Below are 144,179 nucleotides of genomic sequence, written 5' to 3'. Positions count from 1 at the left end.
CTACACTAATGGTGATTTATAAAGTAGGGAAGTAACTTTACTTTATAAAATTTATAAAGCAGAGTTACAGCAAGTTAAAGCATATAATAATAATTATTTTCCAAGTACTTTATGTCATATTTTTGCTAAGTTTGGCAGAATAAATCTTTTTTTTTTAATATTAATATTTTTTTATTAAATTTAATGCAGTGACATTGATAAATCAGGGTACATATGTTGAGAGAAAATATCTCTAGATTATTTTGACATTTGATTGTGCTGTATACCCCTCCAGCAAAGTTAAATTGTCTTCTGTCACCTTCTATCTGGTTTTCTTTGTGCCCCTCCCCTCCCCTAACCCCTCTCTCCTTCTTCACCCCCTCCCCCCTCCCCCAACCCCCCCGCCCCTGTTGCCATCACATTCTTGTTCATGTCTCTGAGTCTCATTTTTATGTCCCTTCTATGTATGGATTCATCTCAGTTTTTTTTCTGATTTACTTATTTCACTCCGTATAATGTTGTCAAGGTCCATCCATGTTATTGTAAATGATCCGATGTCATCATTTCTTATGGCTGAGTAGTATTCCATAGTATATATGTACCAAAGTTTTTTAATCCACTCGTCCTCTGACGGACACTTGGGCTGTTTCCAGATCTTCGCTATTGTGAACAATGCTGCCACAAACATGCGGGTGCATTTCTCCTTTTCGAGCCGTTCTATGGTGTCCTTGGGGTATATTCCTAAAAGTGGGAGAGCTGGGTCAAAAGGCGGTTCGATTTTCAGTTTTTTGAGGAATCTCCATACTGTTTTCCACAGTGGCTGCACCAGTCTGCATTCCCACCAGCAGTGCAGGAGGGTCCCCTTTTCTCCACATCCTCGCCAGCACTTATTCTGTGTTGTTTTGTTGATAAGCGCCATTCTGACTGGTGTAAGGTGATATCTCATTGTGGTTTTAATTTGCATTTCTCTAATGATTAGTGATGTTGAGCATTTTTTCATATGCCTATTGGCCATCTGTATGTCCTCTTTGGAGAAGTGTCTATTCATCTCTTTTGCCCATTTTTGGATTGGGTTGTTTGTCTTCCTGGTGTTGAGTTTTACAAGTTCTTTATAAATTTTGGTTATTAACCCCTTATCAGACGTATTGTCAAATATGTTCTCCCATTGTGTAGTTTGTCTTTTTATTCTGTTCTTGTTGTCTTTAGCTGTGCAAAAGCATTTTAGTTTAATATAGTTCCATTTGTTTATCCTGTCTTTTATTTCACTTCCCCGTGGAGATAAATCAGCAAATATATTGCTCCGAGAGATGTCGGAGAGCTTACTGCCTATGTTTTCTTCTAAGATGCTTATGGTTTCACGGCCTACATTCAAGTCTTTTATCCATTTTGAGTTTATTTTTGTGAGTGGTGTAAGCTGGTGATCTAGTTTCATTTTTTTGCAGGTAGCTGTCCAATTTTCCCAACACCATTTGTTAAAGAGGCTGTCTTTACTCCATTGTATTTCCTTACCTCCTTTGTCAAATATCAGTTGTCCATAGAACTGTGGGTTTATTTCTGGGTTCTCTGTTCTATTCCATTGATCTATATGCCTGTTCTTATGCCAGTACCAGGCTGTTTTGAGTACAATGGCCTTGTAGTATAACTTGATATCAGGAAGTGTGATACCTCCCACTTTATTCTTCTTTTTTAAGATTGCTGAGGCTATTCGTGTCCTTTTTTGGTTCCATATAAATTTTTGGAATATGTGTTCTATATCTTTGAAGTATGTCATTGGTATTTTAATTGGTATTGCATTGAATTTATAAATTGCTTTGGGTAATATAGACATTTTAATGATGTTTATTCTTCCTAACCATGAGCACGGTATATGCTTCCACTTGTTAGTATCTTCCTTGATTTCTTTTATCAATGTTTTGTAATTTTCCGAGTACAAGTCTTTAGTCTCCTTGGTTAAGTTTACTCCTAGGTACTTTATTTTTTTGGTTGTAATTGTGAAGGGGATTGTTTCCTTAATTTCTCTTTCTGACTGTTCATTGTTGGTGTATAAAAATGCTTCTGATTTCTGAGTATTGATTTTATATCCTGCCACTTTGCTGAATTTATTTATCAGGTCCAGTAGTTTTTTGACGGAGACTTTAGGGTTTTCTATATACAATATCATATCATCTGCAAATAATGATAGTTTTACTTCTTCTTTTCCAACTTGAATGCCTTTTATTTCTTCTTCTTGTCTGAATGCTGTGGCTAGGACTTCCAGGACTATGTTAAATAAGAGTGGTGAAAGGGGGCACCCCTGCCTTGTTCCTGATCTTAAGGGTATTGCTTTTAATTTTTGCCCATTGAGTATGATGTTGGCTGTGGGTTTCTCATAGATGGCTTTTATCATGTTGAGGTATGTTCCCTGTATTCCCACTTTGCTGAGAGTTTTGATCATGAATGGGTGCTGGATTTTATCAAATGCTTATTCTACATCTATTGAAATTATCATATGTTTTTTCTCCTTCTTTTTGTTTATGTGATGAATCACATTGATTGATTTACGAATATTGTACCAGCCTTGCCTCCCCAGAATAAATCCCACTTGATCATGGTGTATGATTTTTTCCATATATTGTTGGATCCGGTTTGCTAATATTTTGTTGAGGATTTTAGCATCTATATTCATCAGAGATATTGGCCTATAATTTTCTTTCTTTGTGTGGTCTTTGCCTGGTTTTGGAATCAGAATTATGCTCGCCTCATAAAAGGAGTTTGGAAGTCTTCCTTCCTCTTGAATTTTTTGAAATAGTTTGAGAAGGATAGGAGTTAGTTCTTCTTTGAATATTTGGTAGAATTCCGTTGTGAAGCCATCGGGCCCCGGACTTTTCTTTGTTGGGAGTTTTTTGATAACTGTTTCGATCTCCTTTGGTGTAATTGGTCTGTTTAAGTTTTCTGATTCTTCCAGATTCATTTTTGGAAGATTGTATGTTTCAAGGAATTTGTCCATTTCATCTAGGTTGTCTAGTTTTTTGGCATACAGTTCTTCATAGTATTTTCTTACAATATTTTGTATTTCTGTTGTGTCAGTTGTTATTTCTCCTCTCTCATTTCTAATTTTATTTATTTGAGTCCTCTCTCTCTTTTTCTTGGTGAGTCTACTTAAAGGTGCATCAATCTTGTTTACCTTTTCAAAGAACCAGCTCCTAGTTTCATTGATCCTCTGTATTGTTTCTTTAGCCTCTATGTCATTTATTTCTGCTCTGATCTTTATTATTTCCTTCCTTCTACTACATTTGGGCTTTACTTGCTGTTCTTTTTCTAATTCTTTTAGATGCAGGGTTAAGTTGTTTATTTGAGCTTTTTCTAGCTTCTGAAAGTGTGCCTGTAGTGCTATGAACTTCCCTCTCAGCACTGCTTTCGCTGTGTCCCATAAATTTTGAGTTGTTGTATGCTCATTGTCATTCGTTTCTAGGAATTTCTTTATTTCTTCTTTGATCTCATTCTTAATCCATTCATTATTTAACACCCTGCTATTTAGTTTCCATGTGTTTGAGAATTTTTGAGCTTTTCTGCTGTGATTCATTTCTAGTTTCATGCCGTTGTGATCGGAGAAAGTGCTTGATATGATTTCAGTCTTCTTAAATTTGTTGAGAGCACTTTTGTGCCCTAACATGTGGTCTATCCTAGAGAATGTACCATGAGCACTTGAAAAGAATGTATATTCTGCTGCTTTAGGGTGAATGGTTCTGAAGATATCTATTAAATCGAGTTGATCTAGTGTTTCCAATAAGTCTGCTGTTTCTTTGTTAATTTTCTTTCTTGAGGATCTATCTAGTGATGTTAGTGGGGTATTGAAATCCCCTACTATTATAGTATTACTGTTGATCTCGCCCTTTAAATCCATCAAAGTCTGTTTTATATATTTGGGTGCTCCTATATTAGGTGCATAGATATTTATAATAGTTATATCTTCCTGTTGGATTACTCCCTTTATCATTATGTAGTGGCCTTCTTTATCTCTTACTATATCCTTTGTTTTAAAGTCCAATTTGTCTGATATAACTATTGCTACCCCAGCTTTTTTTTCATTTCCATTTGCATGAAACATTTTTTTCCATCCTTTTACCTTCAATCTGTGTGTGTCTTTTGTTCTAAGGTGTGTCTCTTGTAGACAACATATGTATGGGTCCTGTTTTCTTATTCACGCAGCTACCCTATGTCTTTTGATTGGATCATTTAATCCATTTACATTTAAGGTTATTATTGATATGTAGTTGTTTATTGCCATTTTCTTCTTTAAAGGTGTATTCCTTTTTCTTTTTTTTTTCTGTATTCTTTTCCCACTTTATCTGTTTACACCAGGCCCCTTAATATTTCCTGCAGCATTGGTTTGGTTGTAATGAATTCCTTGAGTTGTTCTTTGTCTGGGAAGCTTTTTATTTCTCCTTCAATTTTAAATGATAGCCTTGCTGGATAAAGTAGTCTTGGTTGTAGGTTCTTGTTCTGCATTACTTTGAATATTTCTTGCCATTCCCTTCTGGCCTCAAGTGTTTCTGTTGAGAAGTCAGATGTCATCCTTATGGGGGCTCCTTTGTAGGTGATATTTTTTTTTTCTCTTGCAGCTTTTAATATTTTCTCTTTATCGCTTAGCTTTGGTATTTTAATTATGATGTGTCTTGGTGTAGGTTTCTTTGGGTTTCTCTTTAATGGAGTCCTCTGTGCTTCTTGGATTTGTGAGAGTTTCTCTTGCATTAATTTAGGGAAATTTTCAGCTATGATATGTTTGAACAAAGTCTCTATCCCTTGTTCTTTTTCTTCTTCTTCAGGAACCCCTATGATGCGGATGTTATTTCTCTTCATGTTGTCACAGAGCTCTCTAAGAGTTTCCTCTGACTTTTTGAGTCTTTTTTCTCTTTTCTTCTCTGCTTTCATGCCTTCATTCCAGTTGTCTTCTAACTCGCTGATTCGATCCTCTGCTCTATCTATCCTGTTTTTAATTCCTTCCATTATGGTCTTTATTTCTGATATTGTATTTGTCGTCTCCAACTGATTCTTTTTTATACTTGCTATTTCTTTATTTAGGTTTTCAAACTCCCCCTCCATTGTTGTTCTAAGATTCCTAAGCATCCTTACAATCATTATTTTGAACTCCGCATCTGGAAGTTTGATTATTTCCATATCACTCAGTTCATCTCTCGAAAGTGTCTCTTGTGGTTTCATTTGGATTGCACTCCTTTGTTTTCTCATCTTCTTCTTTTTTTTTTTATTTGTAGAGTTGATTGAGTCTAGGCTTGGTGTTGTCTGCCTCCAGTTTTCAGTTGTGTTATTTTTAGGTCTTCGTGGGTTGGTATCAGCTATTATTTGTAATCCACTTTCGGATTTGGGCAGCTTTGAAGTCTTGATTTGTTTGTTTTCTTAACAGGTGATAGTCTTGTTAACTGATCTCAGCAGGGGGCTTCCTTGAAACTGTATCCAGGAATGCTGTGGGTGTAACCTGAGATGCTGAAGGTCTCTTCCTCCAACTAATCTCACTGGGGGCAGGGTTTTTTCTCTCAGCTTCAGTAGGGGGAGGTGTATCTCAGATCTCCATGAAGACCTGAGTTACTGCCCCTCCTCCCCACTTCTTGTTTTCAGCTGTGTCTTGTTGTGCTGATTGGAGCTGGATAGATGTCCGGAGATCTCTGATCCGGAAGCACTTCAGCTCTGTTTTGTGAAAGGTTCAGTCCTTCCCCCAGCTATGGCCGCCTCCAGCACGAATGAGTCAGCTTTTTTATTTTGTTTCTTGCATACCTTAGCCCCTCACAGTCTGTCCCTCTCCCTGTCTTTTCCACTTGGGAGATAAGCTGGTCTTTTCAACCCACCTTGCTCCCTGGTCACCAGGTAAGTGGCTGTGGGCAGTAGTTTCTGCTCTTTTTCCTCTGTGAAATCCTCTCTGGGCTCTCAGCCTCACCCCCCTCCTTCCCTTCCTGTAAGCAGAGGAGATTCAGGCACTCCTTACCAGGATTATTGTGGCTTCCTCTTTGCTCCTTGGTTTTTGAGAGCTGTTCTTGCAGTTCAGTGTTGGTTTTTCATGCTGATTTTTTCTAAATTGATTTGTATTCCAGTTTGGTGTTGAGAGCTGGGTGTCTGTGCATCCGCCTACTCCGCTGCCATCTTCTCTCTCCCCAGAATAAATCTTTATAAAACAACTTACTATAGTTAAATCTATCTTTTTATTAATACTTTGATTTCTCTACTACTACCCACCATGAAAGCTGGAACATCCACTAGTGGGCAGGAGGGACCAGGTTGACCAGCACTGCAAAAGTGGGTGGTTTTTATAAAAAGGTTCACCATCACAGATCTATGAGAAACTGTTTTTCAATTGTCTTGTGGATCCTTTAAAAAAAAAGAATTGGTTGTTAATAAACCTAAAATTTGCCATTCGAATGTCACGATTTTCAGGGCTTCTCAGGAGTAGATGAATAAACTAGACTTTGGTGACCTCTGCTGTCTATTTTAAAAAGCATTGCTCATTTTTCTTGCCGCAGAGTTGTTTCCAGCCAATATTGAGTGTCTCATTCTACTGAAAAGCTAATCAAAATTTTTAGTAATGAAAATCAAAGTGCTGATGGAATAACAATACACATACATAGTACCTGAAGTACACGATCTGTGTGCTTGTCTCATCCAAGAGCCAAGTCTGTGCACCTTACACAATTATCATTCAAAATTTGGGGCCAGAAATTCTCACACATGCAATGTCACCTTTTTGTTACAAATTTTTCAAAATGTTTGTCATACAATTTTTCAAATATATCATTGGTTCAGAATAATATCTGTGCTGGGATGGTATTATGATGAGAGAGTTCTCCAAGTAAAAGTAAGCCTCAGAAAGAAGTGGTCGAAATTAAATTATAAATTATAGAAATAATTTGTGGCACAGAGGTGCAGAGTGGCTGGGTGTGTAAAAGACTTCTCATTTCTGTTAAAATAAATGAAAAGTGAATTTCCTTTTGCTTATGATCTCAGGGAATTACATCCTCCATTCTCTCTAAAATTCCCCAAGTAAAGTGGTTTTTGTTGTGTTATTTTGGTTTTTTTCTGGCTTTATTCAACCTGTTTGTGAACCTAAAGTAATCATAAATTAGGGTGATGGAAGGCCAGGATCTGATGTTGGACAAATTCTCTGTAGCACTCATCATGTTATTATCCCCGCATATCTACATGCCACAAAGTAGGGCCAAAAAGCTTTTTATTTTTCATGTCTGCTTAAGTATAATCTGATGGTAGGATGAAAATAGGTGGGGCTTTATTTCCTGTCTCTACATAACCCAGGCAGGGAAGATGCCTTAAGTAACAATACTTTTCTCTATTTGTGTAATTTTCCCTCTGAGATCTACTGAGATCTCCCAAATAGCCCGTGAAGTGGTGGCAGCAATTATTTGCCTATTTTACAGATGAGCAAACAGGTACAGAAATTAAGTGACATGAATAAGAGTCACTGGATTGAAACATGGTAAATATAGAATCAAACAGAATTCAGCAGATTCAAAAAGTTATTTAGCTCTAGGAAGACCATGACATCAGTAATCCTGGTAAAATGCACATCACAAACTAGCCCCATCTCTTTCCCTGGAACTCTCATCCTCTCCTAACTTTCTTTCCTTAGCACCTTTCTACTTTGTCCTCAAATTACTAGCCAGTGCCTTTCACCCTTTTCCCAGCCTACATTATGGCAGCCATTATGAACTCTTCTCCTGACTCAAATCCCAAGGTACCACCAAATGTTCCTACTAGGTTTGGATGTATACTTTTTTTCTTCTGAAATTAAATTAAAAGACTTACTTATGTATGAGAAATAAATCTTTTGATCATTGCAGTAAAATGACATGCTAATGCCATAAGTGAAACTACTTTTGCCTGTAAGATTTAACCCCTTTTACAAAATGGCTATCAACTATTTCTCTACCCATAGAATTAAGGTTATTACTGACAGGTGGCATAAGATTGTAGACTCTTAGGTTGTTCTTTGAGAGTTCCAATCAGTCTCTTGATTGTTATGATTGAGTGCTATTTCTGTAGGAATAAACAAGTGAGTTTTACATAGTTCAGTGATTCCTATCCTTGGGGCTACACTAGGCATTTACTATGGACTGAATAAAAACTATCTCAGAATATAAACATACCATAGCTTTAAAAATGTATATAAATACTGTTATATATATAAATACAGTCTATAATACTGTTATGCTTAGTCAAATACATATTGATTTAAAAATATTATTTACTTTATAATAGTTTAGCATTTATATAGTTTCTAAATGAACAGATATTGCAATCATATGGAAAGTCAATGAAACAGTTCAGAATTAAAATAATTTCCTAATTTTTTTTTAAAAAAAGAGAATCTATAGACAAAATTACTGAGCTGTAACTTAGAACACCTGGGTTCTAATAGTGTCTCAGTTTTAAACTCTGGATCCATTTTATACTGAGTGATTTGGAGAAAGTGAGTTGTTCTCTAGTCTTGTAATTTTTAAGTCTAATAAAAAATTATTTATTACTATATATTTATTGTCATTCTATTATACCACTAAGATATATTCAGTACAGATCAACATGTCACTCACCAGCTTTTTTAACATTTATATAAGTTCTGTGAAGTGGATATTATTATCTCTTTTTCAGAAAAGAAAAATGAAAGCCATAGAAGGAAAGTATTTGTCTTTCTTATTATTGTATTATATTTAAATCTCTCTCTCTCTTTCTCTCTCTCTCAGAGTTTCACTTAGAATTCACTATAGCAAGCAGTTAGCAATTAGTTAATTTTATTTTTCCATATAAAGTTGATTCTGCAATTAATATTTCCTGGACCATTTTCTCACTTATTTTAAATTCAACTTTTATCATATACTGAATTCCTATATATACAGGATCTGCTTCTAGGTCTTAATCTGGTCCATTGTTCTGTATCCCTAGTCTTTTGTTGTTTCACTATTACAATGACAAGTCTAAATGTTTTTATATTTTGTGAGGCATGTGTAACTCTTTATCTTTTCTCAATAGTTTCTAGAGGTTAAAAAAATTGGATCTTTTTTGCCCATTTTATCTTCTAGATGAAGAATTAGGCTGCGATTTTCAGATTTAATGGGGAAAATGTAGAGGATTAAAATTAATTTTGACCAAACAATTACTTTTCCAGCCTATAGTAGGTGTTTTCAATTATCTTCATCATTTTTTATACCCTTCAGTAATTATAGTTGCATTAATGTGGGTCTCATGTATTTTGTGTTAGTTTTATTTGTATAGATTATCATTATTGCTATTGTGAATAAGTAGAGCTAGTTTGAATGATAAGTAAAACTTAGATTTGAGGATCAAAAATAGTACAGTTGAGTACAAAAATTAATTCAAAATGGATCAAATATCTAAACATAAGACCTGAAACAATTAAGTACATAGAAGAAGACATAGGTACTCAACTCATGGACCTGGGTTTTAAAGAGCATTTTATGAATTTGACTCCACAGGCAAGAGAAGTGAAGGCAAAAATTAATGAATGTGACTACATCAGACTAAGAAGTTTTTGCTCAGCAAGAGAAACTGATAACAAAATAAACAGAAAGCCAACTAAATGGGAAATGATATTTTCAAACAACAGCTCAGATAAGGGCCTAATATCCAAAATATACAAAGAACTCATAAAACTCAACAACAAACAAACAAACAATCCAATAAAAAAATGAGAAGAGGATATGAACAGACACTTCTCCCAGGAAGAAGTACAAATGACCAACAGATATATGAAAAGATGCTCATCTTCTTTAGCTTTTAGAGAAATGCAAATCAAAACTGCAATGAGATACCACCTCACACCTGTTCAATTAGCTATTATTAGCAAGACAGGTAATAGCAAATGTTGAAGAGGCTGTGGAGAAAAAGGAAGCCTCATATACTGTTGGTGGGAATGTAAAGTAGTACAACCATTATGGAAGAAAGTATGGTGGTTCCTCAAAAAACTGAAAATAGAACTACCTTATGACCCAGCAATCCCTCTACTGGGTATATACCCCAAAAACTCAGAAACATTGATACGTAAAGACACATGCAGCCCCATGTTTATTGCAGCATTGTTCACAGTGGCCAGGACATGGAAACAACCAAAAAGCCCGTCAATAGATGACTGGATAAAGAAGATGTGGCACATATACACTATGGAATACTACTCAGCCAAAAGAAATGATGACATCGGAACATTTACAGCAAAATGGTGGGATCTTGATAACATGATACGAAGCGAAATAAGTAAATCAGAAAAATCCAGGAACTGTATTATTCCATACGTAGGTGGGACATAAAAGTGAAACTAAGAGACATTGATAAGAGTGTGGTGGTTACAGGGTGGAGTGGGGAATGGGAGAGGAAAAGGGGGAGGGGGAGGGGCACAAAGAAAATAAGATAGAAGGTGACAGAGGACAATCTGACTTTGGGTGATGGGTATGCAACATAATTGAACGACAAGATAACCTGGACTTGTTATCTTTGAATATATGTATCCTGATTTATTGATGTCATCCCATTAAAAAAATAAAATTATTAAAAAAAATAGTACAGTTGAAGGGTTAGTGGAGAAAATAAGCATGTGGTAGTATTTGGGAGAAGGTAAAGGTGGTAGAAGCTATTGCTCCCTATTATCTAGGTTAAATTTTACTGAAAATGCTTTTCTAATCTCTTTGATTGGGTTATTATAAAAGTTTTTCAAATGTGTGAGATATATGAAAGTGAGTATTCTAATTCAGTGCAGAAGTAAAACTGTTGAAACTGTCAGATGAGCATATCCTGACACCTTGTGGTCATTTAAGGCTATGTGTGATGTAATTAATTGGTTGAACTGAATGGATATGTATTGTCCACAGAATCATATTTAGAATTTAAGGGGGTTTTAGAGACAATCAAATTCAACATTTTTGTTTTATATATGAAGAAATTGAAGCTCAGAGAGTAAATATGCCTTTTCAAAGCTCACACAATTTCTTACTAACTGAGCTGGGATCATTTTGTCTGGTGTCTTACATACTGTTCTTTTTACTATATCATATCCATTTGCTAATGTCATACAATTATAGAAAAAAACTGAAGTAAAATATATTTTTAAATTCAAAACAACATATCTACATAATTTTGATGTCATCTCTGAGAAAAATTTAAGTTGCTTACTAGTGTATGTGTTGGGGTAGTGGTAGTTGTGGTGATGATGATGGTGATAATGCTTCCTAATTGTAAAAGTGAAATTCTGAGCTAGGTTCTTGGTGTACTTAAAGCTGATCAAATTTTAAGCCTTAAATGATTCAGTCAATTCAACTTAGTGTACTGGAGCTACACAATGCTTTGAGCATTAGGGACCTAGAATATTTTCCAAGCCATTTACAGGGTTTTCTTAATAGTCCAAGAGGGCCTGCATCATCTAAGAATGGGTCTGCCTTAGTATGCCTGTTGTTGTCAGTCTTTGGAAGTGTAGTAGTTTTAGCCTGAATGTAGAATGAATGAATTCAGGGCACAGTAGCTAGGGCCATTAGGGATTTTTAACTATCTGGACATGGGGGTATGAATGGTGCCTTTTTATGACCACTAAAGTCCTTCCCTTGCTTTGCAAAGATCCACTTTTCCACACAGGCTTTGTTTTGTTTTTTTGTGACAGAGACAGAGAGATAGACAGAGAGATGGACAGCTAGGAACAGACAGGAAGGGAGAGAGATGAAAAGCATCAATTCTTCATTGTGGCACCTTAGATGTTCACTGATTGCTTTCTCATATGTGCCTTGACCGTGGGGCTACAGCAGACCAAGTAACCCCTTGTTCAAGCCAGCAACCTTGGGTTCAAGCTGGTGAGCTTTGCTCAAACCAGATGAGACCGTGCTTAAGCTGGCGACCTCGGGGTCTCGAACCTGGGTCCTCTGCATCCCATTCGATGCTCTATCCATTGTGCCACTACCTGATCAGGCTAATATTTTTTTCTTTATTTCACTTGTTTGAGGATATATATTGGCAAAAATATTGCTTAAAGAGATATATGAGAGTGGATTGCTTATGTTTACTTCTAGGATTTTTATGGTTTTGTGACTTATATTTAAGTCTTTTATCCATTTTCAGTTTATTTTTTGAATGGTGTAAATTGGGAGTCTGGTTTTATTTTTTGGAAAGTACCTGTCCAATGTTCCCAACAACATTTATTAAAGAGATAGTTTTTACTCCATTGTATACCCCTAATCCAGCGGTTCTCAACCTGTGGGTCACAACCCAAGCAGGGTCGAACAACCAAAACACAGTGGTCGCCTAAAGCCATCAGAAAATACATATTTATTATACAAGTTTATTCCTGGATTCTCAGTTCTGTTTCTTTGATCTGTATGCCTAATGTTATGTCAGTGCCAGGCTGTTTTTATTACAATGACCTTGTAGTATGTATAATTTGATATCAGGAAGTTTGATACCACCTGCTTTGTTATTCATTTTCAAGATTACTGAAGCTATTAGGGTTCATTTTTTTTCACATAAATTTTTGAAATATTTGTTTTAAATCTGTGAGGTATACCATTGGATTTTTATAGGAGTTGCACTGAATTTATATATAATTTTAGGTAGTATGATATTTTAATGATGTTAATTCTTTCTATCCATGAACATGGTATATGCTTCCACTTGTTTGTTTCTTCCTCAATTTTTTGCAATGTCTTATAATTTTCTGAATACATGCCTTTTACATCCTCAGTTAAATTTATTCTTAGGTACTTTATTTTTTGTTATTGTTGCCTTAGTAAATGAGATTGTTTCTTTAATTTTTTTTCCTTACAGTTAATTTTTGTTTTATAAAAATTCCACTGATTTTTGAATGTTAATTTTATATTCTGTCACTCTACCTAATTCATTTATCATGTTTAGTAGCTTTTTGGCTAAGATTTAATAGTTTTTCAATGTACAATATAATGTCATCAGCAAATAATTACAGTTTTACTTCTTTTTTCCAATTTGGAAGAGTTTTATTTTCCTTCTTGTCTAAGCACTGTGAATAGAACTTCCAGCACTATGTTGAATAAGAGTACTGATCCCCTGGCTGGACAGCTCAGTTGGTATAGAGGGTCATCCTGAAGTACAGAGGTTGCTGGTTTGATCCTCAGTCAAGACACATACAGGAACAGATTGATGTTTCTGTCTCTCTCTCTCTCTCCTTCTCTCCCTGCCTCTCTCACTAAAATTAATTTTTAAAAAAGAGAGATGAAAGGGGACATTCCTTTCTTGTTCCTAATATTAAGGCTATTGTTTTTAATTTTTTTCCATTGAGAGTGATGTTGGCTGTTAGTTTGTCATATATGGCCTTTGTTATGTTAAGGTATGTATGTTCCTTGTATTCCTTTATAGATGAGAATTTTTACCATAAATGCTTTCTGGATTTTATCAAGTGGTTTCTTTGCATCTATTGATATGATTATGTGATTTAGTATTTATTTATTTTTTACAGAGACAGAGTGAGAGTCAGAGAGAGGGATAGATAGGGATAGACAGACAGGAATGCAGAGAGATGAGAAACATCAATCATCAGTTTTTTGTTGTGGCACTTTAATTGTTCATTGATTGCTTTCTCATATGTGCCTTGACTGTGGGTTTACAGCAGACCAAGGAACCCTTTGCTCAAGCCAGCAACCTTGGGTCCAAGCTGATGAGCTTTGTTCAAACAAGATGAGCCCGTGCTCAAGCTGGCGACCTCGGGGTCTCAAATCTGGCTTCTCTGCATCCCAGTCTGACATTCTATCCACTGCACCACCATCCGATCAGGCTAGTTATGTGATTTTTATCCTTCATTTTGTTTATGTGATGAATCACATTTATAGATTTATAAATATTGTACCAACCTTGCTTCCTCGAAATAAGTATCAATTGATGTAAAATCTTTTTAATGTATTGCTGGATCTAATACTTTGTTATTTTTTCAGATTGCATAAATCTTTCACCTTTATAATGTATTGCTGGATCTGCTTTACTCATATTAACTAAGCTGAGAAATTTAGCATCTAAATTCATCAGGGATATTGACATATCACTTTCTTTCTTTGTAGTGTCTTTACCTGGTTTTGGAATTAAGATAACACATTCTCATAAAATGAGCTTGGAAGTATTTTCTTGTCTTGAATCTTTTGAAATAGCTTGAGAAAGGTAAGTGTTAGTTCTTCTTTGAATATTTGGTAATATTCACCTGTGAAACCATCTGGCAACAGGACTTTTGTTTCCTGAAAGTTTTTTGATAACACTTTTTATTTCATTTGTTGTAATCTGTCTGCTCAATATTTCTGATTCTTCCAGAGTCAATTTTCGCAAATAGTATCTTTCTAGGAATTTATACATTTCACCCAGTTTGCCCAAATTTTGTCATAGATTTTCATAGTATTTCTTTTTACAATCTTATGTATTTCTGTGATGTCAGATGTTACTTCTCCTCTTTCATTTCTAATTTTATTTATTTGATCATCTTTCATTTTTTTGATAAATCTTATAAAAGGTTGATCAATCTTGTTTACCTTTCAAATGAATCAGGTCTTGGTTTGATTGAACACCTTTATTGTTTTTTTTAGCCTCTATGTAATTTATTTTAATTCTGATCTTTATTTCTGTCTTTCCTCTGGGATTCATGTGTTTCTTTTTTATTTTCTAGTTCTTTAATTGCAGGGTTGAATTGTTTATTTGAGATTTTTTTGCTTCTTGTGGTATGCTATATGAACTTTTCTCTCAGGACTGCTTTCATTGTGTCCCATAGATTTGGGTGGTTGAATTTCCATTTTCATTTATTTCAAGTAAAATATTTTTGTGTGTGACAGAGACAGAGGAGACAGAGAGGGACAGACAGGGACAGACAGAGAGTTAGGGAGAGAGAGGAGAAGCATCAATTCTTTGTTGTGAAATGTTAGTTGTACATTGATTGCTTCCTCATATGTGCCTTGACTGGGGGGCTACAGCAGACCGAGTGACCCCTGACTGAAGCCAGCGACCTTAGGCTCAACCTGGTGAGCCTTGCTCAAACCAGATGAGCCCATACTCAAGCCAGTGACTTCAAGGTTTCAAACCTGGGTCCTCCACATCCCAGTCTGATGCTCTATCCACTGCACCATCACCTAGTCAAGCTCAAAAACATTTTTGATTTCTTCCTTGTTCTCATTGTTAACTTGACCTGTTTGTTATTTAATAACATGCTATTTAGCCTCCAATTTTTTGAATATTTTTCAGTTTTTTATTGTAGTTGATTTATAGTTTCATGCCATTGTGGCTAGAGATTTTAATCTTATATTTATTGAGACTTGTTTTGTGTTCTAACATGTGGTTTATTTTAAAAACTGTACCATGAGTACTTGAAATGGTTGTATATTCTACTGTTTTGAGGTAAAATGATCTGAAGATACCAATTAAATCCAGTTGATCTAGGATGTCATTTAAAGCTCCTGGTGTTTTTTTTTTATTGTTGTTGTTAACTTTCAGTCTAGAAGATCTATCGGTTCAGGTTAATGAAGTGTTTAAATGTATTACTCTTACTGTATTGCTATTTATCTCTTCCTTTATGTTCATTAACATCTGCTCTATTTAGTTGGATGCCCCTATATTGTATGTATAAATATTTACAATGGTTATAACATTTTGTTGGATTTTTCCTTTTATTATTATGCAGTAGCCTCCTTTATCTCTTATAATAGCCTTTGTTTTAAAAGCTGTTTTGTCAGATATAAGTATTGCCATCATAGCTTTTTAAATTTCTGTTTGCATGAAATATTTTTGTATCCCTTCATTTACAGTCTATGTGTAATTTATTTTCTGAGGTGGGTCTCTTGCACATAGCATATATATAGGTCTTCTTTTTTATCCATGTAACTACACTATGTTTGTTGATTGGAGCATTTGATTCATTTACATTTAAGGTTATTCTTGATATGCACTTATTTATTGCCATTTTTGTTTCTTAAGCTTATAATTCTATTTCTCTCAATTACTTTTTTCCTTTCTTATTTTTTTAATGGGTGGTTTAACATTTTTTGCAGTACTGGTTTGGTGGTAATAAACTCCTTGAGACTTTTTCTGTCTGGGGAGCTCTTTATTTTCCTTCATTTTAAATGACAACTTTGCTGGTTAGAGTAGTCTTGGTTGTAGGTACTTGTTTTGAATTATTTTAAATGTTGTTTACCCAAACAAACAATCCAATAAAAAAATGAGAGAGGACATGAACAAACACTTCTCCCAGGAAGAAATACAAATGGCCAACAGATATATGAAAAGATGCCCATCTTCTTTAGCTATTAGAGAAATGCAAATCAAAACTGCAATGAGATACCACCTCACACCTGTTAGATTAGCTATTATTAACAAGACAGGTAATAGCAAATGTTGGAGAGGCTGTGGAGAAAAAGGAACCCTCATACACTGTTGGTGGGAACGTAAAGTAGTACAAACATTATGGAAGAAAGTATGGTAGTTCCTCATAAAACTGAAAATAGAACTACCTTATGACCCAGCAATCCCTCTACTGGGTATATACCCCAAAACCTCAGAAACATTGATATGTAAAGACACATGCAGCCCCATGTTCACTGCAGCATTTTTCACAGTGGCCAGGACATGGAAACAACCAAGAAGCCCGTCAATAAATGACTGGATAAAGAAGATGTGGCACATATACACTATGGAATACTACTCAGCCATAAGAAATAATGACATCGGATCATTTACAGCAAAATGGTGGGATCTTGATAGCATGATACAAAGTGAAATAAGTAAATCAGAAATAAAACAGGAACTGCATTATTCCATACATAGGTGGAACATAAAAGTGAGACCAAGAGACATTGATAAGAATGTGCTGGTTATGGGAAGAGGGGGGAGAGGGAGAGGGAAGGGGGAGGAAGAGGGGTACAAAGAGAACTAGATAGAAGGTGACAGAAGACAATCAGACTTTGGGTGATGGGTATGCAACATAATTGAACGACAAGATAACCTGGACTTGTTATCTTTGAATATATGTATCCTGATTTATTGATGTCGTCCCATTAAAGAAATAAAATTATTAAAAAAAGAGATGGTATTTGGGGAAACTCTGCCTTTTGTCAACCTTCCCCCAGATCCAGGGTGGGTAAAAGCCAGCCTAGGTGTACAGCTTGGTATTTCCATGTGCACCTAGGCCCATAAGAAGCAGCCACAAACTTTAGATTGCTTGTAGATCCAAGAAGGATATTGAAGGCCAGTCACAAGCAGTGTCCACGATGGCATAAGCCAAGTTTCCTACAGGCAGGCCCTGGGCCAGCACATCCAGTGGCCAGCTGTGAAGAGCATCAGTACAGGACCTATAAACCCTTGTATTGGTGTGTTCTAAGTAAGGGTTTCTCATACCTGGCTCAACTGAGGTGATCTCCATTTTCTCCAATCAGCACTGGCACAGCAACTCATATGCATTGGATAGGTGGAACTTCACAATCAGCCATTGGGTTCTATATATCCTGCCCCACTTGGCTAAGATCCATAGGGTGAAAGAAGAGAGAGGCTTGGAGCAAGAACACTTAAAGTGTGGTCCCCACAAGCTTATTGTTTCTTCTGGTCAAGGGGTTTAGCCACTTTCTGGGGGGACTAGTAAGCCTCTGACAAAGATTTTATCAGTCTTTCTACCTGAGAGCAGGGTTTCACCAGCTGGAAAAACCTATACAGAGGGGACTGTTGGCTGCACTTGATCTGAACCTGATGCTCACCTTGCTGAGAAATAAAATTTGAGTATCCAGCAAGGGCTGATGGACTAGACTGTAGAGTAGAGGCCATTTTTGCCATACTGCATTCCTGACCAATAGACACATGAAGTGGGGGATCCTACTAACATTATATTACCAACCTCAGCTGCCATAACCACTAAGCTAGCAACCTTTAGATGGCTTGTTTGTGTGATGCCAGTCGGAGCCCACACTACAGTCTTTCTACAGAATACTTAATGAGAAGACCAGGAAGCTGCAAGAGGAGATAAAAGAGCATAAAAGTGGAGGCAAATCTTAAAGAACTTGATGTTTCATGGAGCTGCTCACATTTATAAGCAGAATGAAGCTGATCCTTATACACAGGTTGGCCCATCCCACACTATCCAGGCAATAGAAATGCAGACACAACAGTGAACAGAACAGTAGCTCCTAGCAGGTAGACCACAACAGTTTAAAAACAATATCTGACACTACCAAAGAAGACCTAGAACCAATACAACAAGTAAAGGGTGGTAGAAAGCACCAAACCTAGACTCAGCTAACAGCACAAGCAGAATGTCCAAAGGAGGAGTCCAGCAAATACAAGACACTGTGGAGTAAAAATATGCTCAACAGGACAGATACTGCACAGTGGCTAATAACATGATCAAGGTTGAGAGTTAGAGCCTGCCAGCCTGAAGGGATAACCACACACATTAAAAGACTAACTGCATTTAATACTCACATACAACAAGAGGGAAAATATTACCCTCAAAAAGCATTTCTTCAGCAAGGAAATCAGGTGGCCTGGAGGAGAGTACCACCAAGCACATCTCTATATGAGGATGCCATTACAAATTCCAAAGTCAAACAGTACTACCTAATACACAGATAAAATGGGCAGAAAAACAACATCACTAATCACTAGAGAAATGCAAATTAAAACCACAATGAGATATCACCTCACACCAAACAGAATGGCGTTCATCAACAAAACAACATAGAATAAGTGCTGGCGAGGATGTGGAGAAAAGGGAACCCTTCATGCACTGCTGTTGGGAATGCAGACTGGTGCAGCCTCTGTGTAAAACAGTATGGAGATTTCTCAAATGTTGAAAATCGAACTGCTTTTTGACCCAGCTATCCCACTTTTAGGAATAAACACCAAGAACACAATAGCACTGCTCCAAAAAAAGAAATGCAACCCCATGTTTGTGGCAGCATTGTTCACAATAGTGAAGATCTGGAAACAGCCCAAGTGTCCATCAGAGGATGAATGAATTAAAGAGCTTTGGTACATATATACTATGGAATACTACTCAGCCATAAGAAATGATGACATCGAATCATTTACAATAACATGGATGGACCTTGATAACATTATATGGAGTGAAATAAGTAAATCAGAAAAAACTAAGAACAATATGAACCCATAAATAGATGGGACATAAAAAATGAGACTCAGAGACATGAACAAGAATATGATGGTAATGGGGGTAGAGGGTGGGTGGAGGGGGGATGGTGCGAGGAAGGAGAGAATGGGTGAGGGAGAGGAGGGGCACAAAGAGAACCAGATAGAAGGTGATGGAAGACAATTTGACTTTGGGTGAGGGGTATACAGCATAATTAAATGTCAAAATAATCTGGAGATGTTTTCTCAGAACATATGTACCCTAATTCATCAATGCCACTGCATTAAATTTAATTTAAAAATAATAAAAAATAAAAAAATAAAATGGGCAGAAAAAAACCAAATGAACAAACAAGAGATATAATCAGAAAAAAATTAAATGGAAATAGAAGTAGCCAAACTACCAGATGCAGAATTTAAAATAATAATTTTTAGGATGCTTAAGGATCTTAGAGCAACAGTGGATGGTCATAATGAGAACTTAAAGAAATAACAAACATTAAAAAGGACATTGAAATCAGAAAAAAAGAACCAGTTAGAAATAACAGAAACAATATAAGAGATGACTACACTAGAGAGAATCAACAGCAGGCTAGATAAAGCAGAGAACTAAATCAGTGATTTAGAGAACAATATAAACAAAAGCACAGAAGCAAAGTAGCACAAAGAAAAGAGGCTCTTATAGACCTCTGTAGAAATTTGAAAAGAAACAACATCCACATCATAGGGGTTCCTGAAGGAGAAGAGAACAAACAAGGGAGGGAGAATCTGTTTGAAGAAATCATAGCTGAAAATTTCCCAAAATTTATGAAGGAAAAAGCCACACAAATTGAAGAAACACAGAGAGTTCCATTAGTGCTGAAACCAAAGAGGCCACACCAAGACACACCATAATTAAAATGCCAAGATAAAAAGACAAAGACAGTTAAAAGCTGCAAGAGAAAAGCAGTTAATTACCTACAGAGAAGCCCCCACAAAAATGACACCTGACTTCTCAACAAAAACACTTGAGACCAGAAGAGATTATCAAGGGGGAAAAAAGATGGCAGCAGAGTCGGTGGATGCACAGACGCCCAGCTCTCACCACCAAACTGGAATACAAATCAATTTAGGAAAAATCAGCATGAAAAACCAACTCTGAACTACAAGAACAGCTCTCAAAAACCAAGGAGCAAAAAAGAAGCTACAACAAACCTGGTAGGGAGCGCCTGAATCTCCCCTGCTTACAGAACGGGGGAGGGGTGAGGCTGAGAGCCCAGAGGGAATCTCACCCAAGGTAAAAGAGCAGAAACTACTGCTCACAGCCACTTGCCTGGCAACCAGAGAGCAAGGTGAGTTGAAAAGACCAGCTTATCTCCCAAGTGGAAAGGAAAGAGAGAGGGACAGACTGTGAGGGGTTAAGGAATGAAGGAGACGACCTAAAAAAGCTGACTCATCCATGCTGGAGGCGGCCATAGCTGAAGGAGGGACTGAACCTTTCACAAAACAGAGAAGAATTGCTTTCAGATCAGATATCTTTGGACATCTATCCAGCTCCAATCAGCGCAACAAGACACAGCTGAAAACAAGAAGTGGGGAGGAGGGGCAGTAACTCAGGTCTCCATGGAGATCTGAGACACACCTCTCCCTACTGAAGCTGAGAAAACACCATGCCCCCAGAGAGATTAATAGGTTAAAGAGACCTTCAGACTCTCAGGTTACACCCATCACGTTCCTGGATACAGTTTCAAGGAAGCCCCATGCTGAGATCAGTAAACAAGACTATCACCTGTTAAGAAAACAAACAAATCAAGATTTCAAAGCTGCCCAAATCCGAAAGTGAATTGCAGATAACAGCTGATACCAACCCAAGCAGACCTAGAAAAAACAAAACTGAAAACTGCAGGCAGACAACACCAACCTAGACTCAACCAACTCTACAAATAAAACACCCAAAAAGAGACAATGAGAAGACAAAGTGCAGTCCAAATGAAACCACAAGAGACACCTTTAGGAGAGGAACTGAGTGATATGGAAATAATCAAACCTCCAGATGCGGATTTCAAAATAATGATTGAAAGGATGCTTAGGGATCTTAGAACAACAATGGATGGTCATTATGAACACCTAAATAAAGAAATAGCAAGTATAAAAGAGAATCAGTCGGAGATGACAAATACAATATCAGAAATAAACATGACAATGGAAGGAATATAAAATAGGATAAAGTTGAGGATCAAATCAGTGAGTTGGAGGACAACTGGAATGAAGGCATGAAAGAAGAGAAGAAAAGAGAAAAGAGACTCAAACAGTCAGAGGAAACCCTTAGAGATCTCTGTGACAACATGAAGAGAAATAACATCCACATCATAGGGGTTCCTGAAGAAGAAGAAAAAAAACAAGGGATAGAGACTTTATTCAATCATATCATAGCTGAAAACTTCCCTAAATTAATGCAAGAGAAACTCTCACAAGTCCAAGAAACACACAGGACTCCATTAAAGAGAAATCCAAAGAAACCTACACCAAGACACATCATAATTAAATACAAAAGCTAAGTGAAAAAGAGAAAATATTAAAAGCTGCAAGAGAAAAAAAAGTTTTCACCTACAAAGGAGCCCCCATAAGGATGACATACGACTTCTCAACAGAAACACTTGAGGCCAGAAGGAAATGGCAAGAACTATTCAAAATAATGCAAAACAAGAACCTACAACCATGACTTCTTTATCCAGCAAAAATATCATTTAAAACTGAAGGAGAAATAGAAAGCTTCCCAGACAAAAAACAACTCAAGGAATTCATTACAACCAAACCAATGAGGCAGGAAATGTTAATGTGACAACATGATTTAAATCGATCAACTCGATTTAATAAATATCTTCAGAATCTTTCACCATAAAGCAGCAGAATATACATTCCTTTCCTGTTGTAAACAGATCAAAGTGGGAAAAGAACATAGCAAAAAAGGAATACACCTTTAAAGAAGAAAATGGCAATAAACAACTACATATCAATAATAAACTTAAATTTAAAAGGATTAAATGATCCAATCAAAAGACATAGGGTAGCTGCATGGATAAAAAAACAGGGCCCATGGAGAGGTTGTGGAGAAAAAGGAACCCTCATACACTGATGGTGCGAATGTAAAGTAGTACAAATATTATGGAAGAAAGTATTGTGGTTCCTCAAAAAACGAAAAATAGAACTACCTTATGACGAGCAATCCCTCTACTGGGTATATACCCCAACAACTCAGAAACATTGATACGTAAAGACAAATGCAGCCCCAGGTTCATTGCAGCAATGTTCACCGTGGCCAGAACATGGAAAAAACCAAAAAGCCCATCAATAGATGACTGGATAAAGAAGATGTGGCACATATACACTATGGAATACTACTCAGCCATAAGAAATGATGACATCAGATCATTTACAGCAAAATGGTGGGATCTTGATAACATTATACGAAGTGAAATAAGTAAATCAGAAAAAACCTGGAACTGCATTATTCCATACGTAGGTGGGACATAAAAGTGAGACCAAGAGACATTGATAAGAATGTGGTGGTTACGAGAAGAGGGGGAGAGGGAGAGGGAAGGGGGAGGAAGAGGGGTAAAAAGAGAACTAGATAAAAGGTGACAGAGGACAATCTGACTTTGAGTGATGGGTATGCAACATAATTGAACAACAAGATAACCTCGACATGTTATCTTTGAATATATGTACCCTGATTTACTGATGTCACCCCATTACAAAATAAATAAATAAATAAAGATAAAAAAATAAAACAGGACCCATACATATGCTGTCTTCAAGAGACACACCTTAGAACAAAAGATACACATAGATTGAAGGTAATAGGATGGAAAAAAACATTTCATGCAAATGGATATAAAAAAAAAGCTGAGGTAGCAATACTTATATCAGACAAGTTGGACTTTACAACAAAGGATATAGTAATAGATAAAGAACGCAACTACATAATGATAAAGGGAGTAATCCACAGGAAGATATAACTATTAAAAATATCTATGCACCTCATATAGGAGGACCAAAATATATAAAGCAGACTTTGATGGATTTAAAGGGCAAGATCAACAGCAATACTATAATAGTAGGGGATTTCAATACCCCACTAACATCACTACATAGATCCTCAAGAAAGAAAATTAACAAAGAAACAGCAGACTTATTGGAAACACTAGATCAACTCGATTTAATAAATATCTTCAGAATCTTTCACCATAAAGCAGCAGAATATACATTCCTTTCAAGTGCTCATGGTACATTCCCTAGGATAGACCACATGTTAGGACACAAAAGTGGTCTCAACAAATTTAAGAAGACTGAAATTATATCAAGCACTTTCTCCAATCACAATGGCATGAAACAAGAAATGAACCACAACAGAAAAGCTAAAAAATTCGCAAACACATGGAAACTAAATAGCAGGTTGTTAAATAATGAATGGATTAAGAATGAGATCAAAGAAGAAATAAAAAAAATTCCTAGAAACGAATGACAATGAGCATACAACAACTCAAAATTTATGTGACACAGCAAAAGCAGTACTGAGAGGGAAGTTCATAGCACTACAGGCATACCTTCAGAAGCTAGAAAAAGCTCAAATAAACAACTTAACCCTGCATCTAAAAGAATTAGAAAAAGAACACCAAGTAAAGCTAAAATGTGGTAGAAGGAAGGAAAGAATAAAGGTTAGAGCAGAAATAAATGACATAGAGGCTAAAGAACAATACAGAGAATCAATGAAACTAGGAGCTGGTTCCTTGAAAAGGTAAACAAGATTGATGAACCTTTAACTAGACTCACCAAGAAAAAGAGAGAGAGGACTCAAATAAATAAATTAGAAATGAGAGAGGAGAAATAACAACTGACACAACAGAAATACAAAATATTGTAAGAAAATACTATGAAGAACTGTATGCCAAAAAACTAGACAACCTACATGAAATGGACAAATTCCTTGAAGCATACTGTCTTCCAAAAATCAATCTGGAAGAATCAGAAAACCTAAACAGACCAATTACAACAAATTAAATTGAAACAGTTATCAAAAAAGTCCCAACAAAGAAAAGTCCGGGTCCCGATGGCTTCACAACAGAATTCTACCAAATATTCAAAGAAGAACTAACTCCTATCCTTCTCAAACTATTTCAAGAAATTCAAGAGGAAGGAAGACTTCCAAGCTCCTTTTATGAGGCGACCATAATTCTAATTCCAAAACCAGGCAAAGACAACACAAAGAAAGAAAATTTTAGGCCAATATCTCTGATGAATATAGATGCTAAAATCCTCAACAAAATATTAGCAAACTGGATCCAACAATATATGGAAATTATCATACACCATGATCAAGTGGGATTTATTCTGGGGAGGCAAGGCTGGTACAATATTCATAAATCAATCAATGTGATTCATCACATAAACAAAAAGAAGGAGAAAAACCATATGATAATTTCAATACATGCAGAAAAAGCATTTGATAAAATCCAGGAACCATTCATGATCAAAACTCTCAGCAAAGTGGGCATACAGGGAACATACCTCAACACGATAAAAGCCATCTATGAGAAACCCACAGCCAACATCATACTCAATGGGAAAAAATGAAAAGCAATCCCCTTAAGACCAGGAACAAGGCAGGGGTGCCCCCTTTCACCATTCTTATTTAACATAGTCCTGGAAGTCCTAGCCACAGCAATCAGAAAAGAAGAAGAAATAAAAGGCATCCAAATTGGAAAAAAAGAAATAAAACTATCATTATTTGCAGATGATATAATATTGTATATAGAAAACCCTAAAGTCTCAGTCAAAAAGCTAGTGGACCTGATAAATGAATTCAGCAAAATGGCAGGATAAAAAATCAATACTCAGAAATCAGAGGCATTTTTATACAACAACAATGAACAGTCAGAAAGAGAAATTAAGGAAACAATCCCCTTCACAATTAGGTTAGGAAGAATAAACATCATTAAAATGTCTATATTACCCAAAGCAATCTATAAATTCAATGCAATACCAATTAAAATACCAATGACATACTTCAAAGATATAGACCACCTATTCCAAAAATTTATATGGAACCAAAAGAACACGAATAGCCTCAGCAATCTTAAAAAAAAAAAAAAGAATAAAGTGGAAAGTATCACACTTCCTGACATCAAGTTATACTAAAAGGCCAGTGTACTCAAAACAGCCTGGTACTGGCATAAGAACAGGCATATAGATCAATGAAAGAGAACAGAGAACCCAGAAATAAACCCACAATTCTATGGACAACAGATATTTGACAAAGGAGGTAAGAGCAAACAATGGAGTAAAGACAGCCTCTTTAACAAATGGTGTTGGGAAAATTAGACAGCTACCTGCAAAAAAATGAAACTAGATCACCAGCTTACACCACTCACAAAAATAAACTCAAAATGGATAAAAGACTTAAATGTAGGCCGTGAAACCATAAGCATTTTAGAAGAAAACATAGGCAGTAAGCTCTCCGACATCTCTTGGAGCAATATATTTGCTAATTTATCTCCACAGGGAAGTGAAATTAAAGACAGGATAAACAAATGGGACTATATCAAACTAAAAAGCTTTTGCACATCTAAAGACAACAAGAACAGAATAAAAAGACAAACTACACAATGGGAGAACATGTTTGACATTATGTCTGATAAGGGGTTAATAACCACAATTTATAAGGAACTTGTAAATCTCAACACCAGGAAGAGTAACAATCCAATCCAAAAATGTGCAAAAGAGATGAATAGACACTTCTCCAAAGAGGACATACAGATGGTCAATAGGCATATGAAAAAATGCTCAACATCACTAATCATTAGAGAAATGCAAATTAAAACCACAATGAGATATCACCTCACACCAGCCAGAATGGCGCTCATCAACAAAACAACATAGAATAAGTGCTGGCGAGGATGTGAAGAAAGGGAACGCTCTTGCACTGCTGGTGGGAATGCAGACTGATGCAGCCACTGTGGAAAACAGTATGGAGATTTCTCAAAAAACTGAAAATCGAACTGCCTTTTGACCCAGCTATCCCACTTTTAGGAATATACCCCAAGGACTCCATAGAACGGCTCCAAAGGGAGAAATGCACCCCCATGTTTGTGGCAGCATTGTTCACAATAGCGAAGATCTGGAAACAGCCCAAGTGTTCGTCAGAGGACGAGTGGATTAAAAAGCTTTGGTACATATATACTATGGAGTACTACTCAGCCATAAGAAATGATGACATCGGATCATTTACAATAACATGGATGGACCTTGATAACATTATACGGAGTGAAATAAGTAAATCAGAAAAAAATTAAGAACTATATGAATCCATACATAGAAGGGACATAAAAATGAGACTCAGAGACGTGAACAAGGTTGTGATGGCAACAGGGGTGGGGAGGGGGGAGGGGGGATGCGCAAATAAGGAGAGAGGGGTTGAGAGAGGGGAGGGGCACAAGAAAACCAGATAGAAGGTGACAGAAGACAATTTAACTTTGGGGAGCTGTACACAGCACAATCAAATGTCGAAATAATCTAGAGATGTTTTCTTTCAACATATGTACCCTGATTTATCAATGTCACTGCATTAAATTTAATAAATAAATTTAAAAAAAAGAAATATTCAAATAATGCAGAACCAGAACATACAACCAAGACTACATATCCAGTAGGGCTATCATTTAAAATTGAGGGAGAAACCTTCCCAGATAAAAAAAAAAAAACTCAAGAAATTCATTAAAATGAAACTAATACAGCAAAAAAATGTTAAGGGGCCTTATATAAAAAGACCAAAAGAAAAACAAAATCAAGAAAAGAGGATTGTAGTTTTAACCCTTTGAGTAGTATGAATGTCCATGTACACTAGCATGCCTCCTGACCATCCAGAGTATAATCATATATGTATGTCTTTATTTACAGATGGGAGGTATGCAAGAATTGCATGAGATAACAAAAAATTTTATTTTAAAAATGTGTAAGCAACATTAAAAAAAGGCAAATGTATGTTCTTCTTGTTTCCATAAATTAGTTATCCAACAAATATGATTTTAAGTTACCAAAACTCTAACTGAAACTAATTTTATTTTTTGAAAAATACTCACGCCCTGGGATCAGTGAGCATGAAAAAAAAACCTCACTACTCAAAAGGTTTTAAAAATAAAATGGCAATAAATAAGTACATATAAAGAATAACCCTAAATGTAAAAGGATTAAATTCTTCATCAAAATAAATAGAGCACCTGCATGGATAATAAAACAGGACCAATACCTGTGCTGTATATAAGAAACCCACTTCAGAACAAAAGGTGCACATATACTGAAAGTGCAATTACAGAAATAAGTATTTTACACAGGTGGAAAGGAGAAAAAAGCCAAGGTATCAAAACTTATATCTGACAAAATAACCTTTAAAACAAAAGCTATAGTAAGAGATAAAGAAGGTCACTACATAATGATAAAGGGAATAATCCAAAGAAGGATATAACTATTATCTATATTTATGCACCTAATATAGAAGCACTTAAATATATAAAACAGATTTTGATGGACATGAAGTGTGAGGTCAACAGCAATACTATAATAGTAGGAGATTTTAATACCCAACTAACATCAATAGATTAGATTCTCCAGACAGAAAATTAACAAGAAAACAGTAGCTTAAAATGACACACTAGATCAACTGGATTTAACTGATATCTTCAGAAGCTTTCACCCCAAAGCAGAAGTATATACATTCTTTTCAAGTGCTTATGGTACATTTCCTAGGATAGATTACATGTTAGGACACAAAGCAAATCTCAATAATTTTAAGAAAACTGAAATCATATCAAGCATTTTCTCCAATCACAATGGCATGAAACTAGAAATAAATCACAATAAAAAAACTGAAAAGCATTCAAACAATTGGAGGCTAAATAGCATGTTATTAAATAATGAATGGGTTAACAACCAGATCAAAGAAGAAATAAAAAAAATTTCCTAGAAACAAGTGAAAATAAACATACAACAACTCAAAATCAGTGAGACACAGAAAAAGTAGTCCTGAGAGGGAAGTTCACAGCATTACAGGCATACCTTAAGGAACAAAATAGGAGTGACGTCATGGAAATGGCGCCGTGAGCAGCGCGTCCGACAGATCTCCCCTAAATCACAACAAATTTATCAACTAGAAACAGAAAAATTTATCCTCGGAGCATTCCGGAGTTCCACACAAACTGAAAGCGAAAGGACTGTTATCACTTGAATCTGAGAGACGAGGGTGTGGAGGAAGCTACCGCAGCGACGTTCATTCAAGCCACGAGGGAGTGCGCCTGTGGTGAGTCAGCCCACACTCGGGAGCCGCGAGCAGCCGCGGGTGCACGCCCAGTACGGTTGCAGAGCGAGCACCGCCCACACTCCAGAGCGCGAGCAGCCACCAGCGTGCCCGGTCCGGTTGCAGAGCGAGCACTGCCCACACTCCGGAGCAGCGAGCAGCCGCTGGCGAGCACCTGGTACAGTTGCAGAGCGAGCACCACCCACACTCGGAAGCAGCGAGCAGCCACCGGCGCGCGCCCGGTCTGGATGCAGAGCGAGCACCACTAACGTTCCCAGCGGCCCGCGCACTGCGAGTGAGAGTCGCCAGCCACCGGTGCCCGGAGCACCCCATTCGCGTGCGTGCCCTGGGCATTCCACGTGCCCAGAGTGCGTTACTGGCCTGCACACCCAGGGTGCCCCATTATCCTGCGCCTGGTGCGATTCAGCCACCAGCGGCAGGGCGAGCGGGAGAGGCACCAGGGTGGTCTTCTACTTGGGAGATTCTCTTCGTGGGCAGGTCACCTCACCCAGCCATTCAAGCTAACAATCAAGCGTTGGGGGAGGGGCGTGCACAGGAAGCCTAAAATACCTTCAGGAGCACAGCTGCGACCCAATCAATGAAATTAGCTTAACCCATGAAATCTGTGCACCCTCGGTTCTAATTGATAAGATCTCTCTCAGTTCAGCGACCCAAGACTAGAGGCGTGATATTTTTTAATGCCTCTCGCTAAAGGGGCGGGGGCAACTTCTGATTGATAGAGCCTCCATATTCAGGGATAAACGCTAACAAGAGGGACTTGGCAGATAATAAGATCTAGACTAGTCGCAAGCAGAGACTAGTGCCTCTTCTTCCCTGCAAAAACAGGCTACAAACTGTGGAAGCCTGGGTTGAGAGGTCCTACTGAATGCTAGGTGCTGAACAGTCACCTTGACAACAATTGACTCCCTCCCCCGCCTGATTACACTGCAGGCCCTGACTGCCAGAGCCTTTCCCAAAGCCTTGCACTGAGTGGGGATAGAGTGGGGATTTCCCAGCTCTTTGAGCCTCTTACTCCCAAGGCAGAAGCACTTGCAGCCTTATAGCTGGATCACCAGCCTGCTAATTCAGGAAGGGGGGACTAGGAGAGAGAATCCAGGAAAGCAAACTCTCTCATCGTTGGACCCTGCAAACGCCAACAAGCCTTGACTACCAGCAAGACTAAAGCCAATTATATGGCATTGCCATAGAATCCCATCAACTGCAAATCCCTACCTAAGTGTGACACAGGGGCAGAGCCTGGGGTACAGAGTCACCGACCAGGAAGAGGGAGAGAAAAGAAAAAGGAAGAAGTTAACCTCTCAAAATCAAGAAAAATCCACAGACTTTACAACTTGTTCCACTAATTTTTTTGTTGTTGTTGTTTGTTTCTTCTATCTTATAGCCTTTATTTCCTCCACCTCGGTCCTTCTATTCTCTGCCCATCTTATGCTTCCCTTTTCTTGAACTACACAACCCATAACTGTTACATTTTATTTCTCTTCTTCATCCTCACCCTCCTTAACTTTCACTCTCTCCTCTTTTGTTTTTTTTTTTTTGATTTGCTTTATTTTGTTATTTTCTCTTCCTTTTTTATTTCTTCCTTCGTTTTTCTCTTTTTCTTATTTTTTCCTTTCTATTCGTTTTTTTCTTTTCTCATTTTACTTTCTTCCCATTTAATCCTCAATCACGAACAAATTAGTTAATTTGGGACTCAAGGCTTTTTTTGGCTTTATTTTTCTTTTTTGCTTTTGTTTTTGTTTTTTTCTTGTTTGTTTATTTTTGTGACATTTTGGGTCCTCCCAACCCAAGGTCTCCATTGTATTTAGTCTTCGCTCCACTTAATACAACAGATTTTTACTTATTATTTTTATTTTTTTCTTCTTTATTATTCTTTTTTTGGTCCTTTTTTCTGGTTCCCTCTTATCCCTCTCATTATATCTCTTAGTTGACCATCACTTACAAGCAAATCATCTTATGCTTGTCTAAAATTTTCTTCCTTTTTTTTTTTTTGCATTTAGTAGATCCCTACTCCCTTTTTTTGCCCCTTGAACTCTTCACCCAAATCAGGCCCTCCATTATAGGCACGATATTTCCCTGAGGAGGAGAGAGGAGGGAAAGAGAAGAAAGAAAAAAAGGAGGAAATAATAAATTATTACTGGTTTTTTTTGTGTGAGGTGTTTTACCTTTTTTTTTTTTACTTTTTACTCTTTATTAATTCTAATTAGTGCTATCAACAAGACCACCGTCAGATGCCAATAAGAAAGAGGAAATCGAATATTATGGATACAAAAGACAGAGAGGTAACACAAATAGATGTGGAAAAATCTATGGAGAAAAGACTTAACATATTGGAAGCCTTGGAGCTAAATGACAGAGAATTTAAAATAGAAATCTTAAAAATACTCAGAGATATACAAGAAAACACAGAAAGGCAATATAGGGAGATCAGAAAACAACTCAATGAACACAAAGAATATATTATCAAGGAAATTGAAACTATTAAAACAAATCAAACAGAAATGAAAAACTCAATTCACGAGCTGAAAAACAAGGTAACAAGCTTAGCTAACAGAACAGCCCAGATTGAAGATAGGATTAGTGAAATAGAAGACAAACAACTTGAGGCACAACAGAGAGAAGAAGAAAGAGACTCAAAAATAATAAAAAACGAGAAAGCCCTACAAGAATTGTCTGACTCCATCAGAAAGAATAACATAAGAATAATAGGTATATCAGAGGGAGAAGAGAAAGAAAATGGAATGGAGAATATACTCAAACAAATAATAGACGAGAACTTCCCAAGCCTGTGGAAGGAACTAAAGCCTCAAATTCAAGAAACAAACAGAACACCGAGTTTTCTTAACCCCAACAAACCACTCCAAGGCACATCATAATAAAGATGACACAAACCAATGACAAAGAAAAAATTCTCAAGGCAGCCAGGGAAAAGAAGAGTACAACATATAAAGGAAGGCCCATTAGATTATCATCAGACTTCTCAGCAGAAACTCTACAAGCTAGAAGAGAGTGGACCCCAATATTTAAAGCCCTGAAAGAGAGGAACTTTCAGCCAAGAATACTATACCCATCAAAGCTATCCTTCAAGTATGAAGGAGATATAAAAACATTCACAAATACAGAAAAGATGAGAGAATTTATCAACAGAAAGCCCCCACTCCAGGAAATACTAAAGGGGGTTTTCCAACTAGATTCAAAGAACAAAAGAAAACAACACCACAAGTAACAGCTCCACCAAGAACACAATAAAACCAAACTTAAACTGTGACAACAAAGGAAAAAAAGGGGCGAGAGGATGGAGATTAACAGTAGCAAAGGATGATGAAGTGCAGAAATACTTATAAGATAGGGTACTACAATGAATATGGTAGGTACCCTTTTCATTACTTAATGGTAACCACCCTTGAAAAAACCACCACAAAAACACTTGACTTAAAAAAGGTAGCAACAGAGGAAAGAAGTATGGAACACAAACAAAAAAAAACAAATGACAGAAAAAAAAAAAAGAGAAGAATCAAACTAGATACAAAACTAACAGAAAGCAATTTATAAAATGGCAGTAGGGAAGCTACAAGTGTCAATAATTACACTAAATGTAAATGGATTAAACTCACCAATAAAAAGACACAGAGTAGCAGAATGGATTAAAAAAGAAAATCCAACTATATGCTGCCTACAAGAAACACATCTAAGCAACAAAGATAAAAACAAATTCAAAGTGAAAGGCTGGAAAACAATACTCCAAGCAAACAACACCCAAAAAAAAACAGGCATAGCAATACTCATATCTAATAATGCTGACTACAAGACAGAAAAAGTACTCAGAGACAAAAATGGTCATTTCATAATGATTAAGGGGAAGTTGAATCAAGAAGACATAACAATCCTTAATATATATGCACCAAACCAAGGAGCACCAAAATATATAAGACAGCTACTTATTGACCTTAAAACAAAAACTGACAAAAATACAATCATACTTGGAGACCTCAATACACCGCTGACGGCTCTAGATCGGTCATCCAAACAGAGAATCAATAAAGGTATAGTGGCCTTAAATGAAATACTACAACACCTGGATATGATAGACATCTACAGGACACTTCATCCCAAAGCGACAGAGTATACATTTTTCTCTAGTGTACATGTAACATTCTCAAGAATTGACCATATATTGGGCCTCAAAGACAATATCAGCAAATTTAGAAAAATTGAAATTGTACCAAGCATATTTTCTGATCATAAAGCCTTGAAACTAGAATTCAACTGAAAAAAAGAGGGGGGAAAACCCACAAAAGTGTGGAAACTAAACAACATACTTCTAAAAAATGAATGGGTCAAAGAAGAAATAAGCGCAGAGATCAAAAGATATATACAGACAAATGAAAATGAAAATACGACATATCAGAATCTCTGGGATGCAGCAAAAGCAGTAATAAGAGGAAAGTTCATATCACTTCAGGCATATATGAACAAACAAGAGAGAGCCAAAGTAAACCACTTAACTTCACACCTTAAGGAACTAGAAAAAGAAGAACAAAGACAACCCAAAACCAGCGGAAGAAAGGAGATAATAAAAATCAGAGCAGAAATAAATGAAATAGAGAACAGAAAAACTATAGAAAAAATCAATAAAACAAGGAGCTGGTTCTTTGAAAAGATCAACAAAATTGACAAACCCTTGGCAAGACTTACCAAGAAAAAAAGGCACAGGCCTCAAGTAAATAAAATCCAAAATGAAAGAGGATAGATCACCACAGACATCATAGATATACAAAGAATTATTGTAGAATACTATGAAAAATTATATGCCACCAAATACAACAATCTAGAAGAAATGGATGAACTCCTAGAACAATACAACCTTCCTAGACTGAGTCATGAAGAAGCAGAAAGCCTAAACAGACCAATCAGCAGGGAGGAAATAGAAAAAACTATTAAAAACCTCCCCAAAAATAAAAGTCCAGGCCCAGACGGTTATACTAGTGAATTCTATCAAACATTCAAAGAAGACGTGGTTCCTATTCTACTCAAAGTCTTCCAAAAAATTGAAGAAGAAGCAATACTTCCAAACACATTTTATGAGGCCAACATAACCCTCATACCAAAACCTGGCAAGGATGGCACAAAGAAAGAAAACTACAGACCAATATCTCTAATGAATACAGATGCTAAAATACTAAACAAAATACTGGCAAACCGAATACAACAACATATTAAAAAAATAATACATCCTGATCAAGTGGGATTCATCCCAGAATCTCAAGGATGGTTCAACATACACAAAAGGGTTAACGTAATACACCATATCAACAAAACAAAGGACAAAAACCACATGATCTTATCAATAGACGCAGAAAAGGCTTTCAATAAAATACAACACAATTTTATGTTTAAGACTCTCAACAAAATGGGTATAGAAGGAAAATATTTCAACATGATAAAGGCCATATATGATAAACCATCAGCCAACATCATATTAAACGGCATAAAACTGAGGACTTTCTACCTTAAATCAGGAACAAGACAGGGTTGTCCACTCTCTCCACTCTTATTTAACGTGGTGCTAGAAGTTCTGGCCAGAGCAATCAGACAAGACAAAGAAATAAAAGACATCCATATTGGAAAAGAAGAAGTAAAGGTATCACTTTTTGCTGATGATATGATCCTATACATCGAAAACCCGAAGGACTGCACAAAAAGATTATTAGAAACAATAAACCAATACAGTAAGGTCGCAGGATACAAAATTAACATACAAAAGTCCATAGCCTTTCTATATGCCAACAATGAAATATTAGAAAACGAACTAAAGAAAATAATCCCCTTCACGATTGCAACAAAAAAAATAAAATAGCTAGGAATAAACATAACAAAGAATGTAAAGGACCTATATAATGAAAATTACAAAGCATTGTTAAGGGAAATCGAAAAAGATACAATGAGATGGAAAAATATTCCTTGTTCTTGGATAGGAAGAATAAATATAATCAAAATGGCCATATTACCCAAAGCAATATACAAATTTAATGCTATTCCCATCAAAATCCCTATGAGATTTTTTAAAGAAATGGAACAAAAACTCATCAGATTTATATGGAACTATAAAAAACCCCGAATAGCCAAAACAATCCTAAGGAAAAAGAATGAAGCTGGGGGCATTAAAATACCTGACTTTAAACTATATTATAGGGCCACGATAATCAAAACAGCCTGGTATTGGCAGAAAAATAGACACTCAGACCAATGGAACAGAATAGAAAGCCCAGAAATAAAACCACATATATATGGTCAAATAATCTTTGATAAAGGGGCCAACAACATACAATGGAAAAAAGAAAGCCTCTTCAACAAATGGTGTTGGGAAAACTGGAAAACCACATGCAAAAGAATGAAACTCGACTATAGCCTGTCCCCGTGTACTAAAATTAATTCAAAATGGATCAAAGACCTAAATATAAGACCTGAAACAATAAAGTACATAGAAGAAGACATAGGTACTAAAATCATGGACCTGGGTTTTAAAGAACATTTTATGAACTTGACTCCAATGGCAAGAGAAGTGAAGGCAAAGATAAATGAATGGGACTACATCAGAATAAAAAGTTTTTGCTCAGCAAGAGAAACTGATATAAAAAAAAACAGACAGCCAACTAAATGGGAAATGATATTTACAAACAACAGCTCAGATAAGGGCCTAATATCCAAAATTTACAAAGAACTCATAAAACTCAACAACAAACAAACAAACAATCCCATAAAAAAATGGGAAGAGGACATGAACAGACACTTCTCCCAGGAAGAGATACAAATGGCCAACAGATATATGAAAAGATGCTCAGCTTCATTAGTTATTAGAGAAATGCAAATCAAAACTACAATGAGATACCACCTCACCCCTGTTAGATTAGCTATTATCAACAAGACGGGTAATAGCAAATGTTGGAGAGGCTGTGGAGAAAAAGGAACCCTCATTCACTGTTGGTGGGACTGTAAAGTAGTACAACCGTTATGGAGGAAAGTATGGTGGTTCCTCAAAAAACTGCAAATAGAACTACCTTATGACCCAGCAATCCCTCTACTGGGTATATACCCCAAAACCTCAGAAACATTGATACGTGAAGACACATATAGCCCCATGTTCATTGCAGCACTGTTCACAGTGGCCAAGACATGGAAACAACTAAAAAGCCCTTCAATAGAAGACTGGATAAAGAAGATGTGGCACATATACACTATGGAATACTACTCAGCCATAAGAAATGATGACATCAGATCATTTACAGCAAAATGGTGGGATCTTGATAACATTATAAGGAGTGAAATAAGTAAATCAGAGAAAAACAAGAACTACATGATTCCATACATTGGTGGAACATAAAAATGAGACTAAGAGACATGGACAAGAGTGTGGTGGTTACCAGGGGTGGGGGGAGGGAGGACATGGGAGGGAGGGAGGGAGAGAGTTAGGGGGAGGGGGAGGGGACAGAGAACTAGATAGAGGGTGGCGGAGGACAATCTGACTTTGGGCGAGTGGTACGCAACATAATTTAATGACAAAATAACCTAGACATGTTTTCTTTGAATATATGTACCCTGATTTATTAATGTCATCCCATTACCATTAATAAAAATTTATTTAAAAAAAGGAGCAAAATAAGGCTCAAATAAACAACTTAACCCTAAATCAAAAGAACTAAGAATAGAACAACAAATAAAGGCCAAAAAAAGTAGAAGGAAAGAAATAATAAAGATCAGAATGGAAATAAATGACATAAAGGCTTTAAAAAGGATACAATAGATGACTGGATAAAGAAGATGTGGCACATATACACTATGGAATACTACTCAGCCATAAGAAATGATGACATCGGAACATTTACAGCAAAATGGTGGGATCTTGATAACATGATACGAAGCGAAATAAGTAAATCAGAAAAAAACAGGAACTGTATTATTCCATACGTAGGTGGGACATAATAGTGAAACTAAGAGACATTGATAAGAGTGTGGTGGTTACGGGGGGAGGGGGGATGGGAGAGGGATAGGGGGTGGGAGGGGCACAAAGAAAACAAGATAGAAGGTGACAGAGGACAATCTGACTTTGGGTAGTGGGTATGCAACATAATTGAATGACAAGATAACCTGGACTTGTTATCTTTGAATATATGTATCCTGATTTATTGATGTCACCCCATTAAAAAAATAAAATTATAAAAAAAAAGAAAAAAAAAAGAAAAAAAAAAAAAGGATACAAAAGATTATGTACACAATGGAATACTACACAGCCATGAAAAAGAAGGAAATCTTATCTTTTGCGATGGCATGGATGGACCTGGAGATCATTATGGTAAGTGAAATAAGCCAAGCAGAGAATGACAAATATTATATGATCTCACTTTTATGTGGAATCTAATAAACATGGTGAACTGAGGAACAGAATACAGGCAGAGGTGGGGTCATGATGAGCAGAGGAACAATTGTCAGAGGGAAGGGCAAGGAGGAGATGGGATCAGAGAAGATGAAGGGATTAGTAAATATATATATATATATATATATATATATATATATATATATATATATATATATATATATCACACATAGATACAGGTAAAAGGACAACAAATCCCAAGGGAGAGAGAGGAGGGATTTAGGATGAATGGGGCAAAGAGGGTGTAATGGGGGACAAGTGGGTTGGGGTAAGGGTATTATATTGAGCTAGACACTTGAATCCATGTTAACACAGTAAAATTAAATTAATAAAGTATTTTTAAAAAATAATAATAATTACATGATAATTAAATTTAAAGTTAAAATTCATGTATATTTTGGAATTAATGATGATTAGGTTTGTAATCTTTGAGAAAATGATTTCCATACTGACAAATTGAATGATGAATGTCATGTGTCATGTAGTGGTCCATATCTCCTTTTGAATCAGGGTTTTGAGATTCTTAGGATATATTCCCGAAAGTGGAATAGCTGGGTCAAAGGAAGTTCTATTTTTAATTTTTTGAGGAAATACCATATCGTTTTCCAAACTGGCTGCACAAGCCTGTACTCCCACTAACAGTTCAGTTGGGTTCCCTCTTCTCCACACCCTTGCCAGTGTTGATTTGTTAATGAGTGTCATTCTGAAAGATGTGAGGTGATATCTCATTTGGTTTAAATTTGCATTTCTCTGATGATTAGTGATGTTGAATATTTTTTCATATCCTTATTGGCCATCTGTATGTCCTCTTGAGAGAAGTGTCTATTCAGTTCCTTAGCCCATTTTATTTATTTATTTATTTATTTATTTATTTATTTATTTCATTTTTCCGAAGCTGGAAACAGGGAGGCTGTCAGACAGACTCCCGCATGCGCCCGACCGGGATCCACCCGGCATGCCCACCAGGAGGCGATGCTCTGCCCAAATGGGGTCCACCCAGCATGCTGACCAGGGGGCAATGTTTTGCCCCTCTGGGGTGTCGCTCTGTTGCATCCAGAGCCATTCTAGCGCCTGAGGCAGAGGCCACAGAGCCATCCCTTGCGCCCAGGCCATCTTTGCTCCAATGGAGCCTCGGCTGCGGGAGGGAAAGAGAGAGACAGAGGAAGGAGAGGGGGAGGGGTGGAGAAGCAGATGGGCGCTTCTCCTGTATGCCCTGGCCGGGAATCAAACCTGGGACTCCTGCTCACCAGGCCGACGCTCTACCGCTGAGCCAACCGGCCAGGACCTCCCTAGCCCATTTTTAATTGGATTGTTTATCTTCCTGGTGTTGAGTTTTAGAAGTTCTTTATAAATTTTGGTTATTGAAGCCTTATCAGATATATTGACAAATATGTTCTCCCATTGTTTGGGCTGTCATTTTATTTTGTTCATGGTGTCTTTTGTTGGGGAAAAACTTTGTATTTTGATAGTCTCATTTGTTTATTTTGTCCTTTATTTTACTTGTCCATGGAGATATATAGGTATAAACATTGCTATGAGAGATGTTGGGGAGTTTACTGCCCATGTTTTCTTCTAAGATGTTCATAGTTTTGTGACTTACATTTAAGTCTTTCATCCATATTGAATTTATTTTTGTGAATGGTGTGAGTTGTTGGTCTAGTTTTATTTTTTTGCATGTAGCTATCTAATTTTTCCAACACCATTTATTACAGAGACTGTCTTTATTTTATGTTCTTACCTCCTTTGTCAAATATCAGTTGACCAGAAAGACCTAGGTTTGTTTCTAGGTTCACTGTTCTGTTTCATTGATTTGTGTAACTGTTCTGTTGAAATACCCAGCTGTTTTTATTACAATGGCATTGTAGTATGACTTGATATCAGGAAATGCAATACCTTCCAGTTTATGCTTCATTTCAAGACTTCTGAGGCTATTGGTGTTCTTTCTTGGTTCCATATAAATTTTTGGTATATTTGTTCTATATTTTTGAAGTATGCCATTGGTATTTTAATAGAAATTTTACTGAATCTATAGTTTTCTTTAAGTAATATAGACATTTTAATGATGTACATTCTTCCTATCTATGAACACGGTATATATTTCCACTTGTTTACATCTTACTTAATTTATTTTTTAATGTCTTATAATTTTCCAAGTACAAGTGTTTTACCTCCTTGATTTTATTTATTCTTAGGTACTGTATTACATTTGTTGTCATAGTGAAGGGAATTGTTTTCTTAATTTCTCTTTCTGACAATTTATTGTTGTATAAAAATGACACTGATTTCTCAATATTAATTTTACATCCTGCTACTCTGCCAAATTCACTTATCAGGCCTAGTATTTTTTTGACTGAGAGTTTAGTGTTTTCTACATACAGTATGAGGGCATCAGCAAGTAACTATAAAAATAATTTATTAATTTAAATTTAATGAAGTTTTACTTCTTTTCTAATTTGGATGCCTTTTATTTCATCTTCTTGTTGGATTGCTGTGGCTAGGACTTACAGAATTATGTTAAATAAGAGTGGTGTAAGGGGAAGCATTGCCTTGTTTTTTATCTTAAGGTGGTTGCTTTTAATTTTTGCCTCTTGAGTATAATTTTGGCTTTTGGTTTGTCATAGAAGGTATATTATGTTGAGGTATATTTGCCGTATTCAAAATTTGCTTAGTTTTTATCATAAATGGGTACTGGATTTTGTCAAATGTTTTGTTTTCATCTATTAATATAATTATGTGATTTATCTTCATTCTTGATACTTTTTTTTTCCTCCTCCAATTTGGCCGATTAACTCTCTACCGGTCTTACTCTCTCCTCTTCTTGAACTACACTACCCATAAGTGTTACATCTCCCATTATCTTTTCTCTTCTCTGCCTTTCTCTCTATGAGGGTTGCACTCCAAAACCCTTAACTCTCTCTCTCTCTCTCTCTCCTTTCTTTTTTCTTCTTTTAGTGGTTCCCTCTTTTTTTCTCTCTCTCTCTTTCTTTTCTCCCTCTATATTAGTTTCTTCCTTTCTCCTTTATATCTCCTCTCATTCAAACCTCAATAACAAACAAATTATCTTATCTGGGACTCAAACCTATGTTTGTGGCATTTTGGGGGGTTTTTACTTCACCTTTTTAACTCACTAGCAGTGCTCCCATCCCTGGCTCTCCATATTATCTAGTTCTTGTTCCACTAAATACAATAGTAATTTTTTAATTTGTCCCCCCATTTTTCCGTTTTCCTCTTATTCCTCTCATCATAACTCTTAGACAACCAACACCTAAAAGCAAATCATTTTATTCTTGACCCAAATTTTTTCCTTATTTGCTTTTTGTGGGTCCATATGCTCTTTTTTTTTTCTTTTTTTTTCCTTTTTTTTTCTTTTTTTTTTTTTGCTCCTTTATTACTTTTCTCCAATTGAGGCCCTCCATCACAGGCATTGTTTGTTATAATTCACAGTCCACCACAAGATTTTCTCAAGAAAGAGGGGAGAGGAGAGGAGAGGAAAAAAGGAGGGAAAGGAATAATTCCCTTTTTTTAAAATTTTTATTTTATTTTATTTTTCTTTATTTCATTATTAATTTTTTTTAAAAAAACAACTCTTTTCGATTTTTTATTTTTTTTAATTTTTTTAACTTTTTATTCTTTATTAAATCTCATTAATACTATCAACAAAACCACCCTCAGATGCCATTAAGGAAGAGAAAATCGAATATCATGGATACAAAAGAAAGAGAGGTAACACAGCTAAATGAGGAAAAATCTATGGAGAAAAAATTTAATATATTGGAAACCTTGGAGCTAAATGACAGAGAATTCAAGATAGAAATCCTAAAAATCCTCTGAGATATACAAGAAAACACAGAAAGGCAATTTAGGGAGCTCAGAAAACAACTCAATGAACACAAAGAATATATGTCCAAGGAAATTGAAACTATAAAAACAAATCAAACAGAGATGAAAAACCCAATTCACGAGCTGAAAAACGAAGTAACAAGCTTAGCTAATAGAACAGGTCAGATAGAAGAGAGGATTAATGAAATAGAAGACAAGCAACTTGAGGCACAACAGAGAGAAGAAGAAAGAGACTCAAAAATTAAAAAAAAATGAGATAGCCCTTCAAGAATTATCTGACTCCATCAAAAAGAATAACATAAGAATAATAGGTATATCAGAGGGAGAAGAGAGAGAAAATGGAATAAAGAACATACTCAAACAAATAATAGATGAGAAATTCCCAAGCCTGTGGAAAGAACTAAAGTCTCAAGTTCAAGAAGCAAACAGAACTCCAAGTTTTCTTAACCCCAACAAACCTACTCCAAGGCATATCATAATGAAATTGACACAAACCAACAGCAAAGAAAAAATTCTCAAGGCAGCCAGGGAAAAGAAGAATACAACATATAAAGGAAGGCCCATTAGATTATCATCAGATTTCTCAACAGAAACTTTACAAGCAAAAGAGAGTGGACCCAATATTTAAAGTCCTAAAAGAGAGGAACTTTCAGCCACGAATACTATACACATCAAAGCTATCCTTCAAATATGAAGGAGAAATAAAAACATTCACAGATACAGAAAAGATGAGGGAATTTATCATCAGAAAACTCCCACTCCAGGAATTACTAAAGGGGGTTCTCCAATCAGATACAAACAACAACAAAAAAAACAGAGCCACAAGTAAAAGCTCCAAGAAGAACACAATAAAACCAAATTAAAACTGTGACAACAACAAAAAGAAAGAGGGGGAGAAGATGGAGATTAACAGTAGCAAAGGACGATGGAGTGCAAAAGTACTCACAAAAGAGTTCACTACAATGAACAGGGTAGGGACCCTTTTCACTACTCAAAGGTAACCACCATTGAAAAAACCACCACAGAAGCACATGAGATAAAAAAGATAGCAACAGAGGAAAGATGTATGGAATACAACCAAATAAAAACAAAAGATAGAAAAACGAAAGAGAAGGATCAAACAAGACACAAAACTAACAGAAAGCAAGATATAAAATGGCAATAGGGAACTCACAAGTATCAATAATTACACTAAATGTAAACGGATTAAACTCACCAATAAAAAGGCACAGAGTAGCAGAATGAATTAAAAAAGAAAATCCAACTGTATGCTGCCTACAGGAAACTCATCTAAGTAACAAGGATAAAAACAAATTCAAAGTCAAAGGCTGGAAAACAATACTCCAAGCAAATAACATCCAAAAAAATCAGGTGTAGCAATACTCATATCGGATAATGCTGACTACAAGACAGGAAAAGTACTCAGAGACAAAAATGGCCATTTCATAATGGCTAAGGGGACACTGAATCAAGAAGACATAACAATTCTTAATATATATGCACTAAACCAAGGAGCATCAAAATATATAAGACAGCTACTTATTGATCTTAAAACAAAAACTGACAAAAATACAATCATACTTGGAGACCTCAATACACCGCTGACGGCTCTAGATTGGTCATCCAAACAGAGAATCAACAAAGACATAGTGGCCTTAAACAAAACACTAGAGCACCTGGATATGATAGACATCTACAGGACATTTCATCCCAAAGTGACTGAGTATACATTTTTCTCCAGTGTACATGGATCATTCTCAAGAATTGACCATATGTTGGGCCACAAAAACAACATCAGCAAATTCAGAAAAATTGAAATTGTACCAAGCATATTTTCTGATCATAAAGCCTTGAAACTAGAATTCAACTGCAAAAAAGAGGAAAAAAATCCCACAAAAATGTGGAAACTAAACAACATACTTTTAAAAAATGAATGGGTCAAAGAAGAAATAAGTGCAGAGATCAAAATAAGTACGACATATCAGAATCTATGGGATGCAGCAAAAGCAGTGATAAGAGGGAAGTTCATATCGCTTCAGGCATATATGAACAAACAAGAGAGAGCCCAAGTGAACCACTTAACTTCACACCTTAAGGAACTAGAAAAAGAACAAAGACAACCCAAAACCAGCCGAAGAAAGGAGTTAATAAAAATCAGAGCAGAAATAAATGAAATAGGGAACAGAAAGACTATAGAAAAAATTAATAGAACAAGGAGCTGGTTCTTTGAAAAGATCAACAAAATTGACAAACCCTTGGCAAGACTTACCAAGGAAAAAAGAGAAAGAACTCATATAAACAAAATCCAAAATGAAAGAGGAGAAATCACCATGGACACCGTAGATATACAAAGAATTATTGTAGAATACTATGAAAAACTGTATGCCACTAAATTCAACAACCTAGAAAAAATGGATAAATTCCTAGAAAAATACAACCTTCCTAGACTAAGTCAAGAAGAAGCAGAAAGCCTAAAGAGACCTATCAGTAGAGAAGAAATAGAAAAAAACATTAAAAACCTCCCCAAAAATAAAAGTCCAGGCCCTGATGGCTATACCAGCGAATTTTATCATACATTCAAAGAAGACTTGGTTCCTATTCTACTCAAAGTCTTCCAAAAAATTGTAGAAGAAGCAATACTTTCAAACACATTTTATGAGGCCAACATAACCCTCATACCAAAACCAGGCAAGGATGGCACAAAAAAAAAAAAAACTACAGACCAATATCTCTAATGAATACAGATGCTAAAATACTAAACAAAATACTAGCAAATCGAATACAACAACATATTAAAAAAATAATACATTATGATCAAGTGGGATTCATCCCAGAATCTCAAGGATGGTTCAACATACGTAAAACGGTTAATGTAATACACCATATCAAAAAAACAAAGAACAAAAACCACATGATCTTATCAATAGACACAGAAAAGGCTTTCGATAAAATACAACACAATTTTATGTTTAAGACTCTCAACAAAATGGGTATAGAAGGAAAATATCTCAACATGATAAAGGCCATATATGATAAACCATCAGCTAACATCATATTAAATGGCACTAAACTGAAGGCTTTCCCCCTTAAATCAGGAACAAGACAGGGTTGTCCACTCTCTCCACTCTTATTTAATGTGGTACTAGAGGTTCTAGCCAGAGCAATCAGACAAGACAAAGAAATAAAAGACATCCATATCGGAAAAGAAGAAGTAAAGGTATCACTTTTTGCAGATGATATGATCCTATACATCGAAAGCCCCAAAGAATCCACAAAAAGACTACTAGAAACAATAAGCCAATACAGTAAGGTCGCAGGATACAAAATTAACATACAGAAGTCAATAGCCTTTCTATATGCCAACAATGAAACAACTGAGAAGGAACTCAAAAGAATAATCCCCTTTACGATTGCAACAAAAAAAATAAAATACTTAGGAATAAACATAACAAAGAATGTAAAGGATTTATATAATGAAATCCATAAACCATTGTTAAGGGAAATCGAAAAAGATATAATGAGATGGAAGAATATACCTTGTTCTTGGCTAGGAAGAGTAAATATAATCAAGATGGCTATATTACCCAAAGCAATATACAAATTTAATGCAATTCCCATCAAACTTCCAATGACATTTTTTAAAGAAATAGAGCAAAAAATGATCAGATTTATATGGAACTATAAAAAACCCCGAATAGCCAAAGCAATTCTAAAGAAAAAGAGTGAAGCTGGGGGCATAACAATACCTGTCTTCAAACTCTATTATACGGCCACGACAATCAAAACAGCATGGTATTGGCAGAAAAATAGACACTCAGACCAATGGAACAGAATAGAAAGTCCAGAAATAAAACCACATATATATAGTCAAATAATTTTTGATAAAGGGGCCAACAACACACAATGGAGAAAAGAAAGCCTCTTCAATAAATGGTGCTGGGAATACTGGAAAGCCACATGCAAAAGAATGAAACTGGACTACAGTCTTTCCCCCCGTACAAAAATTAATTCAAAATGGATCAAAGATCTAAACATAAGACCTGAAACAATTAAGTACATAGAAGAAGACATAGGTACTTAACTCATGGACCTGGGTTTTAAAGAGCATTTTATGAATTTGACTCCACAGGCAAGAGAAGTGAAGGCAAAAATTAATGAATGGAACTACATCAGACTAAGAAGTTTTTGCTCAGCAAGAGAAACTGATAACAAAATAAACAGAAAGCCAACTAAATGGGAAATGATATTTTCAAACAACAGCTCAGATAAGGGCCTAATATCCAAAATATACAAAGAACTCATAAAACTCAACAACAAACAAACAAACAATTCAATAAAAAAATGGGAAGAGGATATGAATAGACACTTTTCCCAGGAAGAAATACAAATGGCCAACAGATATATGAAAAGATGCTCATCTTCTTTAGCTATTAGAGAAATGCAAATCAAACGACAATCAGATACCACCTCACACCTGTTCGATTAGCTGTTATTAGCAAGTCAGGTAATAGCAAATGTTGGAGAGGCTGTGGAGAAAAAGGAACCCTCATATACTGTTGGTGGGAATGTAAAGTAGTACAACCATTTTGGAAGAAAGTATGGTGGTTCCTCAAAAAACTGAAAATAGAACTACCTTATGACCCAGCAATCCCTCTACTGGGTATATATCCCCAAAACTCAGAAACATTGATACGTAAAGACACATGCAGCCCCATGTTTATTGCAACATTGTTCACAGTGGCCAGGACATGGAAACAACCAAAAAGCCCGTCAATAGATGACTGGATAAAGAAGATGTGGCACATAGACACTATGAAATATTATTCAGCCATAAGAAATGATGACATCGGAACATTTACAGCAAAATGGTGGGATCTTGATAACATGATACGAAGCGAAATAAGTAAATCAGAAAAAAACAGGAACTGTATTATTCCATACGTAGGTGGGACATAATAGTGAAACTAAGAGACATTGATAAGAGTGTGGTGGTTACAGGGGGGAGGGGGGAATGGGAGAGGGATAGGGGGTGGGGAGGGGCACAAAGAAAACAAGATAGAAGGTGACAGAGGACAATCTGACTTTGGGTAGTGGGTATGCAACATAATTGAACGACAAGATAACCTGGACTTGTTATCTTTGAATATATGTATCCTGATTTATTGATGTCACCCCATTAAAAAAATAAAATTATAAACAAATAATAATAATTATGTGATTTTTATTTTTCTGTTTGTTTATGTGAATAATTACGTTTATTGATTTGCAGATATTGTACCAGAATTGCCTCCCAGGAATAAATCCCATTTGATTATGGTGTGTGATATTTTTGATGTATTGATGTACTGCTGCATCTGGTTTGCTAATATTTTGTTGAGAATTTTAGTATTTATATTCATCATGGATACTGGCCTATAGTTTTTGTTTTTTATTTTGTAGTGTCTTTACCTGGTTTTGGAATGACTATAATGTTTGCTTCATAAAAAAAGCTTGGAAGTCTTCCCTCCTCTTCAATTTTATGAAATAGTTTAAGAAAGATAGCTGTTAGTTCTTCTTTGGATGCTCAGTAAAATTTGTCTGTGAAGCTGTTCATGTGGGTACTCTTTGTTTGTTTGTTTGTTTGTTTTGTTTTTTTTTATACATCTGGTTAAAGATTCATTAATCTTGTTTACGTTTTCAAAGATCCTACTCTTGGTTTCATTAATCTTTTGTATTTTTTTAGCCTCTATGTCATTTATTTCTCCTCTTTTCTTTATTTCTTTACTTTTTTGTGACAGAGACAGATTGAGACAGAGAGAGGGATAAATAGAGACAGACCAGAAGGGAGAGAGATGAGAATCATCAGTTCTCATTGCGACACATTCGTTGTTCATTGTTTGCTTTCTCATATGTGCCTTGACCAAGAGGCTACAGCAGAGCGAGTCACTTCTTGCCAGTGACATTGGGCTCAAGCTGGTGAGCCTTGGTCAAACCAGGTGAGCCCGCACTCAATCTGGTGACTTTCAGGTTTCAAACCCAGGTCCTCTGCGTCTAAGTCCAATACTTTATTCACTGCATCTCTGCCTGGTCAGGCTCCTCTTTTCTTTATTATTTCCTTATTTCTATTTCCTCTGGGCTTTATTTATTGATTTTTTCTAGTTCTTTTAGGTACCGTGTTTAGTTGTTTTTTTTTTGAGCTTTTTATTGCTCAAAATATGACTGTAATGTTATGATCTTCCCTCTCAAGACTGTTTTTGCTGTGTCCCATGATTTTGATTTGTTGTTTGTTCATTTTCATTTGTTTCAAAAAAAATTTTATTTCTTTTTAGATCTCATTTTTAATGCATTTGTTATTTAATAACATGCCATTTAGCTTCCAAGTGTTTGAATGTTTTTTAGTTTTTCTATTGTAGTTGATTTCTAGTTTCATGCTATTGTGATCAGAGAAGATGCTTGATATGATTTCAATCTTCTTAAATGTATTGAGACTTGTTCTGTGTCCTAACTTGTGGTCTATCCTAGAAAGTGTATCATAAGCACTTGAAAATAATGTATATTTTGCTGCTTTGGGTTGAAAGGTTCTGAGGATATCAATTAAATCCAGTTGATCTAGTGTGTTGTTTAAGGATGCTGTTTCTTTGTTAATTTTTTTCTCTGGAGGATTTATCCATTAATATTATTGTGGTATTGAAATTTCTTACTATTATAGTAATGCTGTTGATCCCAACCTTTGTGTCCATCAAAATCTGCTTTATATATTTAGGTGCTCCTATATTAGGCTCACAAATATTTACAATGTTTATATCCTCCTGTTGCATTGCACCCTTTATCTTTATGTAGTGATCTTTTTTATCCCTAACTATAGCCTTTGTTTTAGGTCTATTTTGTCAATATTAAGTGTTGCTACTCCAGATTTTTTTTTATTTTCATTTGCATTAAATATTTTTTTGCATCCTTTCACTTTTAGTCTATGTATATATTTTGTTCTAAGGTGGGTCTCTTGTTGACAGCATATGTATGGATCCTGTTTTCTTATTTATACAGCTACCATCTATCTTTTGATTGGAGCATTTATCTATTTACATTTGAAGTTATAATTGATGTGTATTTATTTATTGCCATTATATTCTTTAAACTTACAGTCCTTTTTCTCTCTCAATATTGTTTTTTCTTTCATCTTTTTGAGGGCTCCTTAACATTTATTGTAGCATTGGTTTGGTTGTAATGAATTCCTTGAGTCTCTTTTTCTCTGGGAAGATTTTTATTTCTCCTACTTTAAAAGATAGCCCTGCTAGACAAAGTAGTCTTGGTCATAGGTTCTGGTTTTGTATCATTTTGAATATTTCTTGCCAGTTTCTTTTAGCCTCAAGTGTTTCTAATGAGAAGTGAGATGTCATTCTTATGAGGGCTCCTCTGTAGATAATTAACTGCTTTTCTCTTGCAACTTTTAGTATTCTTTGTCTTTTTATCTTGGCATTTTAATTATGGTGTGTCTTGGTGTGGCTTCTTTGGTTCTTGAATTTGTGTGGCTATTTCCTTCATCAATTTTGGGAAATTTTCAGCTATGATTTCTTCAAACAGGTTCTCCCTCCCTTGTTTGTTCTCTTCTCCTTCAGGAACTCCTATGATGTGGATGTTGTTTCTTTTCAAATTGCCACAGAGGTCTCTAAGAGCCTCTTTTCTTTGTGCTGCTCTGTTTCTGTGCTTTTATTTACCTTGTTCTCTAAATCACTTCTTCAGTTCTCTGCTTCATCCAGACTAATGTTGATTCTTTCTATTGCTGTCTTCTTTTCTTTGTATTTTTTCAATTCTGACTTTTTTTGTTTTGTTACTCCAATGCCTTTCTTGATGTTTGCTATCTCTTTATTTAGGTACTCATTGTGACCATGCATTGGTGCTCTGAGATTCTTTAGCATCCTAAAAATTATTATTTTAATCTCTGCATTTGATAGTTTGGTTACTTCCATTTCATTTAGTTCTTTTTCTGGGGATTTCTCTTGTTGGTTCATTTGGGTCATATTTCTTTGCCCATTTTTTCTGTGTACTAGATAATGCCGTCTGACTTTAAAATTTGTTGTGGTGTCTTTATGAGAAAGATGAGTTTGGTTGTACTGACCTCCAGACCACCTGTTGTCCTTGTTCTAAGAATGTTTCTTGAGGGTAGTATTTTCCCTCTTGTTGTATGTGAGTATTAAATTCAGTTTATCTTTTTGTGCATGCAGTTATCCCTTCAGGCTGGCTGGCTCTATGAATCAACTTTGATCTTGTGTATTAGGCCCTGTGCAATGTTTGCCCTTTTGGACATATTTTTACTCCACAGTGCCTGGTGCCTGCTAGATTCCTACTTTGGGCATTCTGCTTGTTTAGTTAGCTGAGTCTATGGTTTGTGCTCTCTGCCAACCACTACTGGTTATGTTGGTTTTAAGTCTTCTTGGGTTGGTGTCAGTCATTGTTTTTATTTGCTGTGCTACATGCTTGGAGCTACTACTGCTCTGTTTGCTCTTTGTGTCTGCATTTCGTGTGCCTGAGTAGTGTGGGAGGTGCCAACCTGTGTATAAGGATCAGCTTCCTGCTGCTTAGAGATGTAAGCAGCACCATAAAACCCTAAGCTCCTTAATATTTGCCTCCACTTTTCTGTTGTTTCATTTCCTCTTGTAGCTGCCTGGTCTTCCCACAGAGTCTTCTGTAGAAAGAATATAATGTGGATTCAGACTTTCCTCTCCCAAACAACCCCCTACAAGTTTCAAACTTGGTGGGTTATGGCAGCTGAGGTTGGGAATACAATGTTCATGGGACCCCCTACTTTTGGGGTCTCTTGGTAAGTATTTCAGTATTGAGAAAGTAGCCTCTATTCCAGAGCCTAGTCCCTCAGCCACTGCTGGATATTCAAATTTTATTTCTCCCCAGCAAAGTGAGCAGCAGATTCAGATCATGTGGAGCACACAGTGCTCTCTGCAGAAGTTTTTACAGCTGGTGATAATCTGGTCTTTGTGAGTAAGACTGGGAGAGTCCTTGCCTGGGGCTGACTATGCCTCCCCAGAAAGTTTCTAAACCCCATCGACCAGACCCAACAATAGGCTCACAGTCACCCACAGTTTATATTTCCATGTTCCAAGCCTCTCTTCATTCCTCCTGTGTAACCTAGCCAAGCAGGACAGGATATCCAGCACCTAGGCCAGCTGACTGTGAAACTTCACCCTATCCAATTCACATGAGCCATTGTGCAGATGCTGATAACAGAAAACAGATCTTGCCTCTACTGGTAGAAGTGTGAGGAAACTTTCCTTAAATCACACCAATAGCAAGAGTTGTTAGGTCCTAAATCAGTGTTGTCCACAGCTGTCCACTGAATGTGCCAACCCTGAGCCTCTCTGGAGGTAACTTAGCACAGACCAGTGAAAGACACTGTTTGTGACTGGCCCTTAGCAACCTTCATGGTGCTACAAGCAATCTAGTGTTTGTGGCTGCCTCTGTTGGGCCCAGGTGTACTTGGAAATACCAAGCTGCACACTTATGTTGGCTTTTACCCATACTGGGCCTGACAAAGTGTTCACTTAAACAGTCAAGGTTCCCTGAGTCCTGCTTCCTGTAGCTTCTGTCTGCTGGCAGCTTGTTGGGCTTGGCCATTGGGAAAACCTCTGGTAGAGTCTAGAGCCTTCAGCAAGTCAGGGATTAGGAAGGATGCTGGGCATGGCTTCTGCCCATCAACCCCAGGTGTCAGTTTGTCCAAAATTTTATCACAGATTTCAGTAGGGTGTGGCCTCAGGAGTCCTGTGGGTATGGCCTTGGAGACCCAGAGGTGTGGTTTGCTATTGTTTGGACAGTTTCTACTGAGTCTCCTCTAAGGCAGAAACACCATTTATAGACTCGGGAGTATATGGGAGAAAGCTCTGGCCTCAATGCCAGAAAACTAAGTTACTGGGAAACCCCCTGCTTCCTGGCTTCTCTAAATAGCCTAGTCTTTGTGGGTGGGGCAAAAGAGACTACTAAGGGCAGGCCTTGCTTTTCCCCAGGCTGATGTTGCTCAGAAGGGACTGTTCCACACAAGAAAGATGGTGACTAAGGTACTGGAGATTGACTCAGCACAGAGGTTCTGGTTGTGATCCCCCACCCTGTCTTTGTCTGAGCCTCCAACTTTACATTCTCCTCACAAAACTCCAATCCTCTCAACCCTTCCTTTATCAGAACCCCAGGTATGTGACTGTGAATGAAATTCTCTGTGCTCGCCCTTTAAGACAGAGCCTGCATCTCCAAGAGCTCCCTTATTTTTCTACCAGACAGAAACCTAATCACTTTTCACTGTCAGATGCTATGTGGGTACTGTTCTAGGCTCTGGGGCTTTAGGATGTGGTTCTGGGTTTGGGACTTAGGACCCACATCTCTCATGGTAAACTCCTCCCCAGTAAGAGTCAGTCCATATCCTCAGCCTTCTTGTTCCTGGGGACAGCTCTTTCCACATCTCTGTCTTTGTGTGGCTTCTTCTGCGATCCTTGGTTATGGACTCCTCTTTGTTTAGTCCAAAGTTGGTTTATCAAGATGATTGTTCTTAAATTAAGTTGTACTGGAATCCAATTTGGTTCTGGGAGATGGCAATTGGAATGTTCACCTATTTTGTTGCCATATTGAAATCTCCAGAATAATTATTTTTATTAAAACATATTTATTTATATCTGGATTTTAGATTAAGAATAACACAGCTGATCCCTGTGTATACTTAACCAAGGTTTACAAGTATTAACATTTTGCTACATTCATTTTATATCTCCTTATTCTTTTTTCTAAATATTTCAAAGTGATTTATAGACATCATTGCATTTCACCTCTCAGTGCTTCAATATGTGTTCATGAGAACAAGTTCATCATATTACCATACCTTAAAAAACTATTACAATTATCTATTATCAAATATATACTCTATATTCAAACATCTAAACTGTTTCCATAATTTCTTTTATAGCTGTTTTATTTTCTATTCAGGATTCAACCAAAGAACACACATTGTATTCATGTCATATCTTTTTTGAAATATCTTTTTAATATTTTAAAATTTTATTTATTTATTTTAGAGAGAAAAGGAGGAAGAGAGGAACATCAAATTGTTGTTCCACTCATTTATGCATTTATCAGCTGATTCTTGTATGTGTCCTGACCGAAGAGTGAGCCTGCAACCTTGGCATTTTGGGACAACACTATAACCAGCTGAGCTTCCAGCCAGTACAAACTGTCATATCTTTTTTTATGTTTTTTAACCTAGAACAATATTCCTTCCCCTCTTTTATAAAATATGACAATGCTATACAAATATACAAATGCACATATGTATGCATAACAAAATTTAATATGTAATCCTTTGCTTCCTCCACCCATTTGGAGTTAAAAAATTTTAGGCAGATAGTATAACCCTAATTAGAAATGTTAGAAAAAAATTTAAAGTATGTCTAATATGCAGCAGTTCTATATGTCATGTATAATAAAAATTCATATTGAAATGTTTGCGGTAGTTGTTAGATTATGAACTTTTAGAAAGGAAACAAATAGTGTTTTCATTTTTATAATCTCTGTCCCCTCAGTACAGTATTTTATTTAGTTTTATTTTTTAATATGTTTATTATTTATTCATATTTAGAGAGAGAGAGAAGGGAGATAGGAGCAGGAAACATCAACTCCCATTTTTGCCTTGACCAGGTAAGCCCCAGTACAGTGTTTTAAATGTGTTGATGCTCAGTATGTATTTGGGGAGTGAATGAATGTGTCTCTCTTTTTTTATCATAAATATACATAAAATAAAATTAATTATTTTAACTACTTTAGTTGTACAGTTCAGTGGCATTAAGTATGTCCACATTGAGGTGTACTGTTCTCTTGTAATAACTTAAGGGATATATGTTAACTGCAGAAATGTTATTAAATAAATAATCAGAATGAAATGTGATTTAAAATCCCCTCAAATTCTATGATCCATAAAAAAACCCAGACATAATCACTCTTAACATTTTGATATATAATTTTATAGCTTTCTTTATGTACATTTATTCTGATCTAAATAAGATATAAAAATGTTCATATCATACATACTATATAGTTACCTGCTTTTGTTTCCTTAACATATAGTTAGTATTTTCCATGTTAATAATTATAGATAAATAGGTTGTTTATAATTTGATTATTTTTTCCACTGTTTTTTTAATGACATATACCTCCAGTAGCTATGCTGATGGTAGGAGTGGAGAAGGTCTTGATAACAAGAGTAAGAATATAGATGAATTCTGTGCATTATTTTTTCTTTCTGAGCAGAGTGGATAATAACACTAATTTAAAGCCTGGGTTTCTAGTTGTAGGACTATGGGTAATTTAGTGATTGCAGAAGGGGTTGGACACCTTTTCCAAAGCTTATCTTTAGGTCAGGGGTTTAATGACAATATTGCACCAAGGGAAGGACCAAGAACAATCTTTGCCATTTGAATGAAATGTCATTTGAAAGAAAATCTTCTAGAGAAGTTGTTTTGAATGCCTGACTCTTTATTACTCACTTAAGGAAAACACATATTGAAAAATAAAATGGTAATGCTCACTACCAGAGACTAGACTTTGTCTGATAGCTAGTAGGACCACTGCAGAAAAGAAAAAAAAATATATTGAGACTGTTGCTAGGAGATGGGAGAGCCAAAAGCCATGGCATTGTAGGGGTTCCACTGGAAATTAAGGCAATTTAAGTGTGATTTGGATCAGAGATTTAGCTTTTAAAATCTGTCCTTTGATGAGCGTGTACTTTTAGCATGTATTGCTTCCTATGATTTTAGGTTTTTGAAGAAATTTTGAAGCTAACTTCGAGGTATTTTATTTCTTTGTATAGAGATTATTCCTACTTCAGAGCACAACCCATTTTCAAGTGGCTGCTGCTGCTGCAGTTTTTTCCCCACCTCATTCAGTGCGACAGCCTCAGAGCTGGTGCAGAGGCAGAGTACATGTTGCTGGTAAGTAACTGAGAAATATTTTGTAATATAGATACCCAAAATATGCTTTCTAAAGCAAGTGACATATTTTAATGGAACATAATAATTCAGAACTGTGTAGGGATTTCTGATTTTAAACAATAGCATAGGGAAAATGGATTAATTGCATTCTAAATATTCCAGTCACTTTTCGAGTTTAAATGTTGTATTTTAAATGGTGAATGAGTTGCTGGAAGAAAATATAGAGACTTCTTCCTTGTGATTCTGCTAAAATATTTCCCAAAATAAGACTCAATGAAAATGTCACTAAAATGAGAATTGCATTCATTATGTTATTTCAGCTTTACTGTATTTGGATTAGATGTAATAAAATGGTTTGTGATTCAAAATGTTCTCAAATCTTATTTCCTTTCACAGTGTGGGAGATAGCAGGAGAAATAATGTTATAATGGAATGCATAAAAGGACACCATTCCTTACTTTTAAAAAGGTAAGAAAATTATGTAACTGGATGTCTGTACAGGAGACAAAGTAAGAAGAAAGGCAGCCTGTAATGTTCAGATTAATTATCCTAACTGAGAGATGAATATGTGATAAATAGGGAAGATCAAAATTTTGTTTTTCTATGAAAAAAATAATGAACATTGTGACTGTGCTTTATTTTGAAAATTATTTATTTGCATTTGTGGGCATCATTTCGTACAGTAAAGACAGAATATTGTCAGTGTTTCTTTCTTTGAAAAGGAATGTAAGAAGGACAGAAGAGATTATTATCAGCAAAGATTTCTTTAGGTTTCTGAAATGTGCCTCAAAATATGTAAGCTTTTGTGTCTTCTTTTACCTGGAAATTGTTTTTGTAGATTTATTTATGCAAGAGAAAAATAGCTAAATTGGTGACTTTTCATTTCTTTAAATTTCAGATTGTTTTGATACTTTGACAGAGAGAAAGGAGAAAAAAGATAGGTAGATTTTTTTAAATGAAATGACAAAGCAGCAATCCAGGAAGAAAAATAAGAATAAAAAATCTTAAAAGAAAGTCCACAAAATGGACCATTTTTCAGTCTGAAAATGTCTGCTGGTACCATGCTTTGCATAGGGAAGGGGGAGAAAGTATGTTGAAAGAAAAGGGAGGGGCTGTTTAACAGAGCACTGCGGCAAAGAGAATGATGCATTAAGGGACATGTGACCATTCTCTGGTGTAGTGAAGAAAATTTTCCAGGAGTCCATCTTGTATAAGAAACTTGTATCTACTAACATGCAAATAACACCATAGTTTTTATATGGTATATATTGAGTTTGTTTTGTTTGATCTTATGTCAGTATACATTGGTAATTTAGTCTTTGCTTTTTATTGCCTTCATTCAAAGACTTTTTTTTCTCTGTTCCTATCGCTTTTATAACATTAATGTATCTTGTTTAAAATGCTGTCTTTCTTCTTTAATTATAAAAAATATATATATTCATTGCATAAAATTTGAAAAAAAATTTAAAAATGTGTATTAACATTACCCATAATCCCATAAACTAGAGATAATTACTATTAACTTAAGTAGTGTTACTCTCTCTTTTGTGAATACATGCAAATAAATGCATAAAAATATATATTTATATACAAAATGAAAATCATATGTGCATTTAGTTTCCAACTTGCTTTAATAATTAAACAGTGTATTGGAAGAAATTTGCATGTTTTTAATATTTCACATAATATGATGTTTTGTGGAGGTATAATGTTTGATCATATAGGTGTTCCATTAAATATCTAATTCTTGAGTCTTTGTTTATATGTGCAATTTTTGCTGTTATGACTGAAGGAATATCTTTCTATATAAAGCTCTGTGTGCTCTTCTATTTTTCACCCTAGGATAAATTTATAGACGTGCAATTCCTGGATCAAATGGTATGAATCACTTTAAAGTTTTCTCCTCTACCCCCAACCCCATACATATCACCTAATTTATTTATCATAAGTGGTAAAGACATTATTTTCCAGTTACTATTTGCCTATTGATTTTTTAATCATTTATAGTGGGGTTATTTTTACATCACAGCTTTACATTTTTAAATATCCACACTATCAATTGTTTTTTAGTTTGTGATTTATTTATTTCCTTTGGTGAGTATATTAACCTGTATTGTTCCCTAGTCATTTCATTACTTCATTTTCTACATTTAACTCTAATCTTCTAGAATTCATTTTGGTACATGTTATGAAGTGGGATCTAAATTTTGTGTTTTTTTTTCCCAAATAGGTAACCAATTGTTTCAGCATCATTTATTGAGTAATCCAACATTTTCCCACTGATTTGAAATTGAAACAACTGTTGTCTCATTAGGTAGGGTATAGCTCTCCATATGTCAGCCATTTCCTCTCTACATAAGATGGTTACATTCCACAAGAGTATTCCTACTTTCTAACACCTGCTGGAAGCATTTGAAAATGTCATGTTCATACTTACACTCTTCAAGAATTCTAGGCACACACAGTTTTGGGCAATGTTTTCAAAAGAGGATTTGAAATTTTTAACAATTTAAAATCTTTAACAATTTAAAATCTTTATCAAATGTTTTTTACAAATAAAAATTGAGAAAACCAAGTATATAAAAACACTGTTCCAAATGTGCTGTTCCTCTTAGGCACACCTGATATTCTAATTTTATGTTTAAAAATATATCTCTTTGGTTATTGTTATTCCTAAGGTTCTTCTTTCAATGTCTTTCTTCTACTCTTCAGGTACTCAGAGAATTAAAGTTATCTTGAGTCAGTTCATGGAATTTTCTAGACATATATAAGAAGGAAATGTAAGAAGTGTAGGAGGAGCAGAAATAATGTTTTCCAGCTTGTTGATGGCAGTATTCTGATCTGAGGATTTCAAGGGGGGGTGAGTCCCAATCCATGTCACCACTGCCACCATTTCCTGCAGATCGGAATGCATGACAATGGTTCACCTCTTCACTGCAGGTGGAAGATTCAAGTATAAAACATTGAGTCTTTTAGTGAGAAATGGATGGATTAAATTTTGCTAACAAAATATTTGACAATTAAAATCACCTGCCACCATTGTTGACCTTTCACCCCATTCCCAACACATCCTTCTCTCTCTATTGATTTCTAAGCTTTCTCTAGCCTTTACTGAGTCTGAAAGAAAATAAGGAGGCCTGGGTAAGGAAGGCTTGCCTACTAATATTGCAAAGGGCTCCTTTGGCTCACAGCAACAGCCCAGTAATTTCTTGATTTGCCGAATTAGGCTGTGATTTGTTTGTGACTGGAGGCTGGTTTCCTTGACAATGGCAGCTTTCCAGGGCTTGTGCATTCCCTCCTCTGCAGTGTGAGAATGAAACTGTGAAGGCAAGGGATGGATCTTGGGGGCAGAGTCGCTGAAGGAGTTATTCTGCAGTAATAAAGTCAGTTTTTCTGGGTTAAACTGCCATCATTACTGTATATAGAACATTGTATTCTTTAAATCCTTGGAAGGTTTGAGCTACTTTCTCTTTTTTTTTCCTCCAAAATTACTTGCTATCAGTATGTCCACTAGTGACCATGAAGTCTTCCTAATGTTTGAGGTCACTGATGCCTTCAGGGGGCCCAGGAGTCTTATAGTAATGTTAGCATGGTAAACAGACTGCCTGGTTTTCAACCTCCACAAAGTACAATTAATTTCTCTGTACTTCGGTTTTCTCACATGTAAAATGGGGATAATAATAGCACCTTTATAATAGTGTTTGGTAAGAGTAATCATGTGTAAATGTTGCCATTATTATTTACTGATATTGAAGGAGAAGTGCTCTGAAACAGACCTTTGTATAAACTTACCCTCTAGTGTTTACTGGCTAAATAACGCAAACACACATTTACCTCTAACGTCCACAGGCCCTTCCCATGGCTCACAGAAACCACAACAAAAAGACTTGGCCTATAAAATAGAGACATTTCTTTTATCAATCATACACAGAGACATGCATCTTTTCCCTGATGCAAAAAAAACTAACCTAAAGAAAATAGAATTATTCTACAATAAGGACTCTACCAATCACAGTCATAAAATCCCAAACTCACTGAGTGTCCCAACATCACACAGGCACTTTCCCTGGTAAACAGTCTCTCTAGAGAACACAGACTTACTCCATAGAAGATTCTCTCGAGAACACATATTCTTAAAGCAAAAAGACTCACAGCACACAAACTTTCATCACAGAACATACATTTTTCCCATGACACATAGACTTCCTACATCATTAAGATGTCACCCACAGCAAACAGATACTCCCCACAGTACATTAGATACTTCCCACATCACAAAGATTCTCCTTCCAGCATATATTCTTCCAATGCTCCACAGGCAAAACCCATAGCTGAGATCCTTAACAGGGCACAGACTTCCCTCACATCACATTGACCCTTACCAGAGCACACAGACTCCATCCTATAGCACATAGACTTCTGCCAAGCTTGAAAAGGCATCTCATATCACAGACTCCTTAGAACACACAGACCCTCCTCAGGGCACATAGCCTCATCTCATATCATACAGAGTCTTCCTACAGAACATATACTTTACCTATAACAAACAGACTCACAGCAAAGATCACAGACTCCAAAGAACACAGTCTTTATTCAATAGAATATGACTCTGTTATAAAAATGAACATAATTTTTCCATTTGCAATGGCATGGATGAACCTAGAGGGTATTATGCTAAGATAAATAAGTCAGGCAGAAAAAGACAAATACCACATAATTTTACCTGAATATGCAGTCTAAAAAACAAAATAAGTGAACAAACAAAATAGAAATAAACACAGAGATACAGAGAACAAACTGACATTTGCCAGAAGGGGGACAAGTTAGGAGGATGGATGAAAAAGGGAAAGGTTTTAACCTGTGCAAATTGCCAGTTATAACAAAAGTCATGGGGATGTGAAATGTAGCATAGGTAATATAGTAAATAGTACTGTAATAACTGCATATGGTATCAGATGGATACTATACTTTCAGGATGATCACTTCATAAGTTATATAAGTGTCTAATCACTAGGTTGTACACATGAAACTAATATAATATTTATGTCAATTGTAATTAAAAAATAAAAACAATTAAATGTACAAACTTAAAACTAGATGTAAAGTTATGTGTATAGCTCTTACACAATCATAAATCCAAGTAGATTTGTAAGTGAATGAAACAAAATCTAAAAACAATATGACAATTATATAATAATAATAAATAAATAAAAAGGGTTACAGTCCATGGCACAGCTTGAAGACCCATACAGAGAAACACAAAGACGCTCTCACAGCAGATTGACTTGCTTCATGATGTATAGACCATCCTGAAAGGACAAAAACTTGCCCCATTGTTCACAGACACTACCCAGATTAAGCAGACTCATCTCACAAAACACAGACTAAACCTACAGCACAGAGCGTCTCCTCACAAGGCTCAGATTCTTCCCACAGCAAAAATACTCTCCTCCTAGAACACAGTGTATCACACAAACTGAAAGGCCCTGCAGTACATACTTGCCATACAAATTCACTTTACAAAAGCCACACTCCTTATGGTGATTACACAGTGTAAATGCATACTCCAAAAGACCTGCAGTCATTTGTTCTACCACCTCCCACATTTATCTCAAAGCACATGGACTGATTTCCTTGCTCATACTGCTGCCTATAAGGAAGATATGCTCAACCATGACAGAATTCAACCAAAATGTGTAGATTCTTCCATCACTATGTATACTTGCTCCACAATACACAAAACACCACTGAACACAGAGACTCACCCTAAATGTACAGACAAGCCCTTTAGAACATAGACCTGCTCACAACATAATCATACCCATAAAACTTAAAATTTACAAGCAAGCCTGTAAACACAGATTTATTCTGCAATGCACTGAATTGCATCACAACACAGATTTACTCAAAAATGGAAACCTTACATCCACATAAGCATTCCCCACTTTGTAGACACACAATGCACATTATCATACAATGCAAAAGACTCCATCATATGCCATTGCAGACATGCTTTACCATACTATTGAGCTACAATTCTGTCCTAAAACAAATACACAGCTTGTGTAATGGTTTAGAGCAAAGCCTCTGGATATGTGATAACTGGACTTGAATACAAGTTCCAGCTTTTTCTAATTGTATCACCATGGGTAAGTATATTTCTCTGCTCATTTGCAAATCGACAGTAAAAATAGTATCTATTCAAAAAAGTTAGTGTGAGTATTAAATGAATTAATATATGTTATGTGCTTAGTACAATGCCTGGCACACAGGAGCTATTAAAACTTTTAAAATATTATTCTCCACCCCAACCACTACTATTAAAGTAAAAAGGGTCTACTTCAAATACCCAGAATCATGTGACAGCATGAAAATTCACCACATGATACAGAGACTAATCCCAGAACATCTAGAGACACTCTACAGTAGTGTTTTTTAATCACTGGTCTGTGAATTAGTCCCCATAATTTTTGTCCTGGTCTTTGAAAGAGTTAACCACCCTGATATTGCATGAAGATTATAAATCCCATGATCTTAGTCAAATTTACTTATTCTCGTGGTGATTTCTGTCTTAGCTGTCCCTGAAATAATTATCCTATTTTCACTGGTCCCTAAGTGTGAAATTGTTGAAAAGCACTGCTCTATATATACAGACACCTCACCACAATACCTACACACCCTACAGAACACAAAGAAAACCCTAAGCCAGATGTCACCCACAACACACTGAATTGCACCACAATTTTTAAAAATGCTATACAATACATAGGCTTGCTCCATAATATCCAGACTCATTCTACAATGTCCAGACTGTATGCATACCACACAGTCACATCCCACAAAATATAGACTCACAATACAACACAACACACACGTATACAAATGCACGCTACAACTCAGGAATAAGCCATAATATTACAAACATATCCTATGACACACTATGTTTTGTCACATAATGTGTAGATATATCTGCTATTTACAAACATGCTCCTAAATTTATGCTCCTAAATGTATAACATCTGTACCATGAAACTGACTCATCCTCCACTGTCTCACCCAAAAATTTAGGGGTGCCCCATGATATGATGTGAATTTACCACAATACACAGACTCATCCAAAGACACATAGAAAGACTCTACAGTACATCAACTTGCTCCAAAACAGCTTAGCATACACACATATACCCCATAAAATATGAGACTGCATTATAACACAGAGGCTAACCCATCAACCTAAAGCCTTTCCTATAAACTAAGACTTGTCTCAGCAATACAAAATACTCTATGTCACATCTTCTAGGGCACTTAGAAGTATATTACTATGTACAGAGAAGCTTCACAGTGTTCAGCATTACATAACATGTAGCCTCATACCACAATATTCAAACTTGTCCCCTCTTCAAATGTTCACTTACCTCCAATGCACAGATATGCCAACAATACAAAAACACTTTCCATGAACACAAACAGACACAAAATGCAAACAACCTCCACACTAACACATATACACACCTTCCACCCTACAACAAAAAAGGCATGTTATAATACACCCCCCCAATATAGCCATTAACTTCAGAATACAGGGAGACCACAATATATACATATTTCCTATAATCTACAAATTTTTCCTTTAAATCACAGACCTGGAAAACAGCACACAGACTCACTCCATAAGGCACAGAGACATGCCATAATCCAGGGACTAGATTCACAACAAGGAAACATATCTTGCAAAATAGGTACTCATGTAAACACAGAAAATTCTCCAACAGCTCACAAAAAAAGATCACCACACATCTTCCCTTTAAAGCAAAAGTTTGACATGCAACTTACACATTTGGCTGCAATGGAAAGCCTTGCCACACAGTGCAAATATTAGCACCTTAACTTTGAAACTTGATATAAAGCAATGCCTTTTCAATAAGACCAACCATGCAATTTGCACATAAACCCCACAATACTTGATAAATTTGACAATCCTTAGGTATGCTGCAACTCAAGACATGCCACAACACCTAGACATATGCCATGAAACCCAAAGACATGCACAAAGATATGCACAGCACACCCCAAAAGAAAGGGACAGTATAGATCACAGTTACAAGCTTACACTGAGGATCCAGGCTGCCTGGGTTCTAATCCTACATTTATTACTTACTAATTGTGTGAACTTGGAAAGGTTTCTTAACCTCTCTGTGGCACTTATTAGAGTTATTAAGAAGAATAAAGGAGTGACTTACCTTAAAAATGTTTAGAACAGTGCCTAGCACAGAATTAGTGTTATCTATCTTAACTGGTTTTGTTGTTGTTGTTATTGTTGTTGTTTCTACATGTGGGATTGGATCAAAATTGTAAGTCTCAATCTAAAATAATTAGAATTCACCCCAAAAACATAGAATATACCTCCATAAAACATAGAATCATATCCCAAAGTATTGAGATGGCCCACATTACACAGTATCAAGTCACAGTGGGGAGACACATAACATGTCACAAGACTCTTTCCACAGTACAGAAACATGTTCCAACATCATCTTTTCTCCCCATAAAACAAACTACAAAAATACCCCAGAGTGTACGGATTCATTACAAGTTGTATAAAGTCGACTTATGACACATAAATGTGCCACATAATACTCCAGAGTTGACCCAAAAGAAATGCATACATACATCTCTCAGCAAAAAGACTGACCCCAAAAATCTTACCATCAACAACACTTAAACAAGTTTCCCAAGAAAGTATAGAATAATATCACAATATACAATCTGTCCTACAATATATAGAAACACCCACAATTAACTAACCAACACTATGGTGCAAAGATTACCCAATCAATGCACACACATGTACTGCAACATATAAAAACACACTACAATGTAAGGACCTGCTTCCAGATATAGACACCTTACAGAACACACAAGATTACATTGCACCTTGTCAAGTCATTATTTAAGACATAAATTAACCTAACACACACTTTATCCCACACTGCCCTAGCTCCACAAATCCCAGACTTGTAGCAAAACACAGGCTTGACAATACCCAGGCTCTAAAAATGTCTGCCAAGTAATATTAAAACTTAAAAACACATCCCATAGAAATACCATCACCAATATATGGTTGCCCTGCAATGGATAGAAAGAAACAACAACATTTAAACTCAGCTTACAAGTTTTGAATTGTCCCACAATGTAGAGAATTGCATCACAATGCACAACTACAACCAACATCTCACAGATCTACCTTAGAGAACAATGATTCACTCCATCACACACCACATTCTTTCCAAATTTGCACCAAACCCTCACTCACACTCTGCCAAAAATTCACCCTGCAGCAAACACTGCATAACACATAAATTTACCTTCAGTTAGAATCAGTCCAACAAGGCCCAAACATACATTACAATGTAGACAATCACAACTTAGACACTCTCAAAACAATACACTGAATCCAGTAACAACACAAAGTTCTCCCTACAATGTCCAGATCCACCTCACAGTAACTCAAATTGCATAAACACAAACACTCATTTCAAAATAGATAACTTCTGCTACAATTTCTGTATATATCCCACAATACACAAATATGCTTCTTAAGATACAGACTCTCCAAAAATACACAGAATTGCAACAACTTATGAACATTTCTGAAAACATACACTCCATAATGAATGGACTCTTTCATAATATCTAGTCACATCCTCAAATATGTAGATTTGCCTCTTCCCCACCAGCATAGTCTCAGCCATTAACTCTAAAACATGCCACAGAAAATTGATTTGCCCCACTATCTGCAGAATTTTACACAACTTCCAAATTCATCATACAATTCATAGACTTTCACTCTTCCACCCAGGGTTATCACACAATGCTGAGACTCTTTCACAAAGCAAATAATTAACCCAGAGTACACCACAACCATCAGATATGCCCCCAATACACAAACATACAGCAACACATGAAGAAACAATCCACAACATACATATGAACTTTATAATGCCCAGCCTCTTTCATAATTCCCATACTTATAACTGAATATGTAAACCAACTTATGTTACACATGCTCCATGACATAAAACTCCCACCATAGTATATGGAATCACATCACAAAGCACAAATTTACCTCACAATGTAAAAATTCTCCAAAAATTAACAAGACTTGCTCCATAAGTCATCCAATATATAACATAGGTTTGCCTCAAAATTTAATCTTACACCATAATACCGCAGAAATGTCTCATAATACCAACAATGAATTTACAATGAACAAGATTGTTCCACAATGCTCAGACTTACCACACAGCACTGAGATATATCTTATAACACAGAGGTAAGTTCCATGACACAAAAATCTCCCTGTAATGTATAACCTTACTCTACAGCATAAACTTACCACAGAATAGACAACAGACATCTAGCCACACCCTCAAATTCGATTTTGTGAAACAACATTAAGACATATCATACAATGCACAAACTATATTCTTAACACCTTACATCTAACTTAACACACACAGATGTACCCTATGACAAAAAGGTTTGTACCACAAACACCAAATTGCATTCTGATGCACAGATTCACCTAAAAACACACATGATCTCTCCACAAGGCAAATATCTCACAAAGTGAATATATAAATATGTTCTCATCCTCCAGAATTGCCCTAAGAGACACAGACCTACCCCATAGGATGAAAATATACCATAATCCATATTGCAGACTTATGCTTCTCACCAGACAAACTTTACACCACATCCTTAACCCATAATGCACCCTCGATCCACAACATAGACACAGCCTATGGTGTACATACTCACCCCTACAACACCTTGGCAAAACCTGCATCCTAAAATGTACAAAATCTCTTGAAAATACAAACACTCCCACAGTTCCAGAATGACTGTACCATTCTGCTCAGACATCCTACAAATACAAATTTACTCCAAAACGCCTAGAATCAAATCACAAAATATATACTCAACTTATATAAAGTTCTCTACACTGCACTGAAATTCTGCTCAATACTGAAACTCTTCTACATACACAAAAAATCATTACAACTTCACATCATTCTGCAAAATCAATACATGACCCACAGTACTACAGGCAAGTCTCACGATATACAGACTTGCTCAATACTATTGAGAGACATATCCTGGATGAACATCCATTGCCCTAACACACACTCACCCCACAAAACAAGTCATTACCAACATAAAGATCCCAAGTTTTAGACATGCACAGTTACACACCAGCATACTCCACAACACAGAATTACACAGAAGGAAAATATGTCTTATAGCACACAGAATAGTCCCACAACAAAAATACAATCTCACCCACACCCAGGTTTGCCCCTAATAACCCACACTCTCTTGACAACACCAGGACACAATCAATACCACATCCTGTATAATACAATTTTGTCCCTTGCACAACATTGGGCTACAATGTCCAGAAATGTCATACTATGTACAGACATAATATACCCAAAAGACTCCCCTCTTTTAAAAAATCACATAGATTTCTTGTAAGGGACAGAAATACTCTACAATGCAAAAACTGCCTATATGACACAATGATTTGCTATAGAATGTATAGAATCAACCCATTACACATAGTCTTATTTCATTATTCCAAGGTATATCCTACAATGAACAGAATACACTATATAGACCACAACACCTAGACATGCCCTATAATGTGAAAATCTGTTCTACAATCTATAGATTTCCCTGGGAGTATATAAAAAAATCACAGTCATAAAATTCATAACATTCAGAATTACTCCCTCAAAGCACAATCACTCAACACTATATACTCAGGACCCTTATGGCCCATAATTCATGGAGGCAACCCACAATGCACAGCTTTTTTTCACATCCCTTAGCTATGCCTCCCTTAATATAAAGAACAACCTCACAATGCACACATGAGTCAAACTAGTCATAGTCTGACACCACAAGAAATTCATTTACAAAACCTACAATTTACTAACACATTATACAACCCATATATTTACCTCATAACATCTAGATCCCACTACCTTCAGATTCACCCAACAACATAAAACTCATCACCCCAAAACAAAGAATTATCCAACAATACAAAGATAATTTTCTTGTAACAAAAGATTTTCTCTACCATACTCAGACTCACCTTACATCATTACACAGAGACATGCTACCTAACTCAGAAACTAGCTCAGAAGACTGAGACAAATCCCCTTGGTTCTCACAGAATATTACTACTATATATCCATGGATAGATATAATCAACTATATACATATTCACCCCATACCAAGCAGATTTACCCCAAACTTCACTGACACTGTTAATAACACCAAGTCTTGCTACACAATACTCAGAAATCCTATAACACCAAGCAAAGCAGCAATATATATCTGATCACTCTAGAACAGGGATCTCAAACTCAACTCAGCATGTGGGCCGCAGAGCAAGATCACAGCCATTCAGCGGGCCGCACTAGGTCTACAAAAGGAAACTGTTACGCAACACTTTTCTTACTGCAGATGAAAACAAAAAAAAAATCAGTACAACAAGCACAATCGTACATGCAGTTTACTCAGTGTCACAAAACGACCAGAAACTGTAGTTTGCATCACAACTGCTGTTAACTAAGCTAATATCTAGCTAGGATGCTAGAGAAATGAAAAATACAAGTAGGCCTCTAGGCTTACTTAATTTTATCCAAAATATTTTGAACTTCGTGGATTAGTCTGCGGGCTGCACAAAATTGTTCGGCGGGCCGTATGCAGCCCGGGGGCCACGAGTTTGAGACCCCTGCTCTAGAACATTCAGCTTCACTTTGTGAGGCCTACACTCACTCTGTCACATTTAATCTTTAACAGTATGTTTCTCTATAGAATATGAACCAAGGATATATATATGCTTACACAGAGATTTGGCAAGTGACTTCAATGTTTGAGTCTGTATGCCTTTTTTTTTTTTTTTTTTTTTTACTGTGAGTGACAGAGAGAGAAGGACAGACATACAGGAAGGGAGAGAGATGAGAAGCATCAATTTTTTGTTGTGACACCTTAGTTGTTCATTGATTGCTTTCTCATATGTGCCTTGACTGGGAGGCTACAGCAGAGCCTGTGACCCCTTGCTTAAACCAGTGACCTTTGGGCTCAAACCGTAACCATCGGGTCATGTTTATGATCCCATGCTCAAGCCAGCAACCCTGCGCTTAAGCTGGTGAGCTTGCGATCAAGGCAGATGAGTCTATGCTCAAGCCAGTGACCTTGAAGTTTTGAACCTGGGTCCTCTGCATCCCAGGCTGATGCTCTACTCACTGCATCACCAACTGGTCAGGCACCTATTTATAAACATGGTAAAGTACTTTCTTTTAGGTCATTCCAAAAATTAAATGAGACAATTTCTGAGAAGTATCAAAATTCAGAACACAGTCTTTGGTGGCAGACCTGCCTGCTCCCAGGCTTGGCTTTACCAATTACTGATGCTGCGACTTCAGCACATTTGATAGTATAATTGGTCAGTGGTAGAGTAGAAGGAATATGGATTTGTAGTCAGTCAGGTCTGGTTTTTAATTCTGCCACTAATTGGCCATGAGACCACACAATGCACTCTAATTCTATGATCCTATTCCTCATTTATAAACTGGGGATAACACTGGTTCCAACCTCCTAGGACAGAAAGTAGAAGTAATTTTGGAGCCCTTTGCAATAGATAAGGTTGGTGAAGCAGATGATGGAAGGAGGCAGCATGAGGGCCTGTGTAGGGCCAGAGATGTGAAGGAAGGTAGTTACATGCCAGAGTCTCCAACAGTGGCAGTAGGATTTGAAGATCTGAGCACTCACCTTCTTTTTCTTTTCAGATTATAAAAAGTTTATGCTATTAGACTATAGTTACCATCTTCAATAATCAACATTTTTAATGTATTCTTCTAATCCAGGAAGTCTATTTTATTTTTATTTATTTATTTTAGTGAGGGGAGAGAGAGAGAGAGAGAGAAAGAGAGAGGAGCAAGAAGGATCAACTCCCATATGTGCCTTAACCAGGCAAGATCAGAGTTTTGAACTGGCGACCTCAGCATTCCAGGTTGACACTTTATCCAATGCACCACCACAGATCAAGCCTATCAACACTTTTCAAAGGAGGTTGTCTTTTAATATTTAATTTCTTGGTACTTCCAAGAATAGAATGAAAGTTTAAAGTCCAATCTGCTGACTGTATTTTAGAAAAGCAGCTGTAGAAATGACTAGAAATGTCTTTCCAGTAGAAAGGGCTCACATCTACACATACATATATTAATCATAGATGAGTACATACACAACAGAATAGACACACTCACATGCATTTTCATAGAGGTTCATACTGACATAGACCTAAAAGTGTGCCATAACCCTATAGACCATACATTTTTAAGATTACACCAAACACATTTGTTTGCACAAATACAAACATAAAACCTTGAGTCCCAACAGACTTCACCTCAGGTATACACAGATACACATAGGCATACACAGATTCACACAAATACCCATAGTTCTGTGTGTAGACACAGAGAAACACATAATCAGAAATGTACACTATACACTTGTAGAGACCCAGAGAAGCATTCAGAGACATATATGTGTCACCCAGACAATGTGTTTACTGATTGATAACCTCAAAGATGCAAAAACAAAAATACACAAACATACAGAAATACACAGATTCTTCTGTAGGCTCATGAGGCACATTCTGAGACACTCCCAGACATTTATTGAGAAATGTATTCAAGTATACATGAACTGACACAGACACATGTGTATTTGTATGTGTACACTCATACACATAAACATACATGTAATCATTAATATGCAAAAAGAGGTATATGTATTTTATTGATTTGCAGAAATACAGAAACATTTATACATTGAAACATAATTCATAGATAGATACAGTACATGTGGTTTTTTTTCATTTTTTTAAATTTTTATTCATTTTTAGAGAGGAGAGAGAGAGACAGAGAGGGAGAGAGAGGAGAGAGAGACAGAGAGAGAGAGAGAATGGGGGAGGAGCTGGAAGCATCAACTCCCATATATGCCTTGACCAGGCAAGCCCAGGGTTTCGAACCGGCGATCTCAGCATTTCCAGGTCAATGCTTTATCCACTGTGCCACCACAGGTCAGGCCAGTACATGTGTTTTAAATATGTATTTAGTGGCATTTTCTTATTCACAAAGTCACATGTATACACTCTCAACATCATAGATGTTACTAGAACACATATGCATGAACATTATCATGATTGCATATGCAACCTAAGTGTTCATGCTCACCATAAATACATGTAAATGTGCATGAAAATGTACATGAAGCACACATAATAATATTTATGCATGTGGGTGTATACAGGGCAATAAACAAGCATAAGGATGTGCACACATATATGTATTTGTACATGGAGACATATCCATACACATAAAGACAAAAAAGAGACGGATCCATAAAGAAATCTCTACATGTACATACAATACAGACAGTGGTATTTCAGGATATGTCTCATAGTACCATATATATCATATACAGAGAAATATACATCATGGATGACAGATAGAGAGATAGATGATATATAGATGATAAGTATATGATAGGTAGGTAGGTAGATAAATAGATAAATGATAGATAGATGATAGATAGATAGATAGATAGATAGATAGATAGATAGATAGATGATTGATAGATGATGATAGATAGATAGATGATAGATAGATAGATAGATAAATGATAGATAGATGATAGATAGATAGATAGATAGATAGATAGATAGATAGATGATAGATAGATAGATGATAGATAGATAGATGATAGATGACAAATAGATGAGGCACTTTCATATGAAAAATCACATATCTACACATATAGGCACAGGCTTAAGGACCTACAAAAATATTATACAAACAAACACATCTGCATTCACATACAGACTCACTCAGAGACACAAGAGGAGCATACAAAGTTACATACATGTGAAGAAATACAGATAAATTTACAGAGACACAGACATGTGCACAGAGAGATGTACACAGACCCATACCCTTATAGACTCACAAAGGCATGGTCACAGAAGTTTGTGCAGGTGACTGTATAAACATATACACATTTATTTATATACAGTCATTCTACATGGATGCACAGATAGACATGGAGATGCACAAATATATATGTGAACACAGAGGCATACAAATACACACAGAAGCATGCATATCTATTGACCTGAATATTCAGACATAGAAGTATGTGTACCCACACTAACAGAGCTCAATGCACCTTCACTGACACACTGGCACAGACACTTGTGTGTATAGTAATATGTATGCATGCAAACATAGTTGAACATGCATACTATAGAGGCTTGCACAAACAAATACAGGCAGAGAGAAGCACATACACATAGCCATACAAAATTCTCATGCATATGGAGTCTTTACATGCACCAATAACATAAATATCTGCATATAGACATACAGATCCATTCACCCAAAGAGTCATCCAAAGAAATTCATTCTCATGAAGACAGATTTATACACATATACACATATGCCCCATAAATGCTCATAAACAGACATACACATGCAAACAGAGGTAGGTGAACAAATGGATAGACATCAAGGCATGCATTGTGAATACAGAAGCACCTAGACACAGATAAAGGGACTTACAGACCAGAATGCATAGATACATGTAAACCCATAGACTCATACTCAGACACACACATACATGCATTATATATATATATATATATATATATATATATATATATATATATATATGGTGTACACACACACACATAGACATACAAAGACCCATCTTACAGATGAAGATTTGCAATAAGTAAACTTAAGGACTAAATGTGCCCACACAAATATAAATGCTAACTTATACACATGGACTCATGCAGAGTTAAATACATGGAGATAAAGGTACAGTCCCACAGACTTAAATGTGTGCACCAAGACCTGGATACTTCACCCCCAAGAGACAAGATTGCATTCATTCAGACATGACACACTCCAAAAACTCCTTAAAGGCACATGCACACAGAACTTTATAAGTGTACGTTCACATGCAGACACATACATGTGGAGGGCAAAAGTAGGTTTACAGTTTTTCATATAAAATATAACAAAAATTGATAAATAATAATACAAGAGCAAACTCTGTGTTTTGGGTACTCACACCTGTAAAACTACTTTTGCCCATCCCATAAATGTACATGTAGATATGCACTCAGAGGCCAGATATAACCTTCCAAATATACATCTTCAGTTTATAAATGTAAGAGATTGTCTGACCAATGGTAGAGCAATGGATAAAGTATCGACCTGGAATGCTAACGTCCCCAGTTCAAAACCCTGGGCTTCCCTGGTCAAGGCACATGTGAGAAACAACTATTATAAATTGATGCTTCTGCTTCTTCTTCCTTTTCTCTCTCTCTTCTCTAAAATCAATAAATAAAATCTATAAATAAATTATGAAACACACACATATCTAAAGACAATGCAAAACATAAAACACTAAAACCTAAAACACTAAAACCTAAAACACTAAAAAACTATAAACATATTCAAAGGCACCCAAATGCATAGATGCACAGATAGACACCCTCACATGTTAACATATGCACAATTGGTATGTGTGTGCACACACATACAAACACAGCGATCTACAAATGTACTCCTATGCTTATTTGGCACTCAGTTCTAAACTTATGGTCAAATATGTGAATGTGCATACACTTATACATCTGCCAACATAAGCATATAAATGCATACGTGGACTTAATCATGTTCAAATAGAAACAGACATAGACACTCATGCCGATCTATACATATGAAAATACAAACATTCGATCACATGTAAAAGGACACAAAAATAATACTTTTTCAAAGATAGCTGTGACTTTTAATGTATCTTTTTCCTCACCTCTTTAAGAGAAAATGAAAATTACTATGCTCCCTCTGATTATTGTATTGAATCAGATATGGAAATTACCAGAAACATCTTTAAAAGACCTGGAGTACACATGTGTGACCACATAAACACACACACACACACACACACAGAATCGCAAGCATAGAATCATAGGAAGGCAAAGAAATATCAATATGAATAGCCAAATATGGAAATATACATGGATAGAAACACACACACGCACACACACCACTGAAACATCAAGCAGTTTAATATTAAAATACATAGGTATTGAATTAGAAAACAAACAAAACAAAACCTGTATATACATCCCAGAAATGACACTTACTAATTCAGTGATTTGGCACCATTTTTCTGCTTTCTTACTGTAAAATTGGGTTAACATTAACACATACTTCTTAGATGTGTTTGAAGTGAAATGAAAGTGTGTGAAGTGAAGTGAATTCTCATGTTTGGAATGTCATAGATACTGCTGCTACTACCTCTGCTGCTACTCCTGCTGCTTTTTGGTTTTGTTAGAGCTGAAGATCTTAGCTAGATAGGGCTTGGGTTTTGGGGTCAATGTGCATGTTTATATCGTAGAGATGTATTCATTAACATTATTTGTAAATAGTATTAATGAAGAATAGATTAACTTCATAGATAAATCCATTTCTGAATTTTTTAGAAATCATAAGGGCTTATTACTGTCCCTGGCATATGGAAAGACCTAAAACAAATACTTTGTAATATTGTTGTTTGTTTGTTGTGACTGTTACTGTTGTTCATATCATTTTCCTTTTTGCAGGAATAGATAGAGGATTCAGTGAGTCACTGGAAGAAGGGGAAAGAGTGCTTCCCGCCTAGACACAGAAACCCTAACCCTAACCCTAACCCTAACCCTAACCCTAACCCTTGGACATTTGCCATCTAGTGATCATATTGAGTAAGTACAGTATTTGTGGATTGCTTAGCAATATTCCTAAATTTTTACCTGTTACAAAGTTGCATTACCTCCCTGCCCTATAAGCTAGTATACATCATGTTATAGTAGTTTCTGCTATATTCAGAAACTAAAAATTGTTATAACATAAAAAGAAACTTAGCTTTCTAAATTTTATGCCCCTCACTCAGTTTTTTCTGGAATTTATTTACATAGTGTTCTATGACAGTGATCTTAATATTTTCTAATTACATGCCACCTAAAATAATTTTGAGAAACTATCCTATCACACATATTTAAGTTAGCATCTGAAATTTGTCATACATTTAATTATTTGTACAGTTGTTATTTCCAGCATATTATAAATACTTGTGCTTTTAAATAGTATAATTTAATCACATTTTTGCATAGTCCAATGAACTAAAAATACACTAGTACAGGGATTCTCAAACTTTTTGAAGTGGGAGGTGCATTCAAAATCCTACAAATAATTGTAGGCACACTATATACAAATTTCTGAGAAATATGTTATAATAATTAAGTCAAATATTAAAGAAAAAATATAAAGTCCAAGCATGCTTTTATGGTAATTAAAAGAAATAAATACAACAAAATTAAATTTATTCTGACATTAAAAAACATTTTTATGTTACATTATCTGAGTTATGCTTTTTAGAATTTGTAAAAAAGCGGGGTTACAAAATAAAAAAAGACAAAAAAGTTATCTTTATATATAGATAGATACATTCTTAGTAAGATTTAGTAAATTTGGCAGTTCCCAGTGCAAATGTGTTAAGTTTTTTCATTCTTGTATTTATGAGAAACATGAGCCTGATGTGTCCTAGTGATTTCTTCAATGTTTTGGCATCTATTTGAAAAGCAAACTCTCATTTCCTCATCAATACACTGAAGAATTCCTCTCTTTTTACTCCTAATTGTGTTAAGTGCAGAAAACCCCCACCATACATATCATCTTAACTTTACACCAAAGAAAAGATAGAAAAAACTTGCCTCCAGTCTTTCCTGGGAACATGGAAGGTAGTGTAAACAATCCAGCACCACAGCTGAACAGCCTTTTGCAACCTAATCAGGCAAGTGAGGTGGGGGTTGGGCGGACTGTCAGTTTACAGCCAATTCCCCACACCTCTGTCCCCCTAAAAATCTAAATTCCAAAAACCCTGTTGTTTTTTTGGTTCCTAACAGGCACATGTTTCTCTGGAATACCATAGGGTGCACCTGGAAATCTTCTAGGGCAGTGGTCCCCAACATTTTTTGGGCCACGGACCGGTTTAATGTCAGAAAATATTTTCACAGACCGGCCTTTAGGGTGAGATAGATAAATGTATCACATGACCAAGACAAACGTCAAGAGTGAGTCTTAGACCAATGTAACAGAGGGAATCTGGTCATTTTTTAAAAATAAAACATCGGTCAGACTTAAATATAAATAAAACAAAAATAATGTAAGTTATTTATTCTTTCTCTGTGGGCCAGTGCTAAATGGGCCACTGACCGCTACCAGTCTGCAGCCCCGGGGGTTGGGGACCACTGTTCTAGGGCACACCAGTTCACTTTGAGAACCACTGTCCTAGTAACTTGATAATCATCACTGCTGATTAAAAATAAAAAGAAATAAAGAAAACTATTAACAGTCAGAAATTTTTTATGATTTCAAATACAGGGCAAACAGAAATAAAATGTTTCATTAATATTTTTATATTTATTACATGTTGAAATGATAGTATTTTAAATAGGTTGAGTGGAATTATGTTATTAAAGTTGGTTTCACCTGCTTTTTAAAAATTTTTACCTATTATAACATAAAAATTAAAATTACATATGTGACTTGCATTATATGTATTATATGTGTTGTGTTAAAGCTGCAGCTGCTAGGAGGTAGGGGAGAGTGGCAGCACTAAGTAGGAGAGGGCTCTGGTTGCAATAGGGGTGCGCTCTGGGAATCAGGAGGTTGAGGAGCAGAGAGATCAGAAGGAGAAGGCTGGGGGGAGTTCTGTGGTGGGCCAGATCGAAGGAGGAAGGAATATTTGAGAGGGAGACCAAGAATTACAGAGCACGGGTTGTGACCGGAGTGCAAGAAAGGCCTGCCAAAAAAAAAAAAAAGAAAGAAAGAAAGAAAGAAAGAAAGAAAGAAAGAAAGAAAGAAAGGCCTGGACATAGGGTATCTCAGATCACTTCAGCAGAAATTATATTAAGGTCAGTCACGATGTTAACATCAGAGGTGCCATTTTCAGGTCATTTTATAACGAGGCCAAGCGGTGTTGCAAAAATAAATCAATAAATAAGGTGCTTTGGCCTGAGATCCTGGGCTAAACCCAGGGTCTGGAGGTCTTTTAGGAGGCAGCCTAGAGGTATTATCTTGGGATGGCTGACAGAGAGCTCCCCATGCTGTGGGGAGTGAGCATCTAGCAGTCTCAAGGAGGGAATGGGCTGTCATGGAAGGTGGAATGAGCTTTTGGACAAGGCAGGCATCCGCGTTCTATCAGTCCCACTGGAAATGGAGGCTGGCTGTTTTCCAGGCATTCCTATATGGCCATCCAGCTCAGGCAAATGCCTGGAACACCTTCTGACCAACGTTGGATTTTTGAAATGAACTTTCCTGGACAGTAGAATGAGAGATGCAGGAGGGTTTGGAAAGTTCCCACTTATAGAGCTGCTGGATTTACTCACCCAAATGTTATTGTTGCCAGGTGTTCATGTGGTGATGCAAAACGAGAGGGTAGTATCCTTATGTCTGGTTTTTAGTTTCCTTCATGCAGGGGAAGGGAGTTTCCCTTCTTGGTAAGTTCAGGAGGTGCGGCCAGAGGGTTGGAGGAAATTAGTCCCTCAACTCCACAGAGAAGGGGAGGCAGGATCTTGGGGTAAGCCTGAGAAGGGCTACCGCTATTCACTACTCCCTGGGTGGCAAAACTTCACCCCTCCCAGGGTCAGGGTTTGACCCTCGATTTGTCTCTGGCACAAACTCCTCCGGATTTTGGCACCAAAATGTCAGGTTAAAGCTGTGGGTGGCCGGTCACTGGGGAAGGGGAAAGTCTCCTTTCAGCTTCTCTTGGCAACTGGCACATAGGTATAAACCCCCAACTAAGTCTGACCTGGAAAGAACTCCAGGTCTGGCCTGCCATATCCCATGTGAGGTAGCTGACAGGCTAACTACTTTCCCAGATCTATGGGTGGACAACCTGGAGAGCCGAGCTGAAAACACAAGGCTGGTATGTTCTAAAAGGATTGTTTATTTATAATACTTGGGTGCAAGCGTGCTGAGATGGACCCAAATGCCATCTAAATTATTTAATAGTTTTCTTAGAATTCTTTTATTTGTTTACTGACTTGGAAGTGGGAGGGCTAGGAAAGGATCATGATGGATGAGGTTTTTGTTAAGGACTGGTTGGATCCCTCCAAACCAAAAATGTCTAGCACATCTGTTGTGAAAACACTAACACAGCCTTGTGTGAGGGTGTGCCTTCAATGGCACTATTTGTTCTCCAAAAGTGGGTTAACAGATGGAGACTCTTCTTGTCATTAAATTAAAGAGGTGACATTGATCAATAAGAGTACAATAGGGCCTGACCAGGCCGTAGTGCAGTGGATAGAGCATTGGATAGGGACGCAGAGGACCTAGGTTTGAAACCCTGAGGTTGCCAGCTTGATCACGGGCTCATCTGTTTTGAGCCCAAGGTTGCTAGCTTGAGTAAGGGGTCACTTGCTCTTCTATAGCCCCCTGGTCAAGGCACACAATCAATGAATAACTAAGGTGATGCAACAAAGAATTGATGCTTCTCATCTCTCCCTCTTCCTTTCTATCTGTCCTTATCTGTCCCTCTCTCTGTCTCTGTCACAAAAAAGACTACATAAGTTTCAGTTAAAAAGCTCTACAGCATTTAAACTATTGATTGTGTTGTGTGCCCATCATCCAAAGTCAAATCATTTTCCATCACCATATATTTGTCCCTCTTTACTTCCTTCTCCTTACCTCTCCCTCACTGTCTCCCCAGTAACCAATTCACTTTTATGTCCATGAATCTCATTTTTATACCCCACCTATGTGTGAAATTATATAGTTTTTACCTTTTTCTAATTTACTTACTTCACTCAGTATAATGTTCTCAATGTCCACCCATGTTGTCATAAATAGCAATATATCACCATCTCTTATGGATTAATAGTATTCCATTGTATATATGTACCACATCTTAGTTTAGTTTTAATATATTCAATGTATCCTTTCTTAACTGAAGGGCCTAAGAAAGGTAGGAATGGTGATTATTCTGCTTTCTAAGTTTTTGTTTTATATAGTATATAAGAGGGACAACAAAATTAATCAAAACTCCACAAGAAGTACATTATCTAAAGAATCAATGAAAAAAATAGATTGTCATCCAGCAATTGTAACACATCTCAGATCCTAATGACACTCTTGATGATATCTTAATTCAGTAGAGGTAATAAAATCAAGTCTTCATGAAATGAGAAGAATCAGAGAACCAATAACATGTTTCCTCATTTGTCTCTACAGTTAATCATTATACTAAAACTTAAGTGTCTCCTGAGGACTCAAAGGAGGGTTAGCTTCATGGGGTTGTGATTTGTGTTGTCTCATAGGGCCCTATACTTAGAAGGATTCTATGATTGGTGTGATGCTGTGCTGTCATGGTGCCAAAATTCTTAATTTTTGAAAAAGGGGCCCACGTTTTCATTCACCACTGGGCCCCACAAATTATGTAGTTGATCTTGTTCAAAAGGAGATACTTGCTAGAGAATTATTAACTTAATTGCAAAATCAAATTAAAAGCATTGATTTCCTAATATTATGCACTGAATTCTTTCTGTCAGTACTCATAATCATAGTATTCATAAGTTTCTATTGTTGTTGGTGTTGTTAGGAATAACCGTTGTAGAAGTAGTAATCAGAGAAGAAGTATTACTCAACAATACTTTATACTGACTCTCCCATTTATTCATATGACTTGGGGCATCTTCTGTGTCACTTTTTACAGTGACAGTATACCCAAACTCCTGAATCCCACATAGGATTAATTGCTAAAATCTTGTTGAAATGTTCATGGAAGTGTTTGTTATCTATAGAGGACAAAACAATTTTCAAAAAAGATTATTTCCTTACCCAGCATGGAAGATGGGTGGAAACCACCAGCTGGGAGTCCTGTAGGCTAAAATTGGGCTCAACATGCTGCTCTGTTTTGTGACAGTAGAGCAAGTATCCCAGTGGATTCAGGAGCCAGAAAAATCAGTGCTCCTGAAATCTCAAGAGCTTGATCAACACCTCTCACTTCTGCCAAAAGCGCTGGGTCAAGGCATTTGGAAACCACAGAAATGTGTACAGTGTTAGAGGATTGAGGAGAGGAAGTACAGCTGGAAAATAGCCTCTGAAATGCAAATCAAAACTGCAATGAGATACCACCTCACACCTGTTAGATTAGCTATTATTAACAAGACAGGTAATAGCAAATGTTGGAGAGGCTGTGGAGAAAAAGGAACCCTCATATACTGTTGGTGGGCATGTAAAGTAGTACAACCATTATGGAAGAAAGTATGATGGTTCCTCAAAAAATTGAAAATAGAACTGCCTTATGACCCAGCAATCCCTCTACTGGGTATATACCCCAAAAACTCAGAAACATTAATACGTAAAGACACATGCAACCCCATGTTCATTGTAGCATTGTTCACAGTGGCCAGGACATGGAAACAACCAAAAAGACAGTCAATAGATGACTGGATAAAGAAGATGTGGCACATATACACTATGGAATACTACTCAGTCATAAGAAATGATGACATCGGATCATTTACAGCAAAATGGTGGGATCTTGATAACATTATATGAAGTGAAATAAGTAAATCAGAGAAAAACAGGAATTGCATTATTCCATACGTAGGTGGGACATAAAAGTGAGACTAAGAGACATTGATAAGAGTGTGGTGGTTAAGGGGGGAGGGGGGAGAGGGAGAGGGAAAGGGGGAGGGGGAGGGGCACAAAGAAAACTAGATAGAAGGTGACAGAGGCCAATTTGACTTTGGGTGATGGGTATGCAACATAATTGAATGACAAGATAACCTGGATATGTTATTTTTGAATATATGTATCCTGATTTATTGATGTCGCCCCATTAAAAAATAAAATTATTTAAAAAAAAAGAAAATAACCTCTGAGCCTCTGAGTCAGAGTCACATGGACTTTTTTAGGACACATGCAGCTACATCTAGTGTTTTGGAGGGAATAAACAAGTGTACCAGCGACCTCAGATTGCCACAAAAGTTTTATTACTTCCCAGAATGGAATTGTATTTATAGTTGCAATTATTTGAGTAAGAAAGGAAACTTGTCTTCATTGTGTGGAAAAACTCATTTTATTGGATATAAAAGACAAAAGAAACACAATGGAGACTTTAAGACAGTCAGCAAACACTACATGGTTTTTAAGCATGAAAGAATGTCTGTCATTGACTTCCTGAGAGTATTATTAAAACAATTGCAGGTTTTGCTGTAAGGTAATAGAGAAAGGTGAAAGTAGCCTTCATGAAGGCCACAAAAAAAGCCATTAGAAATATCTTGGCAATATCCTCTGTCACAAATGGGACATGGTGATCAACAATTTGACTTAATTCACATATGAGAGATCCCTGAAGACTTTATTTCTTGTATGTGACAGAAGTGAAGATAAAGATGTAGCCTTTTAGAAAGTTGCATATCTCTATGAGGGTTACTGTGTTGTCAGAATGTAGGGACGATGGCTGGAATACAGTTGCATTATTTTATTTATTTATTTATATATTTTGTATCTGAGTTTGCACACTAGGTTTATTCTACAGTGAGGGTTGCTGAATTGGTAACCAATAACAGACAACCAACATCTGGTCTGTGATTGGTTAAGATCTGTGTCTTCCATATGCTTAACAACTTAGCTCAGGTTAAGACACATGACAACCTATATCCAGACTGGAAACAAGGCTAAAGATGCTGACTGAAGAACTACATTTGTGCTAACAAGTATTTGAGCATGCCACTGAACATGTTTGTTTTGAGAGGCTTTCATCACAAGGGAGCCTGTAAAGGAGAGTTCACTATTGCCTAGTGGTCTGAGTGCAGGAGCAATGATGCCTATGTGTGAGAGGTTGAAGAGTGAGGAGGGTCTGTTGGGGGGGGGGGATTCTTCATGAACTACTTGAATAAGGCCTGTCTGTGCAGGTGCCTGTAACTACCTTAAGTGAAAATTTGCTCAGGTTGGAATCAGAGCTTTTTTGAGCTTCCTGCCTGAAGTCACTACTGTGTGCACAGACCAGTGAATAGAGGTCACACATATTGGTGAATGTAGGTTAATAGCTAAGCTATGACCTCATTTATAATATAAGAAGATTTCTAGTACTTATTTTAAGATCCATGTGAGACTGAGAACCAGAAAATGGAAGATGATAATATAGTCTTAGAATTGGAAGAACCCTTAAAGGCCATTTAGTGCAATACCTATATTTCAAATGAAGTCTTCAATAAATAGTTTTTCCCTTTGCTTGAAAACCTCCAAGAATGGGAAACTCAGTGTTCTTTGAGGTAGCTCTTAGTCTCTGACCATCTTTACTAGTTCTTCCTCATATTGGACTAAAATCTGCCTCCCTAGAATGCACATTCTGATCTCTGTGGCAGTTCACCTCTTAGTGGCACATGGCACTTTTGCTCACTGAAGACAGCCCTTACATTGAACTTTTCTTTTTATTCAGCTTTGACTGTCTTTACCATTCTCCATTTAATGATTTTTCTCCTGTTACTCTTGTTTCCCTCCTCCTGACAGTCCAGGTTATCAAGGTACCAAAAGTTTGTACAGTATTATTGGTGCAGTATGATCACTTGTTCCTTAAGCTGAATAACATTCCCCTATTGACCATATGCTATTTGTAGTCAGATTGCATTGTTGACCCACTCAGTTTCTGGACAGTCTAGACTCAGCTAGAAGATGCCCCTAACCTGTTTCACTTTCAGAACCAGAGAGATAGCCAATGTTTCTTACCAAAAGTATTTCACTCACTGAAAATTAGGTCATGATGGGACAGGGGGGAACAAATTGGAGTGTAGATAGTTATTTGGTATATTGTCTTTGGTTGAGAGCTTTAGAATCTATTTTTCTTTTATATAACCTTAGTTTATTCCATATCATTTCATATGGAGTTGGGAGTTAAAAAAATATGGAAATGCGAGTCTTGAATGAGGTTGTGCAGTTTTATTAGTCACATACATTGCTCACAATGAAACAGGAGTAAGCTTGATATTTCCAAACTCTCTTCATGTGTCCCTTACTCCAGTTCTAGAAATGAACAACACTACCTGCAAAGAAGAGGTTAAGAGGACTTTATCATTTAAAAATATAGTAATTTGATTTTTTTCTTCTTCTACATTTAATGAGAACAGTGTCCAGTATGATTACTTTTTGAGAATGTTCACATACATGATGATTTATATAATCAGTACATGTCACAGTGATCACTCACTTAAAATGATATAATTAATACTCCATTCAAAGATTAAACTGAAAATTATGATGAGAAGTGAAAGCTATAAGTGTATTTACAGAGAGAGTAGAACAGATTATTTGATATTGGGAATGTTGTGGAAAGAAGAGCCACAGGGATGAAGAATTTGCTTGCTTTGTACCTGTACCACATTCAAGATTAAGTATTCTGTCCTTCACTCCTGACATTTACTTCATTTACTATTCTTTCTATGTCTTTTCTTGGGAGGAACTTGTACACTTTCAAATCTGGCTTCTCCCCTTGGCCTTACCTTTAGTGTTCTGAAGAAAACAACGTGTAAGCTTTAAATGCCTGAATTCATTTTAAAAAGAAAATATAAATACATTTTCTCTGCAGTTAAAATTTTCCACCATAAATACAGAGGAGTTATAGTTGTAGGAAAAATAATAAATGCAATACAGAAACCTTTATTTAAGTAAAGGGTGGGATGAGCTATAATTTGAACTTTTTTTTAAAAGTTTGGAAATCTCTGAACCAATTAATGAATTATTGTGTTTGGGTAGTGAATACAAAAATATAATATAAAGATAATGTATACTACTCACAAATATTAAGGGGGTATTTTTCACTTCATATTCATTTTTGAAATATCTCCTAATTTTTGTGAAAAGTATGTTATAAAATTGTACACTTGGAAACTACATAATTTTATTCACCAATAACACCATAATAAATTAAATAAAAATGGAAGTATGAAAATAGTAAAAAAAAAAAAACTTGATATAAATTGTAAAAAACAAAGAATTATGTTGGAATTCATTGAATCTTGGCCTGCCTTTTCATGCAGAGCAACACAATAATTGTGATCCTATGAATCCAAGTATACTGGCTTTGATCTTTGTTCTCTCTCATTTGGCAGTGAGAAGAAACAACTTTGCCCAGCTGCCTTCAAAAATAGCAGTACTTTTTGAAGAGGCAGAATTGCCCACGGGCATAAAAATCCCTCTGGTGCCCTGGCCTGTTTGGCTACATCCTATTTTCTGCCTTGAATTCTGCTCCTTTTTTCTCTCTTTTTTGGCCAACAGTGTGTTAGCATGAAACAGAGTGTAGGATTGATGACAATGCCTTATGAAATTAAAGGGGCATTTTATGCTCCTTTACAGCTAAAAAAACTAAAGTAGAAAATAATATAGTATTAACTTCTATTTCAGAAGAAACCACCTCACTTTTCATTTTACTAAAATGTTATTAAAGCTGTGAGTGTAACAATTAATTTAAATATCTAGGAAACTGTGCTTCTTGTATAGAGAAAGTGCACTGTGAGACAGCAAAGTGTCTCACTTAGTTACAATTTAATATCAGGAGTGGTACAGATTTCTTTCTCTGTAGAGTCAACCACTGTCTCTTCCCTCAACCTAATCAGTTAAGGTTCAATCTTCTGGAATAATTCTATCCAGTGTATTAAAACAATAAAAAATATTTTTATTGAATGCTAGATAATTGCAGTTTACTCCATTAGTATTTACAGGCAATATACATGTTGAACAGGAAGGTAGAAAACTGAATTTAACATCTAATTCCACTATTGACTAGTTGGGTAATCTACCTTATTACCAGTTTTCTCACCTGTAAAATGAGAAGGACAAAAATATTTGCTCTGCTTACTTCACAGAATTTTTGTGAAGTGAGAAAAAAATGCACCAACAAACATAAAATTTAATGTGATATACAATTATATTATTATTAATTGTAACAACAATAAGCGTGAGTAACAAGATGTGGAAAGCATCTTGTTTGACATAAGTGGCTTTTCCTACTACAATTAAGCTTTTAAAACTGAAGCTTTTAGTGTGTACTTACATTTCTTGGACAGAATTTGAAGATATCTTTTCATATACTTTATAAAAGTAAGGATAATTCAGCTGAATTTGATTCCAACCTATTTCTAAGAATTAGTCACTTTTCATGGGTATGAATAAAGGTGGTTTTCCCAGTTCTGAAATAGCTTTTAGATGACAACCCGATAATAGGTCAAATATAAGGCAATGGTCCAGATGATACATCCCAATTAACTACATTTAAAATAATACAAAACTCTTTTGTCATTGAGAATTTTCTAACCAAATCTAATTATTCTGGGTAAAGGGAAATGGAAAATTTTTGTAATGCATTTTATTCCCACCCCACCCTTACCAGCTTGAAGGTGAGATAATTGATACAATTCATAGATTGATGAAAACTAGGGGGAAAAGCATTGTTGCTTGCAGAGAAAATGGGTTGATTCAGAAGCACACAGGTACTAATGCAATGACTTTGAGATCACTTCCCCTAAGGAAGAGTTGAGGAGCCAGAATGAAAGAGCAATTGCTCCTGCTCCTTGAGGTGAGTCTGAGAAGCTTCTCTTTGTGTTCCAGAAGGCAGCGGCTCTAGGGCAGCAGAGGCTGAATAAGAATAAAAGAATCTAACCTGACCAGGTGGTGGCACAGTGGATAAAAGGTCAACCTGGGATGTTGAGGACTCAAATTTGAAACCCTGAGGTTGCTGGCTTCAGTGCAGGCTCATCAGCTTGAGTGTAAGATTATAGACTTGACCCCATAGTTTTTGGCTTGAGCCCAAGGTCATTGGCTTGAGCAAGAGGTCACTGGCTTGGCTGAAGCCCCACTCTCACCCCAGTCAAGCAAGGCACATATGAGAAAGCAATCAATGAATGGTTAAGGTGCTCCAACTATGACTTGATGCTTCTCATCTCTTTCTCTTTGTGTCTGTCTGTTCTTGTCTGTACTTCTCTTTCTCTCTCTCTCTCTCTCTTTCTCTCTCTCTTTCTCTCTCTCTCTCTTGCTCACACATACATGCACATACACATACACATGCATAAAAAAATAAATAAATCTAAAATACTTGGAGAAGATAAAGTAATTCATTCATCAAACCAGAAGATCAACTAAATAGGAAATGTACAATTTTGAGGACAAGTTAATGAGTCTCATTTCTTACAATATTTTTGAAGATGTACTACAATGCTTCCACACATTTTGTAGAAACTGCCTGGAAAACATCCTTCAGGCTTCTAGTAACTTTTATATATAGAGACCTTTACAAATTCTTCTCAAATACCCCAATTGCAGAAGTATTATTGAGATTGCTCCAACTAGTATTGAATCTTTACCTGTTAATTTTGCATTAAGGGTTATTATTTAAAAATACTAGCAAGAAAATTATCCAGATATTGTCACTTGTCCTCAACATTACAGGAAACCATTAAATGTTTACAGTCTATTAGATAAAAAATTAGTTTGTTCTTGTTGCCTTACCATGGGACAACATCATGGTCATCCTATAGATCTTCAAAATGCCTATAAAAGAGAATAAAAAAAGAATACCTCAAAAACTGCTTGAACAGTTAACTAACACACACTGGACATGTCTTACTTGTCTTAAAGAAAAGCTGGAAGAAAAGAAATGTTATTCAGAGAAAATCATTCACGGTGAAAAAGAAGTTGTTCTCCAGTATTTCAAGGAGCTTTGCAATACATTAGAACAGAAAAAAAAAATTTCTTAACTGTTCTCTGTGATGTTGGTAATCTGATTAATCAAGAATATATTCCAGAGCCTGGCCAGATGGTGGCTCAATGGATAGAACATTGGACTGGGATGCAGAAGACCCAGGTTTGAGACACGGAGGTTGCCAGTTTGAGCACAGGCTCATCTGGTTTGAGCAAAGTTCACCAGCTTGAACCCAAGGTCACTGGATCAAACAAGGGGTCACTTGGTCTGCTGAAGGCCCACGGTCAAGGCACATATGAGAAAGCAATCAATGAACAACTAAGATGTCACAACGAAAAACTGATGATTGATGCTTCTCATCTCTCTTTGTTCCTGTCTGTCTGTCCCTATCTATCCCTCTCTCTGACTCTCTCTGTCTCTGTAAAAAAAAAGAATATAGCCCACAAATTAAAAGAATAAAAGAAATGAGATTGCAGCATCTTTAAATAATGACATTGACAACATCTTTACAAGAAGATTATCCACTTATATTTCCTGAACATGTTAATGACATCCACCACCATGTGCAGATCTAGAAACTAAGATCATTTTTCGAGGTCCAATATGTTGAAATGTATCCTTGAGTAAGCCAATATTGAAAGAAGATTGGAACAGAGAAGAAATAGGACAAATTAAAAAACTTATCATTCCTGAAATGAAAATTTCTTCAAAAAGAATGTCATGTTCCTTACCTGATGATGAAAAATAAGATGAAATTTTAAAGATTTTAAACATTGTTATAGTTACTCTAAGTTCAGTGATACTGATGTTAATTCTCTTTTTAGCCAACACATAATAATCTTTCTAAATGAAATCACTTCAATATGTAAAAATCAAAAGAAAGAAAGAAGGAAAGAAAGAGAGAAAGAGAAAGAGAGGAAGGAAGGAAGGAAGGAAGGAAGGAAGGAAGGAAGGAAGGAAGGAAGGAAGAAAGAAAGAAAGAAAGAAAGAAAGAAAGAAAGAAAGAAAGAAAGAAAGAAAGAAAGAATTTGAGACTGAGTGAATGACCCAGACAAAGAGTGGAAGACACACAGTATTCAGTGTGTGTCAAGAAGATTCAGCCTGACCAGTGTTGTGAGTGTTGACCTGGGGTGATGAGGTACCTGATTTGAAACCCCCAAATCATCGGCTTGAGTGTAGACATGTGGGATTTTTTTTTAATTTTTATTTTTTATTGATTTTTAGAGAGAGTGAAAGGGAGACAAACAGATCTGTATATGCCCTGACTGAAGATCGAAGTAGCAACCTTTGCACATCAGGACAATGCTCTTCCCAACCAAGGTTTCCAGCCAGAGCACAGGCATATGGGCCTGAGTGTTGGATCATTGACATGATCTTAAGATTGCTGGCTTGAGCCCAGAGATTGCTCACTGCCTTGAAGCACAAGGTCATTGGTCTGAGCAAGGGGGTCACTGGCACATCTTGAGCTGCCTCCTTCCCCCATCAAGGCACATACAAGAAACAATCAGTGAATAAAGGAATACAACTACAAGTTGATGCTTGTCATCTCTCTCCCTCTTTCTCCCTTCCGCTCTCTCTCTTTCTCTCTCTCTCTCTCTCTCTCTCTCTCTCTCTTTCACACACACACACATGCACACACACACACACACAAGTTAATAAAAAATATATTCAATGTGTCTACAAATGCTAAGGAGAAGTATGAGAAGAAGAATGAGAATGACCGAAGGAGGAAATGACATATCTGTGGGTAAATATTTGAGAACTCTTTTAAATTTTGCAACTTAAAAACATGACTATTGATAAAGTATTATTTAATACACAAAATAACTATTGCGTGCAAAGCAAGATTCATATGATATAAAATGAGAACTGAAAATCTTGACTGGTTTGCCAATGGGCAGAATAAATCTTGAAGAAGCTTCCATTTCTTGACATGGCCAAACAATTTGCTAAGGTGGAGTTTTAGAGGAAACAAGGATAGCTTTGTATTTGAAGCAGAGTATTAAGGGCTTTCTAAAGAGATTATATCAAAACCTTATTCCAATTAACTAATACTTTTTTAACGCAACAGGTATTTCTTGCTTTTCAATTTTTTATTTAAACTTGTGTTTGTGAATATTATTATATTTCTCGGTATTAGAGACCTTTAAAACCCATTGTTTTCAAAGCCTTATTATTTAGTTTTCCACAAAAGCTCAGAGATCTTCTGCACACTTACCACACAGCCTTCATCATTACACAGGCTTAACAAACACAAAGGGCAGCTAAATAATCTTTGGAAGAAGAACTTGACCAATGGTAGAGAGATGTTCCCAATTGTTTCTTTTCCATTACCATATCATTCACTTGTTCTCCTCCCTGATTCCTGGGTGATGAATATTCTAGAAATAGTGTACTGTATTCAGCCCCAAAGGAGAACTTTGATGTTTGGTTTTGTTTGTTTTGTTTTTGTTGTTATTGTTTTTGTATTTTTTTTCCAAAGACAAACTTTGGTTCAGCCTCTTTAATGTGCTTGCCAGAGTTCTTGATCTGGAACTATAGAATCTCCTTTCTCCAGCTCCTCTCATTTGTTTAGGCTTTTCTCCCACTCTACTTTTACATACCACCACCTTTTCCAGAATGCAAACCTTTCTCAATTTGGCTGCTCAATTCATCCCATCATTCAAGGCTCATATCAAATGCATTACTATCTTCCTTTTCACTACAAGTGAGAAACAAAATATTCAGTGATCTCCAGTATTACCAGTTCTGCATACTCAGCAGCAAATCCTAAACTTTTTTTTTTCAGCTCCAACATCAAGAAGGGAGTCAGAGGAAACAAAGCCCTAACTTTTTGGTGGGAAAATTTTCTCTGTCCCAAACACCAACAGGCCTTCACAGTATCTATTGCTCCAACTGCTGGGCATAGCCATTTGTTTGTAGACATTTGATTTCTAAATTAAACCACTTCAAAATGTAAAAAACAATAGAAATAAAGAGAGAGAGAGAGAAAGAGAGGGAAAGGAAGGGAAGGGAATGGAAGGGAAGGGAATATGGACCCAATATGGTCCATGAATAATGCCAGATTAAGTGGGCTCTGCGCAATCTTCATAATGAAAATTCTCTTGCTTTCCTTGTGCAAATACTTCAATATCTTGTAAATGTATTATTGATTGGAATATCTGTCCTTCACTTTTTTTTGTGAAAATTTTTTTATCTCCTATTGGTTAACGTAAAACTGGACAAGCAAGAATGCATTACTTTTCTGAGTAAATGAAAATTTTCTGATTACTGTGTAATTAAAGCTGAAAAAATAAAAATAAATAAAAGAAAGCCTTTGCTATGGAAGCTAAGACTGTAGCTTTCACACTTAAACTGTGCTTTCAAGTGTTAGTGTTTGTCAAAACTGCCTATCTCTTCTCCTTATCTCATCTATATGCCCCCTTTTCACCCAGATCAAGACAAAATGATCTAAAAAATTACACAGATATAAATCTGTAAAAAGATGTATCTCCCATAATATTGCATATGTATGTCTTTGCATGCATGCATATATATATAATATATATAATATATATTATATATATATTATATATATATGTTCCCTTCTCATGCATTTAAGCATTTTGAGGTTAGAAAGTATATCTCCTTTACTTTTGTGTCTCTTTGAGGGCTTAGTGCAGTGTTTTTATATAGGGGTTCCATGTCAGTGATTGCAAGCACAGACAGAATCAATGTGTGTCACTTTGTATCTACATTTTGCTCTTTGCTCAGTTGTGTGGTGTAACAGTGACAAGGCATAGGGATTCTGACATTAGGTGAGTCAGAACTGTTAACAGGTTTTAATTTCAAAATAAACCACTGAAAAGAATAATTAAAAGAACAAAAGGTCCCAAATACATTGACTCCCCCCCCCCAGCTCTCTCTAGTACAAAATTACACTTTAGGGAAGCATATTGTTTATAGTTACAAATCTTCTTCATCTTTATCTTCTTTCTTTCTTTTTTTTCTGAATATCAGGCAGGCTATTAGTGTTTAAGTGAACTTTACTGTTGTTTCCTTTAAAAAAAAGACGAAAGACTAAAGAGGTTTGTGTAATCAACCAGTGACCTTTAACACCCAAGGTGCCCTTTTGTTTAATACTTGTTAATGAGGTTTCTGATCATTGCTGCAAGGTGTGTGGATTGTTCCAGAAATCAATCACTATTTAACTGAAAATTTTCTGAGTTAATCGGGCCCTTTAACCACCTCATTTTGTATGTGTCTGCTGAAATTGAAAGTTGAGAATGCATCAGATAAGCTGCCCAAAGTCTGAAACACTAAAAAGAAAAATCCCAACTGTTGGAATCCATGGGAGTCCGAAAGACCAGAGTAACAAGCTTTATTGAAAGGAAGAAAGGAACCCTGCGGGGCACTTCTCCTGGAGAGAAGAGCACTGGTTACAGACTAGGGATGAATTATATAGTGTTGGGGAGAGCCTGAAGGTATACTGAGGCAAAAGTTCTGGTGTGTTGGGAATACTCCTCCTTGGGGAGCTTGCCAGCTTCTTGGAATTCCTCTGTCTCAGAGGCAATAGTCCAGTAAGGGTGAGGTCTGACAGATAAGTGGAACATCAAGAGGGCAGTTTGGAATTCATCTATCTATCATTTCTCAACTCTGTGGTTACATATAAAAGAATGATAGTTATTAATTTTTTAATATACGGTGGAGGTGATGAGGAGAAAAAATTGGAAAATTATTGCTTCTTCTGGAGAAAACTCAAGAGGGGAACCTTGCCAAGCCAAGTCCCTCATCCAGTTAAGGAGGTCATCAATTTCTGTGCTGTCATGTCTGAACCAGGCGATGTCCTCAAAAACCTGAGTGACAAAGTAAAACAGTTTTGCAAGGTAATAATTGTGAATTGCTTGCTGCGAGTGCCAAGTGGACAGTGAGACATGGTGGTACATTGTCTCCTGGATGAGCCTCATGAGACGTGCTGGTCTGGTTCCTCTCGAATGGGAAGAGATTTTTAGAGACAGGAAACCTGTTGGTGTACGTTTTTAGAAGGACTGAATATATGTGGTTTAAAAGGAAGGGGGTTTGGAGAACATTCAGGAGGAACTTCTCGGGCTGAGGGGCAGCTTCTTCCTGCTGTCATCCCAACCTATTTGATATTTCCCTCATGAAGTTCTCCTTGGGATATTGGGGAATAGGAGTGTAGGAGCATTTGATTGTAGGTAGTCCTAGAGATTTTTTTTCATCTGGGTTGGTAGGAACTTGATAAAGAAGGGGGCAAGTATTTGGAGATCAGGAATGCAGAGATAAGGAGGGTTGTATAGCAGGGGGTGAAAGTTCTTCCATGGTAAAGTTAGAGATATTCTTTCCTGGCAGCTCTGGAGAGAGTAGGTAGTTTGAGCTAAAAGAAATGTTTCATGTCCATTTGTAGGCTCTTCTTCAGCCAAGAAGACCCAGGGATCTTATCCCCTTACTATGTGAAGGGTAAAAAGACCGAGAAGTGTTAAGAGGTGAATGCTATTTATTCTCCTAGTTCTTCAGGGATATGTGAGAGCTTTAGGGTTAGGGGACCTGTAGGGGTTGAAAGATAGGATTTAGGAGGTTTGCTGATGTAGGGGTTCAGATTTTTCTGTTTCACGAGGGCAGGTTTCAGGGTTGGTATGTAGGGGTAGGTAGATTTTTTTTTCCAATTTTCTGATTGACAAAGGTCTGTGTGCAGTTCTATAAGAAACTAGTGAACAAACATAAAATTAAAAAAAATAAAGAAGAGAGTGAGTGGATCAATGAAAGGCAATAACCAAGACACCCAGTTTATGTGAAACCACTGATTCTATGTTTACGAATTCGCTGGGCTTCAGAGAGAGAGAAAGAGAGAGAGAGAGAGAGAGAGAGTAGAAATAAGACAGGGAAGTGACCTGTTCCCCTGTCCCTAGACCTACTTTTATAGAAATTCTTAAAGCAACAAGGAGAGGGATTACCTGTACAGCTTGTTTGGTCCTTAGATTGACGGGTACTGTACTAGGAACTGGAAGAGGCTCATGAGGTGGGATTAGATTGACATTTGGGGTGAGATAGATTAGGGTACATGTTTTTGTCCAATTAGTAGGGAGATACATATAGATGTTGGTCCCACATGAGTAGAAAATCCCTGATTGGTTGATACAGAATGAGAGGTGAATAGAGAATAGAAAGACAAGAGGTTGGTTTTGTTTCTCTGTTTCTGAGCTCCAGATGGTCAGGGTGGAGGAAAAAGTCACCCTTAGCAGTAGTGAGAGTTGTCAGAATCACGGTGTGTGGATCTGTCCACATGAAAGTCAGTCTTTGAGTGATGTAATGCTGGAAGCGCCTCTTGGATAGTCTTTGAACAGTTTGCTGAGTAATCTGTAAATTCTACAAGTGCTTAGGAAAGGGTGGTTACATTTCTATACTTTGCAGTTAGAGTTTAAGTCCTAGTGACCACTGCTTCTAGCTGGAATTAGCAGCAGGTCCCAGCCTACAATAGGCATGGGGCATTGAGACAAGAGGAATAAAGGAGATGCTATACATTAAATAAAGTAACAAAATCAGACTGTCAATACCCACAGTAGAGTTCTTTGAGGGATGAATAAAACTCAAATATTCAGGCAAGGCATAGTAGATGGCCCTTGTGTTTACAAGAAATGAGATCAGTTTACCTGCTACTTGGAAGAAACACCTTAGTCTCGTGAAGAATGTTGTGAGATGAGGCCAATGGCTAGCCTTGGGCACCTTTTAGAATTCAGTGGCAATTTCCAGTATGCTGAGCAAGGTCAGGTCATAGGTTGCTGGAGTAGGGCTAGAAGAGACTGAACCCTCCCTCCATGGAGCAAGGGAGCAGCTTATCTTCTCGTGTCCCTCCTTCCACAGAAGTGGTGTGTCCCTTGATGGGGCCAGGAAGCCTGGCAGGCTGCAGTTCAATGACTTTTCTTTCCACACTTGAGCAGGGCCTTGATGAAAATCTATGAAGCCCTTTAGGGTGCTGGAGCCTTTAGAGCATATGCCAAAAGCTGGTATTTCCTGACTTCCTTTGGGCCTTATTTGCCTTTTCTGTTACTTCCTTGGCAGAAGCCATGCTCAGAAGATCTCACTGAGGGGCTTGACTAAGAACAAAATTGGGAATTCACTGTTTAAAGAAGCCTATTAGACCGAGAAAAGAAAAGATTTAATCTGTGGTGGTAGGTGGTTGGAGCCTGTGGAGGGCCTGAGTTTGATTTATGGTGAGACCCCAGGTGGTGGGGGTGAAGACGATGATGCCCTGATAGACTACAGACTGAGAAGGAAGTTGAGTCTTAGTAGAGAAGACAGGATATCCCTTCACAGTGAGGAAGTTAAGAAGGGTGGTGGTGTGTCTCCTTGAGGCAGGCAGGGAGGGGCTGCAGAAGAGTAGGTTATTTACATATTGTAAAAGAGTACTCATTTTGAGATTGCATGCTGCTAAATTTGGAGCTAGTGCTTGCACAAACAACTGTGGGTTGTTTTTGATCCCCTAGGGTAAGACAGTCCACATAAAGGTAAACAGAAAATAAGAGTCAGGTGTAGAGGAATGGTAAAGAAGGTATTTTTGATGTCTAGGACCTGTAGAGATTAGGGACTACTGGATGGAGAGGAACTATTGCCTCATTGATTAGATATAAGGCTTGTACAAGGTGATAAGCCCCTGAAGGTTTTTGAACAAGAAGGATGGGAGTATTGCAGGGAGAGTCAGTTGGGATGAGTAAGCCTGGTTTAAGAGGTGGGTAATTATTGGTTTAGGGCCTTAGAAGCAGACACAGTTACACATTAAACAAAGACTTCACATATTATAAATTAAGAAATTTAAATGAGCTTTACTTGTTTCAATTAAAATTATACTAAAGATATTTTCTGACAAAAAGACAAGACGGATTACTTACTCATATAGCTTAATATACAATTCTGCTTTTTTAAAGTTTTTCAAGATGACAGGGAGTTGCCAGCATAGAGGGGAGGAAGAGAGAAAGCAGACAGATGGACAGTGTGAAAAGCTGGATGGAATGAAGGAGAGTCAGAATCTGCAAGAGGAGGAGGAGATTAAAGTGCAACGTGGTCAGAGGAGTCAAAAAAGAAAGCTAAAGCTCTGAGGAGAGAGCAGAGGGCAAGGAGAAAAGAGGCACAGTCACAGTTTGTAAGGAGGGAGGAGGGGTCAGGGAAGTGACAGGCAGAACTGCAGGTTGTAAGGAGGGAGGAGGGGTCAGAAAAAAGACAGGCACCACAGCCAGAGCCACAACTTCTAAGGAGGAGGGAGGGGAAGAAGAACACAGTGGAGAAGGGAGAGGGCTCTTGGAGGAAATAGACTTGAGTGGAAAAGATTTGCAGAGGGACCAGAGAGGGGTGCCTTCGGGGATCATGCAGGAGGGAGAGAATTGGGAGTCCGCAGAGAAGAAAAGATTAGGAACGGAGGTTTTAATTGAGGTTTCTCTGACCAAAATCAGCCTGTGTGTAGAACAGGAGGCACAGAAATTAAGGACAGGAGAGAAGGGAGAAGAAATCCTGCATGTAAGGAATTTCTGATGCCCTCCCCATTCTGTGGCAGAAATTGTCAAGATCTCTTAGGATATTGTAATAGTAGTGGAAAGCAACCTGGCTGAGCACTAAAGAGAGCCTCAGACAAGAGGTCTGAGTCACCCCAAGGAAGCTAGTCACTCAGAGTAGAAACCTCCCAAACTGTGAACCCCAGAGAGTAGGGTGAGTCCTGAAGGAGTAGAGGAGTCCCGAAGGAGTAGAGGAGTCCTGAAAGAGTAGAGGAGTAGTCTCTGAGGCCTGAGATTGGGAGAAGCTCATGTTCTGTGGGGAGTCTGGATGGATGGTTTAGACTGGGAGGAGCCCACAGTAAAGGAGACTGGTGATAGAAGGAGGTGTCCCCGCCTTCAGTCACAGTTCTGAGAGGAGAAAATCTCCACAGAAAGAGAGTCTCAAACAAGAGGTTGTCACCCCAAGACTGAGATCCCAGGATGTAGGACAGTGGCCTGGCAGGTGCGCCTAGACTTTCATTGAAGTCCATAAAGAAGTAGAGGCAGACCACCCATAGATATGGGGTCCAAAGTCAAAACCATCCAATGAGGAAGGGGTGGTTTTAGAGAGAAATTTGGAGGCCAACCAAGGAAGGGGAAGGGAGAAACTCCTTCCCTTTCTGATCTGGCAGGGGATCAGGACAGGATTAGACTGCTGGCCAATTGACCTACAATTACACTTGCAAACAGAATTAGGAAGTAAGTCCAGGACAAGTTGCCGCTGCCCATTGCTTCCCTGGTTGTAAGTTTGGATGGAAAAGAGGGATCATCCAGGCAGTTAGTACCCTGTCCCAGGTTTCAGCACCAAATGTTGAAATCCATGGGAGTCCAAAAGACCAGAGTAACAGGCTTTATTGAAAGGAAGAAAGGAACGAACCCTGCCGGGCACTTCTCCAGGGAGAAGAGTGCCAGTTACAGATTAGGGGTGAATTATATAGTGTTTGGGAGAGCCTAAGGGGATACTGAGGCAAAAGTTCTGGTATGTCTGGAATGCTCCTCCTTGGGAGGCTTGCCAGCTTCTTGGAATTCCTCTGTCTTAGGGGCAATAGTCCAGTAAGGGTGAGGTCTGACAGGTAAGCGGAACATCAAGAAGGTAGTTTGAAATTCACATATCTATCACCAACAAAATAAAAATATGTTTTTTTATTTTTAATATTTCTGGTATTTATTGATTTTAGAGAAGGAGAGAAAGGAGAGAGAGAGAGAGAGAGACTTCTTATTCCACTTATTCATGCATTCAATGGTTGATTTTTATATGTGCCATGACTGGGGATCAAACTTGCAACTTTGGTATATTAGGATGATGTTCTAACCAACTGAGTTACCTAGCCAAGGCAAAATTTTGTATTTTAATTTTCACCATAAAATGAAAAATATTTGATTAGTTCCTTTGTTTTATTCAAAATTAGAAAAGTAAACCACTTCTTTGTTAATCAAGTAAAAGGAGACTTAGGATAGACAGGACCTTTTCAACTATCAGGATCCTGAAAGCAGCCTAAAAATCTGGAGTCTTTGTGCTGCCACAGATTATCAGTACAATATGGTAGAAACCTCTCATGCTTGGGCTTAAATCATTTTGTTAATAGGTAAAGAAGTTGGACCAATATTTACCAGATTTTCCTGCTCTGGTCCTTCCAGTAACTTGGTAAAACACTTTTGCCTTTATATAATGCCATTCTGGAGTGGTAGCCAATAACAAGATAAAAACTGTAGAGCCAGTAGTTGTGGCCACCATCACAGCCACCTGGCCGTACAAGTTAGCATTTGATTTGGACAGACGGTAATGAAACAACGAAGCCAAGAACTGGTCATCATTTATTCTAGACCTGTACCGGCCAACAAGTAAAAAACAAACACATGGGGCACCAAACCCACTCACATGTTCTCCTGTTATGCAACCAGGAGAATCTTTGTGGTTTCTCCTAGAATCAAAGGCTCTCACCTCTGTTACCATTCAGCACCCTGCCATGTTACTTGCTTGACTCTCTGCAGCCTCTCTCCCTGCAACAACGTGGTCTCTTCTCTGCCAAAATGGCCTCCTAGCTTCTCCTTTTAAGTCTTTTCAGCGTGAAAGCTCTCCTTCAGCATACTGAAGCCCCTTCCCAAGCATAAAGGTAATCAGCACTATCACATGGCATCATGATCACATGAAAAGTGGCCATTTTAACAATAAAAGTGAGCAGAACCAAATAACACAAATTTTACAAACTTATTTGCCCAACAAAAACCATACCCATTTTGGGGGGGTATTTCCTCTAACATACTCCCATGCTAGAAAAATGCCTTCACTTCTAGCCCTTCTGTTCATTTCATAATATATACTATATGTGTAAAATACATACCAAGCTACCAAGACTTAGTACAGAAAAAATAATAAATGATTTTATTTTAAAATATTGATTATATGTTGAAATAATATTGTTTTGGATATATTTAGTAATATAAAATGTTATAAAGTTAATTTACCTGTTACTTTTTACTTTTTTCTATGTGTTATATAAAATATTTTAAGTTATATCCATGACTCATATTATATTTCTACTGGGCAGCCTTGGTCTACAGAGTTACTCTTACTGCATGTGATATAAATTCCAGGTACTTAGAAACCTCCTGTTGGGCAAATAAGTTTGTAACAAATGTTTTTTAAGTTTGCTCACTTATATTTTGCATTGGCCTGGACAGGGCTGTGTGTGTAGTCTGTGGAAGGCTGTGGTGGTTGCCCCCAGGGCAGCAGGTTGCAAATTGAGGATTGCCTTCCTGTTTGGGAAGAGTGATTGTTTTGCTAATGTTTGCTGCAGAAGGAGTATTTTTCCCCCAGCCTGTTTTCCTGGGAAAAGCAGAGAGAATGCTGAGTGCTAAGGAAGTATCAAAGGGGAGAAAAAGAGTGCTGGGGGTGTTTGGGAGCCCAGCTGAGGCTTATGGAGTCCTTTGAGTCCAGGAGGAACTGAAGAATGTGTCAGGGCTTTCAGAGCTCTGAGTGAAAAGGGAGCAGTCTTCCCTGTGTGTTTGCTCATCTGCCAGAGCAAACTTTAGTAAACGGAATGGCCCATCATTTTTTGGCTCCATTGTTTTTTTACCATCTGCCTGAATCCAATGAGAAACTGCATGGCTACAACAATGGCAAACACTGACCTTACAATTTCCAAGATTGAAATTATCCAAACTTGTAGTTTTTAACCTTAGATATTCTTGAGCAGATAAAATATATTATGCTCACTTTGTTAAAGATGGCGCTGCCCACATGGAGGCCGTTGCCCAGGTGATATTAATGTGTGTCTCTCTGGGCTGTGTGCAGGCAAGATCCTTGTAGCCTGGAGCTTGGTTTTAGGATTAAGCCTTTCCCACCCTTTTTGATGTGGGGTGGTATAATCCCATCATTTCCCAGATAAGTGACTTTGTATTAGAAACTTTCCTATATTGTATATTGGATCAAAGATTATGAATCTACACTATAAAATGGGGGCAGAACAGGAGCTTACTCTCTCAGTTCCTGAGATTAACCTTAGAGGAGAGAGCAGAGATGAGAGCAGAAGAGGCCACATGGAGGGGGCCAGGAGAAGCAGCCAAGATAGCGGAGTGTTGAGTGAGAAGCCAGTTTGTGCAGAGTTTGTGTAGGGAGAAGGAAGAAGATGGGGAACAGAGGTGAATAAGTCTGGTGAGCTAGAAACCTTTGATTCTAAGAAACTCGGTTAAGTCAGTAGCTTTGTGAGCACTGAATGTGAGTGGGTTTTGGAGCCCAGTGTGTGTTTTTACTTGCCCACTGGGTGCAAGCTAGGATTAAAGAAGATGGTCCACCAGTTTTTGGCTCCGTTGTTTCTTTACCGACTGTCCGAATCCAGTGCAAACCTGCATGGGCCAGGCGGCTGTGATTGTGGTCCTGGCTACTGGCCATACAGATATACTTTAGAATCACATCAGGAACTTTTAAGAAACACTGATCCTCTCCTTTCTATGATTCTGATTCATCTGATACAACTCATAGTGACTTTTCTTCTATGCTGTGAATTTCTTCCATAAAGTCATAAGATGTGATCATAAAAATAATAATATTAAGGTTCTGTTATATGAAATTCAGGAATATGTATAGCCAGGTTGAACAGTTGCAAGGGAGGATAGAACACTGAGAGAGGTTTAACTCAGACCCCCAACTAGATCATAAAAACAAAAAGATAACCTATTCCTTAGCTCTTTGGTTGTTAAAAATCAAGCTAACAGGCAGGAAACAGTGTTGGTCAAATAAGTTGGTAAAATGTGATTTTTATGTTTGCTCACTTATACTTTCCATTGGGGGTGTGGCAGCACCAGATATATGTCTGTGAAATTGCAAATTACCTTTCTGCTTGGGAAGGGCTATTGTCTTGCTAATGTTTGCTGGAGAAGAGATTTTAGCACCAGAAAGTTTTAAAAAGGAGAGCAGTAGGAGGCAGAGAGAGAAGCCAGTTTTACTTAGAGAGAAGCCATATTTTGCAGGGATAGCAGAGAGAATGCAGAGTACTGAAGAAGAATACATGAGCAGAGAGAGAGAAGGGGTGCAGATGGGGAACCAGAGATGAGGGGCTTTTGTGAGCTCCACTAATACTGCTGCGAACCTTTGATTCTAGGAGGAACCGGAGAAGATTTTCTTGGTTGTGGAACCAGAGGGAAGTGTTTTTCTTATGTGGTTGCTCATCGGCCAGTGTGAGACTTTAATAAAGGAATGGCCTACCACTTTTTGACTCCACTGTTTCTTTACCATTTGTGTGAATCCAATAAGAACTTGCATGTGAATGGCCACGATGGCAGTGACTACTGGCCGTACAAACAGTAACTTGAATTAATTCTGTGTTAGCTGCAGCTTCTTATTTGGATTTTTAAATATCAGTTTACTACCTTCTATTTCATCTCCCAAGGAGGAACTTGGTATTATTTAGTCTGTTTTTCAGAGAGAAAAATGAGAATCAAAAAGTGTAACCATCTCTTTGGTTAAGTGAATTACTTCTACCAAATATTTAATTTTCTGTTGCTGTTATTTTGCTTTTGTTTTACTGAGGAGATGTTTTGGGCTTTTAAAGAATCTACAGAAGGAAGCTTAAAGAGATAATTTGATTGTGTTGGTCAAATAAGTTTGTACATATGCTATATATGTTTGCTCGCTTTTAGTTTGCATTGGGTGTGGGGGACAGGCCATAAACCAGCAAAGTCATTATAGCCTAAGGTTTAGTTTTAAGACTATGCCTTTCCTGTCCTTTTAATACTAAGATCTTTTCAAAACTAAGTTTTTTCTTATACCCTTGACCAGGTTTTGCCCCCGGGGCCAGATTAGAAAGAAAACTTTTTTCACAGGCCAAACAAAATATTAAAATTAAAAAATGTTAAATACAAAAATGATTCACTTAAATAAACAAAATTTTATTATATAATTTGTTTATGAATAAATGTGAGTGAAAAAAATTTAATATACAATATTATTTTAATAAAAATATATTTTAATAAAAATATAATTACATACCATATAAATATCCAAACTGTATCACAACCAATTGAAACAATATTTAATTAATAGAATGAACTTGAAGGGGTTATATCTCAAATAAAACATTTCATTTTACAAACAGCCTGGACACGTTTTCAGTTATCAACTGCAGCTATTGTCTATGTTACAATGCCACTTGATTCAGCACACTTGACCACAAAAATAACAAATTGTTTGACCTTGGGTGCACACTGGCAAACTCCGCCTAAAAGAATGTGGGTTTCACATTGACGCTAAATGTCAAATAGTTCATATCGAGTACAGATGAGTACAAAAGTTGTAAATCTTTATAATGGAATTTTTTTTAAATAAAGAAGTATCACGAATCCATTAGACCAATTATTGGCAGTTAACCCTAGATTAGTCACATGGAATTCTTTTCTGTGTATCACTATCTTCTTAAATATCTTTATTTCCAATAATCAAAGATGCTTCTGCTTCTGAGTAGCTGAGATTTTAAAGTAGCAAAGAATATTAAAAATTTAATCACGGGCCTCATAAACTCATTACATGGGTCAGATCCAGCTCATAGGCCATATGTTGGCCATGCCTGTCCTTGACTGTTGAATGATGTAGGGTGGTGCACTCTTATGAGGAATCCCATTTATGCCTCAGATAAGTGACTTTGTATCAGAGACTTCCTTGTTTGTATATTGGATTAAAGGTTTTGATTTCTACACTATAAAATGGGGCAGAACAGGAGCTCTCTCTCTCTCTCTCAGTTCCTGAAATTAACATTGCAAGGGGAGGTGGCCAAGATGGTGGAGTGTTGAAGGAGAAGCCAGTTTGTGCAGAGTTTGTGCAGAGAGAAGGAAATGGGGAACAGCGGTAAATAAAGCTGGTGAGGTAGAAACCTTTGATTACAGGAATACTCAGATAACTCAGTGGATTTGGAAGCCCTGAATGGAAAAGGAAGTGTTTTCCCACTGTGTGTATTTCTTGCCTGCCAGGTGCAAGGTAATGGCCAATTAAAGGTAATGGCCCATCAGTTCTTGGCTCCACTGTTTCATTACCATATGTCCAAATCAAATGTGAACCTGCAAGGGCCAGGCAGCTGTGATGGTGGCCATGGCTACTGGCCTTACACGTACCTATTATTTGGTCTTCTATGGCAATGAGTTGGTTTTGTAGCAAGAATTAAGAGAAACAGAGATGCCCAGACAAGTTGATGAAAGAAGTAATATTTTAATAGCCGGCAGAGCAGCATGACCCAAAAAGAAAGAGTAAACCACAAGCTCTTCGAAGTTATATTTCTTAAATCTTATATACCTTTTACAAAATACATGTATTTATGCCAGGAGCTTGTGATCACTTTGTATAGAAGTGTATGTCACTGTTGGGCAGATAAAATATATTATGCTCACATTGTTAAAGATGGCACTGCCCACATAAAAGCCTGTCGCCCAAGTGATATTAATGTGTGTTGGGGGCGGGCTGTGGGCAGGCAGAATCCTTGTAGCCTAGGGCTTGGTTTTAGGACTAAGCCTTTCCCACCCTTATAGATGACATGAACAAATTTCTTGAAACATACAATCTTCCAAAAAATCAATTTGGAAGAATCAGAAAACCTAAACAGACTAATTACAACAAATGAGATTGAAAGAATTATCAAAAAACTCCCAACAAAGAAAAGTCCTGGGCCAGATGGCTTCACAAGTGAATTCTACCAAATATTAAAAGAAGAACTAACTCCTATCCTTCTCAGGCTATTTTAGAATATTCAAGAGGAAGGAAGACTTCCAAGCTCCTTTTATGAGGTGAGCATAATTCTGATTCTAAAACCAGGCAAAGACAACACAAAGATAGAAAATTATAGGCCAATATCCCTGATCAATAAAGATGCTAAAATCCTCAACGAAATATTAGCAAACCGGATCCAGCAATATATGAAAAAAAACATACACCATGATCAAGTGGGATTTATTCTGGGGAGGCAAGGCTGATACAATATTAGCAAATCAATCAATATGATTCACCACATAAAGAAGAGGAAGGAGAAAAACCACATGATAATTTCTATAGATGCAGAAAAAGCATTTCATAAAATCCAGCACCCATTTATGATCAAAAGGCTCAGCAAAGTGGGAATACAGGGAGCATACCTCAACATGATAAAGGCCATCTATGACAAACCCACAGCCAACATCATACTCAATGGACAAAAATTAAAAGCAATCCCCTTAAGATCAGGAACAAGGGTGCCCCCTTTCAACACTCTTATTCAAAATAGTCCTGGAAGTCCTAGCCACAGCAATCAAACAAGAAGAAGAAATAAAAGGCATCCAAATTGGAAAAGAAGAAGTAAAACTATCATTATTTGCAAATGATATGATATTGTATATAGAAAACCCTAACGTCTGAGCCAAAAAACTACTGGACCTGATAAATGAATTCAGCAAGGTGGAAAGATATAAAATTAATACTCAGAAATCAGAGGCATTATTTAATTTATTTTTTACAGAGACAAAGAGAGAGTGAGAGTGAGGGATAGACAGGGACAGACAGACAGGAACAGAGAGATGAGAAGCATCAATCATTAGTTTTTCATTGCGCATTGTGACACCTTAGTTGTTCATTGATTGCTTTCTCATATGTGCCTTGACCATGGGCCTTCAGTGGACCGAGTAACCTCTTGCTTGAGCCAGCAACCTTGGGTCCAAGCTGGTGATTTTTTTTTTGCTCAAACCTGATGAACCCACGCTCAATCTGGCAACCTCGGGGTCTCGAACCTGGGTTTTCTGCATTCTAGTCTGACGCTCTATCCACTGAGCCACTGCCTGGTCAGGCCAGAGGCATTTTTATACACCAACAATGAACGGTCAGAAAGAGAAATTAAAGAAACAATCCCCTTCACTATTGCAACAAAATAAAATAAAGTACCTAGGAGTAAATTTAACCAAGGAGATTAAAGACTTGTACTTGGAAAATTATAAAACATTAATAAAAGAAATAAAGGAAGATAGAAGCAAGTGGAAGCACATACCGTGCTCATGGTTAGGAAGAATAAACATCATTAAAATGTCTATATTACCCAAAGAAAAATATAAATTTAATGCCAATGAAAATACCAATGACATACTTCAAAGATATAGAACACATATTCCAAAAAATTTATATAGAACCAAAAAAGAACACGAATAGCTTCAGGAATCCTGAAAAGGAAGAATAAAGTGGGAGGTATCAAACTTCCAGATATCAAGTTATACTACAAGGCCATTGTACTCAAAATAACCTTGTACTGGCATAAGAACAGGCATATAGATCAATAAAACAGAACACAGGATCCAGAAATAAACCCACAGCAGCTTTATGGACAACTGATATTTGACAAAGGAGGTAAGAGCATACAATGGAGTAAAGACAGCCTCTTTAATAAATGATGTTGGAAAAATTGGACAGCTACCTGCAAAAAAAATGAAACTAGACCACCATCTAACACCATTCACAAAAATAAACTCAAAATGGATAAAAGATTTAAATGTAAGGCATGAAACCATAAGCATCTTAGAAGAAAACATAGGCAATAAGCTCTCCGACATTTTTCGCAGCAATATATTTGCCAATTTATCTCCACAGGCAAGTGAAATAAAAGACAAGATAAACAAATGGGACTATATCAAACTAAAAAGCTTTTGCACAGCTAAAGACAATAAGAACAGAATAAAAAGACAAGCTATACAATGGGAGAACATATTCAACAATACGTCTCTGATAAGGGGTTAATAACCAAAATTTATAAAGAACTTGTAAAACTCAACACCAGGAGGACAAACAATCCAATCAAAAAATGATCAAAAGAAATGATCTCCAAAGAGGACATACAGATAGCCAATAGGCAGATGAAAAACTGCTCAACATCACTAATCATTAGAGAAATGCAAATTAAAACCACAAGGAGATAACATTTCACACCAGTCAGAATGGCGCTCTTCAACAAAACAACACAGAATAAGTGCTGGTGAGGATGTGGAGAAAAGCGAACCCTCCAGTACTGCTGGTGGGAAAGCAGACTGAGGCAGCTACTGTGGAAAACGGTATGGAGATTCCTCAAAAAATTAAAAATGAAACTGCTTTGTGACCCAGCTACTCCACTTTTAGGAATATATCTTAAAATCCCAAAACACTGATTCAAAAGAATATATGCACCCCTGTGTTTATTGAAGCATTGTCAACAATAGCCAAGATTTGGAAATATCCCAAATGTTTGTGAGTGGATGAAAAAACAGTGGTATATATACACAATGGAATACTATGTTGCTGTGAAAAGAAGAAAAATTTACCTTTTGTGATAGCATAGATGGAACTGGAGATTATCATCCTAAGTGAAATAAGCCAGGCAGAGAAAAACAAATGTCATATGATCTCACTTATATACAGAATCTAATAAGCATGGTGAACTGAGGAATAGAATAGGGGCAGAGGTGGAGTGTCACAGAACAGAGGGACAGAAGTCAGAGGGAAGGAGGACAGGTTCAGAGAGGGTGTAGGGATTAGTGAAATTATGTATATATAACACACATAGATACAGATAACAGGACAGCGAAACCCAGAGGAAAGGAGAGGAATCAAGATGAGGGCACAAAGGGGGTGTTATGATGGTATGTTGTTGAGGGGTGAGGGTGTAATATTGAGTAGGACACTTGAATTCATGTTAACACAATAAATTTAAAAATTCAATAAAAAATTATTTTAAAAAATAAAAGATAAAAGCAAACTCCATAAAACCAAATGTTCTTTCACAATAGAAGCTGCCACGAACTCAGACATGTTTGTACATACAAATCTTCACATTGTATAGAATTTTTTTTAAAAAACTTTTTTGATTGAAATGCCAACAGAAACACATCCTGAAACCCTCTTGCCCTTTTGCACACTTGAGCAGTGTTACCTCCAAGTCTTGAGTACAGAGTTCAACGAGATAAGTTTTGTTTCTCCTAATGGAGGATATCAGGTATCTTAGATTCACATGGACTAGAAGAATGATGTTATATTCTCAATACTGTAGATAAATGTACTTTGGAAAACCACCTTGAAAGATGTGCACTTAATTATACCATTATTTGCTATCATCCTAGCAGCTTTAAGTCTCTGTATAGTTTGCAGAATTGAAAGATAGGTGGCCCTGGCCGGTTGGCTCAGTGGTAGAGCGTCGGCCTGGCGTGCGGGGGACCCGGGTTTGATTCCTGGCCAGGGCACATAGGAGAAGCGCCCATTTGCTTCTCCATCCCCCTCCTCCTTCCTCTCTGTCTCTCTCTTCGCCTCCCGCAGCCAAAGCTCCATTGGAGCAAAAATGGCCCGGGCGCTGGGGATGCCTCCTTGGCCTCTGCCCCAGGCACTAGAGTGGCTCTGGTCGCGGCAGAGCGACCCCCCGGAGGGGCAGAGCATCGCCCCCTGGTGGGAAGAGCGTCGCCCCTGGTGGGCGTGCCGGGTGGATCCTGGTCGGGTGCATGCGGGAGTCTGTCTGACTGTCTCTCCCCGTTTCCAGCTTCGGAAAAATACAAAAAATAAATAAATAAAAATAGAAGTTGCTTTAATGAAGTTTTACACAGTGATTTAGTTCAACATATGATAGTCTTTCTCCCTCCCCAGGATTATTAGTTTTTATGCTCTTGTTTGCTTCTTATTTCTTCCAGAATCTCCAACTCTTGTATGGTATAGGAAACAACTGTTAATAGTATTATAAAGTTGAACTGTGTCCAGGTTCAAATAATCTGGTTTTAGGTAAAATTGTTATAAATATTTAGTTCAAATTTTGGTAAAGAAAAAGAAAACTTGGAAATTGAGTCTCTTACCTTTATATTGATATTGAGATTTGAGCTTTATAATGCTTAGTACTTAATTTATTGACAATAAGAGAAAAATATTTTTTAAATTTATTCCCCTGCAATAATCAGTTGTTCTTTAGCTATAACTCTTAATCTTGTATTTAATCTGAAAAGACTCTGATGCACATGTGATAGTGCCTAAAATGTAGCCATGAAACATGAAATTATTACTTTATGCACTCATATATGTAGACACAATTTTTATTTTGAGAATGTTTAAACCTATAGAGAAATGGAAAGCATCGTGCAATGAATGCTCACCTACTAAACACCTGAATTTATTTTCCACAAAAAAATTACTCATTACATAATTGTGCAAATTGGCTTCAGCTTTCCCTCCAAAAAGTATTTGCCTATATTGCCATAGTTCCATTATTATCCTTAACAAAGTAAATAGTATTCATCTAATCTTATCTAACAATCAACTCACTTTCAAATTTCTTTAGTTGTGTTAAACCATGCTATTTATTATTATTACAAAAATTGTTATCAGAAGATCAGAGACCTGAGAACTTGGTACAATCACTCAGCTGAAATAAGTAAAGAGTTTAGATTCATGGCAGAACAGAACTTAAGCCAGAAAAAATGTATAGTAATTATTTTTTAATTTGAAAACACTCCTTTATTCAAGCTACACTGACCTCTGAAAAAACTGAGAAACTGACTAGAATCAACATGTGCCTCCAATTTGCTCACTTTATGGCTCTGAAACTACCATAATTTCTGTGTCTCTAGTGCATAGGGGAAATACCATTGAGAAAGGCCATCAGACATTTTTTGTAGGTGGATAGTCAGTTCTTCCAACACCATTTATTGAATGGCCCATACTTTCCTCAACACCTTGAAATATTACCACAGAACTATAAAAATAATAAATAAAAATAGGTGAACATAATCTTATCATCTTGGGGACAAGACAGCTTTTCAAAGCAAGGTATGAAACATTTGACTACATAAATATTTGAAACATATTGATGGCAAAAGATAAAAGAATACAATTAAAAAGTAAATGACAGGCTTAGGTAAAATGTTTGCAACATGAAATTAAAATAAGAGTTCCCTAATATACTAATATAATGCCTATAAACCAGTTTAAAAAAAGGTGGCAAAACTTATGAACTGACAATTTAAAGATGAAGAAATGGAAATGGTTTGCCATATGGAAGTATGGTTAAAGAAATAAAAATTAAGACAAAAACAAGATACCTTGTTATTCACCTTCTGCTTGACACAAATTACAATGGTTGATAATATTTCACATTGGGTGAACATATGGGAAAAAAGATTCTCATCCACTGTTAATTAGCATGCAAATTGTTTTAGCCTTTGTAAAAATTATTTGGAATATATTATTAATATCCCAAATTCTAGTTGACTCACTAGCTTATATTCTACTTAAGCAGACTGCCTGTCTTCCTGACTTTATTTCTTATTTTTGTATCTGCTTTCTTCTAGATGGTGACATTTGTGCCTTTCTTCTTAACCTGGTAACCTGAACTTGACTCCTCAGTTTTGGGATCCCTCTAAAACTGCAAGTCATTCTCATACAAAATTTCAGTTTACCTAGTCTGCACGTTTGAGAGTTTTGGAACAAAATGCAAGTTCAGGTCATCGTCATGTCTTGCTGACTACCTCATGTGATGAGACCAACATTTGAGTTGCTTGTTTCTACCCTTCTACTTCTGTTTGTTGCTTACTCTACAGCTGTCAATCACACACATGCAGCCATGCAAAAGCTGTTTTTCCCTTTTCATTTGTCTTGTGAATGTTTTCATTTATATTACAAATTAGTGTTGTATATCACTCAGTGATATAAAAGGTTCAATAATTGTAAATTTGCTTAACTCTGGGTAACAATAGCATGCAAACAGAAAAGCAAAGTGGTATATGATAGAAATAAATGCAAGATCAGTACAAAAGGCAAGAAAGGTAATGTCTATTGCAAACAGAATGAGTGTTGTTGAAATGCTTGAAAATGGTGGGATCAAGACCTCTCTAGGGCATTTGTTGTTGTTTTGATTTGTTTATTAAGGGTTTTTTTTGGTGTTAATGAATCTATAGTTCAAACAGTGAATAAAAATGACAAGTATTAGGGCTAGTGAGTTAATCAGCACACAGGAATAACTGAGAAAAATCACAAATAATTCAAAAATTCCTAAATAGAAAAAATGGAAAGAGATTTGTATTTGTGGCTTTTAAACAGAAAAGCCAAATAAGTCTTTTTCTGTACATATAATTTGCCAATAATCATCACAAAAATAAAAGTTTAAATTTCAATCTAGATGAAAAATTATAACATTCATCATGAGTAATAGGTGGTTGAATAAGTTTAAGAAATGATATGGTCTATATGAAAAAAGTATCTGGCAGAAAAAGAAAATTATGAAGCTGCTGCAAAGTATCTTGAACTTTTGGAAAAAAATGATGGAGGAAAATGGCTATTTGCCTGAACATGTGTTCAATATTGATGAAACAGTCATGTTCTGGAAGTGCATGCCTACTTGCACATGTATTGCAAAAGATGAGAAACATACCACAGGCTTCAAGCCTGGAAAAGACAAGCTCAAAGACATACTGTGTTCCAATGCATGTGGTGACTTTTTGATTAAACCCATGTTGCTTCACAGATTTCAAAATCTATATTCTCTTAGAAGAGAATGTGAGAAACATTTCCCTGTCTAGATGAGGGAAACCATAAAATTTGGATCATAGAGAAACCCTTTTTGTATTAGTTTTTGAAGTGTTTTGCTCCTGAGGTTGAGTAATATTTAAACAAAAAAAAATCTTGAGTTCAAAGTGTTGCCTGATTCTTATGTTACTGGACACTTGTCTCACTGACAAAAGTGCAAGAGTAAATGCTGATCTTTGTATTAAAGTCATCTCCATCCTTCCACCCATTACAACTGTACTGCTTCAACCCATGCAGCTGGAAGTGCTAAAAATGCTCATGATGTATTATATTTGCTTTATGTTTGACTACGTTGCAGATCTTATGAGAGAAACAGCAGAACTTATGTGAAAGAAGCTTGGCAAAATTTCAATGTCTGTAACACTTTAACAATAGTACAAGAATCAGTGAGAGACATAAAATGATCAATCTTTTATGGTGCTTGACAGAAACTTTGGAATGAAGTTGTAACTGATTCTGAAAAATTCTCTCCAGTGGTAGAAAACGAAATGAAAGTATTCTAGCATCTGCAAAACATTTAGGTTTCGAAGGATTTGAAGACATTAAATTAAGTGATATTGCTAAACTGTTAGACTCTCACCCTCCAATTGTTGAGAAATGTTCCAGAGATGTAATCACATCAAAAGTTGAGAAAAGAGCTCAACCTAAGTTAACCTGAAGGACTTGAAAAATGTTGAAGTAACCACTCTGTAATCAACATGCCGTGATGATTCAGGAAAGAGATCCTTCAGTTGAATATTTATTGGCCTTCAGGCAAGGCTTAAATAATTACCCATAACCCTATAAAGCAGTAAGAAGAAACTTTCAAACAAATATCACTAAGTCTTTTCTTTTTGCTTAGGTCAACAGAAGAAAAGAGATTGGACTATCATGTTGTGTCATTCAAAACCATTCTGTAAACAGCAGGCAGAAAGACTACACATAGAAAGTTAAATTTAGGGATTCAGGTCTGATTAGCTCTGAAGGTGTGGTGATTCATGTGCCAGAGGATGAAAGTGGACCAGAAGACAGAGCTTACACTTTCTTATCTCCAGACAAAATCCAATTTTCTTGATTTTTTTCCTTATCAATACTGGAATGATCAGCATTTTCACTGATGCATGATTGTTTTCACCTTGGAATCAGAGAGAAATATAAATTAATTGTCCAATAATCACTATTGCTAATGTAAATTTAGCAAAATACCATGAAGATTCACTCTGTCTTAACTTTTATAATACTTCTTTCCCTGCCCTGATTTCCCCCCAAAGCTCATAATTTTGTCCAACACAAATTCCCCTACAATAAGGGTTTTAGGAGTCAATTCCAGTACCTAAGGAAAGGACTACTGTACTTGGTTGGACAATTTAATTTGTTTTCTTGATCTGGAAATTTGTTTTAATTCTGTTTAAGCCTAACTTGCTATCTCAATAGAAAGGATCCAAACCCTCTTCTTTTCACTAGTTTTTAATTAGTTTGGAAAGGCAGTATATTTATAGTGGATTCCTGGATTTACTTTGGTTCTTAATTATGGAAAGATGCTACTAGAGTTCATTTCCATCAATCTTCTCTGTTCTCATATTTGGTCTTCCTAGTGATTTAGAACAGTTGAATAGTCTTCAGAATATATATATTGAATATATATATTGATACTTCCTTCCTCTTCCTTAAATATGGTGAAAATCTGCTCCACATGTGGAAGTCTGAATTATAGGCTACCTATATCTGAGACTGAAGTGATCAGAGGAAAGGGAAAATGCAAAAGTTAAAAAAGCTTGCTTGCATAGTTAGAGTTGGGATGAGAGACATCCCTTAACAAGCTCAAAAGAAGCAGAAGAGAGTTGAAAACACATTATAGGGTGCTTTGGTGCTCATGACCTGTCAGAGTGCCAGAGAAGTTTTACGCTCTTACTGTAAGCCACAATGATTCTCAACACTAACTGCACATAAAAATCATGATGGAGACCTTTGAAAATAATACAGATTTCTGGGAACTGCCCCTAGGTATGCTGAATCAGAGATGAGAACAGCATTTCTATGTTTTGAAAAGTCCTAAAGTGATTTTTTAAAAATATAGTCATGATTGCAAACCACTGCTCCAATTCCAAATAGAGTTATAACTGAAAATATAGTATAAATGATATGGGCCCAGGAACTAGGAAACCTTGATTTGAAGCTTTTGCTTTGCCACTGGATGATTTGCTTAGTCAAATCATCTTATTCTTACCTTATCTGTCAAATGAGAAAAATGGACTATTTGTTCTCTAAAGTCCTTTCATCTCTAATGTCATTAACTTGATAAAAGGATTTATCAACCTCATTGTTTGTACCTAAGCCTTTTCATAAAGACCAAGGTAAGTAGTAGTATTATTGTATTATGTTCTTGTTATTTAAAAAATTTTATTCATCGTTCAAGCTCTACCACATTTTAGTGCCTTCCAGTAAAGAGAAACATAGATGCCACAGTAAAAAGGGAAACAAACATAGCATAAAGTTTCTGAAGAAAATATAGACAGTACCTCCTGTAAGTTTCTTTTTATATAATTGCTGTTTTTCTTCTGAGTTACAGGTTTTGAGGAATATAATAATGAATAGATATTTTGAGTAAAACATTTTAACATTTTTTATTTACTGTTTCCATAAACCAAAACAAAGAATTCTGTAAGGTTACTGTTTCAAAATTCTATGGAATTTGGCATAATTTTAATCATATCTAGAGGTCAATAATTTTTTTAACTCAATGATTGTTTTACCAGTATACTCAGTGGTTCTATATGCCTTTAAAGATTGTGCTTTCTTGATAATTTTACCATTCAATGAGATTTTGTCTTGGCAATTTTTTTCTCTTAATTTGAACAGAATTAGAGAAATCACATCTTAAATTAAACAGCACAAATAAGAACTATGAATACAAAATAATCTAATGGTAAACTGACTACTATATGATTTTAGCTGTTATAGGAATGTTTAGACTTCAGTTTGATACTTGGAAACATTTGTCTAGTTCCCAGATCATTTGAAATAAAACAATGGAATAAATCTAATTATTGTTTAAGGTAATATCCAGTTAAAATAATCTAAGAAGTAGCAGCAATGAGAGGATATGATAGACTAAATATAATTGAGTTGAACAAGGCAGCAGAACATATAGGAGGATGAGAAAGTCAGTATAAGCTAAGAAGTTAATGACAACACTGCCATGTAAACAGGTGTTTCTTTTTTCTTTTAAGTTAAGAATAATCTGCAAAATTGAAAAGTTAAAAGAATTTTAGTATATTTTATAACAGTTTGAGTGGAACAAATCTTTCTGTTGTAGAATGACTCAGATAAATTCATATATTATATATATGTCATGAAGTACATGGAAATTTTCTTCTTTCCAGACATATTTAAAAACTGTCAAAAATTAAAAAAAAATACATGCATACAGTGTGTATAGTCTGAGTGTGTGAATCATGTTTGTGCTATGCAATACATTGATCACTGAAATTTAAATGGTATTATTATTTTTTAACAGCCTTTAAAATCAAGTTTGTTCTGGTTGTTTATCTAAGAATTCAGAAATATGATGTTCTATGAACAAAGTGTATATGTTCTTGAAAACCATAAGATCAGAGAGAAAATAGATGAAAAAATAAGTAGTATACTTCATTATGTGAATTACAAATAATGATAAATTAAATATGAATCTAGTGGGCTTAAGACATTGCACTTTATCTTTCTGGCATCATTACATAAAGCCAAAGATTAAATTAATCCATTATTGCAAACACTTAAAACTGGCTCTTGATTAATTGGCACTTGTATGATAAATGCAATAATGAAAAGAATATGAGACTTAGAGTGAGGGTTTTGCCACTTCTTCTTCTGAGCCCTGGGCTGAGGGTTTTCTGTTTTGGGGAAAGTGGTGCATAGTCCAGACAGGATAAACCTTGGGCTCACGAAGCAAGAGAAGTCAGCAGAAGTCCTAAGGCTTTAGAATCAGAAAGAACTGTTTTCAATCCTGTCTTTGCCAATTACCAGCTTTCTGATTGTAAGAATGTTTTTGTTTAAGGTTTCAAACTTGAGTTTCTAATCTGTAAAATGGGGTAAAAAAATACCTTCATTATTTCACAGGCTTTCTGTGAGATTATATCAAATGCTTAGTACAGTGCCTGGTACATAGTAAGCACTCAATAAATTGTTGCTGTTATTATTATTATAACAAACATTCTAAAACAAATAGATGATACTTTATTTTTGTCTTCTAACATTTTTAATATTTTGATATTTTATCTAATTTTGTCAAAATAAGGTATGAATGATGGTTTTAAGAAGAAAGAAAGAATATAAATCAATTTTTAATATTTTTGTTTGCTTCTGAGATGTACCTAAACAATAATTCTTTTGTCCCTATGTTTCTCCTTAACCTATGATGATTTCATATGCTATATTTACAATGTGGTTATCATTGCATGATATTATTTATCTAAAAATTAAAGGTAATGGCTTTTTAACATCTACAGTATTCCTATTCTCTAGAAAATAATCCATCTACTTGGTTCTACTTTTAAAATAATTAAGTCACTCTTGTGTTGATAGGAGCTAATGATAAAACTATATAAGACCCACTTTGTTTAAACCACAAGTTTCTGGCTCAACTGCCTTTGAGAGAATTGGATGTCTAAGTAATCTTATTAGGTTAAAACACTTCCTGATAATTATCTCCTGAGCTTCTTTGCATATCTTTTGTGTATCAGGAAGTTTGAAATAGTGATATGAAAATAGTGGTAACATGAAGAGTATTCACTGTAACTCTAACAATGTGTCTGTTGAGCAATAGAACTGTCACTTCCTTAAACCAAGCCCTCACTATCACTTAACCTGGATGATACATCTATCTAATAGTCTTTGGTATTCAACAACTTGCTGATTTACTAACTTCCCTTGTGCACAATTCTGATTCTTTTACTTTCTTATTTAAAAAATATTCTGTGGCTGCTCATTTTCTATACAGGAGTGGGCAAAAGCAGGTTTACAGTTAGTTGTTCACATGGAAAAGGACATGCAGGTTAAACAAATAATAATACAAGAATAAACTGTCTTACTTACTAACAACTGTAAATCTGCTTTTGCCAACCCCTTTAAATGATTGAATAGCCTGTGTACCTTAATCAGTTTTGTTTGCCAGTGTTCTCTTTCATACAGTGTATGTGATAGTCCCTATCTTCCTCAGTTCTATCTAAGTATTCATGTTCTTTAGCCTACAGGTCAACCCTCTTAAACTTGTTGCTTATCTCTGGTGGATAAGATCAGAAATTCAACTTATTACCTATAGCCAAAGTGCCTGAGGTGTGCCTAGCAAGTTGCAGTTTCCCTCTTTCTCTACATTATTGCAAAAATTTAGCAATAGTTCTTAATTAATTAATAGTGATATAATAAGTGCCAAAATGATAACAAAATGGGACTTAGAGTGAGAAGTTTACCACTTGCCACTGTCTTCTTGTCTGCCCTGGGCTGGCTATTCTCTCTCTTTGGGAGAATGGTGGTTAGCCCTGGCAGGATTAATTCAGTCTGTATGGGTGAGTTTCTTTAATTTTCTTGTTAATCTTCTAGCCTACTAAATTAGGTCATTCTCACTGAACCCTAGCCCCTTTTAATGCTACCCCTTAATTTAGCTCTGAATACAAATCTTCTTGTTCAGGCCTTTAAAACAAATAAGTGTCAATAAAAAGCTCCATTTTTAAGTTCTGACCAACCTCATCTTCTCAGTATCATCAAATTCATCTATATTTATTTACCTCTGGCTTTCTAATTATTCTATCCATTCTCTTACATGTGAATGCCAGCCTAGAATTTACTTAAGTTTACCACATCCTAGATTTGGCATCTAGATCTGGGTTTGGAAAACTAAAGGCTTTGTGCCAAATCTGGCCTAATTTTTTTCCAGCATGAAGCCTTGCTCACTCCTTTATATATTGTCTATAGCTGCACTGCTGTGGCAGAGTTCAATAGTTACAACAGAAACCGTATGTCCTGCAAAACCTTAAATATTTATTATCTGATATTTTATAGGAAATGTTTGCTGATCCTTAATCTAAAGCCAAATAGTTTCTCTAACCTTAATATTGCTATTCTTTGATAATCCATCATGTCCATCTTGTCAAACAGCACAGATCTAGAAGGCAAGTTCATTAAGACTAAGATAGAATCCAGCCCATTCAAATTACTTGTTTCAACTTGTATTTCCCTACATCCTCATGTTGTCTTTCTACAATGTCTTTTCCCTATGCTTTTTAGTGAAAGAAATGCCATATCATAAAGTTTATTTAAATAATATCTTTATGATTTATTTTTAAATGTAATATCAGATTCTAATATGAAAGCCTTTCAACATGACCTTCTAATGTCTCTAAGATTTGGCTTTCCAATTCTTCAGTGTCTCTAACATCACATCATCTGAGCTACAAAGCTTCCAAAATCTTTAATTGCCATATCTTCTAAAAATTACAACATCCATCCCTGGTTGGATGACTCAGTTGACAGAGTGTTGGCCCAGTGTATGGACGTCCTGGATTTGATTCCTGGTCAAGGCACACAGGAGAAGCAAACATCTGCTTCCTCTTCCTCTCTCCCATTTTTCCCTCTCCCCCTCCCACAACCAGTGGCTCGGTTGATCCTAGTGTCAACCTCAGGTACTGAGGATAACTTTGTTGATTCAATTATTGGCCCCAGAAGGGGTTTGCTGGGTAGATCCTGGTTGAGGAATATATAAGAGTTAGTCTCACTATCTCCTCTATTATCACTTTAAAAAAAAGATTAAAGAAACGAAGAAAAATGAAAAGTTACAACATCCAAATCATTCACTCTTTAGCCTGCAACATCTCCAATGCCAGTGTTTTCTAATTTTTTCAATACCAGGGTCATTAAAAAGTCTAGGTCTTCTAGTATCTCCAAAAATCAACCTTCAAGTTCTAGGTCTTATATTTTAAAGTCCAAATTCTAACTTCTAATTTTATAATTTTATAATATCTTCCATATACCAGTCTTCTTGCATTCACATATTTCATGTGTCTAAGTCCAGCTTCTCCATCTTCTACTACTTACATCATTCAGCTCCTATAACTTTTAGTGTCTCCTAAATTATGATTTTACAATATCTTGTATAATTATAAGTTTTCTTATGCAAAGTCTTTCCATATCTCCAAAAACCTGATCTTTCAACATTTAGGTATTCAAATATCCCCAATGTTTGAATGAGTAGGTCTTTTAACATACTGATTCCTTAAAGTCTAGATGTTCTAATATCTTTGGCTTCCAACATCTTTGACTTACATCATCATGAATAGTACGTTTCTCAAATTCTATGTCTTTTAACACAAATATGTCAATATTCAGGTTCTCCAATGATTTTTGATATCCAAGATTTCTAATTTTAGGATTTCTAAATGTCTATATCTTCTATTGTTAATATCTTCCAAACTTTAAGGCTCCCAAGGTTCAGGACTTATAATTTCACTAGTGCTCAGGGATTCCAATATCCATTAATTTCAACATTCAGGATCTCCAAAGTTTCCAATGTCCAGAATAAATAATCTCCTCAAAATCCAAAGTTTCCAATGTCTTCAACATCCTGTGCTTCCAATGTCTCCAATGTCCAGGAATTCCACTGGTGCCAGTGTCAAGGTCTTCTAGCAACTCCAGGTCTCCCAGCAACACCACGTCTTCCAACTAATTCTACGTCTTCTGACAACATCGAGGTCTTCCAGCTAAGCCCAATCTTCTAGAAAATCTACGTCTTCCAGACAATCCACGTCTTCCAGACAACCCACATCTCCCAGACAATCAATGCCTTCCAGTAAATACAGGCTTCCAGCAATTATAGGACTTCCACAAAATCCATATCTTCCAGGAAATTTCACGTCTTCCACCAACTTCAAGGTCTTCTAGCTAATCCACATCTTCCGGAAAAATCTAGGTCTTCCAACCAATCCATGTCTTCCACCAAATCCAGTCTTTTGGTCAATCCACGTCTTCCAGACAAAATCTATTCTTCCACTAAATCTAGGTCTTCCAGTAAGGCCATGTCTTCCAGAACATTCATGTCTTCCAAAAATATATGTTTTCCTTGAGATCTGTGTCTTCCAATAACCTCCAGATCTTCCAGCAAATCTACGTCCTCCAGACCATCAAGGACTTCCAGACAATTTGGGTTTTCCTGAAAATCTCTGTCTTCCAGAAAAGCCATGTCTTCCAGAATATCCATGTCTTCCAATCACTTCCAGACCTTCCAGATTATCCATATCTTCTATCAAATTCATAGATTCCAGAAAAAATCCATGTCTTCCAGCAAATTCTTGTCTTCCAATGAAGTTGTGTCTTCCATCAAACTAATGTCTTCCAGCCTACCCACATCTTCAAACAAAGCCACGTCTTCCAGAAAATCCATGTCTTCCAGAAAATCTACGTCTTCCAGAAAATCTACGTCTTCCTGAAAATCCACGTCTTCCAGAAAATCCACATCTTCCAACAAATCCACGTCCTCCAGAAAAGCTGTGTCTTCCAACTAAGCCATGTTTCCAAAAAATGAATATCTTCCTACACCTCCAGGTCTTCCAGCATCTCCAGGGCTTCCAGCGTCTGCTCATCTTCCAGCGCATTCATGCCTTCCAGAGTCTTCATGTCTTCCAGCATCTCCATATCTTCTAACATCTCCATGGCTTCTGACAACTACCCAGTCTTCCAGCAGTTGGCTCAATACCCACGTCTTCCGTTTCCAGCCTTCTAGCATTTCTGGTTGTCCAGTGTCTACAATATCCAGGTATTCTAAATGTTCTATAGCCCAGGTATTCCAATAATTCCCCAGGTTCAGACTTTTTCAAAATTAACCTTCCCAAGACTGAGCTTTTTCATGTTCACACCTTTCCACAGATAAGTTTTCAAACTCAAACAAGAGTTTCTGGTAGAATTAGCTTCAGAAAAGTTAGTATTGCATCCATGTTTATAGACCAGATATTAGAGACTGACTTTACTCTAGCCTAAGAGTGGTTTTGTTTTATTTTTTTTGCAATTAGGAAATGTGTATTTATTTTTTTAAATGTTAAGTGTAATGTTTATAAAACAGCTTCTATAGAATAAACACACATATGAAATTGCTGTAATAATTTTTATTTTATCAATTCTTATAGTTTTTATATAGTAAAATATGTTTATGTACAAGTGAAAATTTTTACAAGAAAAACTATTTAAAGATTAATTTCAGCTAAAGTTAACATACAGTGGATGGCACTCAATGTATTTATCTGTTTTTATAACATTAATTTTTATTTGGCCTTATTTTATTATTAATAATAATAATAGCAGTAGTAGTAATAATAATAATAACACTTAACATAGCATTTTCTATATCCAGGCACTGTTCTAAGATCCTTACATGCATCAATTCATTTAATCTTTACAAGAACTTATTGAGGTAGGTCCTATCACCTTTGTTTTACAGATGAGAAAACTGGCACATGCCGATGCATAACTTGTCCAAAAGACACAACTAATAGATCATTGAACTAGTATTTAATCCCAACTAACATGTTTCTAGAGTACATAACCCTAACCACTACAAATAATATCTAATGTTGAAAATAAAAATGACAATTACAAGAGCCAAAACTTGATTGCTCTCATTTTATGCGTAGACTATTATAGAATCTTATATACAAATGGTCTTACTGTATCTTATCACTATCCTAACCCATTTGTTTGTATTCACAAATCTCATTCCTCAGTTAGATACTATCATTTCCTTGTTCATGTATATGGAACTAGGCACAAACACTTCATCATAAAATTTTCAGTTTGGGTAGAAATAATATAAGGAAACACTGAATTCAAATAACCTTTATTTTAGAATCATATTCATAGTTCCATACTTTCAGTATTAGTACTTGGAATTTATCCCATCTACTTCAGTTCCTTATCTCTGAATATTGTCCAGTTTACACCTTATTAGACCACTTACTATTAGCTTGTTTCTGGCCTCCAGGATCTACCTGCTTCAAATATCACTGACCTTGTGTCTGAATAATGGTGACTATAACTACTTAACTCCCAGCATGCTGACCTAGAGAACTAACTACTTGGTTCTCCAAGTCTCAGCTCCTATCAGGTACTTCCAATAATGTTGCTAACCCCTGCTTCCAGTTGGCATGACAAATGTTAAAATCACATAACAAAATTTTGGTTAGGCAAGGAATTTCTAAAAATTTAGAATTATCTTCATGGTAATACAAATTAGTAATAATAATGATACCTTACACATGTCTAATTATTTAGTTTACAAAGTGTTGTCACTTTATTCACTTATTCATTTATTGAACAAATATTTTTTGAGTGCCAACTGTGTGCCAGGCATATTTTAATGAGACTTACAATCATCTGGAAGAAACAGATGGTGCTCAAATAATTGAACAATTATTATAAGCTTTGTAAGGCTATGAAGGAAAGTAAGTATAGGGTGCTGTGTGAGTCTGGAAAGTTAATAAAAGTATTTCTGAGAAATTAACATTCATGGTGATTCAATGATTTACATTCTCATTTGATTATCACAATAACCTTGTGACTTAGATAAGATAAATGTTTTTACATCAGTTTTTACCTAATCAAAGGTCAAGAAGAAATTATTTGTCAAAGCAAAAAAACTTCCAAACCTGTAAAAACTTTTAGTGAGTTTATTTGAGGCAAAATGTTGACAATTGCCAGAAAGTAAAATCTCAACAGATTGAGAAAATGCTCTGGAATATGGCACTTTTACCACTGATTTTATACATAAAAATCAAAGAGGAAGATGTAAGGGAGTTACATAAAATTAATTTGTGATAGATTAGGGAGGTGGGAGAAAATAAAACAAGGAAGTCTCTAGGATTGGGAAAAAAGTAAAAAGGTCCCTGACCATGTGGTGGTACAATAGATAGAGCATTGACCTGGGATGCAAAGGACCCAGGTTCAAAACACTGAGGTTGCCAGTTTGAGCATGGGCTTATCTGGTTTGAGTATAGGCTCACTAGCTTGAGCACAGTGTCAATGACTTGAGTGTGGGATCATACACATGACCCACGGTTGCTGGATTGAGCCCAATGGTTGCTGACATAAAGTCTAAAGTCTCTGGCTTGAGCCCAAATTTGCTGGTTTGAGCAAGGGGTCACTGGCTTGGCTGAAGTCCCCCACACCCCCAGTCAAGGCACATATAAGAAAGTAATTAGTGAACCACTATGGTGCTGCTACTATGAATTGATGCTTCTTATCTCTCTCCCTTCCTGTCTGTCTGTCCCTCTCTCTGTCTCTCTCTCTAAAAAAAAGTAAAAATATATATACTAACATTTCCTTTACATAAAAAGGAATGACATATTTAATTAACATGATAATAACAACAATGATGGGGTTTGTTCGTTTCTGCTCTGGTGAAATATCTTTTCTGAGGGGCACAGGGAAAGAAGATTATGCTTACATTACGAAAGCATGTTATCAGGTACACTATTGTACATGTAAAAGACAACAGACAGGCTTGATTAAGATAAGCATTGACCTTTGTTAAAGAAAAATACCTCCCTAAGACATTACTCACCATGAACTGTTTTTGTTAGAAAGTTTTAAGTTCAGACCTTTCTGTGTAGTTACTTGAGGTCTCTTGGTTTGCAAGGCCATCATACAAGGGTCACCTGAGCTAGTCAGGTTTAGTCTGTCATGCTGTCTTTCTTTCTTTCCCTTTTTTTTTGTATACATACTAAAGCTAGGCATTGGGTCCACATATTTTGATCTTTTTTTCTACTATTCCATGCAGACTTAAAATATATGTTAAATAAAATTTTGGCAACATATTATCAAGGGATATAAAAATTTATGTACTGTTTGACTTAGTATTTTCACTCCAATAAATTTACTCAATGGAATTAATTAAAATGTGAATAATTCATGTACAAAGATGTTCCTCACATAGTTAACTGGTATAGTTAAAAATACAAAAACTTTAGGGTCTGCCTTTAAGCATGTAATTAAGTAAATGTGTTATTTCTGAGTGATGGAATATTATTCCATTAAAATATTTATGACTTGTTTATATTATATAATTTTAAGTGAAAAATCAGCATACAGGCTTATATAAAGTGTGATTGCAACTGTTAAAATATATAATCAAAGAAAAATGAGTACAAATAAATTTATTGTAGACTGTAAACTAATTATTTCTAGATGGTTAGAATAATGTACAATTTTCATTTACTTTCTCTTAATTTTTATTTATTTTTTAGCAAGAGAGACAGAAACAGAAAGAGAGACTTAGAGAAGGACAGATAGTGACAGACAGACAAGAAGGGAGAGGGATGGAAAGCATCAATTCTTCGTTATGGCAACTTAGTTTTTCATTTATTGCTTTCTCATATGTGCCTTCACCTGGGAGGTGGGGGGCTACAGCATAGCGATTGATCCCTTGCTCAAGCCAGCAAATTTTGGGTCAAGCCAGTGGCATTGGGTTTCAAGCCAGCAACCTTTGGGCTCAAGCCACTGATCATGGGGTCATGTCTATGATTCCACGCTCAAGCCAGTGACCCCACGCTCAAGCCTGTTGGCCTGTGCTCAAGTCAATAAGCCTGCCCTCACGCCTGCGACCTCAGGGTTTGGGAACTCAGTCTCTCGCATTCCAGTCTGACACTCTATCTACTGCATTACCACCTGGTCAGGCAGTACATAACTTATTTACTTCATTAAAGTATTTTCTTTTTTTTGTATTATAAAAACTGTTGTGATGAGCACACGTTGTATAAGTTGCACAGAATACACACTGCCTCATCTTTGATGGTAGACTTTCACGTGACTGGGTGAAAATTTTTTCAAATATTACTTAGAATAAAATCTTTTGGCCCTGGCCGGTTGGCTCAGTGGTAGAGCATCGACCTGGCTTGAGGAAGTCCCAGGTTTGATTCCGGGCCAGGGCACAAAGGAGAGGTGCCCATCTGCTTCTCCACCCCTCCCCCTCTCCTTCCTCTCTGTCTCTCTCTTCCCCTCCCGCAGCCGAGGCTTCATTGGAGCAAAAAGATGGCCCAGGCGCTGGGGATGGCTCCATGGCCTCTGCCCCAGGCGCTAGAGTGGCTCTGGTCACAACAGAGTGACACCCTGGATGGGCAGAGCATCGCCCCCTGGTGGGCATGCCGGGTGGATCCCAGTTGGGCGCATGAGGGAGTCTGTCTGACTGCCTCCCCGTTTCCAGCTTCAGGAAAAAAAAATCTTTTAAAAAACATTACATATTTATTTATTTAAGTGAGAGAGGAAGGTGGAGAGAAATAAAGAGAGAGAGAGAGAGAGACAGGAACATCGAGTTGTTCCTGTATATGCCCTGACCGGAGATCAAATTGGCAACTTCAGCACTTCAGGAGGATTCTCTAACTCACTGAGCTATTCAGGCAGAAAAAGAATAAATTCTTAAGAAAAGAGTTGCTGATCTAAAGGATATATACATCATAAGTCTTATCACAGCATAAAAATTATAAACAAGCAAGAAGTCCAACAATTGTTGCAGATGAATAAAATTATACTGTAAATATATGATGGAATACTCTACAACCATCTAAGTTTATACCATAGGAGAATATTTACAGAAATGGGAATACGTTCACAAGATCTCATTAATAGGAGGAACAAGTCTCATAAATGTATATATAGTATTAAAATTTTGGAGAAAAGAAACTATTTAAATGTTCTCAGAAAAATAACCAGAAGAATATGCAATAAAATGTTCATAGTTAATATACCAAAAGAAAATGGATAAATTGTGATATATTTACATTGTGGAATATTATACAGCAATGAAATTTATGTATTACAGCTAAAAATAATAATGTGGATAGATTTTACTTCTATAACGTTAAATTAAAATATCAACTCTCAGACGACTACATATAACTGGATTTTATATTAGTCAAAAACAAGTAAAACTAAACAGTATATTATTTAGGCATATATATACATATTTGAGATTAAAATGTTTTATTGAAAAGCAAAGGAATATGAATAATCAATTCAGGTCATTGGGGTTGAGGAAATGGTGCTGGAATTCTAGAGGATCCTAGAAGTGGATTGAAGTTAATGTCAGTACTCTAGTGCTCAAGTTCAAAGAGTGAGTGCACAAGTGTTTATTATGTAATTAAAAGAATGTTGACTATTTAATAGTTGTATGATAATTAAAAATCAAATCAAATAAGTTAATAGATAAAAATAAAAGAAAGTCATGTATGGATCAGTGTGCATGATCTATGACAGGATGCATGGATTATTCATAATCCAATTTTGTGCATTTGAATTTCATGACATTTTCTTAAGCAACTACCTCTAGGTGTTGGGAATACATGTATTTTTTATTCTCTAAGTTTTTTATATCAGCTACACAACATTATACTAATTGAAAAACCAGGTTAATATTACATAGAATAAGATCTCAAATGTGTAAAAATGCATAACAGAGACTGAAAAGAAAATTTTAACATGTTAATAATAATTATCTTTTTTTAATTAAATTTCATATAGATTTTTTGTTTCCTTATAGTTTTTTTATTCTAAATGTTATAGAGTAAGATTGTTGTGTGTGTTTTTTTGTTACAAAACTAACACATGTTTATTATAAAAGTAAAAAGGGCAGTAGTATATAAAAGAACAGATGAAAATACCCCTCTCCCAGGCTCAATGCCCAAAGACAGGCATGATGATTTTTTGCTTTGTATCTTCCAGACTCTTTTCTGTATATGTGCATGTGTTCTTGTGTGTTTTACCAAATAAAATCATCCTATACATACAGCAGGTCCTCTAATAATGTTGTTTCATTCTATTTTATTTTGTTAAAGTTGAGGAAAAAATCAATTTCTGGGTGAGGTCACTGTCTATTTGGTTTGCATGTTCTCTCTAGTATTGCTTTTCTCCAGAGATTACAGTGTTCTCTTACATTCCAAAGTGAGCATATGAGGTTAATTGATGTGTCTAAACTGTCCCAGTCTGAATGAATGTGGGTGTGTCTGAGTGGCTCGGCAATGGAAGGGCGTCCTCTCCAAGGTGGATCCTGCCTTGTGTCCTGAGCTGACAAGAGTGGCTCCAATCACTCATGACTCTGAACTGGAATAAACAGGTTGGAAAATCTTTCTATTACTTGTTTTTATTCATTTTTCTTAAACGCATATATAGCACAATGTTTGGTATTAAAAGTGTGCAGACCTTTGTGTAGAAGTTTGGTGATTTTTTTTTAGTGACCAAAAATATGCCACAGTCACTTAACTCTTGTTTCTATAAATTAGTCTATGATAAAATTGGTTTCTTTATACATTGTTTCCCTTTAAGTTGCAGTTTTCAAGAACCTATCTATGAAATGAAGATTTAATCATAGTATTCTATAAACTATTGTTCTGTCCTCTTGCTTTTACTGTTCAATAGAAAGTCATTGTAATAGTTAATAGAATTCCATAGCGGGTGAACTATATAATTTATTCAACTTTTTCCACAAAATAGATCATCAGGTTAACACTTTTTTTACTATTATACATAATGCTATATGAAGCATTCTTTTAAATCTATCCTATGCATGTTTAGAACTATTTTTATAGGCTGGTGACTTAGAAATATAACTACTAGTTTAAAGGGTTTAAGATAAAATGCCTTCATGGCATGCAGCACACTATCATTCTTTTTTTCCCTCTAATTTTTATTAGTTTTTAATTTATTGTGTTTACATGGATTCAAGTGTCCCACTAAATATACCTTCACCCCGACCCCTGTGTTCCTTTTTATATCTCATTTGCCTCTCTGCCCCTAAATCCTTCCTCCCTTCCATCTAGGATTTGCTCTCTTGTTATCTATATGTCTATGTTATGTATATATACTTCCATTAATCCCTTTACCTTTTCTGATTCCATCCCCTCATCCCCTCTCCTTCTGACTGCAGTCCCTCTGCCTCTATTCTATTCCTCAGTTCACTCTGTTCATTAGATTTCACATATATTGGAGATCATATGATATTTTTTGTTCTCTGCCTGGTAGATTTCACTTATAATAATCTCCAGGTCCATCCATGCAGTCACAAAAGGTAAGGTTTCTTCTTTTTCACAGCTGCATAGTATTCCATTGTGTATATATACCACTGCTTTTTAATTCACTCATTCAGTGATGGACACTTGGGCTGTTTCCAGATCTTAGCTATTGTAAATAGTGCTGCTATGAACATGGGGGTACATATATTCTTTGAATCCATGATTTGGTATTCCTAGGATATATTGCTAATAGTGGGATAACTGGGTGAAAAGGCAGTTTCATTTTTAATTTTTTAAGACTTTATTTATTCAATTTTCAGAGAGAAGAGAGAGAGAGAGAGAGAGAGAGAGAGAGAGAGAGAGAAGGGGGAGGAACAGTAAGCATCAACTTTCATATGTGCCTTGACCAGGCAAGCCCAGGTTTTCAAACCGGTGACCTCAGTATTCCAGGTCAATGCTTTATTCCACGGCGCTACCACAGGTCAGGCACTCATTTTTAATTTTTAGAAGAAACTTCATTCAGTTCTCCACAGTGACTGCACAAGTTTGCATTCTCACCAGCAGTGCAGAAGGGTTTCCTTTTCTCCACACCCTTGACAGCACTTATTTTGTGTTGTTTTGTTCATGAACACCATTCTGAAAGGTATGAGGTGGTATGTCTTTGTGGTTTTACATTGCATTTCTCTGATGATTAGTGACGTTGAACATTTTTTCATATGCCTATTGGCCACTTGTATGCCCTCTTTGGAGAAGTGTCCATTCAGTTCTTTTGTCCATTTTTTTATTGGATTGTTTATCTTCCTGGTGTTGAGTTTTAAAAGTTCTTTATAAATTTTGGTTATTAACCCCTTATCAGATGTATTGGTGAATATGTACTCCCATTGTGTGGGTTGTCTTGTTATTCTGTTCACAGTGTCTTTTGCTGTACAAAAGCTTTTTAGTTTGATATACTCCCATTTGTTCATCCTGTCCTTTATTTCACATGTCTATGGAGATAAATCACAAAAATATTGCTACGAGAGATATTGGAGAGTTTACTGCTTATGTTTTCTTTCAAGATGTTTATGGTTTCACAACTTAAATTTAAGTCTTTTAGCTATTTTGAGTTTACTTTTGTGAATGGTGTAAGTTGGTGGTCAAGTTTCATTTTTTTACATTTACATGTTCCAATTTTTTCAACACCATTTATTAAAGAGACTGTCTTTACTCCATTGTATGCTCTTACCTCCTTTGTCAAATATCAGTTGAACATAAAGGCATGGATTTATTTCTGGATTCTCTGTTCTGTTCCATTGATCAGTATGCCTGTTCTTATGCCAGTACCAGGCTGTTTTGAGTATAATGGCCTTGTATTATAACTTGATATCAGGAAGTGTGATATCTCCCACTTTATTCTTTTTTTTTTTAAGATTACTGAGGCTTCTCATATTCTTTTTTGTTTCCATACAAATTTTAGGAATATTTGTTTTATATCTTTGAAGTATGTCATTGATATTTTAATGGAAATTGCATTGAATTTATAGATTGCTTTGGGTAATATAGACATTTTAATGATGTTTATTCTTCCTATTCATGAACACGGTATATGCTTCCACTTGTTTGTATCTTCTTTGATTTCTTTTATCAATGTTTTATAATTTTACACATACAAGTGTTATACTTCCTTGGTTAAATTTACTCCTAGGTACTTTATTTTATTTGTTGCAAAAATGAAGGGAGTATTTTTTCTTAGTTTCTCTTTCTGACAGTTTATTGTTAATAAGTGGCATAAAAATGCCACTTGTTTCTGAATATCAATTTTATATCCTGCCACTTTGCCAAATTATTTATCAAGTCTGGTACTTTTTTGACTGAGACTTTAGGGGTTTCTATGTACAATATCATATCATCAGCACATATTGATAGTTTTATTTGTTCTTTTATAAATTGGTTCCTTTTATTTCTTCTCCTTATCTGATAACTATGACTAGAACATCCAGGACTATGTTGAATAAGAGTGGTGAAAGGGGGCACCCTTGCCTTTTTCCTGATCTTAAGGGGATTGCTTTTAATTTTTGCCTATTTAGTATGATGTTGGCCGTGTGTTTGTCATAGATTTCCTTTATTATACTGAGGTATGTTCACTGTGTTCCCACTCTGGTGAGAGTTTTAATCATAAATGGGTGCTGGATTTTATCAAATGCTTTTTCTATATTTACTGATATTATCATGTGATTTTCTCCTTCCTTTTGTTTATGTAATGAATCACATTGTTTGATTTGTGGATATTATACCAGCCTTGCTTTCCCAGAATAAATCTCACTTGATCATGGTGTATGATTTTTTTCCTGTATTGGTAGACTTGGTTTCCCAACATTTTGTTGAAAATTTTAGCATCTAACTTCATCAGAGATATTGGCTTTTAGTATACTTTCTTTGTAGTGTCTTTACATGGATTTGCAATGAGGATTCTGCTTGCCTCATAAAAAAGAGCTTGCAAGTTTTTCCTTCTCTTGAATTTTTGAAATAGCTTGAGAAAATAGGTGTTATTTTTTCTCTGAATATTTGGTAAAATTCACTTGTAAAGCCATCTGGTCCAGGGCTTTTGTAGTTTTTTTTTTTTTTTTAACTTTCAATTTTATTAGTTGTAATCGGTCTGTTTAGGTTTTCTGATTCTTCCAGATTGAATTTTGTAAGATTATGTTTCTAGGAATTTAACTATTTCACCGAGGTTTTTCAATTTTTTCACATACAAATCTTCATAGTATTTTCTATCCTTTGTATTTCTGTGTGGCAGTTGTTTCTTCTCCACTTTCATTTCTAATTTTATTTATTTGAGTCCTTTCTTTTTTTCTCTTGATGAGTCTGGTTAAAAGTTCATCAATCTTGTTTACCTTTTCAATGAACCAGCTCTTGGTTTCATTGATCTTTTGCATTGTTTTTTAAGCCTATATGTTCTTTTTTTCCACTCTGATTTTTATTATTTTCTTTCTTCTACTTCCTCTGGGCTTTATTTGTTTTTATTTTTCTAGTTCATTTAAATTCAGGGTCAAGCCCTGGCTGGTTGGCTCAGTGGTAGAGCATCGACCTGGAGTGCAGGGGACCCGGGTTTGATTCCCGGCCAGAGCACATAGGAGAAGCGCCCATTTGCTTCTCCACCCCCCCCTCCTTCCCCTCTGTCTCTCTCTTCCCCTCCCGCAGCCAAGGCTCCATTGGAGCAAAGATGGCCCGGGCGTGGGGGTGGCTCCTTGGCCTCTGCCCCAGGTGCTAGAGTGGCTCTGGCCAGGGCAGAGTGACTCCCTGGAGGGGCAGAGCATCACCCCCTGGTGGGCGTGCCGGGTGGATCCCGGTTGGGTGCATGCGGGAGTCTGTCTGACTGTCTCTCCCCATTTCCAGCTTCAGAAAAAAAATAATAAAATAAATAAATAAATAAATTCAGGGTCAAGTTGTTTATTTGAGCTTTTTCTTGCTTTTTATGTATGTCTGTAATGCTATGATCTTCCATCTCAGGGCTGCTTTTGTTTTGTCAAATAAATTTTGAGTTATATATTTACTTTCATTTTTTTCAAGAAAATTTTTATTTCTTACTTGATTGCATTGTTAACCCTTTCATTATTTAATAACACGCTATTTAGCTGCCAAGTGTTTGAATGTTTTTTAGTTTTTCTATTGTAGTTGATTTCTATTTTATACCACTGTGATTAGAGAAGGTGCTTGATATGATTTCAATCTTCTTAAATTTATTGTAACCTGTTTTGTGTCCTAACATGTGATCTATTCTAGTGAATGTCCCATGAGCAATTGAAAAAAATGTATATTTTGCTGCTTTGGGGTGAAAGGTTCTGAAGATATCTATTAAATCTAGTGTGTCATTTAAGGCCACTGTCAATTTTTTGTCTTTAGAAAATATCCATTGATGTTATTGGGATATTAAGATCCCCTACTATTATACTATTACTGTAGATCTCACCCTTTATGTCCATCAAAAGCTTCTTATTATATTTAGGTGCATAGATATTTACAATGCTTATATCCTCCTGTTGGAATGTTCCCTTTATCATTATGTAGTGGCATTCTTTATCCCTTATTATAACCTTTGTTTTAAAGTTAATTTTGTCAGATATAAGTATTGCTATACCAGCTTTTTTTTTTTCATTTCTTTTTGGGTGAAATATTTTTTTTTCATCCTTTTACTTTTAGTCTATGAGTATCTTTTGTTCTGAGGTGTGTCTCTTGTAGACAGCATATGTACGGGTCCTGTTTTCTTATCCATGCTGCTACCCTATGTCTTTTAATTGGAGCATTTAATCCACTTATATTTAAGGTTATTATTGATATATAATTGTTTATTGTCATTTTATTCTTTAAATTTTCAATTCTTTTTTCCTTGATTTTTTACCTTTCCTCTTTTTACAGCAGGCCCCCTAACATTTCTTGTAGTACTGTTTTGGCTGTAATGAATTCATTAAATTTTTTTTTTGATTGTGAAGTTTTTTATTTCTCCTTTAATTTTAAATGATAGCCTTGCTGGATAAAGAAGTCTTGGTTGTAGGTTCTTGCTTTGCATCACTTTGAATATTTCTTGTCATCCCCTTCTGACCTCAATTGTTTCTGTTGAAAATTCAGATGTCATTCATATGGGGGCTTTTCTCTAGGTAATTAATTGCTTTTCTCTTGCAGTTTTTAGCATTCTTTCTTTGTCTCTTAACTTTAACACTTTAATTATGATGTGTCTTGCTATAGGCTTTCTTGGATATCTCTTTAATGGAACTCTCTGTGCTTTTTGAACTTGTGTGACTTTTTCCTTCATCAATTTTGGGAAATTTTCAGGTATGATTTTTTTCAAACAGGTTCTCTATTCATTGTTCATTCTCTTTTTCTTTCAGGAACCCTTATGATACGGATGTTGTTTCTGTTCATGTTGTCACAGAGCTCCCCTGGATTTACTTTAGACTTTTTAAGCCTCTTTTCTTTTAGCTTCTTTCCCTCTGTACTATCATTTATTTTGTCTTCTAAGTCACTGATTCAATTCTCTGCTTCATCCAGCATGCTATTAATTCCTTTTAGTGCAGTCTTCATTTCTGATATTGTATTTGTCATTTCTGACTGGTTCTTTTTTATGATTTCAATGTACTTTTTAATGCTTGCTATCTCTTTATTTAGGTGCTCATTATGTCCATCCACTGTTGCTCTAAGATCCTTGAGCATCCTAAAAAGCATTGTTTTAAACTCTGCATCTGGTATTTGGGTTACTTCCATTTCATGCAGTTGTTTTTCTGGGGATTTCTCTTGTTGATTAATTTGAGTGGCATTTCTATGTCTTCCCATTTTGTCTGTGTATTAGGAAGTGCTGTCTGACTTTGAAATTTTTGTGTGGTCTTTATGAAGAAGATGGGCTCAGTGTTACTGTTCTCCAGGCCATTTGTTTGCCTTGTTCTAAAAATGATTCTTGAGGATAATATTTTTTTCTTGTTGTATGTATTAGATGCACTTGGTCTTTTTGTGGGTATGTTTATCCCTTAAAACTTGCTGACTCTAAGAGTCAACCTTGATTATGTGTATGACACACTGTGAAATGTCTGTCCCCTTTTTTTTGTTTGTTTGGTTTTATTTTTGGGGTTTTTTTCTGAAGTTGGAAATGGAGAGGCAGTCAAACAGACTCCTGCATGCGCCCGACCGGGATCCACCCAGCATGCCCACCAGGAGACAATGCTCTGCTCATCTGAGGTTTTGCTCTGTTGCAACCAGAGCCATTCTAGCACCTGAGGCAGAGGCCCTAGAGACATCCTCAGCACCCAGGCCAACTTTGCTCCAATGGATCCTTGGCTGCAGGAGGGGAAGAGAGAGACAGAGAGGAAGGAGAAGGGGAAGGGTGGAGAAGTAGGTGGGCACCTCTCCTCTGTGCCCTGGCTGGGAATCAAACCTGGGACTCCTGCACGCCAGGCCAATGCTCTACAACTGAGTCAACTGGCCAGGGCCTGTCTATCCTCTTGGTGCCTGCTAGACTCCACCTTTTAGTGTGCTGCCTATGTAGGCAGTTGAGTCTAAGGTTGGTGGTTGGTGCTGTCTGCCACCCACTACCAATAGTGGGTGGATCTAGTTCTTTTTGGATTTGCATCAACTGTTGTTTGTAACCTGCTGTGAGCTAGCAGACTGCATCTGCTGCTCTTTTTGCTGTTTCTATCTGCATTTTCTGTGTCTGAGTACTGTGAAAAGGGTCAACTTTTGAAAAAAGGATCAGCTTCCTCCTTCTTAGAGATGACAAGAGCTCCATAAAATATCCAAGCTCTGTAAGATTTGTCTGCACTTTTCAGCTTCTCCTCCTTCTCTTGCATCTGCCTGGTCCTCTCACAGAGTCTTCTGTAACAAGACTGTAGTGTGGGCTCAGATTAGCCTCACCCAACCAGCCCCTTTATAGGTTGCACACTTGGTGGGTTAGGGCAGCTAAGGTTGTAAATACAATGTTTGTGGTACCCCCTACTTCATGTATCTCTTGCTCAGGAGCTCAGTACAGGGAATGTGGCCCCTACTCCAGAGATTGATCCCTCAGCAACTATTGGATACTCAAGTTTTATTTCTCCTCCAAAAGTTGAGCAGTAGGTTCACACCAAATGTGGCCAACAGTTCCCTCTGCAGAATTTCTTTCAGCTGTTGAGACTGCAGTCTCAGGTAGGAAGACTGAGAGAGTCTTCTCCTGGCGCTGACTGTTCCCCTCTTGAAGGTGGCTAAGTCCCTTGATCAGATCCAACAAAAGACTCACAGGGACTCACACTCTAAATGTCCACACTCCAAGCCTCTCTCTCTTCCCTCTGTGGATTCTAGCCTAGCAGGACAGAATATCCAGCGCCCAGGCCAGCTGACTGTGAGGTTCCACCCTATCCAATGCACATGAGCTACTCTACTGGCTGATCACAGAAAGTGGAACTTGCCTCAGCTGGGCCTTGTCTGAGGAGCTTTTCATTAGGATACCACTCTATCAAGGGTTGTTAGGTCCTGAACCAATGCTCTCTGCAGCTGACCACTGGATATGCCAGTCTTGGGCCTCCCTGTACAGAACCTAGCACAGATCTGTGGGAGGCACTGCCCGTGACTGGTCCTCAGCAATCTTCTTGGAGCTATAAGCAAATTCAGAGTTTGTGGCTGCCTTTGCTGGGCCCAAGTACTTGGAAATACCAGCTGCATACTTATGCTGGCTTTTGCCCACTCTGTGCCTGGGTAAATATTCACTCAAATGGCAAAGTTTTCCTGAGTCTTACCTCCTGCAGCCTGTCTGCTGGATGCTTGTTGGGCTCAGCCACTGAAAATACCTCTGCTAGAATCTAGAGCCTACAGCAATTAAGAAGGGTGGTGGATGTGGCTCCACCCCTTGGCCCCAGGTGTCAGTCTGTCCAAACTTTTTTACAGACCTCAGTATGGTGTGGCCCCAGGAGTCCTATGGGAGTGGTATGAGACCATTTCAGCTGAGTCTTTTGTGAGGTGGAAGCACCAATTACAGACTTGGAGAGTTTGGCTGGGGAGCTCCAGTCCCAACACCAGAAAACTGAGTTACTGACATGCACCCTGCTTCCTGGCCTCCCGGAATGATCAGTTGCCCTTTCTGGGGTAGGAGAGACTCCCAAAGGTGTAGCAGTTTCTTTTCCCCAGGCTGATGCCACTCAGAGGGGATTGCTCCACCCAAAAAAGATGGTGACTGCAGTACTGGAGAATGATTCAGCACATGAATTCCGGTGGCCGTCCCCCACAGTGTTTCTACGTGGGCCTCCAACTTTACACTCTCCTCCTGCAACTCTACTCCTCTCAACTCTTTCTCACCAAAACCCTATGTAAGTGGCTGTAAATGAGGTTTTCTGCGCAGGCCCTTTAAAACAGAATCTGTGTCCGAGAGGTGTGTCTCTTTCTTGTGGACAGAAACCTGGCTCTTTTCACAGCTAAATTCTGTCTGGGCGCCTCTTCTAGGCTCTGGCGCTCTAGGCTAGGGCTCCGGTTTGGAGCTGAAAACCCATATCTTTCAGGGCAACCCACTCCACCATAAGAGTACCTCATGGCCATTGTTTATGCCTGGGAGCAAGACATCCCTTTCCATGTCACCACCGCTGTTCCTACCAGTCTTGGTGTGGCTTCTTTGGTAATCCTTGGTTATAGATTCCTCTTAGTTTAGTCCAAAGTTGGTTTTTCAAGATGATTGATCTTAAATTAAGTTTTAATCTAATTTGGTCCTGGGAGGTGGCAGTTGGAACGTCCACCTACTCAGTTGCCATCTTCCCCCCCCCACTATCATTCTTTTTAATTTTGGATAAAAAATTGAATCTTATTCCTTTAATTTTTTTCTACTCACTAGGAAAGTTAAGCACCTTTTAATATACTTACCAGCCATTTTGTATTCTGTTGGATATTGTGTGTTAATCTCCTTTCCCTATTTTTCTTGAGTCATTTACCTTTTTTCCTTATTAGTATTTTGGTCACTGGGTATCAGAGATGGTATCTTTTTATATACTATATATTATACATCATGTCTGTCACTTGTCTGTTTAAAAGTTTATTTATGATGTTATTTATCATAAAAATTTAATTATGTAAATAAGCAAACATTTAATTTTTTTCTTGTATAGTTTTTTGGTTTTGTCTCATATTAAGTAAGCTTTTGTATCCTGAGATTATAAGAATATTGTTCAGTACTTTCCTAATATTTTACATATTTTATTGCTTAGCTCTTTAATCCACATGCAATTGTTTTCTTGTGTGTGTGTGTATGTGTGTGTGTGTGTGTGTGTGGTAGAAAGTAGGGAATTATATTAATTTTTTCAGAAGAAATAACTAGTTTTCCTAACTTATTTATTTTATTAAAGTATATTTATACTATTTGAAATTGTCTTTCCATTATGAACTATATGGGCATGCTTCTTAAATTTCTTCTCTGTTCAATTTTTTTCTCTATTACTGAGATATTACTTCACTGCTTAAATTGCTGGAGCATTATAGTTATGTTTTAAAATTTAATGTAGCTGCTCTCACTTCATTTTTACTTTCTTCGGAACTTACTTGGCTATTTTACATTTTCTCTTTCCAGATTTATAGAATTAACTCCTTAACCTTGGTAAACAGAAAAACAGAAACAAAAAAATTCCTTGAAGTGCCTTGGACCTGTCAAGACTTGGAATCTTTACATTATAGAGATTTGCATTTATCTTGTATACAGGCATCATATTAAACTCTGTTCTTAGCCCTGGGTTTTTTCCCTGTTAATTATCTTTAATTTTTCATTACACATTCATGTCAGTTGTAAATAAGAAAATATTTGAATTTTTATTTTGTAAATGATTGTTTCTAATTTGTTTTTCTTTTTGGTACATTGATAATGATCTTATGAAATCCATGAGAATGCAGAATTATATTGAGTAATAAATAATAAGCCTCTTCCTCTTGTTTTTTACTTTAATAGAAATAACTCACTGTTTCACTATAAAATATGATGATTACCATTGTTTCTGAGATTCTTTTCATTCAAATTATGGAAATGCCCTTCTATTCCTGATTTCTTTTTTTCTCTCTCCTTTTTTTTTCTTTCTGAAACTGGAAACAGGGAGAGACAGTCAGACAGACTCCCGCATGTGCCTGACCAGGATCCACCCGGCACGCCCACCAGGGGTTATGCTCTGCCCAACAGGTGGCAATGCTCTGCCCCTCCGGGGCATTGCTCTATTGTGACCAGAGCCACTCTAGTGCCTGGGGCAGAGGCCAAGGAGCCATCCCCAGCACCCGGGCCATCTTTGCTCCAATGGAGAGACAGAGAGGAAGGAGAGGGGGAGGGGTGGAGAAGCAAATGGGTGTTTCTCCTGTGTGCCCTGGCTGGGAATTGAACCCGGGACTTCTGCACACCAGGCCAATGCTCTACCACTGAGCCAACTGGCCAGGGCCTAGCATACTTTATATTTTAATTGCCCCCATAGTTCCTAAAAAGTCATACAGTTTCAAACAATATGGTCCCCAGGTGGAGTTCTTCTGGATCTACACAGCTGAATTAATGATGAATGATTGCCCCGTTTCTAGATGTCAAAATATTTTTTTTATTATTTACACTATACCGTTTCTATTTTAGGACTTTAACTTAATATAATTTTATAACTGCATATCCAGTACTTATTGAGACAATATGTTTTCCCCATTAATCATTGTTAATATCAAGCATTCTTTCTTTTTGCATGCATTTATTATTTACTGAATAAAACACCTATTTTTTTCCTAAGGTGTGGTATAAAGTATCAGTTTTTTCATATCTCAACAAAGCTTCTCTTGGGTACCTAAAATCCTTAGGAACATATAGCTGCAAAAATCCCCATAGGATGGGATTCCAACACATCTAAACTCACTGTACCACCACCTTTTGGTATGTGGATTTTATATATTCTGGAAAAACACACCAAAATATATTATTCCATTCTTAACCAAACTCCTCATTAAAAAGCCCTGTCCTCATCAGCAATGTGAAAATGAAGATGAAATCAGGTGCTTGTGCAGTCTCTTTTGCCAAGTTCCCATTGAGAAAGACAGATCTGATTTAATATCCAGAATTAGGCAGATCTGATGCAGAGTTTGTCTGAGGATTGCAATCATATATGCATTTTATGCAACTTGTTTCTTGGTCACTTTATGTTATCCCTTTTGAGCATCATTATGGACATTGACATTTCATAGACTGTACTGTTTAGAGGAAACCATAATCACTTTTTCTGAAGTTTAAAATTTCATAGATCAGTGGGGGTTATTTTATGTTGATTTCTATGTCACAAGTCAAATATATATTTCAAGGTGTTCTGGTTTCCTCACAAGAACATATGTTTCAGGCTGATTTTAAAACATGTTACTCTGTAAAGACTTCATTTTTTATTGAAAAATTGAGAGACAAAACTCAGAATTCTAGAAGTGTAAAGGACTTCACATGAGTGCTGGTGGTAAAACAGAGTAACATTGTGGTTACTATACTCTTTCATGATGAATAAAAAGAATTACTTTTTTCCAAAATATACCACAAGTTCACATTATTGCTTTTACCTGGTTTTGGTTTCCTTTTACCTGGTTTATTGATGGCTAATTTATCCAATATTTTATTTGTGTTTTCAGCACTACCAACCTTTTTCCCTTCCTACTAACTTTTTATACTAAACTATGAGTTTAAAAACCATACATGTGTTCAAAATGACAATGTTGCTAACCTCACTCCCAATTTAGCAGCCTTCATTATTTTCTCTATTAGCTACTATTTCTTGAAAATAGACACAAGTTGCCTGACCAGATGGTTGTTCAGTGGATAGAGCCAGCTTGAGCATGGGCTTATCTGGTGTGAGCAAAGCTCACCAGCTTGGACCCAAGGTTGCTGACTTGAGCAAGGGGTTAATTGGTCTGCTGAAGGCCCACAGTCAAGGCACATATGAGAAAACAATCAATGAACAACTAAGGTGTCACAACAAAAAACTAATGGTTGATGCTTCTCATCTCTCTCCGTTCTTGTCTGTCTGTCCCTATCTATCCCTCTCTCTAACTCCCTCTCTTTCTCTGAAAAAATAAAATAAAATAGACACAAATTGTATAGCTCCAATCTCCATCAGTATTCATTAACCCTCAGTAAACTGCAAATAAATGTGTTATCCTCACTCCAGGAAATTAAAAAATGTAGAACAGGAGGACGTCATAGAAATGGCACTATGAGGACATGGACCGAAAAATCTCCCCAAAATTTCAACAAGTTCAACAACCAGAGACAGAAAAACCTATTATTGGAGCATCCGAGAGCTTCACACCCTGAAGGCGAAGGTAAGATCGAGCGAATAAATTGGCTAAATATATAATCAACCCTGAGGGAAATAAGTCGGACAAAGGAACTCTCTGCCTTCCTCACTAACGTGAGAAAAGGCTGCTTTCACTAGGAACTGAGAGTCAAAAGGAGCTAGGGGTGTGGAGTTAGCTAGGCTGCAGCGCGGACGTTCATTCAAGCTGAGGAAAGAGTGTGCCTGTGGTGAATCAGCCCACATGAGCAAACGCCAGTGCTCCATGCTCCAAGCATCCCAGCCTCCAGCCTGTGCTGCGAGCGACCACCCAAGCCCCGGGCTGCGGGCAGCCCAGCCTCCCACGCACCCAGCTGTGAGCAGCCCAGCCCCCTGTGCGCCGGGCCGCAGGCAGCCTGGCCCCACAAGCGAACCGAGCCAGGAGCACCCCAGCCTCCTGCACCGGGCCGTGAGCAGCCCAGCCCTCCACCACCAGGCCACAAGCAGCCCAGCCTCCCGTGCCAGGCCGTGAGCAGCCCAGCAACCACCTGCATGTGAGTAATCACCCGCACCAGGATCAGCAGCTGCCAGCAGTGCACAGGGAGTGCACCAAAGTGAATTTCCCTACACCCAAGCTTCTCTAGGTGGAAGGGGTGCCTCACCCAGCCATTCAAGCTAATAATCAAGCATTGGGGAAGAGGCACACATGCAGCTTGCAGTTCATTCTAAAGAAATTCCATGGATCCAATCGCTGAAATTAGCCTAACCCACAGGCTGCTCACCTCCCAACTGACCTACTTGGCTATAATTGACAAGATCTCTCTCAGTCCAGCTATCCAAGGCAAGAGGCATGATATTTTTTAGTGCCTCTTGCTAAAGGAGTGGGGGTAACTTCTGATTGGCAGGGCTTTCATACTCAGGGACATATGCTAAAAAGAGCGACTTGGCAGCGTTAAGACCTCCTGTACTGCAGGCAGTGAATAGGGCATCTTCTACCCAGCCAAAACAGGCTACAAAGTGCGGAAAGCCTGGGGACAGTGGTCCCACAGATTGCTGGGTGAGCTGAACAGGCCTAGAAGCTCAGAGAACGTCACCTTGAGAGCAATTGGCTCCCAGCCCCACCTGATTACGCTGGCGCTCTGACTGCCAGAGCCTTATCCAGAACCCTGCATTAAGTGGGGATAGAGTGGGGATTTTCCAGCTCTCTAAACCTCTTACTCCCCAGGCAGAGGCAGCAGCAGCCTCATAGCTGGATCATCAGGCTGCTAATTCAGGAAGGATAGACTAAGAGAGAGGCTCTGGGAAAATGGACTCTCTCATTGTTGGAGCCTGCAAACGCTAAAAAGACTTGACTACCAACAAGACTGAAGCCAAATATATGACATTGGCAGGCGTCCCCAAACTATGGCCTGTGGGCCACATGTGGCCCCCTGAAACCATTTATACAGCTCCCGCCGCACTTCCGGAAAGGGGCACCTCTTTCACTGGTGGTCAGTGAGAGGAGCACTGTATGTGGCGGCCCCCCAACAGTCTGAGGGACAGTTAACTAGCCCCCTGTGTAAAAAGTTTGGGGACCCCTGCTAGAGTCTCATCAACTGTAAATCCCTACCTATGCATGCCACAGGGGCAGAGCCTGGGATACACAGTTACTGACTAGGAAGAGGGAGAGGAAAGAAAAGGGAAGAAGAAGTTACCTCTCAAATTCAAGAAAAATCCACAAACTTTATAATTTGTTCCACTATTTCTTCTGTTTGTTTGTTTCTTTCATCCTCTTGCCTTTATTAGTATTATTTTTATTTCCTCAACCTTGGTCCTGTTATTCTCTGCCCATCTTACTCTTTCCTTTTCTTGAACTACACTACCCAAAAGTGTTTCATTTTATTTCTTCTTCCTTTGGAGTGGTTACACTCCAAAACACTTAACTCTCCCTCTCTTTTTGTTTTTTTTTCTTTTTTCTTATATTCCTTTTCCCCTTTTTCTTGTTTCTCCCTTTCTATTAGTTTCTTCTTTTCTCCTTTCAATTTTCCTCTCATTCAATCCTTAACAGCAAACAAATTATTTAATTTGGGACTCAAGTTTTTTTGAATTTTTTGTGGCATTGTGGGTGCTTTTTACTTTGCTTTTTAACACAATACCATTCCTCCCAACCCAGGATCTCCATTCTATTCAGTCTTTGCTCCACTTAAAATAATAGTTTGTTTTTTTCCCACTTTTTGTGGTTTTTCTCTTATCCCTATCATTATATCTCATAGTCAACAATTACTTACAAGCAAATCATTTTATACTTGACCCAAATTTTTTCCTTTTTGCACTTTGAGGGTCCCTATTTCTTTTTTTGCCCCTTGAAGAGTTTCCCCCAACTCAGGCCTTTGTTATAGGCAGTTTTGTTTCATTTTGCATAATATAATTCACAGTTTATCATGATATTTTTCTAAGGAGGAGGAAAGAGAAGAGGAAAAGAAGACATAAAAGGGAAGGGAAATAATAAATTATTATTGGGGTTTTTTGTGGGTTTTTTTCAAATTTTAATTATGTTTTGATTTATTTATTAATTTCTATCTACTTTTTATTCTTTATTAATCCTCATTAGTGCTATCAACAAGACCACTCTCAGGTGCCATTAAGAAAAAGGAAATCAAATATCATGGATACAAAAGAAAGAGAAGTAACACAGATAGATGTGGAAAAATCTATGGAGAAAAAATTTAATATATTGGAAAACTTGGAGCTAAGTGACAGAGAATTTAAAATAGAAATCCTAAAAATACTCAGAGATATACAAGAAAACACAGAAAGGCAATGTAGGGAGCTCAGAAATCAACTCAATGAACACAAAGAATATGTTAACAAAGAAAATGAAACTATAAAAACAAATTAAACAGAAAAGAAAAACTCAATTCATGAACTGAAAAACGAGGTAACAAGTTTAGCTAATAGAACAGGCCAGATAGAAGATAACATTAGTGATATAGAAGACAAGCAACTTGAGGCAAAACAGAGAGAAGAAGAGAGACACACAAAAATTTTAAAAAATGAGAAAGTCCTACAGGAATTGTCTGACTCCATCAAAAATATATAACATAAGAATAATAGGTATATCAGAGGGAGAAGAAAAAAAAAGAAATGGAGAATTTATTCAAACCAATAATAGATGAGAACTTCACAAGCCTGTGGAAAGAACTAAAGCCTCAAATTCAAGAAGCAAACAGAACACCGAGTTTTCTTAACCACAACAAACCTACTTCAAGGCACATCATAATGAAAATGGAACAAACCAATGACAAAGAAAAAATTCTTAAGGCAGCCAGGAAAAAGAATAAAACATATAAAGGAAGGCCTATTAGATAATCATCAGATTTTTCAGCAGAAACTCTACAAGTTAGAAGAGAGTGGACACCAATATTTAAAGTCCTGAAAGAGAGGAATTTTCAGCCAAGAATACTATACCCATCAAAGTTAGCCTTCAAGTACGAAGGAGAAATAAAAACATTCACAAATACAGAAAAGATGAGGGAACTTATCATCAGAAAACCCCCACTCCAGGAAATGCTAAAGGGGGATTTCCAAGCAGATCCAAAGAACAGAACAAAACAAAACCACAAGTAAAAGCTCCACCAAGAACACAAGAAAACCAAATATAAACTGTGACAAGAAAAACAAAAAAACAAAAGGGTGGGGGGAGAAGACAGAGATTAACAGTTGCAATAGACGATGAAGTGCAGAAAAACTCGTAAGATAGGGTACTACAATGAATATGGTAGGTACCCTTTTCATTACTTAATGGTAACCACCCTGAAAAAACCAAAACAAAAGGACATGACTTAAAAAAGGTAGCAACAGAGGAAAGAAGTATGGAATACAAACAAAAACAAAAAATAGAAAAATAAAAGAGAAGAATTAAACAAGATACAAAACTAACAAAGCAATTTATAAAATGGCAATAGGGAATCCACAAGTGTCAATAGTTGCACTAAATGTAAATGGATTAAACTCACCAATAAAAAGACACAGAGTAGCAGAAAATTAAAAAAGAAAATCCAACTGTATGCTGCCTACAAGAAGCACATCTAAGCAACAAGAATAAAAACAAATTCAAAGTGAAAGGCTGGAAAACAATACTCCAAGCAAATAACATCCAAAAAAAAGCAGGCATAGCAATACTCATATCTAATAATGCTGAGTATAAGACAGCAAAAATACTTAGACAAAAATGGTCATTTCATAATGATTAAGGGGATGCTGAATCAAGAAGACATAACAATCCTTAATATATATGCATGAAACCAAGGAGCACCAAAATATATAAGAAAGCTACTTATTGACCTAAAAACAAAAACTGACAAAAATATAATCATACTTGGAGACCTCAATACACCGCTGACGGCTCTAGATCGGTCATCGAAACAGAAAATCAATAAAGATATAGTGGCCTTAAAAGAAACACTAGAGAACCTGGATATGATAGACATCTACAGGACACTTCATCCCAAATTGACAAAGTATACATTTTTCTCTAGTGTACATGGAACATTCTCAAGAATTGACCATATGTTGGGCCACAAAAATAATATGAGCAAATTCAGAAAAATTGAAATTTTACCAAGCATATTTTCTGATCATAAAGCCTGGAAACTAGAATTCAACTGCAAAAAAGAGGGGGAAAAAACCCACAAAAATGTGTACACTAAACAACATACCTTTAAAAAATTAATGGGTCAAAGAAGAAATAAGCGCAGAGATCAAAAGATATATACAGACAAATGAAAATGACAATACGACATATAAGAATCTCTGGGATGCAACAAAAGCAGTGATAAGAGGGAAGTTCATATCACTTCAGGCCTATATGAACAAACAAGAGAGAGCCCAAGTAAACCACTTAACTTCACACTTTAAGGAACTGGAAAAAGAAGAACAAAAACAATGCAAAACCAGCGGAAGAAAGGAGATAATAAAAATCAGAGCAGAAATAAATGAAATAGAGAACAGAAAAACTATAGAAAAAATTAATAACACAAGGAGCTGGTTCTTTGAAAAGATCAACAAAATTGACAAAACCCTGGCAAGACTTACAAAGGAAAAAAGAGAAAGAACTCATATAAACAAAATCAAAAATGAAAGAGGAGAAATTACCACGGACATAGTAGATATACAAAGAATTATTGTAGATTACTATGAAAAACTTTATGCCACTAAATTCAACAACATAGAAGAAATGGATAGAACAATACAACCATCCTAAACTGAGTCATGAAGAAGCAGAAAGCCTAAACAGACCTATTAGTAGAGAAGAAATAAAAAAAAACATTAAAAACCTCCCCCAAAATTAAAGTCCAGGCCCAGATGGCTATACTAGTGTATTCTATCAAACATTCAAAGAAGACTTGGTACCTATTCTACAGAAGGTCTTTCAAAAAAATTGAAGAAGAAGCAACACTTCCAAACACATTTTATGACGCCAACATAACGCTCATACCAAAACCTGGAAAAGATGGCACAAAAAAAGAAAACTATAGACCAATATCTCTAATGAATACAGATGCGAAAATACTAAACAAAATACTGGCAAATCAAATACAACAACATATTAAAAAAATAATACATCATGATCAAGTGGGATTCATCCCAGAATCTCAAGGATGGTTAAACATATGTAAAACGATTAATGTAATACACCACATCAACAAAACAAAGAACAAAAACCACATGATCTTATCAATAGATGCAGAAAAGGCATTCAATAAAATACAAAATAACTTTATGTTTAAGACACTCAACAAAATGGGTATAGAGAAAAATATCTCAACATGATAGAGGCTATATATGATAAACCATCAGCCAACATCATATTAAATGGCATAAAACTGAGGACTTTCCACCTTAAATCAGAAACAAGACAGGGTTGTCCACTCTCTCCACTCTTATTTAACGTAGTGCTAGAAATTCTGGCTAGAGCAATCAGACAAGAGAAAGAAATAAAAGGCATCCATATTGGAAAAGAATAAGTAAAGGTATCACTTTTTGCAAATGATATGATCCTATACATTGAAAACCTGAAAGACTTCACAAAAAGATTACTAGAAACAACAAACCAATACAGTAAGGTCGCAGGATACAAAGTAAACATTAAAAAGTCTATAGCGTTTATCTATGCCAACAATGAAATATTAGAAAACAAACTCAAAAAAATAATCCCCTTCACGATTGCAACAAAAAAATAAATAAAAATACCTAGGAATAAACATAACAAAGAATGTAAAGGACCTATATAACAAAAACTACAAAGCATTGTTAAGGGAAATCGAAAAAGATATAATGAGATGGAAAAATATTCCTTGTTAGTGGGTAGGAAGAATAAATATAATCAAAATGGCCATATTACTGAAAGCAATATATAAATATAATGCTATTCCCATCAAAATTCCAATGACATTCTTTAAAGAAATGGAACAAAAAATCATCAGATTTATATGGAACTATAAAAAACCTTGAATAGACAAAGCAATCCTAAGGGAAAAGAATGAAGCTGGGGGCATTACAATATCTGACTTCAAACTATATTATAGGGCCATGACAATCAAACAGCATGTTATTGGCAAAAAAATAAACTCAGACCAACGAAACAGAATAGAAAGTTCACAAATAAAACCACATATATATGGTCAAATAATTTTTGATAAAGGGGCCAGCAACACACGATGGAGAAAATAAAGCCTCTTCAACAAATGGTGCTGGGAAAACTGGAAAGACACAGGCAAAAGAAAAAAACTCAACTACAGCTCATCCCCTTGTACAGAAATTAATTCAAAATGGACCAAAGACCTAAATATAATACCTGAAATAATAAAGTACATAGAAGAAGACATACGTACTAAACTCATGGACCTGGGTTTTAAAGAGCATTTTATGAATTTGACTCCAAAGGCAAGAGAAGTGAAGGCAAAGATAAATGAATGGGACTACATCAGACTAAAATGTTTTTGCTCAGCAAGAGAAACTGATAACAAAATAAACAGACAGCCAACTAAATGGGAAATGATATTTTCAAACAACAGCTCAGATAAAGGCCTAATATCCAAAATTTACAAAGAACTTATAAAACTCAACAACAAACAATCCAATAAAAAAATGGGAAGAGGACATGAACAGATACTTCTCCCAAGAAGAAATACAGATGGCCAACAGCTATATGAAGAGATGCTCATCTTCTTTAGTTATTAAAGAAATACAAATCAAAACTGCAATGTGATAGCACCTCACTCCTGTGAGATTAGCTATTATTAACAAGACAGGTAATAGCAAATGCTAGAGAGGCTGTGGAGAAAAAGGAACCCTCATATAATGTTGGTGGGCATGTAAAGTAGTACAACCATTATGGAAGAAAGTATGGTGGTTCCTCAAAAAGTAAAAATAGAACTAACTTATGATCCAGCAATCCCTCTACTGGGTATATACCCCCAAAACTCAGAAACATTGATACGTAAAGACACATGCAGCCTTATGTTCGGTGCAGCATTGTTCACAGTGGCCAAAACATGGAAACAATTAAAAAGCCCTTCAATACAAGACTGGATAAAGAGGACGTGGCACATATACACTATGGAATACTACTCAGCCATAAAAAATGATGACATCGGATCATTTACAACAAAATGGTGGGATCTTGATAACATTATACGGAGTGAAATTAGTAAATCAGAAAAAAACAAGAACTACATGATTCCATACATTAGTGGGACATAAAAATGAGACTAAGAGACATAGACAAGAGTGTATTGGCTACCGGGATTGGGGGGAGCGGGGCACGAGAGGGAAGGAGGAGAGGGGTAGGGGGAGGAGGAGGGGCATAAATAAAACTAGATAAAATATGAAGGAGGACAATCTGACTTTGGGTGATGGGTATGTAACATAAGTGAATGACAAGATAATCTGCACATGTTTTCTTTGAATATATGTACCCTGATTTATTGATGTCACCCCATTAACATTAATAAAAATTTATAAAATAAATAAATAAATAAAAATTAAAAAATTTTTAAAAAATATAGGACATGATAAGGTCAAATGAAGTATTCAGGAAAGAAATTGTCTAAGTGTTATTATGATGGTTTTTTTTATATAAAAACTAGTGGTTTTTTTCTGTTGTTACAGGAAGTTTTAATATTGAAGTGCAATTTATAAAGGTTTTTAGATAACTTCAGATATTTATTATCTCAGTACAGTACCAGTTCATCTATATAAATAAAAGTTTAGAATATCGGAAAATGTTACCAATGTTAAAAATTGTCAGACTTGATCTGAAAAGATGGCAGCAGAGGAGTTGGACGCACAGACACCCAGCTCTCACCACCAAACTGGAACACAAATCAATTTAGGAAATATCAGCATGAAAAACCAACTCTGAAATACAAGAACAACTCTCAAAAACCAAGGAGCAAAGAAGAAGCCACAACAATCCTGGTAGGGAGTTCCTGAATCTCTCTTGCTTACAGGAACGGAGGTAGGGGGTAAGGCTGAGAGCCCAGAGGGGATTTCACACAAGAGAAAAGAGCAAAAACTACTGCTCACAGCCACTTGCCTGGCGACCAGGGAGTGAGGTGTGTTGAAAAGACCAGACTATCTCCCAAGTGGAAAGGAAAGAGAGAGGGACAGACTGTAAGGGGCTAAGGAATAAAGGAGATGACCTAAAAAAGCTGACTCATCTGTGCAGGAGGCGGCCATAGCTGGGGAAGGATTGAACCTTTCACAAAACAAAGCTGAATTGCTTCTGGATCAGAGATCTCCGGACATCTATTTAGCTCCAATCAGCGCAACAAGACACAGCTGAAAACAAGAAGTGGGGACGAGGGGCAGTAACTCAGGTCTCCATGGAGATCTGAGACACATCTCCCCCTTCTGAAGCTGAGAAAACATCCTGCCCCCAGAGAGATTAATTGGCTAAAGAGGCCTTCAGAATCTCAGGTTACACCCACCACATTCCTGGATACAGTTTCAAGGAAGCCCCCTGCTGAGATAGGTAAACAAGACTATCACCTGTTAAGAAAACAAACAAATCAAGATTTCAAAGGTGCCCAAATCCGAAAGTGGATTACAGAAAACAGCTGATACCAACCCAAGAAGACCTAGAAATAACTGAAAACTGGAGGCAGACAACACCAAGCCTAGACTCAACCAACTCTACAAACAAAACACCCAAAAACAGACAATGAGAAGACAAAGAAGTGCAATCCAAATGAAACCACAAGAGAAACCTTCAGGAGATGAACTCAGTGATATGGAAATAATCAAACTATCAGATGCGAAGTTCAAAATAATGATTGTAAG

At 36.6% G+C, this 144,179-nt stretch overlaps 1 protein-coding gene, 1 long non-coding RNA gene and 1 pseudogene across 2 annotated transcripts; 2 read left to right on the top strand and 1 right to left on the bottom strand.

The window, feature by feature from the left end:
• The first annotated feature begins 53,632 nt into the window (after positions 1 to 53,632).
• On the top strand, positions 53,633 to 108,698 carry LOC136317478 (uncharacterized). Its single transcript, XR_010727876.1, has 5 exons — positions 53,633 to 53,668; positions 54,065 to 54,136; positions 55,511 to 55,546; positions 72,426 to 72,563; positions 105,871 to 108,698. It is a non-coding gene; the product is annotated as an uncharacterized lncRNA (long non-coding RNA).
• On the top strand, positions 84,008 to 87,100 carry LOC136316732 (tripartite motif-containing protein 59-like; annotated as a pseudogene).
• Positions 108,699 to 114,559: 5,861 nt separating the features above from the next.
• Positions 114,560 to 115,780, bottom strand: LOC136317317 (cerebellar degeneration-related antigen 1-like). Its single transcript, XM_066249953.1, is given in 3 exon segments — positions 114,560 to 115,392; positions 115,395 to 115,628; positions 115,667 to 115,780. Coding segments are annotated over 3 exon segments (732 nt in total). The 3' UTR covers positions 114,560 to 115,008.
• Between the last annotated feature and the right edge of the window lie 28,399 nt (positions 115,781 to 144,179).

This window comes from Saccopteryx bilineata, chromosome X (genome assembly GCF_036850765.1).
Source record: "Saccopteryx bilineata isolate mSacBil1 chromosome X, mSacBil1_pri_phased_curated, whole genome shotgun sequence".
Classification (NCBI taxonomy): Eukaryota; Metazoa; Chordata; class Mammalia; order Chiroptera; family Emballonuridae; genus Saccopteryx; species Saccopteryx bilineata.
This window is presented reverse-complemented; position numbering and strand designations above follow the sequence as displayed.